At 43.3% G+C, this 144,179-nt stretch overlaps 1 long non-coding RNA gene across 1 annotated transcript; it reads right to left on the minus strand.

The window, feature by feature from the left end:
* Positions 1–3,349: 3,349 nt before the first annotated feature.
* On the minus strand, positions 3,350–63,297 carry LOC143960080 (uncharacterized). The gene is made up of 4 exons (XR_013270256.1): positions 63,185–63,297; positions 22,270–22,357; positions 12,802–12,938; positions 3,350–6,007 (listed from the first exon to the last, which is right to left on the minus strand). It is a non-coding gene; the product is annotated as an uncharacterized LOC143960080 (long non-coding RNA).
* Positions 63,298–144,179: the final 80,882 nt, after the last annotated feature.

Below are 144,179 nucleotides of genomic sequence, written 5' to 3' on the forward strand. Positions count from 1 at the left end.
TATACCTGCAGTCCCTAACCATCTCTTGTAGTATACATGCAGTCTCTGACTATTTCTTATAGTATACCTACAGTCTCCAACTATTTTCTGTAAAATGCCCTCAATTTTTGACCATCTTCTGCAGCATGTCCACAACCTCTCACAGTTTTCTGTAGCATTTAGTACACTGAATATTATGTGAGGTCCTTTGCTTATTTAGATGAATACCACTGTAAATGGCTTCCTCCTCCTTAGTGATAAGTTAATTTTAATAAGTTCATTCTTCTGACCAAACTGACAGTGAAAAGTGTAATCATGTGATGTGGGACTGTGGTAGAGATGTTGCCAATAAGCTCTGTTAGTATGGCAATTAAATGGTTCCCCCACTCCACAGTATTTATTGTGCCAGTATTAGCTAAGTAGGGACAAAAAAACATAATTAAGAAAAAATTAATTTTTTCTGTACCAATAAAAGTGTTCTATACCGTATATACAGTATAATCACAACATGTTAACAATTTAATGATTGTAATAAATGCTTTTTAATATGGGATTTTATTAATACATGGATTACACTACATCCTTTTTTATAAAAAAAAATGAAAAAAAGCAGAAACCACAGAGCTAAAGCATAAATATATATACCATACACATATATATATATATATATATATATATATATATATATATATATATATATAAAAACACATGACAAAAGCTTAACCAATACTCCTTCATACTTCTAAGGTAAAAAAAAATGCATGCATTAAAGAATAAATGCACCTTCAAACCAAGAGATGCATACAGTCTCTGGGGATTGTTCACATCCCAATGCCACAAATCTTCTGTCTACTGGTTGCATCTGCACAAGCCTTTTGTTTATTTATTACAGCTATTTTTATAGTGGTGACAATTTATTCAGCATTTTATTAATATTGTGCATTCTCATTAGTTGCTGCCCTCAAAAAGCTTATAATCTACATTCCCTAACTCCTATGCATACATACCCATATTAGGGCCAATTTAAACAAGACACAATTAACCTGTCAGAATGTGTTTGGAGTGCAAGAGGAAACCAGAGTACCCAGATGAAACCCAAGGAAACACAGGGAGTACATGCAAACTTCATGCAGGTAGTGTCTGGGTTGGGATATCCTAGTACTGCAAATCAGAAGTGTTAGTCATTAAGCCAAAGCCATGCATGAAGCATTAGGTTAGGAGCATTAGAAGTCCCTGGACTAGCGATTCTTCTGCATTTATTCTCCACTAGGGTTGTACTTTTTCTGAGCATAATCTTGGATTTTATTCGTCTGCATCATCCATTTCCTGACACACTCCATGTCAGTCTTTGTGTGGGTTAACCCCGCCTCCTCTCCAATGCTATAGGACCCCACTCCCATAAATTTGAGCTCACAGCCAAAGACTATGTTCCTTTGTTGTCCTCCTTTTTGGACCTACAACATATGCACTTATGTTTCCTCATGTCCAAATATATCGGCACGATGGTCTCTACGATCCCCTTGGTAAAATGGTATCTGTGGAGGTTATGCCCTTTCCAGACAGGGTTTCTCCAGCAATGGAACTCAGGGGGCGGCAATCAATCCATTCACATAACATCAGTGATGAGGAACAGCCTTTTTCTGTGGCTTCAGTGCAAAATCTGCTCACCAGCTCAGCTTTCGGGACCCGGTGCCTCTTCCTTTATGGCTGGACCATCTTTTTCAGGGGTCTGGTTCTTGAGAGAGAAAGGCTGGAAACTCTCGGGTGAGTGTTAAGAGCGATTTGCGCCCTCATGGGCTCGAGAAAGGCGAACACGAATAAGGTCTATGGAAGAATATGGGCCAAGTTTGTTAAATTCTCATCCTCTATGGGCAGATCGTCCAGAGATTCAGGAATCCAGGATATCCTCAGCTTCCTTCAATCTGGCCTAGATCTGACTCTATCCATCAGCTCTCTCAGGATCCAAGTCTCAGCCTTGTCGGCCTTCTCCGGAACATCATGGGCTGTTCACCCTCTGATCCAGAAGTACTTCCGTGGGGCGGCAAGATTCAGGCCCCAAAGAAGGCAGAGATTCCCCAAACGGGATCTTCCCCTTGTTCTCGATTCACTGACTGGTCTCCTTACCTCAGGATCTGCTCCGCTTTCTATCAAAGACCTTTCTGCAAAAGTTTCTTGTTGCCATCACTTTGGCCAAAAAGGGTTTCTGAGATCGGGTTCTTGGGTCACAAAGAACCATTCCTGCCTGTCTTCCCAGACTGGGTGGTCCTCATCCTTATGCTTGGCTCAAACCTGAAAGTTACTTCAGTGTTCCATGAGAACCAAGAAATTGTCCTACCTACATTCAGGGAACCGAGGTCCACTGAAGTTCACCCTCTGGATGTAGGCGACTACCTGTTTATCTTGCAGTCCGGTAATAACAGAGGGAAGCAAGCTTCGACCAGAATGATTGCAGCCTGGATCATCCAGCAGGCTTATAGGGCTAAGGGCTTGACTCCACCAGAGGCGGTGATGGCAAATTCCACCAGGGGTATGGCAGCTTCGTGGGCAGCAGCCCAGCATGTGGCTCCAGATGTCATCTGCAAAGTGTCCTCATGGGCCTCCATTAATACCTTTATGTCACATTACTGCATAGAACCTGCTTCTCTATCTTCTGTGAACTTTGGTTTAAGAATCCAAAATTAAATTTCTTTTGCTCAGCATACACACCCGTGTGGACTGGCTAGTTATTTCCTACACGTAGACTGCCATGGAGTCTGTCAGGAAAACTGAAAATTTATTATCAAATGCTTACCATCATTTAACTTTTCTGATGGACTCCATGGCAGACGGAGTTCCCACCCATTGATCAAGAGTTGGCTAGTTACAGAATGCAGTCTCTGGCAGTGAGCTCAAATTTATGGGAGTGGGGCCCTATGGCATTGGAGAGGAGGTGGGGGTTAACCCACATGTAGACTGCCATTGAGTCCATCAGGAAAGGAAAATTACGGTAAGTATTTGATAATAAATTTTCAGTTTTTTATTTTAGTAAGTAAATTTATAGCTACAAATGACAAGCATTTTTTTCCCTGCAAAATTAACCTTTATGGTATGGATTCTTAACTATGGATGTACATTCCCATTGGTGGTATGGGAACCAATTAATAGAGGTATGGGACTGATTATCTGATTAATTAGAAAAATTAAACAGGATTCCTTGCATTATTGAATCTGAAATATACCGGTAATTAAGGAAATCAATTTACTGTGTCAAGGCATAACATTGGTAGTAACTGTATCTCGGATTCCCAATTTTGATTGCACAAAAAAGGCAGCAAAGTTCTTACTAGTTGTAACTAGTAGCTTGCGCATTTGCGACTTTCCATTTTTATAAAAAAAAAATCAAATAATAATTGAGATTTTCTTTCAGTTTATCTGTTCCTTGCTAGCCATATGTAAAATAAAACAAGCTATAGGCACCTTTTGGAGTCATACTGTATATTTTAGCACTGGTGATAATGATGATTTGGAGATTATTTGCCTGGCTACAAGAGTACATATAAATCTAGCTAGCGAATAATGAAGAATGCAACCCGTGGAAAATACAAATTAAAGCAGACCATAACCCATTAAATAGCTTCTTTTTTTTTTTCTTTGCCTCCTTCCAGAATTGAGTAATCTTTCCTTTCTATCGCATTTGTTTGTTATACGAACAACTAGAAAGTGTGCCTAAGCAGAACCATGAAAAAATGTACCTTTTATCCTCAATTCTTTCTTAAAATTAGCAGCACACATTCTGGTGAGGGTGTCTAATGCCCCATAGACGCGATCAGAAATTCCACCAGCAAAAGTCCGATTGGGGCTTTTGGTCACAAATTCCGACCGTGTGTATGCTCCATCGGACTTTTGCTGGCAGAATTCCCGCCAGCAAAAGATTGAGAGCAGGTTCTCAATTTTTCAGTTGGAAAAATTACCGATTGGAAATTCCGATCATCTGTACCAATTCCGACGCGCAAAATTCCTACGCATGCTTGGAAACAATTTGACATATGCTCTGAAGCATTGAACTTAATTTTCTTGGCTCATCGTAGTGTTGTATGTCACCGCGTTATTTACGGTCAAAAGTTCAGAGAACTTTTGTGTGACCATGTGTATGCAAGCCAAGCTTGAGTGGAATTCCGTTGGAAAAACCATCCAAGTTTTTTCTGACAGAAAATCCGCTCGTGTGTCTGGGGCATTAGTCCTCCTATGCCTACAGCTTCATGGCTGTATATCTGCAGTGTGATATCTAAGACACTGCTGCCTCTGACTGCTGGTATTAGAAGATTGGAGTGAGATATGGTGATGTTACTACTGTGCTGCTCACTTTTGTGCTTGCTCGAGGTTCTGACATGAGAAAGCAAAGCTCTGCTTAGTGCAAAATGAGGCATGGAAAGTATGTAATTAGGGTTGTCTTTAATTTGGCGCAAAGGGGGCAGCTGCCCTGGGCCCGGCCATTGTTGAGGGGCCCAAAGCAGCTGAGCCACCCCTTAAGCCCATGCTGCTCTACTGCCTGCAAATAATTGACAAGTGGCTTTGGCTATGACTCAGGAGATGAAGGTGGAATTGAATGTTGGGGGCCCTGGTGACTAGTTGGGTGTTATGTCTGCAGCCTGTGCGGTGATTGGCTAGCTTGGAAAGGTAAACCTTGTCTGAGGAGAGCACCTGTCAGTCCCAGGCCTCTTTCTCACCATGTCCAAAAAGCTGCAGACTATCAGACTGCTGAGAAACTTCTTTGCCGGAGGGTTCGGTGGAGGTGTGCCTGGTGTTCGCCGGACATCCTCTGGACACTAGTTGGGGGGGGGGGGCATGCAGAGGTCTGTGGAGGGAGGGGGTTCTGTGTAATGATAGGTATAGTATGGAGGTGGGGGTAATATGTAATGATGGGGATAGTATGAGGGAGGGGGTCCTGTGTAATGATAGGAGTAGTATGGGGGAAGGGGTCCTGTGTAAAGGTGAGGGTAGTATGGTGGAGTGGGTCCTATGTAATGATGGGGGTAGTATGGGGGAGGAAATCTTGTTTAATGATGTGGGGTAGTATGGGAGAGGGGTCCTATGTAATGATGGGGGTAGTATGGGAGAGGGATCCTATGTAATCATGGGGGTAGTATAGGGGAGGGGGTCTTGTGTAACAATGGGAGGGTAGTATGGGGGAGTGCTTCTGTGTAATGGGAGAGCGAAATTGAATGGCCGGGGGGGGGGGGGGGGGGTCAAGAAAATGTTTGCCCAGGGTCCAATCAATATTAAAGATGGCCCTGTGAGTAATGGGAGAAGATCAGCTGCAGGGAGACCACAAATTAATACTCCTCTGCTTGCCCATCTTCCAGAGTTCTAAACAAAAGGACCACATATCTCAATTATTTTCTTGCTAATCATGAAATACATATATGCGGTGGAAAGATGAAAGAAAAGTGGGCTTTATTATCCAGTCATCACACATATGCATCCATGGCAGCCTGAGGTTTGTGTGCAGAGAGCATGCTTTCAGCACACTGGCCAAGTTGTCACCGACAGCTTTCGGTCACATCTTTTAATAGGGAGCCAGTGGGAGGGGCTACCTATCATATGACTATTGTGAGAGACAATCACAGAAGTCACATGATTGAGAAGGTGCACCGCTTATAAAAAAGAGGACAAAATGTCAGCAAATAATGATGGCAAATGCACTTTTTAAATACATTAATTGAGAAAGAGGTGATGAATCCCCATAAAATCCAACATTCAAACACTTGACCAGAAAACAATTCTATATCTTTAGGCCCCACTGTGATATAAATCCTTCATCATTTTGTTAATGCAGATTTTTGTGTTCTATCAGTAGTTGGTCAGTGAGCAACAGACAACATATAATCTACAACAGAAGCACATATACTGTGAGTGCATGTAAGTGTAAAAGAAAATGAATATATTGGTACATTCGTCGGAATGTTTGTTCTATCTGGAAAAAGGAAAATATATAATGTCGTGCCATAATATATCCGGTGTCAAATTTGCAGCATCATTTGGTCACTTCCTAAAAAGAAAGATACAAAGATTAGTCTAGATCCTATACAAGAGAGTATAGTACAGGTATTTCAGTCAAAAGCTTGCTTTTATATCATAATACAAAATTCTATATTTCACATGCTATAGACTTCATCTGGAATATGCAGTTCAGTTTTGGGCACCAGTTCTCAAAAAGGATATCAGGGAACTGGAGAAAGTGCAGGGAAGAGCAACCAAATGGATAAGAGGCATGGAGGAGCTCAGCTATGAGGAAAGATTAGAGGAACTGAATTTATTCTCTTTTGAGAAGAGGATATTAAGGGGGGATATGATCAACATGTACAAATATATAAGGGGTCCATATAGTGAAATTGGAGTTGAGTTATTCACTTTAAGGCCATCACCGAGGAGAAGGGGGCACTCTTTACATCTGAAGGGAAAGAGATTTCTTCTCCAAATATGGAAAGGTTTCTTCACAGTAAGGCTGCATTCACACCTGAGTGTATCGTTTTCAGGCGTTTAGGTTGTTTTTTTTTGCAGTGTTTTTGTACAGCAGTTTTCAAGGTTAGAAGGTCACAAATGTAAAAGCAGTAAAATGCCTGTAATCTGCCAAAAAAGAAGCTCATGTACTTTTTGGAGCTTCAGGCGTTATGCTTCAAGCAGCAGAACGCTCAGATGTGAACAGGTGCCATTGAAATTAATGGGATTTTGCTCGTGGGGAATTTTGGAACTTTTGAGATGAGCATTTTAAAAGTGTTTTTTGAGTTGAAAACTCTTAGGTGTGAATGCAGCCTAAATGCCGCATACACACGATCGGAAATTCCGCCAGCAAAAGTCTGATGAGAGCTTTTGGTCGGAAAATGCGACTGTGTGTATGCTCCATAGGACTTTTTTCTGGCGGAATTCAATTGATCGTCTGTACCAATTCCGACACGCAAAATTCCTACGCCTGCTCGGAAAAAACGTGACGCATGCGCGGAAGCATTGAAATTCATTTTCTCGGATTGACGTAGTGTTGTACGCCACGGCGTTCTTGACGGGCGAAATTTCAGTGAACTTTTGTGTGACCGTGTGTATGCAAGCCAAGCTTGAGCGGAATTACTGCTCGTGTGTTCACGGTATAAGAGCTGTGAAACTGTGGAATAGACTCCCTCCAGAGGTGGTTCTGGCCAGCTCAGTAGATTGCTTTAAAAAAGGCCTGGATTATTTCCTAAATGTACATAATATAACTGGGTACTGACATTTATAAAGTTGTAAAGTTGATCCAAGGAAAATCAGACTTCCTCTCAGGGGATCAGGAAGGAATTTTTTTCCCCTGCTGGAGCAAATTGGAGCATGCTTTGCTGGGGTTTTTTCGCCTTCCTCTGGATCAACTGTGGGTATAGGATTGTGTATATGGGATTGTATGGTTGTTTTTTTTATTTTTTATTGGTTGAACTGGATGGATTTGTGTCTTTTTTCAACCTAACTATGTAACTATAATGAAAATGCATCTCCAATGGGACATGTTAAAAGGAAACCCAAAATAGGTGAAATGTAGCCTCATCGCCATCAATTGTCCTCCACACTGTAACACTGAGGTAAATAGGAAACTGCTGACCTGCATTTGAAGCGTGTTTCAAACACATGTCAAAATCAGGTACGCAACACATGTATACAGTATACAAGCAAATAACTAGTTGAGGAAACTGGATGTGCTACACCAAAAAAAATAATCAAAGTATACGTTTTCTTTTTGATAAAATTTGTCTATTTAACCCCTTGTTAACCCTTAGTTTACCATAACCATCCCTAATTAACTCCTTCTTCCCCTTCATTCTTCAACTATTATATTCCTTCTATTTTATATATTATTAACCATTAATATTTCTTTTTGTTAACTTTTTTCCAGCGAAAATAAGCACTTTAAAAAAAAAAAAAAAGGCCCTTATTTTATTTGTAAATTAAATAGGTATGCTTTCATCTAAAGTAACACTTTTTTTTTGTTTTTTTGTTTTTAATGAACACTAATCTAAAAAGAAAAAAGTTTTTTTTTGTTTTTTTGTTTGCCTAAGGTCACTTCCATGAGGCGGACTGAGGAGTCCACTTTCTCAGAGGGGGATCTGGCAGTTGAACTGGCTGTTGGCTGGCCTGTGTCTGCTCCACTTATGGAGAGCACACGCGGTCCGCTTTCTTCTATGGGCAATCGAATGTAAACTAACCTCCTGTCCATTTACACCAAACTCCTGTCCTATCCAAATGGATCCCCGATAATGAGTTTTTAGCAGATCTGATCGGTTTGGATGTAGGCAGATGTAAACAGGGTGGATTTGATTTAAATCAAGTCGATTTTAATTAACGATTTAAATCCCTAATTAAAGGGTTTGATTTAAATCAACTCGATTTAAATCATACCGTATATACTCGAGTATAGGCCGACCCGAATATAAGCCGAGGCCCCCAATTTACCCCCAAAAAAACTGGCAAACTTATTGACTCGTGTATAAGCCGAGGGTGAGACATGCCTGTCCATCCCTGTGTGTGTGTCCGTCCATCCCTGTGTGTCCGTCCATCCCTGTGTGTCCGTCCATCCCTGTGTGTCCGTCCATCCATCCCTGTGTGTGTGTGTGTCCATCCATCCATCCATCCCTGTGTGTGTGTGTCTCCATCCATCCATCCATCCATCCCTGTGTGTGTGTGTCTCCATCCATCCATCCATCCATCCCTGTGTGTGTGTGTCTCCATCCATCCATCCATCCCTGTGTGTGTGTGTATCCATCCATCCATCCATCCCTGTGTGTGTGTGTGTCTCCATCCATCCATCCATCCGTGTGTGTGTGTCTCCATCCGTGTGTGTGTGTGTGTGTGTGTGTGTGTGTGTGTGTGTGTGTGTGTGTGTGTGTGTGTGTGTGTGTCCAGCCTACCTGTGTCCCGAGCCTTTGTCCCGAGCCTCCGTCCCGTGTCGTGCCTTGCCTTCGTCCCGTCCCGTCCCGTCCCGTCCTGTCCCGTGCCGTGCGTTGCCTTGCCTCCGTCCCGTGCCCTCTTCATCGGCGGCCATTGTAAAATTCAAAAGCCGCGCCTCCTCCTTCGCCTGTGATAGGCGGAACACTGAATTTCCCAGCAGCCTGTGTTCCGCCTATCACGGACGTCGTATCATCCTCGTCCGTAGTACGAGGATGAGCGGATGCCCGTGATAGGCGGAACACAGGCTGCTGGGAAATTCAGTGTTCCGCCTATCACAGGCGAAGGCGGAGCCGGAGGCGCGGCTTTTGAATCAGAATGGCCGCTGTCTGTCTGCTCGACACGCTGATCGAGCGGGCAGACAGCGATGACTCGAGTATAAGCCGAGGGGGGCACTTTCAGCCTCAAAAAAGAGGCTGAAAATCTCGGCTTATACTCGAGTATATACGGTAATTTTTAAAGCGCAACTGTCATCTCTGTCCCGCAGCGGCTCCTCTTCTGACCCGCTGTTGACTCACCGACAGTCCCATTCACTTTAGTGCTGGTGATGTGGCAGTGACACAACAAGGTGAGGGACGTGGCGGCAGCAGATGAGTGGATGTCCACCAACATGCACTGCCATGAAGGATCTGAAATAACAGGTGCTCTTTAAATGTAAGGACTCATTCTTGTTGGTAGTTAGAATCTTTAAAATTTGCAAACAAAATGAAGGTTTCCTATTTAGAATAATAAACTGTCAGGTTATTAAATATTCCCAAACTGGGTCTCTTTTATGGCCTGCTGCCATTTGGCTTCTCAAGGGAGGAATAAAGCACTTCAAGCTATGTGCAGAAAGATCACAATGTTTATAAGCTGTTTAGAAGGTTTCACTTTCATTTTTACTGCTTGCCCTTCCTCCTCACACTAAGCCCTTGTACACACAGTCGGAGAATCCGTCGGAATGTGTCCTATCGGACCGTGTCGTCGGATAATCCGACTGTGTGTGGTATGCATCGGACTGATTCCGTCAGAATATCCGTCGGACCCAATTTTCCAACATGTTGGAAATATTTCCCGACCAACTGGTTCGATCGGACATACTCCGATCATGTGTAGCGAATTTTGATCGGACCAAGTGCCACGCATGCTCAGATCAAATTCCCACATCAAAGCTACTGGGTACTAGCCTGAATGTAGTCCCATCGTAACGAAATTACGTCATCACGTTCTGAAAGATCGGATTTTTCAACAACTTAGTCCGACCGTGTGTATGCAACAGTTTCGGACACAATCCGTCGGACTAAATCCGGCGGACAAAATCCGACGGATTTGGTTGGCAGAATCTCCGACCGTGTGTACAGGAGCTTAGAGTGGGGTACAGATGCATTTCTCTTCAAACAATCATACCGTTTGTAGTGTACATATATTTGCAAAACAATGGGATAAAGGAATATTCCTGAACTTTGTTTCATCTCATGGTTACTGTGACATTGTGTGAATGCATCAATGCAGTGCACACTATCTCAGCTTGCAGGGCCTGGATTCATTTTTTTGGAGTTTACCAAAAATGTAAATATTGCAGAATATATAGTCTCATGCTATATAACTAAGCTCCATTTCATGCTGAATAAACTAAATTATGAATGTATATTAAATAGAAAACTAACTTTCGATAGATTTTTACTCCAAAAGCATTTTATTAAAATAAATTTGATAAAAATCTAAAAAATCTGATTTAACCACTTCTCGACCAGCGCACGACGATGTACGTCGACAGAATGGCACGGGCAGGCATATTGGCGCACATGTACGTCCAATATTCGTTGCCGCCGTGCCATCGGGAGCGCGCCGCCGGCGGCGCGCTCCCGGGCTGGTCGGGACCCCCGTGAGTCCGGTCGCGGGACCCGCGGACTCGATCGCCGCGGGCATCCCCGCGATCGTCTCACGGAGCGGCCGAATGGAGGAAATGCTGTATAAACAACATTTTTCCATTCTGCCTAGCAACTAGTGACGCTGATCTCTGCTCCATGTGATTGGAGCAGAGATCAGTGTACACTAAATGAAAGCCCAACCCCCCCACAGTTAGTAACACACCCCTAGGAACACTTAACCCCTACACTGCCACCCACTGGTTAACCCTTTCACTGCCAGTGTCATTTACACAGGAATCACTGCATTTATATAGCAGTGATTACTGTATAAATGACAATGGTCCCAAAAATGTGTCAAAAATGTCCGATGGGTCCCCCACAATGTCGCAGTCACAATAAAAATCGCAGATCGCCGCCATTACTAGTAAAAAAAATAATAATAAAAAATTATTAATAAAAATGCTATAAAACTATCCCTATTTTGTAAACGCTATAACTTTTGCGCAAACCAATCAATAATCGCTTATTGCGATTTTTTTTACCAAAAATATGTAGAAGAATACGTATCGGCCTAAACTGAGGGAAAAAAATGTTTTTTTATATATTTTTGGGGGATATTTATTATTACAAAAAGTAAAAAATAATGCGTTTTTTTCAAAATTATCGCTCTATTTTTGTTTATAGCGCAAAAAATAAAAACCGCAGGGGTGATCAAATACCACCAAAAGAAAGCTCTATTTGTGGGAAAAAAAGGACGTTAATTTTGTTTGGGAGCCACGTCGCACGACCGCGCAATTGTCAGTTAAAGCGACGCAGTGCCGAATCGCAAAAAGTGGTCTGGTCTTTGACCAGCAAATTGGTCCGGTCTGAAAGTGGTTAAATAAAAAAAATCTGATTTTTTAAAATGTTTTTAAATAATCGATTTTTATCCACCCTGGGGGTAAACAGACACAGTCCAGTGCATTTTTAATAAAAAAAAAAAAATGGACAATAGTTACCATGGATCCTAATGGCATAAGTCAATTCAGTGCAGTGCGTTCCAGTGCAGTCAACAAAAGTAGAACATGCTGCACTTTTTCTGCATGGAATGCATCTAGAACGCGGCAAAATGTATCAAAAATGCACACGAATGCATTAAAGAAAAAAAAAATAGGAAACTTTTGCAAAAAAGTAAACACATTAAAAACGCACAAATGCATAAAAGTTGAGCATGCAGAAACGCATCTAGATCACAAAATTGTGGTGTGAACGGGCCCAAAAAGCAAGACAATGCACTCAGCAGCTGAGAGCTCCCTCTAGTTGCTAAATTACCAAGCTCTTTATTAAATACTATACAAAAAATATGAAGGAGCTAAGCAAAAACTTTGAAAGTCAAAAGAAAATTAATTTAGTAAGCACCACAATAATAACTCAAATATATGCCTATTAATAATTCACTAAAATTGAACCCTTTATTACCTAATGACCATTGTTAAATTTAATAATCTACATCAAGTACAATTGATAAGATAAGCATGCCCAGGAATTCAGCTCTGCATTGTGGGAGAAACAGAGTTAGATACTCTCATACCCTGGACGAAAAGGGAGGTGAGTATGGACAATTGGCTTTATAGCATAGGATCACTTTAATGGCTTGCTAAGGGTTCAGCCAGGGGGAGGGTTTAGTTTTAAGGGGTAGTTTTAGTGTTAGTGACACTATGAGGTTGATTTACTAAAGGCAAATAGACTGTATACTTTGCAAAGTGCAGTTGCACTCTGCAAGTGCTGACTTCCATCATCCAATCATGTGCAATCAAAAATGCTGTTTTTTTTTTATTTTCCTTGCACATGATTGGATATCCTTTGCTAAGTGAAGCTTCACAAAATTTACTAAGCTCTGGAGCAACTACACTTGCTGAATGCAACTGCACTTTGCAAAGTGCACAGCCTGTTTGCCTTTAGTAAATCAATCCCTATGCATTATAGGAGCACTAAGAACATTAGGTTTTACACCTGTTCATGCAAAAAATACCAAAGCCAAGTACTAACGTACCAAATCTAAAGCCTACTCAGCTGGTATTTAACTTGTCCATCAGGCCGTGGGTCCATCTGTTTTGTCTCTGTTTTGGCATTCTCCTTTCTCTTTGCGGTTTTTGTTGAACTTGGCTCTTGCTACAATACTAGCGAAATCTTCAAAAAGAAAAAAAGATAGTAAAAACAGAATTTTTGTACTCACTGTAAAACCCTTTTCTTGAAATCAATTGAGGGACACAGAAAACCTTTAACTGTGCCCAATCCTTCTGTCGCTTACAGGAAGATTGGACACTGGCAAACAAACACATGTAAGCCAGGCCAAGACATCCCCTCCTACTACCAGCATATCTGAATTTAGTGGCAAAACCGTACTGATAGCATGATCATAAACACGGAGGGCTGGGACCTGTGTCCCTCAATGGACTCCAAGAAAAGGATTTTACAGTGAGTACAAAAATCCCTTTCTTGTCCATTGAGGGACACAGGAAGTCTTTGACCTTCAAGATGTTCAAAAGCAGCCTAATTGAGGGGATAGCAACACAGAAAAACAAGCATGGCCGTCTTTATTATTGATTGGACCCTGGGCAAACATTTTCTTGGGGAATTTTGCTCTCCACCTACTCTGAGTCTAGAAAAAATAGCAGCTAGACTCAAAATCAGTTCACTGAATGAGATCAGGCAGCAATTGTGATTGGTTGCCAGAGATTACAGTGTATCATTACCACTCACTGACTGGCTGCTAGAGGTTACAGCACACATTATGGCTCACTCATTGTTTTTGCTCAAGGTTACATCACATGACTTATGCTTGTTGATTGGTTCCTAGAGATTACAGTACTTTAATACTGCTCACTGATTGGTTGCTTGTCAGGGACATGGCTGTCACGGTGCTGGCAATGCTGCACAGAACACTCATGGATGCCCACGGAGGGTACCAAGACGTGCACAAGCACACGCACCCTCAAAGTGCGCGTGAGCGAATGCGCACAGCTGGCGTGACAGACGCTGCTGCTAGTGGCCCTATTTAAGCTGGCCTGTAACCACAAGACATTGTTGGATTATCTCCTTAGCTCCCTTGTATACCTTGACCTTGCTTCCTGATCTGAGATAGCCATTGTGACCCTGCTTGCATTGACCTTGCTTCCTGATCTCCTTGCCTGACCCTTGGCCTGCTCCTGGACTCTGCTTCTGCTTCCTGATCTCCTGGCTTGAGCTTTGGCTTGTACCTGGACCCTGCCTGTGTTTGACCTTGGCCCACCCCTGTGAATTCTCTGGACTGATCTATCTGTGTATGACCCCTGGTCTGGCACCTGGTTTCTCTACTTATCTTAACACAGCAAATTCTGCTCCGCCTGCTCCGGCCATCCCTCATCGGCCAAGCTCATTGAACTGCAAGCAAGTAACCGGCCAACCGTGCTTCTTTAGGCACCGAGCTTCCTGTTCCCAACTTCAAGAACATGCTTCACTAAGCCGCAAGGGGAGCCCTCTTAGCATCTCAATCTCCATACACGCACCTGACATTGCTAGAGGTTACTGGACATCCTTATCACTCACCCAATTGGTTTCTAGAGGTTACTGCACATTATTACTGCTTAATAATAGAGTTGCTAGAGGTTACTGCATATCCTTACCGCTCAATGATTGGTTGCAAGAGTATAGTGCACATCATTACTGCTCACTGATTGTTTGCTAAAGGTTACAGCACACCATCTATTTACTGCCTGCACACCATTGACTGGGGAGGTGAGGGGACCCATCAATAGCCAGAAAACTCCAATGTAATGGGGATTTACACTGACCACTAATGTAATAGGAGCAGTCACAGGAACCACTAATGTAAAGGGGGCTTTACACTGACCACCAATGTAAGGGGGACATTTACACTGGCCACAAGTCTGAATGAAAGGATTGTACACCAAGTCCCAATGTAATGAGAAGTTTTACAATGCCCACTAATGTAACTGAGACATTTAGCCTGCTTTCACATTTGTGTGTTCAGAACGCATGCAAAATTACTTTCCTGACACCGTAGAAACATGCTGCCCTTTAGCAGATACAGAGCAATGCCATTAATTGGTAATGACACCCTCACGCATCTGCTGAGATGTGTGTATTCACATGCACCACAATTCACGGTGCCGTGGCACCATCTTATTTGGAAAAAGGGTTCCACCTCCAATTTGCTTACCTTTGCAGAACAGGCTGATGTTAGGCTTAATGACCACAGTTGTAGGCAGGACTTTCAAGCATGTCCCTTTGGTGGGCAGCATTCAGCAGAAGTGATGGTGCATATGACCTCAGGAGGGCATGATTTACATATGAATTTTGTCTCTATTTACATATCAATGCAGCCAGTCAGCAGCATTGATTTATATATTCATGTCCCTTCTATTTACATATCAATGCAGGTTATTTACATGTAAACACAGGGTCTGCAGGTGAGTCATCTGTACACGGCAATAGGGCAGAGCTGATCAGTATTAGTAACACTTCACACTGAGATATAGGGACACAGCACGGGACTAAAAAATCATAATAGTTGGCAAGCGTGAGGCAGCTGCTTTGGGCCCCACAACAATGATGTTGTGGGGCCACTTTTGCCCTGCCTTAAAAATGGCCCTGAAAACAAGTGCTAACAGACACAAAACAGCTAAAAAACAAAGATCTGTCAGAAGGAGAAGGACCCCTTACATCTGAAGCCATGAGGTGAAGCTAAAACCTTCAATTGGTCCTGGTAAAATTTAGAGAATGTGTGAACAGAAGATCAAGTTAGAGCTTTGCAATTCAGGGAAAGATTTGTATGATAGTGAAAAACCTAAAGCTGGCGACACACTATACAATTTTTATACCATTTTCCTGAACAACTTTCCTAGGATTGTCAGGAGGATCAGTAGGATCCTATAATTAAAATCTAAAAAAAGGAGAAATACTCAAACAAGCTTGATACCTCTCCCTCAGTGCTCATGGAATTTTTACAATAATGATTTGGAATAATATAAGCAGCCACTATAACAACAAATCAATAATCAAAAATATGTTATAGATACCACCATAACGTTAGTAGTGCTAAACAATTACACTATAAATGATAATTGTGAAAAAAGTCCAATTACGGATATGCTTTAAAAGTGATGCGTCCATCAGTCAAAGTCCTTACGAGGTTAAGTCCAGTTGGCTCCCATCACTACACCGCATGTAAAATAATCCCCAAAGACAATGCACTTACCAGACACCAATAGATATTATGCTTGTGTTTTAACAATCACTGTCAGCAGGCACTGCGTCTCTCCATCTAAGGTATTGCTCACCACAAGCAAAAGAAGAGTGCACATAGCGTAATCCAGTAACATTTATTTAGTGATAAAAAGTATCCCCTTACAATTTTTCACTTACAATATTAAAAACTAAACCAAGCATGAAACAGGCAATAAATGAATCCAAATATCTCGTCACTTGTCTTGTGAATACCTCTCACCGCTCAGCTGATTGCTCGTGCTGCGGTGTTCCCGGGCGAGGTAAACAAAAGATCCGACAACGTGGGTTGCTGCTTGGTCATGCTTTTCCAACCACGTAGCAACCCACGTCATCGGATCTTTTGTTTACCTCGCGCGTGAACACTGCAGCACGAGCAATATTATTGATTTGTTGTTATAGTGGCTGCTTATATTGTTCCAAATCATTATTGTAAAAATTCCATGAGCGCTGAGGGAGAGGTATCAACCTTGTTTGAGACCAAGTCTTCTGCACCAACAGGGTACCCAGAACATCTCCTCAGCCCAACAGTTTGGCATCTGTCCTGAGGATCCTCCAAGAGATGGGAAGGACTTCCACTGACTCCAGAGCCAGATTCTTGAGCCACAAACCCAGGGACAACCTAGGCCTTGGTTACAGATGAACAGGTCTGTCCAGAGACAATAGAATGTTGCATTGTACTGTAGAGGTCTGACGTGAAAAGTGAAAATTGGCAAATGGAACTCAAAAGATGCTACCATCAGATTCAGAACTTGCAAGCAAAAGCAGACTGATTTCATTATAGTTTCATAGTTTCATAGTTAGTAAGGTTGAATAAAGACACCAGTCCATCCAGTTCAACCTGAGTGAGTGTCTACAACTGTCCCCATTCCTGTACACTGCACACTCACACCAGTCCCTACCCTCAAGGAGCCCACAATCCTAGGTCCCCATTCATATACTAGGGCCAATATTGGACAGAAGCCAATTAACCTACCTGCATGTCTTTGGATAGTGGAGGGAACACTGTGTCCGGGACTAGACCCAGGTACTTCAGACAATATGTCAGTTCCAGAAACTATTTCTGAAGGTTTATTATCCAAACAAACTGCTTTTACATCTGGACAGTCAAAGAAACAGTGGGTATGAGGCACTGAAAGCCTGAGATTTCTTTATACATTATTTCAATCTAAATTGTTATCCACTAATAGTATGACAATAGTGCAAATACAGATAATCTGTATATTATCTGGCAGCTTCTTCACACCAGAGGGAATCCATAATCACTTTGGGTTGTGGAAGGAATGAACAAATTTGAAATCAAAGCACCATACCAAAAAATTTGAGTCTGAACACAAGTTTAATCTGTTCTAAAATCCAATGCATTTTGGGGGCTGTATCTCTTCCCCCTACAACAGGGATAACATGTAACATAAAAGATAAAAATAATACAATTTTCCTATATATAAATCCTTGTAACACATGACTCTTGATAATTTGAGAACAAAATCAAGGTCGGACATAATAGAACGTAGAGATACTAAATTGATACTATTGGTGATCAGAATGATGGCAATAAAAGTAAGGATAATGGTAGGTTGATAATATTTCTCAGAAACGGTGCACTCAAAAAGTTAAAAAAGGATATACTGTACATCACTTAAGATGCAATGAATAAGTAGGTAACCGGCTCATCTTATATATGGGTGGGGTTTCTGGCACCAAACAGTCAGTATGCAAAAAGGATATAACTGGAGCTCAAGTCAAAAACCAGGTTCCATGTAGAAACTCACTGCAGAATTTACAAAATCAAACTTTTATTCAACAATCCAATTAGTTATCAAAAAAGCAGATCAAAACCGTCACCATACCATCAATAAAAACATTCATGACAAGGTTGTCAGGAAAGTAAAGATAAAAAGCAACCCGGGCTCCCAGACATTCATCCATTCATACCAAGGAACTGGTAGCAAAATATCAGTTCTGGGAATATGTGAGATCACATCCACGACTCGAAAGTAGTAGGTGCTACCCTACTGAACTCTGTATTGCTGTGTGGAATATGAGGGGAATTCCCAATAATTCCCAATCATTTGGGACACGCATTCTAACTTCCTGTTGCATTTCTTTGACAGAAAGAAGGAAAAACATTCCCTACTCTATCCAAGAGTACAAAAAAAATGCCTATACATATATTTAATATAAGTATTAAGTACTTAATATAATATAATATAATATAATATATTAATATAATTATAGAAAATAGTTTGAGTATGCGCTTACCGTATATGAATTATTTTTAATCAGGTTACTTACTTTCTTAATTTATTGAAAAGCTCCAATAAATTAGGGGCTTGTACTGTTTTGGATGTGTGATGTGTTTGTTGTACTGTATGGTGTAAGAAAGTATGGGGTACATTTCTGTGTTTGGTTACGGATGTGGAAGTAAAGATTTCGTTTAATAGATGCTTTTCCCTTATGTCCGTTTGTTTTTCATCATTGTTGCTGTGCTAGTAAAATTCCTGTGAGAATTCCTATGAATGTTATTAGGGAGCGTTATCAGAGAACATATTTTGTAAGTTACTACACCCTTGAAATTATTAACTTGTTATGTACTGGGAAAAGGCTGATTTCATGTCTGACTTAATCTCTGACAAACATCATAGCACAGAAATTTAGAGAACTGCAATGTCGATATACCAACTGTGTCCATGGTCATACTTGCTTTACATAAAATATAAATCCCGTTATTTTCCTTGCCTGTTCTTAAGCCTAGTACACACAGGCAGAATGTCGGCTGGTTAAATAGAAACCGGCCCACATTCGGTCCGTGTGTATGGTGGCTGGCTTCTGTTGAAGGCTGATGACCAAAAAAGGTCTGCCGACTGGCTTCCAATTAGCCGATAGCTGAGAGCGCTGACCGGAGTGTTCTGGCAGGGGGGGGCTCTCCCCCAGTCAGAACACAATAGCACAGCTTTGCTAACATTAGATTGTTAGTACAGCAGCTCCGACCTGAGCTGTCATTTTATTTTCTTCAACCCGGCTGGGTTGAAGGAAAAAAAAATAGTGGTGTGTACCAGGCTTAAAGTGTTACTAAACCTACAACAGTAAAAACAGTCTGTATATGCAGTAAAGCATGCTTGTTATATTCACTGAGGAACCTAAGGGGTCTATCCTCTGCATTGTGTAAAAAGGATGTCTGATCCTGTAGGCACAGCTCCTCCTCTTCTTGTATTGTTCCCACAACATGTCCGAATAAGACAGAGTTACTGGAGTCAGGCTGCACATGCTCAGTTTGCTGTGTATTGCTAGAGAGTTTTTTTTTTTCATGGGTGAGTGCATGTGATCAGCACAGGGCCAATCAGCACTGTCCGGATAGAGAGCCAGGCCTGCAGCCTCAGAGGAGAATGAAAACCCCTCCTACAAGCTTTACCAGACACTAATAGAAGTCACACAACAGCTGCAGTATATACTGCTGATGAGAAAAGGTATTTAGCAGTTCATATTTACTAAAATGATTGCGTGTCCATGCTCTGTGTACTGTGGGAGACCAGATATAGTGAATGCAGGGTCCTGGGTTTAGTAACACTTTAACTGTACCCTGTGATTTGATTTAAAATAAATCTCATTTTTAAATTGACTGACTCAATCGACAGTTGCTAAAATTCCCAACTGTATCATACTAGGGAGACTAGTACACTAAGGAATAAAAAAGTGATGTACTGAGCATATAGGACACATTTTTTGTAAGTGTCTCAAGCTTTGCTTTGCAATTCTGACTCTACTGCACCTTTAAGGCCCCTTTCACAATTGTGCGACTTGTCCTGCGACTTGGGACTGCAAAGTCACATGAGTGGTTGTACCCCATGATTTCTAATGAATATATATCTGTGCGACTTGAAGTTGCAGCGACTTCAAAGTAGTCCCTGCACTACTTTGGTCTGATTTTGTTGCGATTTGAGGTCCATAGACCTCAAGATTATACAGGCATTGCTTAATCCTTTCGCTGCCAGAACCGTTTTTGCATTTTTTTTGCACACATCTATAAAAAATCATTTTAGGCCTGAAGGTTACACAAAACCCCAAACATTATATATTTTCTGAAAGCAGACACCCTAGAGAATAAAATAGCAGAAGTTACAAATTTTTATGTTGCGTGTTATTACCGCAAAGGTCTAGGAAACGCAATATTTCAGTAAAAAACACACTAACGTGATTTTTTTTTGTGAAAAACAGCTATAAATTACTTTGGTAAAACATAAAAGATGAAGTTGCACAGAGTAAATAGATACCCAACATGCCAAACCTAAAAAAAATTTTTTGTGCCCAAGAAATGGCGTCAAACTTCAGTACCCTATATTTTCTATGGGCTACGCTTCAAAGGCCCCCTATAGGTATCAGTTTATTGTTATGGAGGAAGTCTGGTGCTAGAATTATTGCTCACTCCGGTGTACGCGGCAATATGTAACATGTGTATCGCAATTTATGTTTTCACATGTAGACTCCCTGACTATTTTACTTAACTTTTTTTTCATCACATTGGGGACAAACAGTCTAAAAGACCCTTCATGTCTCCCTTGTATTTCACTGAATGTTTTGCAATGCAGATCGCATTGCAAAACATCGTACACCACCAAAGAGAGCCGGGAACACCGAGAATGTGACCCGGAAGTGACGTCAGATGTTGCTTTCCGGGTCACTGCAAGAAGTGGAGGAGAGCAGTGTATCTGTTCTTCTAATTCCCCTCTACCCACCGGCACCTGCCATGACTGTCCCGGCAATGGGCAAGCGGAGCTCAGTAAGCATGGCAGGATTGCACGAACGGGGGGTGTACTGGGGGTGTATGAGAGCGATCAGGCTGCAGTAGTGCCGCCTGAATGCACTCACCTGACAGGCAGAAGGCTTCCTGTGTCTGTAGCCACCGGATGGTGTGAAATACCCCGCACACAATTAGGCAGCAAAGGGGTTAAAGTCGCATCAAAGTGTCAGCAAACAATTGTGGTAAAATTTTGCAAAAAAATTGCGTGACTTTCAGGTCGCACAAGTGTGAAAGGGGCCTAAGAGGCATTTATAAAGGCAATTTTTTTTTATATGACACTACAAGATTTCACTCAGCCTTAAAGTGTTCCTAAAGGCAGAACATTTTTAAACCTTTATGCATTCCCTGTATTAAGGAAAAAAAATGTCCCCCTCATCCCCCTATATACTTACCTGAGTTCTCACTCAATCCAGAGGCGCTGGTCTCTGTTTCTCTCCCCACAGGCAACAGAGGGAGCAGCAAGAACCATTGGCTCCTGCTGCTGTTAATCAAATCCTCTAAAGAAGGAGCAGGGGTGAGGCTGAGAGCACTGTGTGTGTCAACAGATGTACACAGCCTGGCTTAGGAGCAAGCCAGCACATCTGCCCCATAAAAAGTGGTTTGCTATGGGGGGCAGACACCAAGAAGAGAAGAGGACAGTGCCAGTGGGGGACCCTAGAAGAGGAGGTTCGGGTCACTCTGTGCAAAACCATTGCACATAGCAGGTAAGTACTGTGTAACATGTTTGTTATTTTAGAAAGAAAAATCAAGCTTTTACAACTACTTTAAGGCTGCATTCACACCTGAGCGTTTCATTTTCAGGCAGAAAGTTGCAAGTTTTTTTGCTGTGATTTTGCACAAGTCAAAAAGTTCGCCAATGTAAAAAGCAGAAGAACGCCTGTAATCTGCCCAAAAAGAAGCTCATGTACTTTTTTTAGCTTCAGGTATTTTTCTTCAGGTGACAAAGTGCTCAGATGTGAACAGGTACCATTGAAATGAATGTGATTTTGCTTGTTTGGCGTTTTGCGGGCGCTTTTTCTGGCATTTTTTGAGCTGAAAACACTCAGGTGTGAATGCAGCTTAAATTTCTGTTAGGTTTGTATTTCTGTCCCAATTGAGGAGTTTTCTCTTTCTGTGACATACAAGAAACAGTACAAGAAATAGGGGGATGGGATAGAAAGGCAGAGACAGCAATTAAATCATTGTCAGGAGGAGACTTTAAAACTGAAATCATTTGAGTAAGAATTGTTTAGATATCTCCTCACACGGTATTGTATATTTTAGTTTTGTAGTGTGTACCGTGGTGTCCTGAAATGACGGCCCCTTGAGCCCAATAGGGAAAGGGAGCCTTGACTGCAGTGAGCATGGCCTAGCGGCAGGGGCATGGTTAAAGATATGAATTCTAGCGGGTCAAGATACAATATAGAGTGAATCTTTAAAAATAAATATTTTACTTACATTTTACCACTACAGGTTGTGGCTTGCATTTGTCATTGTTCTCACCAGGCATTTTGGGATTGCTTTTTGTCACAGTTTGGGGACACACCTGACAAAAGATAATTAGGATAAAGAATATAATTTCCAAAGCATGAAATGTTACAGTACTGTCATATACATTCATAGTTGGTTAGGTAAAGTGGCCCTGTCATCTGTGTCTTCAAGTTCTGCCGCCTTGCTGCTCCCCAGGAGCTGCGGCTAGTCTGCATTTCCGGGTGTTTGAATACTCACTCCCCTGCTGCACCCAGTAGTTCATCTCACTGGCTCTTACATCACTTACAGGGTGTATGAGTTGACGGAAGAAACCACAAAATGCAATGGGGGGAGCAGGAATTCAACACACCTGAGAGCGTTGAATAATGGGAAGCGCCAAAGCAGCAAAGTTTGAAGACGGGGCTACTGGAAAGGTAAATATTGATGCTATTATATTAGCGGATCTAGTTTAAAAGTGACTCTGTGGGGAGTCATTGTCAAGCAGAACTTTAAAGCAGGTACATAGCTAAACAGAATTAAAGTACACATAGACGAACTGCCAAAAAGGATTTATAATTATGCAGCCCTGAGATTTACACATACTGTCAGACAGCACAGGCAGCTGATGTGTACTTTCTATACTGCAGTTTAGTCATTCAGCCTGGTCACTTCCCAACCCCCAGCCTGTGAATGTACAGTGCAGCAGCAACAAACGAATGAGCCCATCTCTCTACTCACTTTGTGCTCTACTCCTGTCAGCATTTCCCTTATCAGCACATGTGCAGTGCAGCACAGCTGATTGGCTACTAGTACAGCTCCTCCCTCTCCCAGTCTGATTGAATCTGTACAGCCAATTACAATTTCCAGTTCGGGTACACTAGTCACATTTAAAAATACATTTGTTTTTGGTGAATACACAACTGTGCCCAATAGGTGTTGTTTTTTTAATATCCGCATGGGGTTCAGCTTAAAATTAGGGTTTTTAATAACTGAAGTGGAAGTAAAACTCCCCTATCGTTTTCAGCCAAGGAAGCTGCCATCTTTGCCTCTGTTTAATCTTCAACTGCTATGGTGCTGCACATGTGATTCGTTATGACACCAGCCATTGGATGGTTTGATAGTTTGGCTGAGAGCACAGCCAATGTGCAGTTAGCATTCCCGGCATTCCTTTTTTTTTTAACTGTTTAAATCAATGGGTTTACTTCCACTTTAAGTAGAGCTTGACGCTTGTCTGGTTCCTCCCCCCTCCACTGCCACATTTGGCAGCTTTTGGGGGGGGGGCGGGTCAGGTACTTCGTTTTGACAGGTACTCGCTCCCACTTCCGGCTCGTTGCGCCATGGCAAACTGAGCCAGAAGTTAGGTCCCCAGAAAACTGCGGCCCATTCACAAAGTGTAGCGTGCTTCGGGCATGCGCAGTAGGAAGCCAGCTGTAAAGCCACAAGGCAGTTTCCCTTAGTCAAGATGGCGGCGCCAGAACCTGATAGCTGATTGAGTAAACGGTTTTGGTGAGGACAATGGTGGATGCCTGGACAGGTGAGTGCCCTAATATTGAAAATCAGCAGCTGCTGACTTTATTTTTTTTCTGAAGGAGCCTGGAGCTCCTCTTTAAGTCAAGTGAGTCAGAAATATTACATAGAACATTTTGTATTTTCATATTTAGCCAGTAGGTAGAGCTCTAGACTTCTTTTCACATACTTGTCAGATGTCATTTCAGCAGTCGTTTCCCAATGCAGCACAATAGGGCTGGTGTGAATGAGCCCTAAGACATTTTTTTCTGTTTTTGTGCCTATTGCAAATTTCTACTCACTTCATGTCTGGTTGAAGCATTGTTTGCAGTACAGAAATTAAGAGTAAATCTTTCTAACTGAGCCATGGTTGGCTGTGAAAATCGGGGCAGGGTTCAAATACGTCACCATTCTATCCTATACTAAAAAAAAAAAAAAAAAAAAACATTTTTTACTTGACATACATTTTTACTATTGTTTGTAGGTGCCCCTTGTGCTTGTGCTCATGTGACACAAATGTTCCCATCCACTTTTTATCACAGGAACCGCAGTTTATATACTGTATTACTTCCATAGCAATGTAAAGATCAAAGGTAGCATAAAGATATGTCTTTTGTATTGTTAGTAATATATTTTACACATACTGTGCCTCACTTTAACAACTTCTGTTATCTCAGTGTAAGTTTACAAGTCACCTTAGTCCTATTCATTGATTGCCCATACAGTGCATCTGGAAAGTATTCGCAGCTCTTCACTTTTTCTACTATTTGTTATGCTACAGCCTTATTGCAAAATGGATTAAATTATTTTCCTCAAAATTCTACAAACAATACCCCATAATGACAACATAAAAAGTTTGTTTGACATCTTTGCAAATTTATTTAAAAAAAAATTGGTGCCAGAGGTGCTTCAACAAAATGTTGAGCAACGGCTGTGAATATGTACATACATGTGATTTTAATTTTTTTTTATTTTTTTATTTTTAATAAACTTGCAAAGATTTCAAACACACTTCTTTCATGTCGTCATTACGGGGTATTGCTTGTAGAATTTTGAGGAAAATAACAAACTTAATCCATTTTGGAATAAGGCTGTAACATATCAAAATGTGGAAAAAGTGAAGCACTGTGAATACTTTCCGGGTGCACTGTACGCTAGTAGAATTTTGTTTTGAAATTTTTCACTTTGAGTCCTGGTTCACACTGGGGCAATGTGGGAAACTGCTATTCCTGTGCGGGTTTCATGCATCACACCTGAATTGCACACTGGTTCACACTGACATCTGCAAACCGCTGAGGGTGTCACTTTAAAGTTAATGACACCCCAAAAATGGTTCGCAGATCACATTGTGAACTGTTAAATATTGCAGGAATCAGATGGATGTGCAATGACCGCCGGCCACGAGCTATCGTGACCAGGAGACAAAGAACAGGGACGAGTGTGTGTAAACACACACTTCCCTGTTCTGTTCTGAGAGGAGTGACAGATTGTGTGTTCCTATTAGCTTAGGAACCGCGATCCGTCACTTCCTCTAGTTAGTCCCCTTCCCCCTTCAGTTAGAATCACCTCCCAGGGAACACAGTTAACCCCTTCACCGACCCCTAGTGTTAACCCCTTCACATCCAGTGACATTCTTACAGCAATCAATGCATTTTTAATCCCACTGATCGCTGTATTAAGGCCAATGGTTCCAAAAATGTGTCAAAATTGTCCGATGTGTACGCCATAATGTTGCAGTCAAGATGAAAATCTCAGATTGCCGCCATTACTAGTAAAAAAAAATAATAATAAAAATGCTATAAATCTATCCCCTATTTTGTAGACGCTATAATCTTTGCGCAAACCAATCAATATACGCTTATTGCGATTTATTTTACCAAATATATATAGAAGAATACATATCGGCCTAAACTGAGAAAAAAAATGTTTTAGATATGTAGCGGGGTCTCTTTAAGGACTATAAAACTACTGTTCCCAGAACCCCGCTGGTTCCCAGGATGTTTTGAGTTATGCCCCAGAGACTTATGGGGGAGGGCATATAAGGAGGGGGAGAGGCCTAGTTCGCTCTCTTTGGACACCCCCCCTCTCCTAGCAAGAGGAGATCTGTGCTGAACTGCTGAGGCACAAGGCCTGAAGCCTGGGCCTTGTGCTCTTTTCCAAAGAGCTCTCTGCCAGCCTAGTTGCACCTGAGAGACATTTTCTCATTCCTTGCTGCAGTACACCAGAAGGATTGAAGACTCGGAGGTCGGTGGATTCCTGTTCCTAGACGAAAAGGCAGAGAAACCGGACTTGGACTTGTCCGGGTAGTGAGAGCTGTTTAAAGACAGATGCTTTATCTTTATTATTCGTTTGGATTACAAAGTTGTTCTTCAAGTGCACCACCGAAAGATTGCTAGCGAATATTGTTTTACTGGACTTCCATCTAGATCAGTCAGGCCTGACTGCATAGGTAGATAGTGCTGGGTGTTAGTTTACCCATGCGGGGAAGTAGCTGAAAAAGGGCAGCGTTAGAGTTGCATAGCAATACTTTATTGTGCTGATTACTCTGTTTATCTTTATTACTGGTTACTGCAGGGACCTGCTTATGTGTTGCAAACCAAATGTTCAATTTATGTTATTCCTTTTATAAAACAACAAGTAAAATCAGTTATATACTTTCAAAGATTGTCTATGAGCTTGAGTTACCCACACACGCACACACACATATTTAGAGTATAAGTGATTTAATGTGTATTGCTAGATACTAACTGTGCCAGAGTGGGTAGTGCAGATTGCCGGGGGGTTGGCGGAGCTGTGCTCAGGACCCAAACCAAACTTGCGGCCCTCTTAAGTGAGGGTATCGCTATACGTGGGGGCTTTCCGGGATTTCTGAGACAGCGGTGAACACGCCAGAGGTACCGGCATGGAACCACAGGGAGTCAGAGCGTGGTGTGAAGCGGCTAAGGCCGACCCAAGGCAGTCAGTGGTCATTAGCCTCCCAGGGGAGAAATGGTCGACTGAGACCGTAGAGGAGCCATCGCCAACGGGATCACCGCAGGCTGCGGCCCGTACCTCACCCGAGAGTCTCAGATCAGCACCGGCCACCCTTAGCGCAGAACTGTGTGCTGTCCTGGGGGAGATTGTGGCCCAGTGCAAGAAGGATCCCACAGATTACCCAATGTCGGGGTACAGAAAACTCCAGATGTTTTCAGGGAGGAAACCTGTACCTTCGGAAGAAGAGGGATTTGAAGAGTGGTTAGATAGCGCAACTCAGGCACTAGAGGAATGGGAAGTTCCAGAGCGCAGAAAGAAGCAGAGGATTGTGGAAAGTCTAAAGGGGCCTGCTCTAGAGGCCGTACGCAACCTGAAGATGAGCAGGACAGACTATAATGCGCAGGAGTACCTAGATGTACTACAGATTGTGTTTGGTGGGACAGAGAAAATCTCTGAGCTTGCTTATCAGTTAGAGCATTGCTACCAGAAGAAAGGTGAAAAAAATCAGACTACATGGGACGTTTAGATAAAATCCTGCATAGGATGATCCTAAAGAAGGGGATCAGCCCAGGAAAAGTAGATGAGGCCCGTGCTCAACAGGTACTGAGGGGAGCTCAACCCATGGATCCTATTGCATGGACACTGCGTGCCCGACTGGATGGGAAGAATCTGGAGTACACTGACCTCATCCGAATGATCAGAGAGGAAGAGGCCCTACTGGAAGAGAAAAGGGAAGAACATCTCACCGAGCCCGTCAAACAACCGGTAGCAATAGTTACACCGGCCATGACTACCGCTAGAGATAAGGAGGTGGACACTTTGAAGTTACAGATGTCCCAGGTGATGGAGATGTTGACTGCTATGATGGCGAAAGGTCAAGGGGGAGCCGAGAAACCAAGTCCTAGGAAGGAGTTGTTTCCAGATACACCAACACCAAGCCCCACTCGAGACCGAGAAGAGACGCTATGCTACAACTGCGGGGGCAGTGGCCACTTCGCCAGTAGATGTTCCAGGCCCAAGAAGAAGAAGATAGATAACCGCCAGCCGGCGGGAAATGCCAGAGGGCCCCGGTGAGGGAGTCAACCGAGTGCCCATGCCTTTCAGTGAACTCCAAACTGAATAGAGGGAAGAGGAAGAGAGAAAACCAGACCCCTCAGAAGGAATGTCTACAAATAAGAAACGATAACATCCCTCAGCGGGTTTGTACTCCCATTACTGTGGGGAGGGTCAATGCATACCAGACTCAAAAGAGAATAAAGTCTAAAACCAACTGGATGAAGACGGGTCCCCAGAAGAGGGTGGCCTCAACCCGGCCCTACCCAGAAGAATTGGTCGGCCCATCCCCCACTGTCTCCATCCAGGTGGAAGGAGTCTACACGAAGGCCCTCCTGGATACTGGAGCTCAAGTGACTTTGTTGTACAGAGACTTCTATGATAGGCACTTGAGCCATTTGCCTATACAGAAGATAGAAGAGCTGGAGATATGGGGCCTGGGAGCTCAGAGTTTCCCCTACGATGGTTACCTGCCCATAAAGCTGACCTTCGATCCATCTGTGGCGGGGAAAACAGAGGTGTTTGACACCCTGGCAGTTGTGTGTCCTAGACCGCCCGGGGCCAGCAAGATGTCCCTCATCATAGGGACCAATACGGATCTGGTGCGAAGACTTCTGACCCCTCTAGTGGAGACGAGAAACCATCAAGATCCTAATATCCATCCCATGCTGAAGACAGCCTACCAACGGTTGGTCCTAGAGCAGAAGACCCCAGGAGAGGGGATAGGGAAGGTGTGGAGAATTGGGAGAGAGGGAGTGGTGCTGCAGCCCGGAGGGGTAGCCTGCCTCAGGGCCACGGTGAAGCTTACCTGGGAGCAGCCTGGCCCCTTTGTCATGCTGGAATCCGATCCAAGGGAGGACCACTCAGGCCTGGAAGTGATACCGGAAGTGATTTCAATCAAGGCCCTGAAGAAGGCTCGAGGAAGAGTCCCAGTGAGTGTGAGAAACCCTACGGAGAGACCCATAGAGATCCCTGCCAGGATGCTGTTGGGGCAGGTGAGTCCTGCGGCCCCAGTCAGCTGGTCAGAAGTAAAAGGAACGGGTGAAGGAGGAGATGTTTGGGAGAAACTTTCCATGGAGAACCCGGACCTACCTGGAGCCTGGAAGGAGAGAGCCAAGGCCCAGCTGACTAGATGGGAGCGGATTTTCTCAAAGGATGAGTTTGATGTGGGATGTGCCAGGAGTGCCACCCACCGAATCCGCCTCCAAGAAGACAAACCCTTCAGGGAAAGGGTTAGGCGGGTCCCTCTAGCTGACCTGGAGGATCTGAGGGAGCAGCTTGCGGAGTTGAAGAAGACTGGTGTGATTCAGGAGTCTAGAAGTCCCTATGCCTCCCCCATAGTGGTGGTCAGGAAAAAGAATGGGTCGTTGAGGCTTTGTATCGACTACAGGACTCTCAACAGGAGGACCATCCCTGACCAGTATACCACACTGAGAATAGAGGATGCCCTACAGAGTTTGGCTGGTGCCAAGTGGTTCAGTGTAATGGACCTCAAGAGTGGGTACTACCAAATCCGCATGCACCAGGAAGACCGAGAGAAGACAGCCTTCATAACCCCAGTGGGATTCTTCGAATTCAACAGAATGCCTCAGGGCCTGTCTGGAGCCCCTGCTACCTTTCAACGCCTCATGGAGAAGACCGTTGGAGACATGAACCTCATAGAAGTCCTTGTGTACTTGGACGATGTCATTGTCTTCGGGAAAACTTTGGAAGAACATGAGGCCAGGTTGGAGAAGGTGTTGAGAAGACTCAGCGAAGAGGGACTCAAGCTTTCTCCCGAGAAGTGCCGGTTTTACCAATCCTCTGTGAACTATCTGGGACACATAGTGTCTGAAAAGGGAGTGGCTACAGACCCTGAGAAGTTGGAGGCAGTTACCTCTTGGCCAAGACCGACAACAGTCACAGAGCTCAGATCTTTCTTGGGGTTCTGCTCCTATTATAGAAGATTTGTGGATGGGTTTTCCCGGATTGCCAAGCCACTAAACGAATTGCTCAAGACTGAAGGAGAAGAGGATGGCTTGGGACCTAGGAGGGCCGGTGAGTCGGTTCAAGATCAGTGGAACCCAAGGTGTGAAGAGGCTTTCCGAACCTTGAAGAGGAGCCTTACCACGGCCCCAGTCCTGGCCTATGCCGACCCCACCAGACCATATGAGCTACATGTCGATGCCAGTCATGAGGGCCTAGGCGGAGTGCTCTATCAAGAGTATGAAGGGCAGCTGCGACCAGTGGCCTATGTGAGCCGGAGCCTGACTCCCTTGGAGAAGAACTACCCCACTCATAAATTGGAGTTCTTGGCCCTCAAATGGGCAGTAGTAGACAAACTGAAGGACTATCTCTATGGGGCGGAGTTTACCGTAAAGACAGATAACAATCCTCTGACCTACCTCTTCACTACTGCAAAGTTAGATGCAACCGGACACAGATGGTTGGCTGCATTATCCGGATTCAACTTCAGTCTAAAGTACAGACCAGGGGCTGGAAATAGGGATGCAGATGCCCTGTCCCGAAGATCTCATGTCATGGTCAATGACTGGGAAGACTGGACCCAGGTAGCACCGGAAGGAGTGCGAGCACTCTGTCAGGGTGCTGAGTTTCAAGCAAGAGGGGGCCCCAGAGCAGAGGAGATAGGAGTCACCGCAGTGGGAGTCCCCCAACCCTACTGTGGGGTAATTCAACTAGCAGAGGAACTCCTGCCAAAGCTGTCCAGAAAGGAGCTGAGCTATGACCAATTGGAAGACCCCATGGGGAGATTGGTCCTTGAAGCTTTGGAGAACGAGAATCCAGAGGGACTTCGACATCACCCTTCCAAGGAGGCTCGCCTGCTGAGGAAAGAGTTGGATAAGCTACAAGTACATCAGGGAGTGGTCTACCGAAGGGGCCCCTCTGATAACTCAGAAGATAAGTGGCAGTTGTTTCTCCCAGAGAAGCACCGAGAGACGGTACTAATTGCCTTACATGACCAGCATGGCCATCTAGGGGCGGAGAGAACTTTCCAGCTTGTCAGAAGCCGGTTCTATTGGCCCTGTATGAGGGCAGAAGTGGAGGAATATTGCCGTTCTTGTGCACGATGCATCCAGCATGGGCCACCTACAGAGTCAGGGTCCAATGGATCTGGTGTGCATTGACTTTCTCTGCCTCGAACCCGATTTGAGTGGATTGGGAAATGTTCTGGTGGTAACCGATCATTTCACCCGTTATGCCCAGGCTTTCCCCACCAAAGACCAAAAGGCCTCCACTGTGGCCAAGGTGCTCATGGAAAAATACTTTGTCCACTATGGATTACCACAGAGAATCCACTCAGACCAAGGAAAGGACTTTGAGAGTCGTCTGATCCGGAACCTACTGGACTCATTGGGAGTAGAGAAGACCAGGACTACACCTTATCATCCACAAGGAGATGCCCAACCTGAGAGGTTTAATCGGACCTTACTAAACATGCTTGGAACTCTAGAGACAGAGAAGAAGCAACACTGGAGCCAACACATATAAGCTTTGGTGCACGCTTACAACTGCACCACAAGTGATGTGACGGGTTACTCCCCCTACCGGCTCATGTTTGGGAGAGAAGCAAGATTGCCGGTGGATCTGGCCTTTGGCATTTCCCTAGACCATGCCTCTGCTACCTCCCACAAGGGATATGTGGATCGACTTAGACACAATTTGAAAGTGGCCCATGAACGAGCTCAGTCGGCCTCGGACCAAAGGGGAGCCCGCAACAAGAGGAACTTCGATCTGAAGGTTCGAGTGCAAGACCTGCAGCCTGGGGACCGTGTACTGCTACGCAATCTGGGGATCCCTGGGAAGCACAAGCTTACTGATAGATGGAGATCGGAGCTCTATGTCATTTGCAGAAAGCTACCTGGATTGCCTGTGTATAAGCTAAAACCAGAGGGGAAAGTGGGGCCCTTGAAGACTTGGCACAGGAATCATTTGCTCCCGCTTACTGAAGCAGTCAGAATACCTCCAGTGAGAAATCCACCTGAATCTGTTTCCATTCTGGATACCCCGGGACCCAGCACTCGGTCTCAGACCTCCCGGGTTAGAGATGGACAAGATCCCCAACGAGGTGAAGGTGGAAGAGGAGAGCTTGAGTGGCTATGGCCTTCATCAACTCCAGGAAATTCTGCCATAGATCTCCCACCTACTGAGGATACACAGGATGGGACACTGAACCCAGAAGCTACAGAGTTCATTCCATCTAGTGGTGTGCCTGAAGGCTGGGAAGATATCCCTAGCATTTACTCAGAAGAGGAAAGGACCGATGTTCCAGAACCAGTGATGCTGTCAGAGTGTGATCTTGAAGTAGAGCCTGTGGCACCAGAGCCTGAAGTCCCAAGAGAACAGAGAGCTCGCCGAGTTGTGAGACCCCCCAAGAAGCTAACCTACTCTCAAATGGGGGAGAGCTCTGAGGACTCTGTTGTGACTGCTAGAAGAAGTGCTGAACGCTCTAATCCCTCCACTGACCATTTGGTGGAGGGCAACCCCAGCTCACTCTCTGGCACAGTTAGGCAGGCCACTCATGCCAGTGTGACCTGTGGGACAGGGAATCCCACCTCTGAGTTCTGGTGGAAATTCCCTGTACCAACATCATACCCAGCACTGTCAAAATTGGTACAGGATATGTGTTAAAAGTTTATCTTTGGGGACCAAAGAGTTTAAGTGGGGGGAGTGTGTAGCGGGGTCTCTTTAAGGACTATAAAACTACTGTTCCCAGAACCCGCTGGTTCCCAGGATGTTTTGAGTTATGCCCCAGAGACTTATGGGGGAGGGCATATAAGGAGGGGGAGAGGCCTAGTTCACTCTCTTTGGACACCCCCCCTCTCCTAGCAAGAGGACATCTGTGCTGAACTGCTGAGGCACAAGGCCTGAAGCCTGGGCCTTGTGCTCTTTTCCAAAGAGCTCTCTGCCAGCCTAGTTGCACCTGAGAGACATTTTCTCATTCCTTGCTGCAGTACACCAGAAGGATTGAAGACTCGGAGGTCGGTGGATTCCTGTTCCTAGACGAAAAGGCAGAGAAACCGGACTTGGACTTGTCCGGGTAGTGAGAGCTGTTTAAAGACAGATGCTTTATCTTTATTATTCGTTTGGATTACAAAGTTGTTCTTCAAGTGCACCACCGAAAGATTGCTAGCGAATATTGTTTTACTGGACTTCCATCTAGATCAGTCAGGCCTGACTGCATAGGTAGATAGTGCTGGGTGTTAGTTTACCCATGCGGGGAAGTAGCTGAAAAAGGGCAGCGTTAGAGTTGCATAGCAATACTTTATTGTGCTGATTACTCTGTTTATCTTTATTACTGGTTACTGCAGGGACCTGCTTATGTGTTGCAAACCAAATGTTCAATTTATGTTATTCCTTTTATAAAACAACAAGTAAAGTCAGTTATATACTTTCAAAGATTGTCTATGAGCTTGAGTTACCCACGCACGCACACACACATATTTAGAGTATAAGTGATTTAATGTGTATTGCTAGATACTAACTGTGCCAGAGTGGGTAGTGCAGATTGCCGGGGGGTTGGCGGAGCTGTGCTCAGGACCCAAACCAAACTTGCGGCCCTCTTAAGTGAGAGTATCGCTATAGATATTTTTGGGGGATATTTATTATAGCAAAAATGATCGCTCTTTTTTTTTGGTTATAGCGCAAAAAATAAAAACAGTAGAGGCAATCAAATGCCACCAAAAAAAGGACGACAACTGTATTTGGGTACAACGTCGCACGGCCGAGCAATTGTCAGTTAAAGCGACGCAGTGACGAATCGCAAAAAGTGCTCTGGTCAGGAAGGGGGTAAATACTTCCGGGGCTGAAGTGGTTAAGCTACACTATTGGTACTATTGAACCTAGTGTCAGTGTTGAAGTGAACACTCGGTGTGAGCGCGGCCTAATGCTAAATTCCAGGCCATCAGTTAAATACACCGGTAAAATACATATGTAGGAACTGTTTTACCTGCCAAAAGTTTTGTATTTCTACTCATACGATTATATCCTATGATTTACCTAAACTCTAATGCCCCGTACACACGATCGGAAATTCTGCCAGCAAAAGTCCGATGAGGGCTTTTGGTCAGAAAATGCGATTGTGTGTATGCTCCTTAGTTCTTTTGCTGGTGGAATTTCGGCCAACAAAGATTGAGAGCAGGTTCTCAATTTTTCGGTTGGAAAAAGTTCCGATCGTCTGTACAAATTCCGACGCGCAAAATTCCTACGCATGCTCAGAAACAATTTGACGCATGCTTGGAAGAATTGAACTTCATTTTCTCGGCTTGTTGTAGTGTTGTAAGTCACCGCGCTCTTGGTGGCCGAAAGTTCAGCAAATTTTTGTGTGACCATGTGCATGCAAGTCGAGCTTGAGCAGAATTTCGTCTGAAAAACCATCTACATTTTTTCCAACGAAAAATCCGCCCATGTGTACGGGGCATAACACCACACAGCCAGGTTGATAATGGGACTTTTCTTTACTGTAAGGCCTCTTGCATACTGCAGCTTGAAAAAGCTCAGTACAGTTTTTTCTTTTTTTGCTGAGCTAAATTACAGCTTATTAGGTGTAATGTGCCTATGCACACAGGCACGTAAACCAGGGCCATGCATTCTTCAGTAAAAAAAAAAAAGGGGAAAATCTGCATTTTTGGTCAGTAATTTATGCCTCATTCGCGCAAATGCGCGCAAATACATGGGATTGCGAACAAATATGTGCAAATGTATAAAGTGAATATCAATCTGCACAATCTTGTGAACTAAAGTGGTGCAACAACTTTTTTAATAATTATTAGTAGCTGCTATCACTAACAAGTGTTTTCAGGTGTAAATAATCAATAAACAATGCTGCGCTATAAAAAAAAACATTAATAATAATAAAAGCGTAACTAAAAATGGTAATTAATAAACATATATCGCTGAAAGTTCATATATAATATCTGTGACTGATTGAAGTGAAGTAAAAAAATCAATACATCAATGCTGCAAAAATCCATTCTTTTTTTTTATAGCGCAGCACTGTTTATTAAAAATATGCGCAAACAATAAGATACGTTTTTCATGCATTTGCGCAGAAATGCACAGCCGCATATTCGTGAAAATGCGTGCAAATACATACGAAAAAAAGGCTGAGAAAGTAGATGCTTAAACAGGAGTATCATGTGCAAGAGGCCTTATTGAGCAAATCAGTTTGTTGCATGCCCCTTATTTGTTAGTTGACTTAAGAGCTCCTATGAGATTTTCTCTCTGTTCCTGTCATCATGTTCCTTGTCAGCCAATCTGCATGCAACACATCTGATTGGCTCCTAGTACTGTATCTTCCTCTTTCAGCCTGAGTTCTGTTGTACAGCTGATTCCAGCAGGCCGGTACCTAGTCAAATTAAGGTATTTACACAAACTAGTTGCATTTAAAAAAACTTTAAAGTGGTTGTAAACCCTTACAGACCACTTTGACTTACAGGTAAGCCTAGATTAAGGCTTACCTGTAGGTCCATGAAATATCTCCTAAACCTACATGGTTTAGGAGATATTTGCAAAATTCAGGCACCACTGTCTACGGCGCATGCGCCATAGACAGCGGCGTGCAGGCGCACTGAGCATGCCGCTAACGGCTATGTACCGTTAGTGGAGGCTCCCGTGCGCATGTGCGGGAGTGACGTCATCGCTGCTCCGGCACTGTGAGTGGCCGGAGCAGCGATACCCGGAAGAAGATGGACGCTTCGTGCTACAGGGGACAGCGGTGACATCGCTGACTCCTGTGTCAGGTAAGTGACACATAATGGGCTACTATGTGATGCATAGTAGCCCATTATGCTTTACCTTTGCAGGGAGACAAAAAGGACATAAACCCAACAGGGTTTACTTCCTCTTTAAGGGCCCGTTCACATCAGATGCAATGGGGCTGTGTGGCAGCAACTGTATTTCAAGCACAACCCCAACACATAGGCAAGGTAAAATGCCTGGCTTTGTATGGTGTCAGTTCACCCCACAGACCACAGCATTGCTGTGGGGTGAGCTGAAAAAAGTACTGCATGCAGTATTTTTTTTCTAGTGCATTGGGATGCAACATGAACCTTACGTTGCCACCTGTCCAGGTTTTGACTGTCTGAAACCCGACACATTATTCAGAGAGGACTGTAACCCTCCCCAACTTAGACATGCCTGGGCACACCCTATTCACCCAGTGCGGTGCAGATTCCCCCTGTTGCCCATTTTGCACACGCCTATGCTCCCCATTAACCAAGTACCACAACCACCAAGTGCATAGGTCCCCTCCCTCCCTTCTCTGTCCTGCCCCTGAGCAAGTGAGTACACTAAGGTAAGGGGGACTCTGTGGACTCTGATGTAAGGGGGAGCTTTGGGAATCCTGATTGAAGGGAGATGCTGGGAATTCTGATGAAAGTGGGGGCTTTTGGTTAGCAGAAACCCCCTTACATCAAAATTCCATTTTATACCACAGTCCACAGTATTCCCCCTTAAAAAAAAAACAATTGCTGTGTGCCGCGAAAGTGTTTTCGGGTTTGGCTTGAAGAAAAGGTGGCAACCCTATGTGACCCATATGTGAGAATGTGTTCATATGTATATTTTGTAAGTGAATATTTACATGGTTTACAGTCATACTGAATCATTACATATACTTCTCAGTTAAGTGGTGGTGAACTTTGACTTTTGCAAGTCTTGTGTCTTGCTCAGACTGACAGAAAAACAATGCACTCTGTGTGGCTTATCCTGCAATGTTAGTATCTCTTCTGCAGGGTTCGGTACAGAGGTGTATAGTATAGTTTAGCACTTCAGCCTTGCAGCACCGGGGTCTCCAATTTGAATCCTGTTCCGGTCATTATTTGCACCGAGTTGGAAGGGTTGTGCTTAGGTGGGTTTCCTCCTACACTCCGTAGATATGCTTGTACGTAAATAGTTATATATTTACAAAAAGTAAAGCAAACATTTATTTCCGGTGAATCACCAGCTCTCTTATCTGTCTGCTTTATTGCAAAAGTAAATTCTTTTACTTTTCTCTGTCTGCTACGTTTTAATAAATCTGAATTGCAGGTAAGAGCTTTATTTCATGATTACATTAGTAACAATTGGAAGTATGCACATCTTATTCCTGAGTAACCTCTGTGGAAGGTGACAATCACTGTAGTAGTCAACACTACGAAAGTGATCGCCGCAATCCTCTGTGTCCTGCGCTAAGCAGTTTCCTTTCTGTAGTAAGCACAGGGGGTCGCTCACACCGCACTGCCGCCATTCACAGAGTGCCTTGTATTTTTTTTTAATGAGAACAAAGAATTCTCGGATTGGACAAGGTGGAAATTGTGACATCACCACCCCGCCTCTCTGCTTTGTCCAATTACAGATAGCTTTGTAGTCACTGAAGAAATGGGCATTTTATGAATTGTGACTACTACAGAGATTCTCTGCTTCCACAACCTTGCTGAAGTATGAGATAAGTATACTTCCAAACTTCAGCATTAAAGTGAACCTGTGTTTTTCAAATGCTACTTTGATTCCTTTCACACTGATTCATTTTTCCTATGCTTTTGCTCTGCTTAAAGTGATTGTAAAGCCTTGTTTTATTTTCTATGAAAATAATAAACATGTTATACTTACCTCCACTGTGCAGTGGATTAGCACAGAGCAGCCCGGATCCTCCTCTTCTCTGTGCCTCTTCTGTGCTCCTGGCCCCTTCCTCCTGTTAAGTGCCCCCACAGCAAGCAGCTTGCGATGGGGGCACCCAAGCCGAGCTGCAGCTCTGTGTGTCCATTCAGACACAGAGCTGTGGTTCAGCCCCACCCCTCTATATTCTGATTGGCTAACTGACTTTGATTGACAGCAGCGGGAGCCAATGGTGCCACTGCTGTGTCTCAGCCAATCCGGAGGGAGAGATCCAGACAGCCGAGACACTCTTGGACATAGCTGGACAGAGATGGGGCTCAGGTAAGTATTAGGGGGGCCGAGGGGGGGGGGGATGCTGCACACAAAAGGCTTTTTATCTTAATGCATAGAATGCATTAAGATAAAAAGCCTTCTGACTTTACAATCCCTTCCTTTAAAGCAATTGTGTTTTTTTTAGGAACCTGAAAGGTAAAGGCATAATGTGCTAGTATGCATCGCACTAGCACATTATGTTAGACATACTTTAAAATGAAGCCCTCCCATGATGAAAAATCAGCGCTCCAAAAAATGCAAGTCCTGCATGCAGCATCTTTGGTGCTGAGTTGAAAAGATGCATCAAAAACGCACTTGCCATTGATTTCTATAAAAAAAAAGCACCAAAACACATTGAAAATGCAATATGTGTTGTGCTAAATTTAGCGAACCACATCAAAAACGCATATGTTTACCCTGTTTTTCAACTGGGCAATGTGAAAGGGTCCTTGTGGAAGAACAACGTTGGGTCAGGTGACATGCCTAGACTGGACACAGAAGCATTTCCTCCTCTCCAACAGGTATCAGACTTGCAACATTGTAACTTTGCAGCAAGTCACAAGGTGAGTGGCTGCAGCAGGGACTGATCTGTGTCAGACATTTCAGAAAAAGAACTGGACAGGCACCAGGCTTTACATGATTTTGTCATCTCCGAGGCAGCATCTCAGTCCAACAAGTAGATTCTGATACTGGATGATGCCTGAAAAAAAAATAGGATTTTTCCTACAGCTTACCTGTAAAATCCTTTTCTTGGAGTACATCGCTGGACACAGAGCAGCTATAGTAATTACTATCTGAGTTATATACCACCTATAGATGAATGGACACTGGCACACCAAAAAGACAGGAAGTCCCCCTCTATATAACCCCTCCCATACAGGCAGTACCTCAGTTTTTTAACAAGCAATTCCCAAAAGAGGGAAGGGACCTATGTGTCCCATGATGTACTCTGAGAAAAGGATTTTACAGGTAAGCTGTAGGAAAAAATCCTATTTTCTTTATCATACATCACAGGACACAGAGCAGCTATAGTAATTACTATCTGGGTCGTACCAAATCAATGTTTCTGAGGGGAGGGAGACACCATCATAGAAACTGTCACCAAAGAAGGGCCTACTCTGTTATTTGTAATACGCTGAGGCCAAATGCAGTATCTTCTATGCGATTGACATTGACCTGGTAAAAACCCTGTAGATATATGAACAAAAGACCAAATAGTGATCTTGTACACCTGGGCCACTGACACCTGATGATGGATGGCCCAACATACTCCCACACCTGGTACCCAGAAAAAAAAAAAGTTTGCCATTTAAACCATAGGCATCATTGATAATTCCTGGGCTCTTCTGGCACCACAAACCAGTTCCTGGCTTGTGCCGACAACTCAAGTAGAACCTGAGCGTCTGAACTACCTCCAGAATAGGTAGTGATCTTTCTCCTGCTGACTGTGGATTAGGAGAAAAATAAAAGGCAAGACACTGATTCAAGACGCTGATTCAAGTGAAAACTAGAAACCACTTTAGGCAATAAAAATGGACAAGGACGCAACATCACCTTATGATGCGAAACCAAAAATGGCTCCTTGCATGAAAGAGCCACCAACTCTAGCAACCAAAGAAGCCACATTCTAAGATAAAAGGACCAACAGAAACCCCTGATTGGTTCAAAAAATGGCCTATACAAGGACAGTCAAGATCAATTCAAGTCCTAAGGACACAAGAATGGCCTGACAGGTGGGACTGTCCAAGTTACATGCTCTATGAGGTATGAAACAAGGAGTGAGAAACAATGGTACCTGAAAAAAAAAATGGACAGGAACGGACTCTGACCCTTATGTCGCGTACATACGACCAGACTTTCCATCAGAATAAACTGACGGTCTTCCCGACGGAGTTCCGACCGAACGGACTTGCCCACACATGATCGAACCAAAGTTCATTAATTTCAAACGCGGTGACGTGCGATGGGAGTAGCCAATAGCTGCCCTTGTGTCATATTTGGTCCGTCAGACCAGTGTACAGATGAACGGTTTTCCCAAAAGAAATAGATTCCATCGGAAAGATTTAAAGCATGTTCTATTTCTAGGTCCGTCTGAATTTATTAAAGAAAAACGGACTATCGGAATATCCGACGGAATGATTCTGTCTGACCTTTTCTGACGAAAAGTCAGATCGTGTGTACGTGGCATTAACGGTACTTAAGGCCAAACTCCTTTCCTCTACCGATTGGAGAAAGAAAAAGAAAATCTCCCACTCACATACTGTATTTCTGCAGGTGCCACTTCCTGGCTTCACCCCAGGCAAAATATATTTTCAAGTCATGTAATTGAAGTTCCCCAAAGCTGGCTTCCAGGGCTCAAAAATGCTGAGATACAGGACTTAAGAACCTCTGGACTGGGAGTGTCCAAGGAGCAACCCCCGCAAGTCTAGCTATGTCTGTGTACCAAACCCCCCCCCCCTCCCCGGGCTAATACGGCCAACACTAATATCAGTGTTACCACCTCACGGATTCTTCGCAAAAGATGAGTCAGAATCCGAAACAGGGAAAAAAGTCAAATAAGGGAGAACCAGACCTTAAGGTGTTACCACTCTTGCCCCGGGCACACCTGTCGCAAACTGTTGTAGAACTTGGAAACTAGTAGATTCTCCTGCAAAGTTGCATTGGTGGGCACAGTGAGGCTGCATTGGTGGGCACAGTGAGGCTGCAATGGTGGGCAAGGTATAGATGCATTTGTGGGCACAGTGAGACTTAATTCATGGGCAGAGTAAAGCTGCATTTGGTAGGCACAGTGAGGCTGTATTCGTGGGGACAGTGAGGGTGCATTTGATGGGGACAGTGAGGCTGCATTTGATAGGCACTGGTGAGCCTGCATTGAGCTCTTGCATCAAGTCTGCAGTCTCTGACCATCTCCTGTATCATGTCTTCAGTCTCTGAGGGAGTCTGGTGAGGAGTCAAGAGTGGGAGCACCGCCAGGGATGGGGTTCATGAGAGAAGTGAGACTTGTGTGGACTGTGGAGAGGAGACTATAGGATAAAACCAGAGCCACTGAGCTGGAGCCAAATGACTGAGCCCTGCACAGTGCACCTGAAAGGAGGTCAGTGACAGCGCCGCCAGGCCAGTCGGGGGGGTCACTGATGTAAGGGGGAGTGAATATGATAATGTAAGGGGCACTGATATAAAGAGTTTCCCCTTATATTGGTAACCCACCCCCCTTACCTTAGTGTATTCTTTTGGAGGAAGGTGGTCCCCCCCACATTCTGAGTTCCTGGGGGTCTCCCTTGATGATTGACCACTTTTAACTGGAATTTGCATATATATATATATATGCCCTATGTGATTTCATATCTACATATAATAAATTCTTCATAAAAGGTGTTTTAAAATGTATGGGTTTTCCCTTTTATCAACAAGAAAATAATGACGTTATGCTGTTGGGCTGGTATAATTATGCTGTGGGGCTGGTATGACATTTTTTCCAGGGCTGGATTTTATCTCCAGTCTGGCCCTGCCCTTAGGTATGCAAGTACCTAGGTATGCAAACATGCAGGTATACAAGTATCCTTGCCATTCATGCATTTATGTATGCAGTACAAGGTCAATAAGCACACACGCATGTACCCTCAGGCAAACAAGCGCATATGCATGTAGCTTTGGGGAAATAAGCCCATATACATGTAGTCCTATGCAAAAAAGAACATATGTATATAATCCCAGGAAAACAAGTACATATGTATACAGCTTAATGTGAACATATGCATGCAGTACAAATGAAAACATGCCAGCATGTGTTTAAGCAATATGCATCTATGGAAGCATGTGCTTATGCAACTATGCATTTAGGCAAAATATGAAAGAGTGCACTGTAAACACGCATTCATGCAACATGTGCCCATGGAAACAAGCATTTACACAATTAGCAAGCATGCGTTTATGAAACGTGTTTATGCAATATTATGCAGCACATATCTAAGCAGACATGTATAAACAGGCATCTAATGCAACCATGTATCTTCATGCGATCATGTATCTTTATGTGATCAAATAACTTTATGCAACCATGTATCCTTATTCAATCATGTATAACCATACATATTTAGGGGGACTTTGGACTTTTTAGGCACAATTTGACAAGCTATACAATAAATGTTAAACAAATTGTTATTGTTATAAAAAAGATAGAAAATTATTGCAATTGTTTTAAAACAAGTTTACCACAATTAATCAATATAAATATGATACAATACTACCGCTACCAAATACAACCAATATTGTCATTGGAACTGAGGATGCAGATATATCATTCCATCATCTGAAAGAAGTCCAAGACTGTGGTTGAGAGGCAGCGACACGATAATATATCAAAATAGATGACTCAACATGTTGCGCGTCTATAAACGCTTCTTCAGGAGCTTTAGTTTACAAAATTGTGGTATGTGCTTGACAAAAAATCATGCAACAGATCTTCATGAATAGAGAAACAGCCTGCAACAGCATATGCATTTATTCGATTTTTAGAAGTTCTTACATCACAGCACTGGCATGGAAATGTTTTTCTCTTTCCAATAACAGTTTTTATTGCTGAATTGGGCCACTCTACATAAAGATTTCTATTCACCTCTCGTACTAAAGACAGTGGTCAGTGAGAGGAAATACTCCAATAGGAACACAGCAAAATCAGCATAAATAGGCCCCTAACACCAGGCTACACACACATTATATATATATATACACAGTATACACAAAAGTGAGTACAAGGCTCACATTTTTGTAAATATTTTATTCTATCTTTTCATGTGAAAACACTGAAGAAATTACACTTTGCTACAATGTAAAGTAATGAGTGTACAGCTTGTATAACAGTGTAAATTTGCTGTCCTCAAAATAACTCAACACACAGCCATTAGTGTCAGTGTCTCAATTAGCCATTTTCCCTCCCAGCGTCATGTGATTGGTTAGTGTTACAAGGTCTCAGGTGTGAATGGGGAGCAGGTGTGTTAAATTTGGTGTTATCGCTCTCACTCTCTCATACTGGTCACTGGAAGTTTAACATGTCATCTCACGACAAAGAACTGTCTGAGGATCTGAAAAAAAAAATTGTTGCTCTACATAAAGATGGTCTAGGCTATAAGAAGGTTGCCAAGACCCTGGAACTGAGCTGCAGCACAGTGGCCAAGACCATACAGCGGTTTAACAGGATAGGTTCCACTCAGAACAGGCCTTGCCATGGTCAACCAAAGAAGCTGAGTGCACATGCTCAGCGTCATATCCAAATTTTTTCTTTGGGAAATAGACATATGAGTGCTGCCAGCATGGCTGCAGAGGTTGAAGGGGTGGGGGGTCAGCCTGTCAGTGTTCAGACCATACGCAGCACACTGCATCAAATTGGTGTGCATGGCTGTCATCCCAGAAGGAAGCCAATTCTAAAGATGATGCACAAGAAATCCCACAAACAGCTTGCTAAAGACAAGAAGACTAAGGACATGGATTAGTGGAACCATAACCTGTGGTCTGATGAGACCAAGATAAACTTATTTGGTTCAGAAGGTGTCAAGTGTGTGTGGCGGCAAACAGGTGAGGAGTACAAAGACAAGTGTGTATTGCCTACAGTCAACCATGGTTGGGAGTGTCATGGTCTGGGGCTGCATGAGTGCTGACAACACTGGGGAGCTACAGTTCATTGAGGGAACCATGAATGCTAACATGTACTGTGACATACTGAAGAAGAGCATGATCCCCTTCCTTCAGAGACTGGGCCGCAGGGCAGTATTCCAACATGATAACGACCCCAAACACTCCTCCAAGATGACCAGTGCCTTGCTGTAGAAGCTGGGGGTAAAGGTGAGGGACTGGCCAAGCATGTCTCCAGACCTAAACCCTATTGAGCATCTGTGGGACATCCTTAAACGGGAGGTGGAGGAGTGCAAGGTCTCTAACCACCACCAGCTCTGTGATGTCATCATGGAGGAATGGAAGAGGACTCCAGAGGCAACCTGTGAAGCTCTGGTGAACTCAATGCCCAAGAGGGTTAAGGCAGTGGTGGAAAATAATGGTTTCCACACAAAATATTGACACTTTGGGCCCAATTTGGACATTTTCACTTTTGTTGCCAGCAGTTTAGGACATTAATGGCTGTGTGTTGAGTAATTTTGAGGGGACAGCAAACTTACACTGTTATACAAGTTGTACACTCACTACTTTACATTGTAGCAAAGTGTCATTAATTCAATGTTGTCCCAAGAAAAGATATAATAAAATATTTACAAATATGTTAGGGGTGTATTCACTTATGTGAGATACTGTGTATATTATATTATATTATATTATATTATATTATATTATATTTGAAATATCGTTCAGACAGAGATTTACGCTTCGGGCTTAATTGTTCACGCCCTTCCTCAGATTAGTCATCTGAGGAAGGGCGTGAACAATTAAGCTCGAAACGGAAATCTCTGTGTGAACGATATTTCAAATATTCTTGTCTGGAATGACCTTTTTGCTATGTAACTTTTCCTGAAGAATTTGATAAATAAAGGAACAATCTTTAAGTGCAGCAATCTTTGAACTTTATTTGTATATGTGAGGTCGATGGGAAGACGTGCTTGCTGGCACTAACTTCAAAACTGGGTGCGGTTCTCCTCCAAACTTCAACAAATATACAGAAGGTAAAATAAGTATTGAACACGTTAATGTTTTTCTAGGTAAATATATTTCTAAAGGTTCTATTGACATGGAATTTCCACTACATGTCGGTGGAACTACCCATGCAATCCATACATACAAAGAACTCAAAACAAATAAGTTCAGTTACGTTGTGTATAATAAAATGTAATGACACAGGGAAAAAGTATTGAGCACATGAAGAAAGGGAGGTTCCGTGGGCCTCTTCTATGAACTCTGATCTTTAGTTATTTCCATAGATTTTCTATTGGATTCAATCAGATGATTGGCTGGGCCTTTCTAGCAGCTTTATTTTCTTTCTTTAAAACCAATTGAGGGTTTCCTTGGCTTTGTGTTTGGGATCATTGTCTTGCTGAAATGTCCACCCTCATTTCATCTTCATCATCATGGGAGTTGGCAGCAGATTTTTATAAAGATTGTCTTGGTAAATTTTTCTATTCATCCCTCCTTCAATGACATGAAGTTTGCCAGTACCATATGCAGAAAAACATCCCCACACCATGATGTTCCCACCTCAGAACTTCACTGTATGGGGGGTGTTTTTGAGGTGATGTGCAGTGCCATTTGACCTCCAAACATGGTGTGTATTATGGCATCAAAAGAGTTCACTTTGGGTCTCTTCTAAGTTTGGTGAATTTATGTTTTTTTCACTTCCGGATTATAGCCCCAACAGTGTTCACTGGAACATTCAGACGTTTAGAAAACCTTCTGTAACCAATGCCATCAGTATGTTTTGCAACTACAAGGTTGTGAAGGTCTTGAGCGAGCTCTTGGCTTTTTCCCATCATTAAACTTTTCCTGTGACACCTTAGTAATGAGATCACCTTTTTATAGGCCATCAGTTGAGACTGAACTAGCTGATATTAATTTGCGTTGAGAAGGGGCAGGATTGCTTTCTAATTATTGATAGATTTCAGCTGGTGTCTTGGCTTTCCATGCCTTTTTGCACCCCCTTTTCTTCAGATGTTCAATACTTTTTTCCTATATCATTCCATTTTATTACACATAACTTAATTTCTGAAGTTGTTTGTTTTGGTTTCTTTATATGTGTGGGTTGCATGGGTTGTTACCAACATGTGGTGAAAATTTCAATATGTCAATAGCACCTTTAGAAATATATTTACCTAGCAAAATGGTGACGCTTTCAATACTTATTGTACCCGCTGTATGTATATAGTATATATATATATATATATATATATATATATATATATATATATATATATATATATATATATATATATTTCCAAACCTGCCTGGCTTTATGTGAAAAAATAATTGCCCCTAAACCTAATAACTGGTTGTGCCACCCTTGATGCAGCAGCTGCAATTAAGCGTTTGCGATAACTGGCAATGAGTCTTTCACATTGCTGTGGAGCAATTTTGGCCCACTCTTTTTTGCAAAATTGTTTTAATTCAGCCACATTGGAGGGTTTTCCGGAATGAACAGCCTGTGTAATGTCATGATACAGCATCTCAATTGGATTTAAGTCCGGGCTTTGACTAAGCCACTCCAAAACCTAAATTTTGCTTTGTTTGAACTATTGGGATGTGTACTTGCTGTTGTGTTTCGGATCATTGTCCTGCTGCATAACCCAAGTGCATTTGAGCTTGAAGTCATGAACTGATGGCTGGACATTCTCCTTTAGGATTTTTTGGTAGAGCTCAGAATACATGGTTCCATTAATTATGGTATGTTGTCCAGGTTCTTAAGCTGCAACCTCAGACCATCATGCTACCACCACCATGTCTAACTATTGGTATGATGTTCTTGTTAAGAAATGCTGTATTTGTTTTATGACAGATGTAACGGGACACACACCTTCCAAAAAGTAAAATTTTTATTGCATTTTTATTATTATATATTTTTTTACTAGTAATGGTGGTGATCTGCCATTTTTAATGATACTGCAACGTTGAGAAGGAAAGAGTGAAGACTTTTGACACTTTTTTGGGACCATTGCCATTGATACAGAGATCAGTGCTTTAAAAATGCACTGATTACTATGTAAAGGTCACTGTCATGGAAGGGGTTAAAACTAGGGGGCGATCAAGAGTTTAAATGTGTGTTCCCTCAGCATGTTCCAACTGTGTGCGGGTGGAAGTGACTAGGAAAGGAGCTATATCATTTTTTCCTACTTAGGAACAAACGGTATGGCTCCTCTCCTCTGACAGCACAGGGAGTTGTGTGCTGGCACCGTGCACTCGATCGCGTGTGGCTGGCGGCAATTATGCCCAGCCGGCCACGCACAGCCGGTCCCCCTCCATGCAACGGGTGCAAGCTTTTTGTGATCTGTTAGCGTGCTTCACTTTGTCAGACATCTTCTATTTATGTGATTTCTTGATTCAACAGGTCTGGCAGTAATCAGGCCTGGGTGTAGTAAGTTTAATTTAATGCAGCTTTCAAAAAGAATTGTGGTTAATCACACTTCATTCATGATTCAGCGTGGGAGGGGGCAATTGCTTTTTCACATAGGGCCAGGCAGGTTTGAACAGCTTTTTTCCCTTAATAAATGAAATAATAATTGAAAAACTGCATCTTTGATATATTCAGGTTATCTTTATGTAATATTAAAATTTGTTTCGGGGGGAGGGGGCATAATTTTAAAGTCACCCATGCTGTGCCCCTTTTCAACAATGTCATCAGGGTCTCAGAGACTGCAGACATAGTACAGGGGATGGTCAAAGACTGTGGACAAAGTACACACTACATTACATCCCGTACACCAAGATACATTACATGCTCATACACATAGATTACACCCAGATACATTACACCACCATACACACAGATTACACCCCCATACACACAGATTACACCCAGATACATTACATCCTTATGCACAGATTACACCCAGATACCACATCTACCACAAATTAAGAAAAACAACCAGGTAAATAGTGGCACTGAACCAACAATACATAAGTAAATTGAACATTAAAAATGAGAAAGTTAAAAATAAAACAATTAAACACCCAGTGAATTAAAGTACATATATATATATATATATATATATATATATATATATATATATATATATATATATATATATATATATATATACACATATATATATACACATATATATACACATATATATATATATATATAATTGATAGTCTGTGATAAACAGTCAGTTGATTGAGTGATCCCACACCACACCAAGTGATAACTAGACATTTCTCCACTTTCCCTATAGGATGTACACTCGCCAACTGAATCAGTCTGAGAAAGGACAAGGTAGAACACACAACAATTTCATCAGAACAGAAAAGAACAAATGACAGGATATCTTCAACCCTGAGGGGTACAATGCTCATTTTGCCGAACAATGAGAGCGTGAGGTAATAATTGTTGGTGAGTGTACATCCTATAGAGAAAGTGGAGACACAGCTAGTTATCACTTGGTGTGGCGCTGAGTCAATCAACTCACTGTTTATCACAAACTATGAATTATATATTTTCATTCAGATTTGGACACATTTTATTATGGACTGTTTTTTTTAATGATTATGCACTTTCATTCACTGAGTGTTTAATTGTTTTATTTTTAACTTTCCAATTTTTTAATGTTTCATTTAATTATGCATTGTTTGTTCAGCACCGCTATTTACCTGGTTGTTTTTCTTCATTTGTGGTATGTTCTTTATGTTTAATATTTTTTAAAGTGGCAGCTAGTTGTAGAATTTTATTATCTATTCACGTTTATACTTATAAGATCTGGGGAAGTGTGTGTCCTATGAGATCTTTTTAGAGTTTATATTAATTTATTAGCAAAAATTGCATTCATTATTATTAACAATACTTTTTTTAATTATTAACAACATTTGCAAGCCCTAATAAAAGCCCCATAAAAATACTTAAGGGGGTGTATTTATTAAAAAATATACTTAGTGATTTGTCTAATCGAATTTGCATGTACATTTGTTCTGTATAAACACGGCAAAAACAAATGTTCTCTAGGCTATTTTATCTTCTAAACCAGGGGTCTTTAAACTTTTCAAACAAGGGACCAGTTTACTGTCCTTCAGACTTTGGGGAGGATCAGATTTGGACCAGTGGGGTATAAAAAGTTCCAGTATCAGTGGGAGTAAACAAAGTCTCTGGCTTGGGGGTCAGTGGAAGTAACACAATTACAAAGTGTCTGTGGTCAATAGGAGGAATAACGTACCGTGCTTGATGTCAGTACGAATAATAGTGCCTCATCATTGATATTAGCAGGAAAATATGGCTCCTGATGCTGTCAATCACAGCCAGTGGCATGGGCGTCCACAGGTAGGGGCAAAGGGGGTCAAGTGCCCCACCCCCGACAGGGCTGATGCTACCTATAGGCAAGTGTGCATATCAATCAGGGATACAACGCGCTGCATGTCCCAGGGCCTGGAGTCACATACACAACATAGAGTGTGTCAGGAGTGATGGTGTTTGTGGCCCCTGAGCTGGGGGGGAGGCAGTGCGGCCAATAGCTGGAAATACAAAGCTCTCCCACAGCTGCCTGTTACCTTTCACATGTCGCAGACAGCGTCTGTTAATGCTCAGCCCGACTAGATCACTAATGATTTATCTCCTCTCCTTCTCCTCGGCTTGGACTGCCGGCTGTGTGTGCTCTGCTTAGACATGTGTGAGAGGCCCAGCGCTCCCTTCTACATAGAGGCCCGAGAACACCCATCGCATTGGGGCCCCCGCCTCATCTGAGCTGCTTGGCATGTGTAGCAGTTGTTGGAGTCTTCCATCTGCCTTTTCGGGGGTTAGTAATCCATTCTATTCTCTCTAATGTCATCTGAAGCTTGAAATATAGAAATTGATTGGAGGGGAGTTCTCCATACTAATTATTGTGTGTGTATGGGGGTGTAATGTGTCTGTGTATAATATGTGTGTATGGGGGTGTAATGTATCTGTGTGTATGGGGGTGTAATATATCTGTGTGTTTTGTGATGCATTGTGTGTGTATGGGGGTGCACTATGTGTGTATCGGGGTGTAATGTATCTGTGTGTATGAGGGGTGTCATGTATCTGTGTGTAATCTGTGTGTATGGGGGTGTAATGTATCTGGGTGTAATCTGTGTGTCTGGGGTGTAATGTATCTGTGTGTATGGGGGTGTAATGTATCTGTGTGTGTATGGGGGTGTAATGTGTGTGTATGGGGGTGTAATGTGTGTGTATGGTGGTGTGATTTATCTGGGTGTAATCTGGTAGTGTATGGGGGTGTAATGTATCTGGGTGTAATCTGTGTGTATGGGGGTGTAATGTATCTGGGTGTAATCAGTGTGTATGGGGGTGTAATGTATCTGGGTGCAATCTGTGTGTATTGGGACGTAATGTATCTGGGTGTTTTCTGTGTGTATTGGGATGTAATGTATCTGGGTGTATGCGGGGTAATGTATATGTACTTTGTCCGCAGTCTCTGACCATCTCCTGTACTTGTCCGCAGTCTCTGACAATCTCCTGTACTTGTCTGCAGTCTCTGACCATCTCCTGTACTATGTCTGCAGTCTCTGACCCTGATTACATTGTTGAAAAGGGACGGAACATGGGTGACTTTACAATTATGCCCCCCCCCCATAAAAAGTTCTGGGGATGCCCATGGCCAGTGAGGAGAGAGCAGAAGCGCGGCTCAGAAGCAAACCTGCTTGAGTGCCTCATAGCAAGAGGTTTGCAATTGGGGCACTTAGCAGGAGAGAGGAGCCAGTATCACTGACAGAGCTGCTCTGTACAAAACCAATACACAGAGCAGGTAAGTATAACATGTTTGTCATTTTAAAATAACCTATAGAATCTATTTAATGGCACAAATAATCTTCATTACACATCTGGAATAATTTCTTGTTTGGTCTATAGAATTAATGTTATCAGCCCTGCCAAATTTTCTCCTGCCTTTCAGACCCACTTCCTTTCCCATCGACACAAAATAAAGACAAATCATTCTGTAGTCCCAGGATAAGTACTGGGAAGGCTAATTAGACTGCTTGAGATTACAAAGGAAGTGTGTACAGGATATAGGACAGCTCTGAATTTCTGGATACTCCAGTATTAAGAGACTTGCCATCCCTGTAATGGGTGGGCACGGGGAATGTCACATGTTCCCTCTACCTAGATATACATTTTCATTAGGGCAGAAGTGAGGACGGGGGTGTTGGACAGTAAACCGAAGGGCAAGTTTAAGTGACATGGCATGCCAGATGTCCGCTGACACCTGCCGACATCCAATCCGATCCTGTCCGCTAAAAACAGACAGATGGGGATCTGTTCCCCATCTATTCAGCGGATCAGATTGAATGACAGTTGAATTAAAATGGACAGGCAGTCTGTTTCTATCTGACCACCCTATAGACAACAACCGGCTGTGTCTGTGTCCGCTCTGCATTGGGGGAAGGGTGCGAGCATAAAAAAGTAAGGGAACTGGCCAGGAGGGGATTCACAAAGAGCTCACTTAATTAGAGTTAACATGTATTTAACTACTTTCAGACTGGACCATTTTGCTGGCTTAAAGCGGAGCTCCACCCGAATTCCTAGTCCTATGCCTATGTGATCCCCCCCTTCCCTAATCGCTAGATATCCCCCTTACCTTGCTGATGTCTTCTTCTCTTTTCTTCTTGTTTCAAATCCCCTGCCCCTGGAGATTCCGGAAAGGGGCGGTGCTGCTGCGGATATGGGCGGGGCTTCAGCGGCAGGTCAGTTCTTCCTGTCGGTTGCAGGGGCTCCTGGGATCGTTGTTTTAATTTCCCAGGAGTCTGTGCGGCGCCCAGGCTCGAGTTCTCGCTGTTGTCAGTGCTTGAGCGGTATAATCCGTGCATGCGCGAGTTTGCAGATTAGACGGGAGGTGCATGCTGGGACATTAGCTGCACTGTGTCCCGGAAGACAATGCATGTGTGCTTCACATGCCCACAGGCAAAATGGAAAACGTCAGGAGATGTTTTTCTAAACACTTTATGCGGGCAAAAAACTGATGCACGACACTTTAAGAACAGATACAAGTAAGTAACTAAATTAGAATACTTACTTATGCAGATTAAGATGGAAAAAAAAAACAGCAGTGGAAACCCGCTTTAAGACCACTTTTTGTGATTCGGCACAGCATCGCTTTAACTGACAATTGCGCAGTCATGCGACGTGGCTCCCAAACAACATTGACGTCCTTTTTTTCCCATAAATAGAGATTTCTTTTGGTGGTATTTGATCACCCTTGCGGTTTTTATTTTTTGCACTATAAACAAAAATAGAGTGACAATTTTGAAAAAAATGCATTATTTTTTTCTTTTTGCCATAATAAATATCCCCCAAAAAAATATATAAAAAAAAGTTTTTTTTCCTCAGCTTAGGCTGATATGTATTCGTCTACATATTTTTGCTAAAAAAATTGCAATAAGCGATTATTGATCGGTTTGCACAAAATTTATAGCATTTACAATATAGGGGATAGTTTTATGGCATTTTTATTAATATTTTTTTTATTAGTAATGGCGGCGATCAGTGATTTTTATTGTGACTGCGACATTATGGCAGACACATCAGACATTTTTGACACATTTTTGGGACTATTGTCTTTTATACAGCAATCAGTGCTATACAAATGCACTGATTCCTGTGTAAATGACACTGGCAGTGAAGGGGTTAACCAGGAGGTGGCAGTTTAGGGGTTAAGTGTGTCCTAGGGACGTGTGACCAACTGCAGGGGGCTGGGCTGTGTGTTAGTGAACACTGATCTCTGCTCCAATCACATGGAGCAGAGATCAGTGTCACTTGTTGCTAGGCAGAACAGGGAGATGCTGTTTACATAGGCATCTCCCCGTTTGCGTGCATGCGATGGAAGGGCGGCAAATACAAATGGATGTACCTGTACGCCAATTTGCCTGCCCGTGCCATTCTGCCGACGTACATCGTCGTGCGCCAGTCGGGAAGTGGTTAATAGGCCAACCAATTTTCAAATCCTACTCCAGAGTTGGCTGTCTCTCTCAGACCCTTGCTGCCCATATCTTATCAAACTTTTTTGGGCAGTTATGTCTTCTATATGTTAACTTATATAGAAGTAGGGCTGTGTTCACTAGAGCTTTCCATTGATGGACAGTGGGGGTGGCTTATTCCATTGGAGGAAGAATCGCTTTCCTAGCATAGAAGGCTGTGTAGAATAGTTTTCTTCTAGGTTGGGGGGCTTCTATCGTGTCACAGATTCCGAGTAGTAAAGGTATCGGATCACAAGGGACCTGCAGTTTACTGATTAAATTAATGTAACTAACCACTTAATTCCAGAATTCCTGTAACCGCGGGCACGACCACACAACATGAAAGAAGAAACCCGTATCAGAGCCACATTCTTCTTTTCATCTTTTTATTTTTATCAGTCTGTACTCTATACTAACTCAGTTGCTATGTTTGAACTAAATGGAAAATATGGAAAGCTGCGCCAGTACCAATATATAAAAAAACTAACTGTATAAAATAAAAATGTATAGAGGGTATATGGCTCTCATACAAAATAAATGCCTAAAGAGCAATCACCCATTGTGCATATAGCAAACACAAAGAAATATTTAAATAGAGAACATGTAGTCCATGTGAAATGTAAAACTGCATATACAAATAAAAGTGAAGGTAGAAAGATTTTTTATAGTCCAATAAGGTGTTCCAATGTAAAGGCGATTAACATGTCACCACCGTGAATCCACACAAAGCTGAAGATCTGTGCCCGTCACCGGATAAGTGATGCGCTTACCAAAAATATGGACAATAACAGCCTTATTGACACTAGTCCGCGGCAGGGTAATGGAACATCAAATCGCAGTACTTGCATCCAAAATGGCCCTTACCGTAGGTATATGGCGATACCCCAGCCTTTAGAGCTCCAATGGTCAATGGTCACATATATCTCCGGTAACACCATTAAAAAAAAAGAGATGCCTCCATAGCATAAAAACGGTAATTTATTAAATAAAAGAATCACACTTACATGAAATAACTTTAAATTAGCATCGAAAGTGGAACTGTACAACGCTGGCCGGCATTCAAACAAAGCATCCCGTCCTCCCCTCGTAGAGCGTGGTGGCGTCACTGCGTACCAAAAAAATGCTCTACGAGGGGAGGACGGGACGCTTTGTTTGAATGCCGGTCGGCGTTGTACAGTTCCGCTTTCGATGCTAATTTAAAGTTATTTCATGTAAGTGTGATTCTTTTATTTAATAAATTACCCGAACGTTTTTACGCTATGGAGGCATCTCTTTTTTTTAATGGTGTTACCGGAGATATATGTGACCATTGACCATTGGAGCTCTAAAGGCTGGGGTATCGCCATATACCTACGTTAAGGGCCATTTTGGATGCAAGTACTGCGATTTGATGTTCCATTACCCTGCCGCGGACTAGTGTCAATAAGGCTGTTATTGTCCATATTTTTGGTAAGCGCATCACTTATCCGGTGACGGGCACAGATCTTCAGCTTTGTGTGGATTCACGGTGGTGACATGTTAATCGCCTTTACATTGGAACACCTTATTGGACTATAAAAAATCTTTCTGCCTTCACTTTTATTTGTAAATGCAGTTTTACATTTCACATGGGCTACATGTTCTCTATTTAAATATTTCTTTGTGTTTGCTATATGCACAATGGGTGATTGCTCTTTAGGCATTTATTTTGTATGAGAGCCATATACCCTCTATATATTTTTATTTTATACAGTTCATTTTTTTATATATTGGTACTGGCGCAGCTTTCCATATTTTCCATTTATTTCAGTGCTTGTATCTCACTCAGAGCTGCTGCCTATAGTTTGTGTTCGTTTTTATTTATTTGTATCTTTATATTTTTCACATGTAATTCTTTCCTGAGCGCAGTTTATACATTTTTTCTATGTTTGAACTACATTGCTTACTCAGATTTCGCATGCCTGCAAAAAAAAAATTGGACATGCATGAGATCCATATGGATTAATAAAACAATGGGTTTCCAGAGAGTCTGCCAGCATCTGGGTTAATGTTTAAAAGGTGCATCCAGGTTTCTCAGCTACACCAAGACAAGGCCCGACAGAAACTTTTTTTTACCAAACAAAAATACTTTGAATCCGGGGAAAGAGCTGGTAAGTTGCTAGCATATTTGGTACACAGGGAAGACAGGCCCCCGGTTGTTATTTCTTTGCGGGGTCAGGGTGATACAATGATCACCGACCCTTCTGAGGTGACAGCTAGATTTCGGGACTTTTTCGCGGACCTATACACCACTACAGTCTCCGACGACACCACTCCGATGGACGGCTTTTTGGCTCAGGTTTCCCTCCCCCAGGTTACGGAGGAACAGGTGCAGGCTCTGGAGGCCCCCCTGACCACTGATGAAATAGTGGGTGCTATTGCGGAATTTGCAAAATCCAAGTCGCCGGGGTCAGATGGTCTTCCCATTGAATTTTATTCCCGTTACCAAGACGTGCTGGCGTCTAAGCTTCTTGCCCTCTACGGGAGTCTTTTTGATACGCTGACATTGCCTCCGTCCATGAGGGAGGCAACGATAGTTTTGATTCCCAAACCTGGCAAAGATCCGGGTTTCCCGGAATCATACCGCCCAATCTCCCTATTGCAGGTAGATATTAAGATTTTAGCTAAAATACTTGCTACTAGATTGAACGGAGTGATCCTTAGCCTGATTCAGGCTGACCAGGCGGGCTTTATGCCGGGGCGGAATACATCGTTCAATCTACGCAGGCTCTATATAAATCTACAGGCAACGCATGAGGCAGTGGGTGAGCGTGTGGTGGTGACACTTGACACGGCTAAGGCATTTGACTCAGTGGAATGGGAGTATCTGTGGAAGTGTCTAGCGGGATACGGCTTTGGCCCGAACTTTATCCGGTGGGTAAAGCTGCTGTATCATCACCCAACGGCTAAGGTGGTGGCGAATGGGTGGTCCTCCCGGGAGTTTGGCCTTAGTAGAGGTACCAGACAGGGGTGCCCACTGTCCCCGATACTATATGCCTTGGCTGCTGAACCTTTAGCGGTGTCGATTCGTGAGGACCCTGCGATCAGGGGACTGACGATGGGTCGACTAACCGAAAAAATCAGTCAATATGCTGACGACACGCTGTTATACCTGGCGGACTCGGGCCCTTCCCTCGCAAAGGCCCTACAAAAGATAGAGTGGTTCGGTAGCTTTTCCGGTCTTCGTATAAATTGGGAAAAATCCCAAATTTTGCCTATTGACAGTTTTCCACAGTCAGAATCTCAGGCCAGTCTGCCTCTTCAGCGAGTCGGCACTATTAAATATCTGGGGGTATATGTCTCTAGGAATCCAGCAGATTACATTGCGCTGAATGTAGAACCATTATTCTCCCTGGTGCGTACTAAGATTCAGGCCTGGTCTCGTCTCCCCCTTGGGGTTTGGGGGCGCGTTAATCTGATTAAAATGGTCCTATTACCTAAAATACTGTATGTGTTGTGGCATGCCCCGGTATATTTGCCGCTGAAATACTTTAAATCCCTTGAAAGTCTCCTTAGACCCTTTGTATGGGGGAATAATAGACACAAGCTTGCTTGGCAGGCTTTGAAAAGCCCGACTGATATGGGGGGCATGGCTCTTCCAGATCTAAATCATTACTCTGTTGCCTCACAACTGTCTCAGCTTTTCCATGTAGACAAGACTGATAAACAACGTTTTCTTACCCTTCTCTCCCCTACTTGGGCACAAATGGCAGATGATCCAATAGCTGCTATCTCGACGGGGGCGGGGAGCTCAGTCGTGGAGCCAGGTAAACACTCCATGCTTTTTCATTACAGAAAGATTTGGGATCTGGCATCCACTAAACTGAATGTTGCATCACCAAATGACTATACCCCACTTTGGCATAACAAACAATTGCCGGAACTTCAAAAGATCCAGAGTGTTCAGTTATGGGTATCGAGGGGAATATACTACCTGCATCACCTGATTCACCATGGTACTATTAAAACGTTTCAGGCGCTGCAGGAGGAATATGGTATTCCAAACACTATGCTATTTCAGTACCTACAGGTTCAACATGCACTTAGAACACAATTCCCGCAGTCATTGCCTCGGCCTGCTCCCAATCCTATTGTCGCCATAGTGAAGGACACTGATCCCAAAAAGCTTATCTCGTGCTTTTATGGTATGCTTACGGCCCCCGTCTCGGCGAGACTAGCGTATGCTCTGAAGTCCCGCTGGGAGGGTGATGTGGGTGAACTGACAGACGAGGAATGGGAGGAGGCTCTGGAGACGTGCAAGTTGGTGTCCCCTAGGCTCCAGGACAGGCTTTCTCAGATTTACATAGTGCATAAAGCATACCTCACCCCACTCAGGACCGCCAAATATAATATGAATCAATCTGTGCTCTGCCCGATGTGTACTCTTGAGACTGGGACGTTCTTCCATCTTATCTGGTCTTGCCCCAAACTGCAGGAACTTTGGAAACAAGTAGTATCATTTCTACATGATGTTATGGGCTCGCCCTTGGCTCTAGGCCCCAAACCTTGTCTACTAGGGATATTTCCTGACGTATTAGATAAAACTACTGGCACTTTCCTGCAGGAAACCTTGTTTTCTGTTCGAAAAGTGATAGCTAGACAGTGGATGAGGCCCCTTCCACCCCGGGTTGAGGACTGGAAACGGGAAGTTAATCTTACGCTCCCATACAAAAAATTCTTATATAAAAATAGGGGTTGCCCAGCTAAATATCATAGAATATGGGATAAATGGCTGCAGGAGGCTGCCACGTGTGATGAGGGAATTTGATGTACTGTTACAGTAAATAACATGTCAATGTTAGGACTTTCCTTGACTGTGATACATAATCGCTACTGTAATGGAAAAATGTCTTTTATCTACTGTTATGGTTATGACGCAACGCCTTTTGAATGTTCGGTGTATGCCACTGTGATTGTAATCTCTGCAATAATGTTCAATAAACATTACCTGTTTAAAAGTTAAAAAAAGGTGCATCCATATTGAATAACAATTTACTTTGCCCAGTCGAAAATGAATACCGTGAGCTCCCAAAACCATGTGGCTCTCTGCCATGCAGTTGGATGTTTTAGAGCTCACTATGCTTCCAGTTCAGATCCTTTCGCTGGTAAAATAATGGCACTCTGTACCTTACCTGTAGAGAATAATGTGATCCCCTCACTGCAGCCTGCATTCTCTTGGCTTTTGTTTACTTTGTGTTGGGCTGCAAAAGAATCTGCATCAAGTTGTTTGTAAACCAGGTTTGTAAAACCAACATTCATATTTCTGGTAGGTGCCAGCTGTGCCATATACTTGTATGAAAAAGTATCCTGTATCCTTTGTATTGCTTCCTTTGTGTGAAATCCACACTAAGCAGGAGAACACACCGTGGTCAGCTCTTTACCTGTGCTGGAAACAGCCTGCTCTCCTTCAATGATCAGACTTTTCCTGACACTCCCCTTGTACAGCCATTCACTGGGAAGTTCAGTGTGCTGCTGCTTTTCCTCCCCCAGCTCTTATGCTTCTAAGAACAGAAGGAATGTGATCATACATTTAAAAAAAAAAAAATATATATATATATATATATACACAAATGTTTTGCCTTCCATTTCTATTTTAAGCTGAATGGGTGGTTGCACAAGGTGATTGTTTACAATCACTTTAAGCATATGTGGGATTCCTGATCTTATGCATATGATCAATGGCTATTGGGGTGACACCAAGGAAATGTTCTCCCAGCACAAACAAGGGATGTCGCCTGTGAACACATATGTGTGTACAGTCAGCATTAAGGGGCTATTAAGCCTGAATTTAGAACTCTGACCCTGTGTTCCAGCAGCTGCTTCAAGTAGCGGTGGGAAGCAGGATGCAAACAAATATCCTTATCTCTTTAGGAATCCTGCCATGAGAGAAATATCCAAGTTATCTACCCAGAACACTTCTGCTGAAAAGGCTAGTTGTCTCAATCTTGCCCTGTAACTTATTTACTTTTTTATTCACTGGCACTTAACCCAGACCTGTGTTATGTACTTTACTCTGACTTTATCAACAGTATGTTTTTTTTTCAGACTTGTTGTGTTTTTCAGACTGAAGCCAGAGGCAGCCAGGCAGCTACTATTTTCATAAGAAGGTCAGCAATGGTAGCCTATAGAAATTTGTCTTTGTAGATTCTTCCTTACCTTACAGGTAAATTAGAGTATCTAATTTTGAGCAGCATACAGTGCCAGTGCCATCTACAGCACCAAAAGTGTAGGTCTCCTTTAAATATTAGTCACCAGGACCTCCGGTTGCCTTGCAATGGCACCATGAATCTAAACCAGCCTTTTTCTGACGGGGTTCCTTTAGAGCAGCCTTTCTCATCCCTTTTACCCCAGGCAAACCCTTGAAATATATATTATATTATATAAACGTATTGGGACGCCTGCCTTTACACGCACATGAACTTTAATGGCATCCCAGTCTTAGCTGTAGGGTTCAATATTAAGTTTGCCCACCCTTTTCAGCTATAACAGCTTCAACTCTTTTGGGAAGGCTGTCCACAAGGTTTAGAAGTGTGTCTATGGTAATGTTTGTGTATGGTGTAACTCTCATGCTACCACCATATGTGAATTACCAAGTTTATGAGTCAGACTGCTGCTCACTCTGTAGTTTATCCCTGGCTAATTAGTATAAAATAAGATGATGAATAGTGTAGCGCTATCAATCAAACAATATACAGTATATCAACTTAAACATGTGCAATGCTGACTGCAATTCCTGTGTAATGCTCTGTACACAAGAGCGGATTTTCCGTCGGAATACACATGGTCACACAAAAGTTTGCTGAACTTTCGACCGCCAAGAACGCAGTGACGTACAACACTACGACGAGCCAAGAAAATGAAGTTCAATACTTCTGAGCATGCGTCGAATTGTTTCCGAGCATGCGTAGGAATTTTGCACGTTGAAATTTGTACAGACGATCGGAACCTTTTCCGACCGAAAAATTGGGAACCTGCTCTCAATTTTTTGCTGGTGGGAATTCGGCCAGCAAAAGTCTGATGGAGCATACACACTGTCACATTTTCTGACCAAAAGCTCTCATCGGTCTTTTGCTGGCCAAATTTCCAATCGTGTGTACGGGGCATAACAGTGCAAGTAATTATATCATGTGTCTCAAGGATGGACACCAATAAATCCGTACATAAATATCAAAAACAGATGACATGTGCAATGATAATAAGTGACAATAATTCCTGTGAAAGGTGCAAACAATTATATCATATGTCTCAAGGATGGACACAAATCAATCCTCACAAGAATTGGAAAAAGGAAAGAAGACGGTATCCGAGAAACAAACATAAATTCTTTCAATAGTGTACTTCCTTATAAAAGTCTATAGTAAATATATGTGATGTACCCCTTCACCAAAGCTTGTGGATGTCCATAATAATAACTGACTTTTTCCCTTTCTTCTTGTGTCACCTCTGTGCTCTCTAGTCTCTTACCTGAGATATGCTTGGTATACAACATAGGGTAATATCTATATCTATTGGCTACTGGCTATTGAAGTTCCTTTTTCTAGTCCCGTCATACGTGTTGTACGTCACCACGTTCTTGACTATCGGACCTTGGTGTGATCGTGTGTATGCAAGACAGTTTCAGTGGAATTCTGTTGGAAAAACCTTCAGAGTTTTTTTCTGACGGGAAAATCGGTCCTGTGTACAGGGCATTAGGGATAATTTAATAATAATTTAATGTGATCAGGTCGCCTCTGGGGGTCCTCTTTGTATTTTTCTCAACAAAGAAAATTAGAAAATAAAAAAGAGAAAATTATCATTGGAAAAATTAGTTAATTAAGATAAATTACCGACAACCCGGAGTCAAAAGCAGTATGAAAAAGGATAACTGAGGTAGGAGATACCAAAGTATAAAAAGGGACTCCAAAGGGAAAAACACAGTGGTGTAATTATCAAAATATAAAAAAAAAATTTATACAAACATATGAATTTTCAACACAGAAAATTAACCTTCACCGCACCACAGAAAAGCCATTCATGACAACGTTGTCAAAATCAAATAAAAGAAAGGACCTGGGTACTCACACATTATTCACTCACAAACGTGCAGTTGGCTTGGGGAGCCAGATATAATTGGCGCACTAAGCAATAACCGATTGTGGCCAATTTGCAAAGTAGTAGTAATTACTATCAAAAAACTGAGGGGCCACAATAGAAGTCAATCTGTAGAATAATGGCCAGAAACAGCAATATAAATAGACTTCAGGTATATTGTAAAGTGCAAACAAGTACAAGCTGGAGGTAAATGTGTATTCCAATCATCGTGCATTTATTTGTATCAATAAACATTTTTATATTTTGGTAATTATACCGCTGTGTGTTTCTGTGTCTTTATGGACCTTGCTTTGTGCACTGATCCAAACCGTTTGATGGAGGGGGGAGGGGGGTGGGTTATGGTGCAGGATTGTTTTTCAGAGGTCGGGCTTGGCCCCTTAGTTCCAGTGAAGGGAACTCTTACGGTATCTGCATACCAAGACATTTTGGACATTTTCATGCTCCCAACTTTGTGGGAACAGTTTGGAGATGGCCCCTTCCTGTTTCAACATGACTGCCCACCAGTGCACGAAGCAAAATCCATTAACACATGGATGAGTGAGTTTGGGGTGGAGGAACTTGACTGGTCTGCATCAACTCGATAGAATACCTTTGTGATAAATCTGAGCGGAGCCTGACCTCATAAATGTGCTTCTGGATGAATGGTCAAACATTCCCATAGACCCACCTAAACCTTGTGGACAGCCTTCCAAGAAGAGTTGAAGCTGTTCTAGCTGCAAAGGGTGGGCCAATGGAAATGGTAATGAATAAGCACACCTGTTAGTGTGTTAAACGCATCTACCATTTGAACTGTCTGTAACACTTGGAATGTTCGTTTATTAAGCAAGAATTTTGATGGATCTTGGAGTGCAGCCATTTCTTCAGTGTTGATTGTATAAGGAGGCAAGCCAAGGCGGGCACCTGTGATATCATTAGGCTTCCTGTCTCATCTGGAGCAGCGAGTTCTTTTGTTTGGATATTCAATATTGAACCCTACGGACTAAGATTGGGATGCCATTATATGCGTGTCAAGGCAGGCGCCTCAATACTTTTGACAATATAATGTATTTTAGGTCTCAGGGAACCCCCTGCTAAAACCACTAAATTGCAGAAGATTTTAGATAAAGATTTAATAATAATACTTAGCATAATTGACATCCTGGGTAGATATTTTTTCTCACGCTTCTGCTCTGTACAACAATTTTTTTTGTAGGAATTTTAAAACACAACTCAGGGCAGTCTCCCAGGCAAATGATGCTCCCCCACGCTCCAGCAGTAGACTGTCCGTCGGCATCATCACATCCATGCAGGGCTATGGATCCTGCTGTGGTCTTGATGATCCCAGGTTCCTAGAGAGCTGGAGTGTGGGGGAGAAGGTGCTGCAGGGACTGGTCAAGCAGTGGGGAGGAGCGGAAAATCAGCTTCCTTTATAGTTCTCTTAGACTTAAATAAATTGCCTGGAGTCAGGCTTTAAAATTAAATGTATAAATAATATTAGAAATCAATCATAATAACAGGCAATGAATGCAGACAATAAAAATTATAGTCTTCCCTAACAAGTAAACCTTTGCAACCTGAGGAGGAAGCCTGGTTGAGAAAGGCTGCTCTTGAGATTACTAGGGTTCTTTGAGCAGTGTGCTAGGGTTCTTTGAGAAGTGGCATTGATCTTCTGTGTGATAATGCCTGCATAGTTCTGGCACCAATGTTAGTAGGTCCAGTGGTGTGGAACTAGTGGAGCCCATCCTCTTATCTAACGGGTAAGTAACCATTGACACCAAGATTTCTTTTCTTTGGCACTGTCACATCACATTCGGCTACCCATCACATTTTGCTGCCCACTGGAGTGCTCATGCACAACGCCGCCATATGCGTTCTAACACTGTTGTAAGACCACTTTTCCACAGGACCCCTCGCAGGCTTGCTTCGCTCACCATGCTTCGGGCACGGGCTCGATTCGCTCGGCATAATTATAATCTAACTCCACTTGGATGGTGGGGCTTGCACCTGGACTCAGGGATGTAGCCACAAATTTCTGCGCAAGCGCAGATCGGTACAATGTTGGAACGCATTTGGCCACGTCGCGCATGCGCGGTCCAGCGGGTAACCAGATGTGATGGGTCGCCATATGTGACGAAACACCACAACTACAAACAATCCTTACATCTAATAGTGTAATTATTCTAACACTGTCCAGGCTTATTAATGTTTAACGCCAAAGTTTAAACAAATCTTAATGCCTGAAACCAGTTTTGCAGCTTTGCCATGTGTTAGTAAAACTGTAAATATTAATGCAATGACTTAGTGTATCCAAATGAATTATACCTTGTTTTGTTTTCTAAAAAAAATAGACCATCATTTGGTGGTAAATGGTAATGGTATCAAGTTCCAGACCAATTCTGAAACAGATTTATATACACTTTACTGACAGTTGCATGAATCTGTCTACAAAACTTTTTATGAATTCCAGATATTGCTTATCGGTTAAATCCCATATGGTGGAATATGAACATAAAAATTGCACTATATCACTCACCTCCTATTTAATGCTTGTATAAACTAGCTTTAGGTTACTACCCAGTCATGTGATGACCCATCACAAACAATTTGGGTGCTGATCCATAGTTTAAGAAACACTAATCTAGAGCAAGAAAACCCTAAAAATGTAAGTATGCAATGTGATTCATCTTTACTACACTACACTTCTAGAAAGAATAGAATAGAGATCAATAAATAATGATTTGCAGAAAGTTGCCATTACCTGCGTATTAGGTACGTGGAAGGAATTGTGAGGATTCTGCAACCTGCCAGCTTTCCTGTCTTGGATTGAATCACAGCAGAGGAAGGGAAGGCAGAACCTTTATAAAGGAGTGAAACAGGTGATTGCACAAGTGTCACCTCCCACTGTATTCTGTACATTAGTGCTGCAAGACTGAAATTTGTGTTGGGAAATAAAAGGCAGATATGGATTGTTTAGCAGTTCTTACCAGTGTCCAAATCCATCTTGCATATAATGGGCATCAGCTTGTATAATAGCAGTGTATGCAAAGCCTTTTCACAGCTTTCACTAAGCCCTTGTTAGCTTTTTGTAGCATTCAAAGTAGCTTTCACTCCAATTTGTGGATTTTAAACACACCACTAAATTGACATGCTGCCTGTCACTTTAAACAAGCAGCTAGTAGAATATAGTAAGTTTGAGCACGATTTGTAAAACTTGAATAAAGTGCATTTATAGCCAAAACAGTTTTTACATTTTGATAGGATACAGCAGAGTTGTTCAACTTGAAAATGATTGGGAGCCCCGGATGCAGTCCCCAACAAACCTAGGGGGTCACACAATAGCAGCATGTTTTATGAGGAGGCAAGTAAAACCTTGGACAAAGCGTTGGCTGTGGAGAAGGTATATTTGTGTAGCAAGGTCCCGGGGCCCCTGGGGAACAATGGTGACTTCCAGAGTTAGGGACAGCTGATATCTTTCTATGTAGAGTGGGTTAATAGGCATGATGGGTGTAATGCAAAGTAGATTTATGGGTGCCAGAAACTTCTTGAATGCAAATAGATTTACTTTTTCTTGAATGGAACTGTGGGAGTAGTTGCAATGTTAATTTGGCAGACTCAGAGACTTCTAAAGCAGATAGCCATGCAGGGAATGGCATCCAGAAAGACACCACATCTGCATGAGTAGGATTGCTGTCTCTTATGGCAACAATCTTATAACAGTTTCTAACACAAGTTGTAACAAACTCCTTTACTTCCTCTACAATCTCCTCTTGTAGATCTTAACTCAACCGAGCTCCCAGTTTCTTTCACTAGACTTGCAGATCCACTGCCACTGGATCCCCTGAGCTCTCTAAATCTCTGCATACAGTATCTTCCTCAAGCATCACCTCCATGTTCCTGTTGGGTCCCTAGCTTGGCACTCACAGATACTCTTCAAGCTTCACCCCACTAGCCTGCTCAGTCCCTAGCTTGGCACACAAGACTGCTCTGTAAGCGTCACCTCCGCTGGCTGGGTCCCTGACTTGACACCTGCTGAAGTTTCTGAATTTTTCACCATCCCCGGTTGGTGAGAATACTGCTCTGGTACTTGCTTCAGCTACTCACAGTGTTCCTTGGTAATAAGGTGGATGGACCCTTCGTGGCGACAGCTTCCCCTCTACCTCCGATCATGATATGTTCTCCAGGCGGTAGAACCTTCACTTTTGGTTGGACTGCAAGCCGCAGTCCCAACCCTGCGCTGTTCTCTTGCTTCTAGATAGGCCCTCAGATAGCCTAGCAGCCAGATGTCCTTGGGATAGGCCTCAGGCTCTGGCCTAGCAGCCCGGGGCAGTACAACACACGTCCACCCAGACAGCCGTCCAGGTGGCACAGAACCCCGATCGCCTGACTCCACCCAAATAAATAGGTTCTCTCAGCAGGCCAAGGGATTATAGAAAATCCCTGCCCATTGGCTGAGATACCCCATATACTCCTAATCTGTCCTTGCAATGCCCTTGTCTTATTTGCTACCTGGCCACCTAGCAACAGAAGAGAGAAGTGCAGCAATTACAGAATTAGGGCGAAGTCAGTTGACCCCCTAAAAATTGGCCAAGGCAACTATCACTTGGCAAATAAATGTAAGGGCAACCCTGTCTAAACATCAGGGTGGTACACTTGGATTTTTCAAAAGCGTTTCAAGCAGTTCCCCACACATGGCTCATGTGTAAGGTAAAGTCTACAGGCTTGGAAAGATATGTTTGTAAATGGATAGAAAACTAGCTAAAAGACAGAATTCAGAGAGTAATGGTTAATGATTCTTACTCTGAATGGTCTAAGGTTATCAGTGGTGTACCCCAAGGTTCAGTGTTGGGACCAGTAGCGTATCATCAATGGGTGCAGGGTGATCCTGCACCCATGGATGTGACCCACAGTGCACCCATGGATGATCCCCTGGTTCACAGTCGGGGACAATCAGGGCAGTGGGAAGAACAGCAGCAAGCACCGATCTCTCTGTATAGCCTTCATTGAAGCAGCTGACCGCTGCTTCTCCTCTACTCCTGCAGCTGTCAGCTGAAATGCCATACAGGGATATTGACGCTTGCAGCTGTCCCTCCCGCCGCACCAATCTCCCTTTCTCAGCAGCCTCAGCTCATGTCCATTCATAAACTGAAGCATACTAAACATAGTTTTCCATGCTCAGTTATCAGAGGGCACAGGAGCGTTCAGTAGTGATCGCTCACTTTGCCCAATTCAGAAAAGGAAAGGGCCGGTAGATCACATATTTACTGGCCCCTTCCTCCACTCTCCATCCTAACACATCCCCCACTGCTGGCTTCCCTCCTCTCCTCTCCCACTGGCTGTGGGGGATGTGTCAGGATAGAGAGCAGAGGAAGGGGCCAGTAAATATGTGATTTACCGCCCCTTTCTTTTCTGAATTGGGCACAGTGAGTAATCGCTACCGAAGGCTCCTGTGCCCTCTGATAACTGAGCATCGTAAACTATGTTTACTCTGCTTCAGTTTATGAATGGTCAGTCCATTTGAGTTATCAGACTTCCTTGGCTTCCTTGACTGGTAAGGCATTTTAAGGACAAAGGGTACCTATTTTACTCCACTTAATCGAACTGTATTGATTGGTGGGTATATGTGTGCCACTGTCTACTGTCCATCGGAGTGTTCTAGATAAGAAAGGGAAGAATAGTGCTGTTCACATGTATATGTAGTACATCTGCTAGATAAAGTAGTTTAGAGGCAAGAGGGTATAGGCACAAGTAGAGAGAAGAAAGACATGCCAGTCATTATGGGAATTAAATTAAGTAAGGGAGTGAAGAGTAAGAGACCCTCAAAAATGGCCATCGCAAGAGGAGCGCTATAAAATATATCAACCGGAGGAACGGTTTCGCCTATACTGAGCCCCTAGATAAATGGTTAAAGTGGACAGGGATCCACAATGGGTAACTGGGTTACCAAAGTCCACAGGGACTAAGAATCATGCAGAGTAAACAGCTGGAGAAACAGCTATCTATGTTAGCAGGGTGGATCAAGGGTGACAATTAACACTAGACAGAAAAGTACATTTTGATGTTAAGTTTTGACTTTACTACTACTAAAGTCAAAACAGAATATTTTATATTTTGTCAGAGAGAAGATGGGATGAGCACTATGGCTGCCTGTCTGATCATAGAGCCATAGAAGCTAGAGTATGTGAAGTATGGGATTACAACACATGGGATGCAAAGGATGTCAGATGTGTGACAATGTGTGTGTGGGGGGGGGGGGGGGGTTCGCGGCTTGCGGCTGATGGAGTAGGCAGCGTGGTGTGTTAGCTCCGCCAAGAATCCAAGCTTTTATCCTGACACATCTCTCCTGACACACCCGTGTCACTCGACGGCTCTCTGGGAAAGGGCAACCTGTCTAAAACACCTTCCCTTTTCATGGAATTTACCGACCAGGAGCCCCTTCCAGAACATCCGGAGACTGCATGGCCAGAGGACTCAGAGCCTGCCTCATCGTGGGTCTAAGTGAGTACACCAGCCCCTGATAACACTGCCAGGGTTCTGGTAGACCAAGTGATGCAAGCCTTTGAACCGACCCTTAGAGACATTTTTGCAGCAGTCACCTCCTGTCTATCACTACCCTGACAACTGAGATTAAAGGAGTGGAACTGGAGCTGAATGTAGTTAGGCAGGATATGCAGAAACTGCGTAACCAAACGTCAGCCCTGGAGGACAGGGTGAGCAATATGGAGGATGATGTTGTGCCACTGCAGAGAGAAGTCCGCCATATGCAATTGATTATCAGTGGAAACACTCAGCCCATTTAGAAGACATGGAGAACAGGCAGAGACGCAATAATGTGCCTGTGCGGTGGGCATAGGGGAAAAACCCTGTGGCATTTATGGAAAACTGGCTCCTTAATACGTTTGTCAGACTCCTTCTCCCCCATGTTTGCTGTGGAAATGGCTCACAGAGTCCCTCCCAGACCGCCTAAGCCAGGAGAACCTCCTAGGCCATTCCTTTTTGAATTGCTGAATTTTAAGGACTGAGATGCCATATTGTATCAGGCCAGAACTAGAGGAGCCCTTATGAAGATGGATAACGTTCGCATATTATTCTACCCTGACTTCTCCGCTGATCTACAGTGCCGCAGGGCCAAGTTTACTGAAGTAAAGAAGCGTCTCCATAAATATGACATCGCATATGCTATGCTGTATCCTGCCAATCTCAGAATCGCAGGAAAAAGCAAGATGCATTTTTTGATACCCCTGCTAATGCATCTAATTGGCTGGATCGGGTGGAGCACACCCTTAAAAGAACACCAGCACCCGTGGGCTAATTGTGCTTTACCTTTTACTCCCTACCACTGCTGAGTGCGAATGCCCTAGAAATTGATTTGAGCACATTTCTCCTTTTCTCAACCCTTCCTTTCAGGTGGAGAGGAAGACATAAGTTGTTTGTACTACACTTTACCAATGACTTGGATTCGCAAGTTCCTTTGAATCATAGTTGAACTGAGACGTTGAGTCCTCCCCCCCCCCCCCCCCACGTTGTTCTGCGTGGACATGCTCTATGCTACTGGGCTCCTTTATTGTTTAAAGGATGCAAAGACCTTTTTTTCCTTCTTTCTTCTTCCTTTTTGGTTACCTAAAACAGCGTAGAGGCGATTCAGTTCGCATTGTGCGCTATACAAGTATTTCATTCATTCATTCACCTAAGGTTTTACTTTTTTTTACCACCACTGACCCCTGCTGGTTGCAGGGTGAATATTTTGTTATTTTTTTTATGTTTGTCCAACTGGGGATACTTCCTCATGGCAGATACTGTCACCCACTCACCTGGACTTTGTCTGGGGACTCCTTTTACCTACGGTTACTAAATGGGGATGTGGGGAGTCCTTTGATGACTCTCTGCACCTGAAAATGTCCCTGGTGAGTTGCTTACCACTTTATTGCTCTATGTCTAATGTGTCTACTTTGTCTAATGTGTGTACTGTGTGTACTTTAATTTCATGGAATGTGAGGGGGATGTAGTGAAACGGGTGGCATTTTTCTCTACGGTGAAGGCCCACAAACCTTCTGTGGTGTGCCTGCAGGAAACACACTTGCAAGCTAATTCTATATTCACACTTAAAAGCCACAGCTATCCCACCCAGTTCCACTCCACCCACACAGCTTACTCAAGGGGTGTCAGCATACTTATTTTGCATGCTGTCTCCTTTCAGTTACTGCACTCCCTGATTGATGATCAGGGGCGGCACATATTTTTTCTATGTACCGTATATGCTGGTGTATAAGGGGACCGGGCATATAAGACGATCCCCTAATCTTACAGTTGTTAAGTGTTTTTTTCTTGTACTTACCGTATAAGACGACCCCCCTTCCGAGGCTTCCGACGCTTGATATTTCTTCCTTCTCGCTGGAGCTGGCGCCATATCCTTCTTCCTGCTTTTGCTGGAGCCAATCACAACGAGCGATGTATTCTATTAATGAATACAAAGCCTGCTTGGATTGGCAGAGGCTGTAACATCATCAGCTCGCGCCTTTATGACTCTCAAAGCTAATCCGAGCAGGCTACATAGCAGAGGTTGTTATTCCAATCCGAGCAGGCTCTGTATTCATTTGCATACATTGCTCACCGGGATTGGCTCAGGGGTATATACTGTATGTAGCCGAAGCTACATACAGTATTACCGAACACTCAGCAGGCATCCGAGGGGCTGAACCGGCGTATAAGACGACCCCCGATTTTGGCCAGTTTTTTTAAGTGTAAAAGGTCGTCTTATACGCCGGAAAATACAGAAAACGAGCAGGGTTGACATGTATTGTTGCACATATTCAAGTCCCTCCACCCTCCTCCTTTGGCAGCCTGAACCGTTTAGCAGAATTTATAGCCTCATATTCCAACATCCCTATTTGGGGGCTGGGAGATTATAGCAATGTTACGGATAAGCAGATGGATACATTTCCACCCAGGGCTAGTGGCAACCTCCAATCGAGGGACCCCACCCCCTTCACACGATTACTAGCAGAAATTGGCCTACGAGACATGTGGAGGGACCAGAACTCTAATGTGCACTGCTATTCTTACTACTCAGCATCCTACAAATGCCTTTCCCACATAGATGTATGCCTGGGCAACAATTTAGCACATTAACTGACTAACGCTCCACGCAACATCTCGGACCACTCTCTCTTATGTGCTTGCGTAGCTGTTTCCCCTAGCCATCAGCGTAGGTTGTGGAAGGTCAACCCTTTTTGGTTCACAATTTTCCCGGAACCTGATCCCATTCCCAAAGCTCTCACTGAATTCCTACACTTTAATCATGGCACGGCTAGGCCTACGGTGGTTTGGAATGTCCTGAATGCTCATCTGAGGGGCTTGATTATCACACAGATTACCGCTATTAAAACTAAAACCAAGGAGTGGGAGCATCTGGCAATGAGTGAGACCGCCAAGGCAGAAGAGTTATACATTGTTGCCCCCACCTCGTTGTTTGAGCATAGATGGCAGGAGGCGCAGACCCTATATCAACAGGTCTCCACTACTACAGCAGAGAACAAGAGATTCTTCCTGCATGAAAAATATTTTAATGAGGGGGAAAACACTGGACACTTGCTAGCAGTGATAGTTAAAGTCCAGCAGGGTACGACCCATATAAAGGCCATCCAAAATGTTGAGGAGGAAACAGTTGCTGACCAGTCCCAAATACCTGAAGTATTTTCACATCTCTTCCGGGATCTGTACATGTTTAAAGTACAAGAGGAGCTGGGTCATTTTTTGGACCAGTGCTCTCTTCCCCGTACATCAAAACAGGGCCTGGCTACACTTAATAACCCAATAACACTTGAGGGACTTTCTTTAGCTGTGGCACAGATGGCCAACAATAAATCACCAGGAGCTGACAGTCTGCCCACAGAAACATACGGGAAATACAGGAATACTCTTCTGCTCACCCTGTTAAAAACCCTAACTGATGCCCTTCAGGATGGTGACCTACATGCCTCTATGAATGAGGCTATAATAGTAGTCATCCCAAAGACTGGCAAGGACCCACTACAACCTGACTCTTTTAGGCCTATCTCATTGCTCAATGCGGACATTAAATTACTAGCATGAGTGTTAGCCACTAGACTGTCGGGGATTGATGACCAATCTGGCTTCATTCCTGCTCAGTCTACTGCATTGAATATCCACAGATTGTTCCTAAACACTCAAATCCCAGTAGATAACCCAGGCAACAGGGCTATATTTTCGCTCAACGCTGCCAAAGATTTTGACAGCGTGGAGAGTCTAGGTGACAGATTCATATCTTGGATGCAACTCCTATATGCTGCCCCCAAGGCAAAGATAAGGATTAATGATACTTTGTTGGAGCCTTTTCCTCTGTTTTGTGCCCATTGTCACCCCTGCTGTTTGCCCTTACATTGGAGCCCTTGCCAGCTATGGTGCGGGCCTCTCCCAACATCGTGGGCTTCCGTGGGGAACAGAGAGAGGACAAAATCTCCCTGTACGCAGACGTCACTCTGCTCTACCAGGGAGATACTGGGGACTCCTTGAGGGCAGTGATGCGCCTGATCAAACAGTTCAGATAGTTATCGGGCTTTGCCATAAACTGGTACAAGTCAGCTCTTCTACCGTTAGCTCCTCTATCGACGCCTTTGCCAGATGATGTATCTCACATACAGGTAGTCACTTCATTCAGATATTTAGGTATAGTGGTAAGCGGGGACCCACAGGAATATATATATCTTTAAACCTGAAACCAATACTTCAAAAAATTTCAACACAAACATGCCAGTTGGTGTAAGATACCGCTGTCAGTAACCAGACGTGTAAATCTCATAAAGATGATTTGGGCTCCCCAACTACTGTACATTCTGCATAATGCCCGGATCTGGATACCACGGTATTGGTTCTGACATATAGACTCACAGTCTAAAGCCCTCATCTGGAGAGGTGTGGCGCGCATCAAGCTTGCTACTATGCAACTCCCCAAGGATCAGGGTGGAATGGCTGTTCCGCACCCACAAATGTACTATTTTGCAGTCCAATAACAACATTTCACAGGCTGGGATCTTGAGATGGTTGCAGACTCCTCCAGGGATTTGCTCTTCGACCCTGACACAGGCTACACTGCCCCATATGGAAATAGGTTTCCCTAGAGTCCCATCTAATTTCACTACAATTCAGCTACTTATGAAAATATGGAAAGCGGTCAAAAATACCTTGGGTCGGTGGTTTGGCCAAGCAGGAAGATGGCTGCTTAACTAGAGAGCTCCTGCCGTTGCCAGCACACTTGAACAGATTATCAAAGGTAATTAAGCTGCAAACCCACTCCTAAAGATGGGGACAGCCTAGCGACAGTCATCGGCTTATAGGTCCTGCTCCCCGCGTGAGTAAGCTGGGGGACTCAGTCAGAATATCCCGGACATGTTCCGGTCACAAAGGAGCAATATGGCGTCTTCGCGCCACAGAACGCCTCGGACCTTAGCTCCACTACCACCGGGTCCTCTCTCTCCACCTCAGACAACAGCTTCGACACTAATGGAGGACACTGAAAATCCTCCTCCTCAACGATCCCTTAATCTCCACGATCTGCAGACCATTGCCACCGACATCAAGGATACCCTGTCAGCAGCCATTGTGGATCTGCAAATAGACATTCATGCGCTGACTGACAGGGTCCTTAAGAGAAATCCAGCGCTATGTCGAGGACCTCGATAACAGAGGGCGCCATCATAACCTCAGGATCAGAGGAATGCCTGAAACCATAGACACTGATCATCTCTCCCCGGCTGTCACTTGCCTGTTTAATGGTTTGCTCAACAGACCACCTCAAGTCCAGATCCACATGGATAGGATACACAGGGCTCTACGTCTTAAGGGTAGAGACACGGATCCCCCGAGGGATATTATTTATTGTATTGTGGACTATAGACTCAAAGAAGAAATCCTACGACAAGCAAGAAGCAGGCAGCTGTTACAGCATGAAGGTGCAACTATCCAGATCTTTCAGGATTTGTCTGGTATAACACTCCAGCATCGCAGGGATCTAAAACCGCTATTGGATGTCTTGCGCGCGAGAGGAATCCAATAGAAGTGGAAGTTTCCCTTCTGCCTCGCTGCCACCCATAAAGACCGCACGGCCATCCTGAAAGTCCCAGAAGATCTGCATCCATTTTGTGACACTTTGGGCTTCCCTCTAATGGATGTACCGAACTGGTACGCAGAATTTCCCCACTCGCCCACGAGGAAAAGGACACTACATGCACAGCCTATAGAAACACAAGATGCTCGATACCATAGAAGAAGATCCCCTTCAGGCAACAGAAGGTCCAACTCCCACCATGGTACTCATCATGGCACCAGCCCCTCTGATTCTCCATGGTCTCGCAGAGGCAGGCGGGACTATTGAAGACGCCCGTACTATGGTTCTATTGCATGATTGCTGGCTGCCACTTTCCGGCACAGTTCTATGACTTAAGTTCACTGTTTGGTTTTGTTTGCATCGGTGTGACTTCTTCACCTTGCTCTTTGACGTAAGCCAATTGGCAATGATTTTTCTTGAACCACCTCTACTAGACGAACTGCGATACCGCTGGTAAGGACATACACCCGTCTCCCCCTTCTTCCACCGCCACACTGACGAACACCATAACCACTGACTTTTCATCGCCTAAATCGGATCTGCATAGACATGCCGGCTCCCCTATCTGTACTTTTTTCCCATAGCTGGCCCTTGCTGTCTCTTCTCACCAGAACACAGCTTCTCATATCAAGACATACTTATGCCTTTACTGGTAGATGTTTGCTCCTTCTGAAGACTGCTACCAGGGTTATAAACTTTATGTCACTTGAATAGTACTAACCAGTCTAGCCAGAGGTGGATTGGGTAATGTATATATGGAATCCCTCTTCATACTCCAACTGAACTAGTATAATTGGCTTCACTGCACGTTAGATATTGTGTGTATACCTTCCACCCATAGCAGTTTGATAGTCAACTTTCCCTATTTAGCTTTCGGGAACAAAACTATTACCATTGTATCCCCTTCAGTCTAATGCCCCCCTTTTTTCTTTATTACTCACCTCTATCACCAATAATATTACATAGTAAATGTTATTAGCGCTGCCTTTATTCTAGTCTCTTGGTGAGTATAAATCGGAGATGCTACAAGTCTCCTTTACACTTGGCATACACGCAGCGATATGAGATTTTATCTCATCAGATTGACCGCTGCCTATGATGAACAAACGTCTCCACAGGGACAGCAAATGGCACATTTACCCACTATCACTGTGGTTTATGCAGCTGATCTAACTGATAGTGAATATAATTCGATGATATGCAGCATGGCCTGAGTAGATCTCTCTATCCTATACCATCCCTATCATGGAGGCTGAACATAGGTAGGGACTATTAATATTATTTGGAGGGATGTCTATCCTACCACGCAGAGACTCAAGTCTACATCATCTAATTCGGATACCACGCGTCTCCATAGTTGTTGGCTTCTATTGGTATTTTAACAGCTATACGGGTGCTAGCCACTACACACACCTCTCCGGTGAATAATGGGGGGTGGTGGAGGAGGGATAGGCAGTTGGCTGCTAGGCATAGGCACAACAGTACTAGCAGCTTCCAATAGGCACAGGTTGGAAATGTAGGAACTCTAGGTTTGCGGATAATATTATCATTGCAAGGTTTTGGAAACAGTGGTGTTTAAATTATATGTTCTGTTTCTGGCTTCTCTTACTGTACTTCAATGCCTTACGCACTTTGTTGCGCATAATGACCTTTCAGACCACCTATCTACCATGGTCACCACCTGACTGTACACACGCACCCATTATGGGCCATGCTTTTTGTTTCTTCCTCAAAGTTATTGCTATACCTAAGACTGGATGTATGCACACTATCCCTGGCCCTAACTGCTCCACTACCATCATGATCCTCCGACATACCTTGGTCACTTCTACTCGACGCCTCTGTCTCCAGAAAACTTGTAACAAACCCCCCACAGCAGGTTTAAAGTTCTACTTTTGTCACTCTCCAACTATCCGGCTCTAGGTCTGGTAACAGTGGGATAGCTCATTCATGGGTCCTAGCTTCTAAGCTAGGCGCTTATCAACCCCCACATGGTGCAGTGGAACTGAATAGACCTGAACCCAGGCCATACTCCACTGAGGACACACTGTACTCATCTAACCCTTCTCCCAGGAGTAAGGGTTACTTGTACATTCCCCCTCTTTCTTTCCCCCCCTCGTCTTGCTGTCAGACATAGACGAATACCGACAGTTTTACCTTCTCTAACTAAGGTTGCTAACAGTGTAAACTCCTGCAGATCCACATGAGCTCCCCATCTCCTTCTCCCATGGCGGACACTCCAACCCATGACGCAAAAGGTCACACTAGGACATCGCCCACCTCAAAGATGAAACTGTGCTCATTAAATATGCAGGGGCTAAACACACCCGAGAAGAGATCTCGGTTATTACACACATTACGGCAAAACAAAACCCAGATAGCGTTTATCCAGGAAACCCACTTCCGATCGGACAACGTCCCAAAACTTTTTAATCACCAATACCCTAAGGTTTACCATGCCTCCAATGAGGAATCTAAAATGAAAGGAGTTGCAATTTTAATAGCAAAAAACTGCCCCTTACAAGTATCTGAGGTCAAAAGGGATACCAATGGTAGATACTTATTCCTCAAAGGCACTCATTATAACAAACGTATTACATTAGCTAACCTGTACGCGCCCAACAAGCAACAAGTCCTCTTTTTTCATGAAACTCTCCAACTGCTAATGGAATTCTCTTCGGGAATCCTCATTTTTGGTGGGGATTTCAATGTGCCACTCTTCCCCTTGCAAGATTCTTCAACAGAGACCTCCTCCATGCCATACCGAGCCCTCAGAGCCATCAAAAAACACCTCAGAGAACTAACTCTGCATCACACTTGGCGAACGTTACACCCATATGAGAGGGATTTTACGTTCTACTCCTCCCTCCACAAAAAATACACTAGAATAGATCATTTTTTTCATATCCCAGACAGACCTCCCATTACTCTCTAGGGCCTCCATTGATCCAATGGTTCTCTCTGACCATAACCCCATCTCCATTACTCTGGACATACCAGCAGTACAACCCAAAAACATGATCTGGCGCCTCGACAACTCAATCCTAATGGACATTAAAATCACTCACAAACTCTCCACACTCCTCATTCAATACTTCGCTGAAAATGTCACTGAGGACTCAAAACAGTCTAGTATTTCGGTGGCGCATAAATGCGTTATATGTGGAGAGATCATTTCTTTAATTGCAAACAGAAACAAACTCAAACGAAATCGCATTGCTATTTTGTCCAAAAAAATTCATGCTCTGGAACAAGCTCATAAACTCTCTATAGCTACCACATCCCTTGTAGAATTAATAAAGGTTCTGGAGGAACTTTTAGAAGAATTAGGAAAATCCTTGAAGCGCAAATATGTTTTAACGCAAAAAGTATTCTATGAATTTGGAAACAAATCGGGAAGACTGCTAGCCAGAGCATTACAAAATAATAAAGCGACAAATACTATACACACAATTAAATATCCATCCGGTGTTTCTTTTTCATCGCCGACAGATATTGCCAATCAATTTGTCCGATACTTTTCAGAACTTTATAATTTACCATTCTCAAATTATACTGATCCCATTCAAACGAGCAAAAGACTATGAAGCACTTTCTAGCACAACATTGTCCTTCCCCCATTACTCCAGGAGATGCGGCAATTCTGGACACAGCAGTGTTAAAACAACTTAAAACGGGGAAAAGCCTGGGCCCCGATGGTCTTACAGTAAGTTACTATAAGACTTTCCAAAACATACTTACCCCTCACCTCACTACGACATTTAACACTCTCTCTTCATCTACACAAGTCAATAAGGACCTTCTAGAAGCTCATATTATGCTCATACCTAAACCAGGCAAAGACGATACGTTGGTTTCTAGTTACCGGCCTATATCTCTTCTTAATGTCGACATGAAAATATATGCCAAAATACTTGCGAATCATGTGCTCCCTCTCCTCCCCACCTTGATCTCCCTCAATCAGGTCAGATTTATCCCTGGCAGGGAGGCGTGGGATAACACTATAAAGGCTATCAACATCCATAATTGGCTTTCGACATCCCCAAACAAGGTTTCTTTCTGTCTCTCGACGCGGAGAAGGCAATCAAAAGGGTGGCATGGGACTATATAATGGCAGTAATGCAGGCTATGGGGTTTCTGGCACACTTCCTCAGTATGGTCCTAGCTTTATACACTTCCCCCACGGCCAGAATTAGTGTCAACGGCTACCTGTCCGATGCCTTCTCCATTTCGATTAGCACTCAGCAAGGTTGCCCACTATCCCGCCTCATCTTTGTACTTACGTTGGAACCTCTTACGTAAACTTAGGGACAGTGATGTAAGTAACTCAGATAAAATAAACGGAGTTACTGCAGTTACTTTGGAGGGTAACGAGCAGGGCCGCTGATAAGCCAGTACAGCTGATCCTGTTGTACCGGGCCCGGCCAGCAGGGGGGGCCCGAGCAATCTTAACAGCATTTAGAATAATAAAGAAAAAAGTCTGACTGCACAGGGCTGACCGAGGGAGAAGGAGAGCATCACCCCAGGAGCCTGGATCTCAGATAAAACAGGGATCTATGGATAAGAGAAGAGCGGACATGTATTCCTATCAGCACCAGAGCCTCCCCCCCCCCCCCCCCTCCTCGGGAAGGACAGAACACTGGAGCTCTCCTCAAGGCAAGATAACAGGTGACAGATTGCATTCTTCTCCTGTGATCACCATTGTTCTGCCTCTGTACAAATCTGTGCTGCAAACTTGCCCTGTACTGAAAGCTAAAATTTATGAATATGTTAGGAAAATAATGGGACTTTTCAGGTACTACACACAGATGCATTTCACAAAATCATTCTTTTAATATATGTGTATGTTGAATATATTTATATAGCGCCTGAAAAGTCCCAGTATATTCCTAACATATTCATAAAGCTGAGTATTAACAGCAAAGAAAGTGTATACATATATATAATACAACCCATCTCCAGGAAATGAAATAAAGTCCAACCTTGCAGTGTGTGTGTGTGTGGGGGGGGGGGGCCTGTGTGTGACCTGTTTTCATGCTCCAGCCAGCTGCAGAACCCTCTTCCTCCACCAAACCTCATCACATCGCAGGGAGGCTGAAGTGTTAGCAACTGGGCTTAGGTGTCCGTTTATTAAGCAGTGATCAGTGGAGATCCAGAGGATCACCGCTGATCACAGCCCATAAACAGTTTATGAACCAGAGATATTCGGGGGGAGAAGTGTTTGAACTTGTTCTCCCGCCGATTATCTCCACACACTGAGAATCCTCATTGAATGACACAGAAACGGCCAGTTTATGAAGCTGCGATCTCAGCGCTTCACTGGCGATCTGTGTCAGAATTCACACTCCCCGATTCACAAGCTCAGAGGTGGAGAATCGGGGAGTGAAGAGGGAATGTGGGGGGACCTGAGGAGGAAAGAGGAAGATAATTAACTTCCTTATGCCTCATTCAGACCCCCCCAACACTGTAACCATGTCCCCCTGTCATATTTATGTGTATACATATATATATATATATATATATATATATATATATATATAATGTTTGTGTATATACATGTATATATAATGTCGGTGTGTGTATACGTGTATATATTATGTAGGGGGACTCTTTATTTTACTAACATTAATCACACCGTGTGTCAGTGTATTGAGCTGTGATAATTTATCACTGCTTAATAAATTGACATCTCTGTGTATCAGTGAATTTCTAGTACTGTAATCTCATAAGGTCTCACAAGATTGCAGTATTAGGGGCCATTCTCCAGTGTTAGAAGCGTTTGTAGATCGCTTCACTCCTCCAAGGGTGAAGCGATCTACTCCGCTTTATAAACTGGCATAGAGAGGAGAAAGATCTCCTCTGTGAATGCCGGAGAATGAAGTAGTGAATAGATTTCACTGCTTCATAAAAAGGACACCATAGTCAGTAAAACATACAAAAGCGCTGTAGGGAACCATTCAGCGCTGGAAGAAGCCAGCTAAAGCAAGACATTGGGTAAAGCTGGGTACACACACATCAAAATTCAGTTTAGCAGTAATCTGACAAATTTTGATCTATGTGTAGCCCTCCGTGTTAGAAGCCAATCATTATACCACCTTAGTATATTCATATGCCATCCCACATACTGACTCCTACCACCTTTGAAATAATAATAGGGGCGGGGCCAGGGATGGGGCTAAAAGGGGCCCCGTCAGGTAGGCTGTACGGGGCCCCATGATTTCTATCAGCAGCCCTGGTAACGAGTAATCTAACTGATTACTCTTCCCCTCATGGTAACTCAGTTCCCATTACTTGGGCGGCGTTACCGCAATTACATTTACAGCCCGGGAGGCCCGCCGTGTCCGCGCTGCCTGGCCATTCGTTCCGCCGCTGGGAAGGTGGCTTTTGCCCACTGAGCTGAGAAGAGGCTGAGACTCAGGGAGACTGTCTGGACCGCTCCATTCTGCCCTCGCCTTTCCAGAGAGAGAGAATGTAGGGAGGCGGGGCGGACACTGAAAATGAAGTCAGCTGACACCAATCAAGTGAAGGGGAGGGTCTCTCTCTCTCCCCATGAGGAAAGGCATCCCTGGAGGCATTCAAGTAAGTGACTATCTGACGATTCGAATTGCAGTGCAATCAATCCATCCCAAGTCCTCCACCACCTCTGCTTCTTACTAATCCCATCCCTACGGACCCACCATCACTTCTACAACAGAGGTGATGGGGGGGGGGGGGTAAGGTAGGGATGAGATCAGTGGTGGTGGGGGATGGGATCAGTAAGAGGCAGAAGTGGTGGTGGGAGAGGATGGCAGCACCACCGCTACCACCCCTCAAGTACCACCACTGCCATCCCTCAAGTACCATTGCTGCCACCCCCTCAAGTATCACCGCTGCCACCCCTGTCACAGTTACTTTGCTGAGTAACTAATTACTTTTCCAATGTAGTAACAGAGTTACTAATGCAATTACTTTTTGGGAGAAGTAATTTGTAACTTAACTAATTACTTTTTTAAAGTAAGATGACCAACACTGCTTAAGGACAACCCAAATATCCAAGGTATTGATATCAGAAACAAACACTACAAACTATGAATATGCCGATGACATTCTTCTTTTCCTCTCTAATCCTTTAATCATGATACCAAACCTACTAAAGGATTTTGCCCTCTTTCAAAAACTATCCACTTTAAAGATAAACTTTACAAAATCCAAAGCCCTCAACATCTCTCTCAAACGAAAGTATCTCAATGCCAAGCTAACTTTCCCTTTAGGTGGGAACCACATGCCCTTACATATTTGGGTATTCTGATTCCCTCCAAACTCACTGAACTCTATGATAGGAATTACTCTCCCATGCTCAGAGCTATAAAAAATGATCTCATCAAATGGTCCTCGTGGCAGTTCTCTTGGTTTGGGCATATTGCTATTCTAAAAATGAACGTCTTAGCCCGCATGTTGTATGTTTTGCAAGCCGTACCAATTAAACTCCCATCAACATTTTTTAAAACTTACAAAAAACTTTACAGAAACTTTATCTGGGCTCATCAATCCCTGAGAATAAGCTGGGACAGAATGATTCTCCCCAAACTTAAGGGTTGACTAGGTCTTCCAGATATACATAGATACCATGCAGCCTGTCACATCACCAGAATAATTGCTTGGCATATACATGCACATACTAAAGATTGGATCTCAATTGAAAAATCATGTATCCAGGTCCCCCTTTCTCATTTACCATGGATTGATGTTACGGCCACTCCTAAGGAACATTCTACATACCCGCTAACTGGACCTACGCTAAATAGTTTCAGAAGCACTTGCCAATCTGTCAAACTGACCCCTTCACTGGGACCAAGTGACTCCTCTGGTTGGTAGCCCTGACTTCCCCCCAGGCCTTTTAGAAAATAACACACATCTTGCTAACACAGAGCACACTCTGAGAGCGCACCACTTTTTTCCTCTCGACTACCAGACAGTAATATCCCTTTTTTTACATTCTTGCAAATAAGACATTTTTTAAATAGCACCAATCACATTTCTCAATGGTATAGAGAACAAAACCCTTTCGAAACTCCGATACCAGCCCCCAAACTCACCTAAACTCGACCATATAGTCTCTACTTTTTGGCGATATAGACCATAAATCTATCAAAGTCAACCAGAGATGGGAAAGTGAACTTAAGCTAGACCTCACCCAAAGGGAATGGGAATATATACATGAACATATACATGAAGGCTCTATTAACATTTCTGCACAAGAAAACAATTACAAATGATACTCAAGGTGGTATCACACCCCTGAATGACTTCATGTATACCATCCTTCTGTCTCGCCGCTCTGTTGGAGATGTAACTCCAATGTGGGATCCATCCTTCATATCTGGTAGGAATGCCTGCTTATACTCTGGGAAAAAGTACACACCATGATCACCCAAATTACTACTTACATGCTAGACTATACCCCAGCTCAATATCTGCACCACCATACTTCGATCCCACAATCCACATATAGGAAATCTCTCATGCTTCACCTCCTTAATGCGGCTCAACAATGTATCCCATTGCGATGGAGAAACACTAACCCACCTAAAATATCAGATTGGCTGAAACGTACTGAAAAAATAGCAGAGATGGAAGTTCTAATACATCAAGCCAAAGACAACCCAACCAAATATCGTAATACGTGGGCTTGTTGGCTACACTTTAGAGATTCCCCAGAGTTTAAGGCATTACTACTTGACCCATTACCTAGTCCCCCATTTGTGAACTGATCGACACATCCCTTACATGGTATACATTTGACTATGGTTGGAGTGTCCGCCGTCCTCTATCGCTTAAGTCTTATGACATAGTTTATACATAGTTTATACATACACTTAGGATTATATCCGACATTAGCTGTACCTTTGACTCTACGAATAAAACATACGACATCCCTGACTCACCCCCCCTATCTGAATCCTCTATACTCGTAATGACATAGACATACTCTAATGGACATAAATAGACATAGACGTCACTCAGGAAATAGAGGGAACTTTACCACTCTTAACAGAACTAGCACAGTTTGCTCCCATTAGGGGTGCTTGGTTTGGGAGTCGCTTTATACAGGTCTCCCTAACATTACTGGATATACCCTCTGAATTTCATTACCAGATGACTCATACTAGTCTTTAGGCACGTTCTAGCCTTCCACTACAGTTTAAGTCAATTATATGTTACATTCCGGTTTATGTGCATGGTGATATACTTGCTATTCGATCTATGATTAATATTAGCGTATTTTGTTCTAACTCTGTATTACGATTTTGTAACACCTTACTCTGGATGTTTAAAGGTTTTCTTCTCAAACTTGTTTTCTGATATATTTACGTAATAATTTACCATGTACTGTATTGTTCTTTGTATAACTAATTTTCTCATAAATAAAAACTTATGGAAAAAAAAAAGACCTTGGGTCTGACTGGATATCTTCGATAAACGCCCATATGGCAGAACCGCTTTTACACAGATTTAGCTAAAGTTGCTAAACATTTGATCTGGGAAAGAGCTTTCTTTTGATGGTATTTGATCACCTCTGGGGTTTTTATTTTTTGCACTATAAACAATAAAAGAGCAACAATTTTGAAAAAAAAGCAATATTTTTTACTTTTTGCTATAATAAATATCCCCAAAAAATATAAAAAAACTAATTTCTTCCTCAGTTTAGGCTGATATGTATTCTTCTAGATATTTATGGTAAAGAAAATTGCAATAAGCATATATTGATTGCTTTGCGCAAAAGTTATAGCGTCTACAAATAGAGGATAGATTTAGGGCATTTTTATTATTTTTTGTTTTATTAGTAATGACGGTGATCTGCGATTTTTATCGTGACTACAACATTGTGACGGACAGGTTGAACACTTTTGACACTATTTTGGGACCAGTGACATTTAAACAGCAATCAGTGCTATAAAAATGCACTGATTACTATGTAAATGTCACTGGCAGGGAAGGGGTTAAACACTAGGGGGTGATCAAGGGGTTAAATGTGTTCCCTAAGTGTGTTCTAACTGTAGGTGGGATGGGCTCACTAGAACATGACATCATTGCTCCCGGTGACAGGGAGCAGTAGATCCCTGTCATGTTGATAGGCAGAACAGGGAAATGCCCCGTTCTGCCTCCCCGTGTCATGGTCATGGGCCACTGAGCGCCCACTAGCCCATGATTTAAAGGGGACGTGCCATTGTGCTGACGTATATCATCGTGCGCTGGACGATAAATGGTTAAAAACCTGAGAAAGGAAGCCTATGCTCACAACAAACACTTTGTTGAATATTCCTTTTGCTTTTATTCCAATGGAGTGCACCTGCATTTAGCCTGTGTTTTTTTATACGTCTACATATATACAGTGGGAACAGAAAAGAATCAACACCCCCCAACCTTTAAAATAATCACATTTTGTTGCTTTGCAGCCTAAAATGAAGACACATTTTTTGTTTTATGCAGCTGTATTTACTCAGTACAACTTATAACCTCCAAGTGAAAGATGTAATACAAACATGTCAGAAAAAAAAAAAAGAAAATAGAAAAGAGTTGGAAAAGGATCACCCCCTTGTGCCAGTTTTTTGTTGAACCACCTTTTGCTTTAATTACAGCCTTTAGTCTGTTGGGATATGTCTCTCTACTAACTTTGCACATCTAGACTTTTCAATATTTGCCCACTCTTCTTTGCAAAACAGCTCAAGTTTAACTAACGCAAAGTTTTGCCTGCCCCTTTAAAAATTAAAAGTCAGCAGCTACACATACTCTAGCTGTTGAGTTTTAACATTAGAACAGTTACCTGTTTACATTGGCTGGTCGGGTGCTGCCGCCGCCATTGCTGGTAAGGAAACCCAGCAGTGTAGCCTTTCTGCTTCATGACCGGGTCCCTACTCAAATGTGCGACGCGCGCTGCGCTCTCTCACTGGCCCGGCAGAAGGGGAGGGAGGAGGAGAAGGGCTGAGCTCCTGATGTAATTTGCCACGGCCCGGTCTCCTGGAAGTGGGGACATGGTACCAGGTACCAGCTCCCCCCCCCCCTCCCCGAAAGGTGCCAAATGTGGCACCGGAGGGGGGGAGGAATCAGATAAGCGGAAGTTCCACTTTTGGGTGGAACTCCACTTGAAATTTTATGGTGAACATTTGTGGATTGCATTGTTCAAGTCATTCCACAAATTTTCAATGGGGTTTAAGTCTGGGCTCTGACAAAGCCATGCAAAGACATTCACCTTATTCTCCTTCAACCACTGTGAGGTAATTTTTGCTGTGTGCTTTGAGTCATTGTCATGTTGGAAAGTAAATCTTCTTCCCATTGACAACTTTCTGTCAGAGGGCAGCAGATTTCTTCAAAAATTCGATTTCTTTCCCCATGCATTTTCCTTCTATCCTGACAAGTGCTCCAGTCCCTGCTGCAGAGAATCACCCCCATAACAGTATATTACCCCCTCCATGCTTTACTGTAGGAATGGTGTTATTTGGAGGGTGAGCTGTATTGGATTTCCACCAGACATATCGTTTGGTGTTGAGGCAAAATAATTAAATTTTAGTCTCATCTGACCATAACACCGTTTTCCATGTGGCCTCAGAATCTTCAAGGTACATTTTGGCAGCTGTTGAGTTGATGGTATATATTTCACCTGGATGTTATAAGTTGTAAATACATCTGGATAAAATAAAAACAGTATTAATTCATATGGAACGCTATTTACTGTGTTAAACCATATAAAATGTGACAATATATAATGTATAAAGTGATCATTGTGCATAAGCTAATACTTGATACAAATGTGCTTCAATATAATGAAAATGACGAAAGTGATTGATGCATAAACCATAAACCACAAAAATGTCATGCTCAAAATAACTCAACACGTATCCATTAATGTATAAACCGCTGGCAACAAAAATGACTACACCTCTAAGTGAAAATGTTCAAACTGACCACAATTATCAATTTTCCCTCCCCGGTGTCATGTGACTCGTTTGTGTTACAAGGTCTCATGTGTGAATGGGGAGCAGGTGTGTTAAATTTTGGTGTTATCGCTCTCACTCATACTGGTCACTGGAAGTTCAACATGGCACCTGATGGCAAAAATCCCAGCGGAGGATCTGAAAAAAAGAATTGTTGCTCTACATAAAGATGAAAAAAACAGTATAGGTCCTCTGGTGCTCTGGCTTGTGTAGCTGGATCTGAGGATCTGAGTCAATGTTAGGGTGACATTGACAAAACGTAGGCACGCGAAACATGTCTGTCATGGTCGTCACGGTAACATACCAGGCCTTGCGATCCGCTCAGCATTGGTCTTCACGCAGCTCAGATGGGGTGACTCCGCTCCTCTGATTCAGCTACACAAGCCAGAGCACTGTTCAGGAAGCCAGGCCTCAGTGTGGCCTGCCAGCCAGCGGGACCTGGGGATTCTTCTGACGGTCACAGTGAGTTTGGCATTCCTCGTTCCATCCCCCTGTCACACCCCAGTGAGCTGTAACTTTTACCATCTATGCAATTACAGCCACAGAGTTTGCCACTGAGGCTTGCCTTACACAGCACACTTGCTGACATTAACCCTTTGTTTACTGGATTCCTGGCGGATCGCTCACACTAAAATTTCGGAGTAGTTCAGTCCTGACATTGTTTTTAACCAATGTTGATCTTACAGTGTAATTTTATGTTTCAATGTCAGACTTTTTTAATTTTATTTTCACTTCATGTGCATCCAATGAATATATTTGATTGTTTACATGATTTATAACAATCTGTTATTGCTGGAACCCATTGAGCGCTGCATCTATGTTTATTTCTACATAAAGATGGCCTAGGCTATAAGAAGATTGCCAAAACCCTGAAACTGAGCTGCAGCATGATGGCCAAGACCATACAGCAGTTTAACAGGACAGGTTCCACTCAGAACAAGCCTCGACTTGGTCAACCAAAGAAGTTGAGTGCATGTGCTCAGCGTCATATCCAGAGGTTGTCTTTGGGAAATAGATGTATGAGTGCTGCCAGCATTGCTGCAGAGGTTGAAGGGGCTGGGGGTCTCAGACCAAACACCGCACACTGCATCAAACTGGTCTGTATGGCTGTCATCCCAAAAGGAAGTCTCTTCTAAAGATGATGCACAAGAAAGCCAGCAGTTTGCCGAAGACAAGCAGACTAAGGATATGGATTACTGGAACCATGTCCTGTGGTCTGATGAGATCAAGCGTGCGTGGCAGCAACCAGGTGAGGAGTACAAAGACAAGTGTGTCTTGCCTACAGTCAAGCATGGTGGTGGGAGTGTCACGGTCTGGGGCGGCATGAGTGCTGCCAGCACCGGGGAGCTACAGTTCATTGAGGGAACCATGAATGTCAACATGAACTGTGACATACTGAAGCAGAGCATGAGCCCCTCCCTTTGGCGAATGGGCCGCAGGGCAGTATTCCAACATGATAATGACCCCAAATACACCTTCAAGACAACCACTGCCTTGCTAAAGAAGCTGAGGGTAAAGGTGATGTACTGGTCAAGCATGTCTCCGGGCCTAAATCCTATTGAGCATCTGTGGGGCATCCTCAAATGGAAGGTGGAGGAGCGCAAGGTCCCTAACATCCATCAGCTCCGTGATGTCATCATGGAGGAATGGAAGAGGACTCCAGCGGCAACCTGTGAAGCTCTGGTGAACTCCATGTCCAAGAGGGTTAAGGCAGTGCTGGAAAATAATGGTGGCCACACAAAATATTGAAACTTTGGGCCCAATTTGGACATTTTCGCTTATGGGTGTACTCACTTTTGTTGCCAGCGGTTTAGACATTAATGACTGTGTGTTGAGTTATTTTGAGGGAACAGAAAATTTACACTGTTATACAAGCTGTACACTCACTACTTTATTTTGTAGCAAAGTGAAATTTCTTCAGTGTTGTCACATGAAAAGATATAATATAATATTTACAAATGTGAGCTGTGTACTCACTTTTGTGAGATATTGTATATCATTTTTTCCCCCCAGTTTACAAGGTGTTCAGCAAAAGTGACATTGACAAAAGTTGGGAAAAATATAACACTGCCGAGGGTGCTTACAATGGTCAGTTTTTTTCATATATAGCATTAATAAAAAGAAATGTTGTAACTGCTTAGATGTGTTAGCTGGCATTGCTCGAGAAAACTATTAATAAAAGCATGTGAAAAAAGAATTGATATACTGAACACTATTATTATGAGTATTAACCATATACAGTTACCAAAATAAAATATTTTAGCTATTGCTCTTTTGCAAAAGTTCCACTAATGTTTTTTAAGTGTCCCCCTGAAGGGTTAAAAAACAAAACAAAACAGCATCTATGCTTGCAATAATCCCTTTCAAGCTGTCCCTTGCATTACATCTTTTTAACCACAAGATGTCTTCCGTTTAAATGACACACAGCGTTACTCACCTCCAGAAAACTGAGCAAATTGAGAAAGTTAGGCTGGGTTCACACGGATCGCATCCGTTGGGCAGCCATACAGACCAGTGCTAACCCTAAGTGACCTGTAGCAGTAAATAAACACAGTTCTGAACATTAGAAAAAATCTTCCATGAAAAGCCTGGCACTTAATTGGTACACCTAAACTCATCACTATACTATCACATAAGAGCATTTGGGTATATAAAAATGTCACAATTACAAATCAGGAATCTTTATGGCTTGGGTGTTCAACCTGTGACCCTCCAGCTGTTGTGAAACTACAAGTCCCATCATGCCTCAGCCTTTGGGAGTAATGCTTGTAACTATCAGCCTTGCATTGCCTCATGTGACTTGTAGTTCCGCAAACAGCTAGAGGTTGAGCACCCATGCTTTATGGAAACCTTCAAGACTTCCATTAGAAATGAGGGACAGCTCTGACCAATGTATGTACATAAAGAGGTAGGGTGGAGGGTGAGGTCTGCATACCAAATAACATTTACACAGTACAAATACAGACTTGTGACCTCATTTTAGTCATATCGGTTAAACCAGAGTTTATTGGTATTTACACACCAAAAAAAAAAAAAAAAATGGATGTGCTAGCATAGCCTGATTTATGTCAGACTATAAAATTTGAGTTGTACAAAATGCTTCCCTAACTGGCATGCTGGGCTCTGAAAAGCGTTTATATTTAATAGATAGGAAAGGGGAGGGGAAAACAAGGGTGATCAAGACGGGTTATTATTGTCTACCTATAGACAGGAAATACAGTTGCCTTACTGTATGTCTAGAGGTGCCCAGATCAGGCACAATAAAGTATTTATTAATTTTGAACAAGCAGTAAAGAGCTTTAAAACAAGTTTTCATTTATCTCAGTATTTAAAACCATTCTGGAGATGTGGATAATTTACAACACAGTTAGGGCTCATGCAAATTGCCATATTCCCTTGTACAGTGTAAACAAAAGTAGCCGAGTGTTGTGTCCCCTCTCACTCTATCCTTGGTCTGCCTGAGATTTTTCTCATGTGCACCAACGCTACAACTAGGCCCCAATGCTAGCAGACTTAAAGCGGTGTTCCGGCCAAACTTATACCTTTTAAATAAAAATAGCCCTATAATACACAAGCTTACTGTATTCTAGTAAAGTTAGTCCATTTTATTAGTTTATAGCATTAGTTTGTTACTTTATAAACTTCCAGCTGGCCATGGCCATCTCAAGTGTGGGCATCTGAAGCCAGACTGTATTTCCTCCTGGATCTCATAATTCCAGATCTTACACATGCTCAGTGCAGCACAAGCAGTGCAACAGGTTTCAAGTCAGGTTTCCCTAGCAACAGCAGTGTCAGAGGAAGTTGCCGCCCCTTAGCTAGGCAATCCTCTCCTGCCCTCCTCCCCTCTTCCCTCCATGAAGCAGGAAATATACTGCATGTACAGCAAGCAATATTATTCAAGAAATACAGAAATCTGTTTCAAAAGGTAATAGCTTTATAAATGGGATTTTTGTACTCACCGTAAAATCCTTTTCTCTGAAGTTCATTGACAGACACAGCTCCTTTAATTCTTGACCTTAGGGTTATCACATCACTTCTGGAGAGGACTAGGCAGAAAATGTAACACATATAAAAACAGCAAGACTGCACAGCACCGCCCAGGGGGAGGTCCTTCTGGCTATAACCCTTCACCCTGCTTCACCCTGCTTCCTGCAACTCAGTTTGTCAAAAAGCAGGACAAGCATAAATAGGATGGGCGGGTGCTGTGTCCGTCAATGAACTTCAGAGAAAAGGATTTTACGGTGAGTACAAAAATCCCATTTTCTCTTTCATTCATTGATGGACACAGCTCCTTTAATTCTTGACCTTAGGGACATCCCCAATCAGTGTCAAAAAACGAGGGGTGGAAACAGCAAAACATAACTTCACCCACAACAAAGGGAACACCTCAACAGAGGAGTCGCCATATTAAACAGCCACCATCAAAACCAGCGGCCCACTTGTGTATCAAAGGATGCGTTTACAACAAACTAGTAATCTAAAGAAAGTGTAATTGCAACCTTACTCTGCAAAACCTTGCGGCCTATTGCTCTGGTCCCAATTGCTCTGGTGGAATGAGCCATGACAGGAAAAGGGGGTACCTTCCCCCCACTCAAGAAGCTTGAGTGGGGGGAAGGCATAAATCAGCCGATAATGCCCCCATGGAGCCAGCAATGCATCTGACACGTCCGCCCAGGGGTCTCTTGTCCTGGACACAAAACGTTGCACCTTCCAATTGAGCAGAGAGGCCAAGAGGTCCACATCTGATGTGCCCCACCTTAGGCAAAGGAGCCTGAATACCTCCGGATGCAACGACCATTCTCCTGGGTCCAGCATCTGATGACTTAGGTAGTCCATTTACAGTTTTCTACGCCCGGGATATATATGGCCGACAGGGCCGGCACACTGAATTCCTTGTTCCTCCTTGATGGTTGATGTCATTGACCATGTGGAGAGGCAAAGTCTGATCACCTGAAGCTCGAGCACATTGATCGGCAGTTGGGATTCTTCCCACAACCAAAGGCCCTTGGCCGACTGTACTCCCAGCACTCCCCCCCAACCAGTCAGGCTGGCGTCTGTTGTGATCACCATCCAATTGAGAGGAAGGAACGATCTCCCGGACCAAAGGGGCGGAGACCTCAGCCCCCAGAGAAGGGAATCCCTGACTAACTGGCTCACCCGAATTTGACAATCCAAGGATTTGTTCCATTTTGACAAAATCTCCTTCTGCAAGACTCGAGTGTGAAATTGAGCGTATGGTGATGCCTTGAAAGTGACTACCATGAGGCCCAGAACGCGCATGCAGAAGCGCAGAAACGACCACCTGCTGTTCATCAAAAACTTCAACACAGCTTGAAGAGTCTTCAGCGTGTCTGAAGGGAGAAAAAGTCTTGCTTCTGAGGAGTCCAACAGCAATCCCAGGTACTCCAGGCTTTGAGTTGGCACTAACACTGACTTCTTTAGGTTCAGCACCCAACCAAACTCTGCATGGTGATCGTTACATCCTCCCTCAATTCTGAGGTGGAAGCTGCTCTCAGAAGGAGGTAGTCTAGGTAACCCATGATTACAATCCCATGTTGCCTCAACAGCACCAGAATTGGAGCTAACACTTTGGTAAAGACTCGGGGTGCTGATGCCAGGCCAAAAGGGAGAGCCACAAACTGATAGTGCTCTTCCCCGACTGCAAATCGCAGAAACCTTTGATGCCTGAGGCATATGGGCACATGTAAATACGCATCCTGTATATCCAGGGACGCCAGGAAGTCCCCTTGATAGAGTGCAGTGACTATGGAGCGAACTGATTCCATCCCGAACCTTTGCACTTTCACAAAGCTGTTGAGGGCCTTCAAGTCCATGATTGGATGTACCCTTCCTTTTTGGGGACTACAAACATAATGGAGTAGAATCCGTGAAACCTTTCCAGCTTCGGTACAAGTACTATCATCAGGGGAGACTGTTGCTTCTCCAATTCACGGTGCAACAGCTTTGTCCATTCAATAAGCATCTACAACACCAAGGCCGTGGCCAGCACAGTCATAACGCTGACCCTACTACCTTAAACATGGACTGGGCCACTGCTTCGGCCCTCCTGTTGGCAGGATCCTTGAAGGCAGGAGTCCCTTCTAGCGGAATCGTGGTTACTTTATTTAACCTGGATACCTGGGGGGTCAATGACCGGAGGAATCGTTCATTTTTTCAGGAGGCTCTCCTCAAAGGAGTAACGCACTGCTATTCTTCTTGGAACTGAAAAGGCCCGCTGTGGACTTCCCCATTCCTTGTAGATGAACTTATCAAAATAAGTCAAATACGGAAATACCTTGTGAGCCGGTTTGTGGGACCCAAAATGGACCGCCACCCCAGCAGAGGTTCCTGCTGCATGCTGTATTTTCAGGGTATCCCGCACTGCAGTGATAAGTGCTCCTACTAGCGCTTTTTCCTGCGCTAACCTGGACACAGAGTCATTCTCACTGTCCGAACAGTCTTGGTTCACATCCTCTGACATGTCAGAACAGTGGCCGCCAGTCACTGCGGGACCAGAGTCTGAATCAGAGCTCTCCCCAGAAGACGGGGGGCAGGGGGCTTTTTGTACCCCCCTTGTGCCCACACGCCACTTCCACCCTAGCAACAAAGGTCTCCAGGACTGCCGACAAAGCGTTCATAGGCACCGCATTTTTTGCAGGTGAGCCAGTTGCAATAGTAGGGATGTCTGGGGAAGAAGCGCCAGCTTCTGACGCCATGCTGACCCTCACTTGCCTGCCACAACTTAGGGACTTAAGACAAGGTACACAAATCCCACCCTCCTAGCTGCTCACAGACTGAGGGGCCCCTCTGCAGGACTTACCACCCTGACAAAGTGCTGCGCTGTGCTGCCGCTGACCGCTCTGCCCTGTTTCAGTCACAAAGTGCTCAGAGTGAAAACTGCACTGTTCTGAGGTACACAGACCCAGTGCTAGAGGTAAAAACGCGCTGAGGCTAGAAGAAAATGGCCGGCTGTCCTTAGAACAAAAATCACCAAGAACATGGCCGCTGAACCTTCTAAAAATTGGCTAACAGCCATACACTGCATAAAAGAGCAAAAAGGAAGAAACTGCGCTACGGAATAAGAATGATATTGGTCGGAAGCTGCAATTCAAATGTACACCAAAAATACATAAAACAGAAAGAAAAAAAAAAGAGAACTGCGCTAACCTCAAATGCCCAAAGTGAATGGGGTATGTGTATGTGCCAAACCCACGATATGAGTCTTAGTGTCTTATTGTCTCTAAGACCACCTCAAAGATATAATGCATACTATTATATGTACAAATAAGTAAAATTAAATACAAAAATGGGACACAGATACGTGTCAATAATGTGAATTACCCAAATGCAGTACAGATTGTGTAGATCTCTGTGCATATACCCCTAAAGTAAAAAATTATTTTGTTTTCAGTTTTTTTACATAAAATAAATTATCAAAAAGTATTCTAAGACACTCTATATAATGTCCATATAATTATATACCAAAATACTATAAAATGTCCATATGGTAAATAAACACCGGTGAAGAAAAACTTCATGTGAAGAGCTGAATTAGAAGTGCACAAATTAAAAATCTTCTCCAGAAATATAATGTGCTTTTCCCATCACCGAATGAATGAATTGGCTCCTTACCAGATCCAAGCGACCCCCCGTTACAGAGGGTTACCACAGGCAAAAACAATCAAAGGATATCCAGGTAACGGTTCCCCCTCAGGCGATCCCAAATCTTTCACGCAATAGGGCTATGGCTGTTGCTCCACATATCACTCCCAACTTTCCTGTGTCCAGAAACAAGGCAGAGTATAGGTCCCGAATAGAGCATAAACAGACAGAGAATGTGTATGGAATAGAGGATCTACAGTGCCGACATCACGTCAGTCTCTCTTAAACCGCTGGTCAACAGGGGTCAAACCGTGAGGTGTGCAGCCTTTATCTTGCACAGGTGCTTTACATCAGAGTACTCTTGCACCTGTGCAAGAGAGACTGACGTGATGTCGGCACTGTAGATCCTCTATTCCATACACATTCTCTGTCTGTTTATGCTCTATTCGGGACCTATACTCTGCCTTGTTTCTGGACACAGGAAAGTTGGGAGTGATATGTGGAGCAACAGCCATAGCCCTATTGCGTGAAAGATTTGGGATCGCCTGAGGGGGAACCGTTACCTGGATATCCTTTGATTGTTTTTGCCTGTGGTAACCCTCTGTAACGGGGGGTCGCTTGGATCTGGTAAGGAGCCAATTCATTCATTCGGTGATGGGAAAAGCACATTATATTTCTGGAGAAGATTTTTAATTTGTGCACTTCTAATTCAGCTCTTCACATGAAGTTTTTCTTCACCGGTGTTTATTTACCATATGGACATTTTATAGTATTTTGGTATATAATTATATGGACATTATATAGAGTGTCTTAGAATACTTTTTGATAATTTATTTTATGTAAAAAAAACTGAAAACAAAATAATTTTTTACTTTAGGGGTATATGCACAGAGATCTACACAATCTGTACTGCATTTGGGTAATTCACATTATTGACACGTATCTGTGTCCCATTTTTGTATTTAATTTTACTTATTTGTACATATAATAGTATGCATTATATCTTTGAGGTGGTCTTAGAGACAATAAGACACTAAGACTCATATCGTGGGTTTGGCACATACACATACCCCATTCACTTTGGGCATTTGAGGTTAGCGCAGTTCTCTTTTTTTTTTCTTTTTTTTTTTTTTTTCATACACTGCATAAGTCTACAGGAAAATGGCCGCGGCCTGAGCAAAATGGCGGCGGCCTCTCCTGAGGTAAATTTACTCAGGCACCTCACAGCGCAGGAAAAAGGGGCAGAAAAGCAAAAACAGACCCTAACAGTCAGCACAGCCCTGCCAAAGCTGAAAGCCCCCCCCCCCGGAGAACCCCCAGCCTAGATACATACACCGCACCTCATGCCCAGTCACACAGTGGCCCCAGCAAGGGAAGGATGGAATGAGGGATAGGGAGAGAGGAAAGAGAGCCTGAGAGACCCCCTAGTCGACCTCCCAGGGAATGCCCAGCTGCTCTATCCTGCTGAGGCATGGAGAGCCGTACTTACCCTTCCTGTCGGGATTGCTGGATGCATTCCACCACAGACCCATCACATGAGCAGTACAGGGTGGCTGCTGGCCATGGCACACTGTGACACGGACAGCAGTAGCCCGGTCATATGTGTGCCCCAGAGCATATAGCTCACCAGCCACCCCTGGAGCAGAAGGGGCATGTCGTGGCCAACCCATGGCCTGCTCACGCTCGATGGCCAGGCTGGGGAGACTACAAGGATCTATATTATCCAGCCTGTCACCCAGCCGGCTGTTGATAGTAGATCACAGGATCAAAAATTGTAGAAAAAAATCCCAGGACCAATGGTCCCCTCAGGGAGCCAGGTCATACTCTTACACTATACAAAAAAAAACTGAGTCGCAGGAAGCAGGGTGAGGGGTTATAGCCAGGGGGACTGCCCTGGGCGGTGCTGTGCAGTCTTGCTGTTTTTACATGTGTTACATTCTCTGCCTAGTCCTCTACTGAAGTGGCGTGATAACCCTAAGGTCAAGAATTAAAGGAGCTGTGTCCGTCAATGAACGAAAGAGAAAATATACTAATTGTAAACTAAATTCATTTGTTTCTGTGCAGATATATATACATAACAATATATATATATATATATATATATATATATATATATATATATATATATATATACACTCAGCAGCTACTTTTTTCTGTACAGCTTTTCATTTAAAAAATAATAATAATCCCAGCAACGAAATTCATTTATGGATCTAGATGTATTGAAGATGGCTTTATGAAGTTCAAACTGAGCATATTAATTTTAAAAAATAGGGCATGTGTTATGGTGTTAGATGGCATGGTGGGAGTATTTAAAAAATGACTTATTTACAACTATTTGCCCGAACAACATTCTCTATGTTATATAGATAATCGTGTTAAAATTGAGTAAATCTTCACTGAGCGTAATCTATGTGCATGTGGTTGCTTAAAATATTTTTGGGGGATGGGGTGGGTCGAAAACCTGGCGCACTTACCCCATCCATGTCAAGGCTATGGTGGCATACCCCTGCATCGCCTCTCGAGTCCAGGCGTTTGCTTGTCATCACAGCCAATCGTGTCTCAGGACCCTTTTCCACTGATTGACCAGGAAGAGAATCAGTGTCACAATAACGATTATAATTTTTTTATTGTTGCACAAGTGGGTGGGCTTTGGGCACAGTGCTCTCCGCCCCATGGCCACCTTTTCTTGAATGTGAAGAAAGTAGCTGAAAACACAGCGACTAATAAACTCCGCGCCACTCAAAAAATGAAAAAATATAAACTAATACTCAGTGGATCAAATACACTAAGTGAAACACTAATAGCTGCTCCCTAAAAAAACAAGAAAAAGACTTGTCGTGATGAAAATATAATGATAATAGGGGCGCTGAGCAAATATAAATGTCAATCACAAAATGTGAAAGTTTGATAATCATATAACATCTAAAGTGATGAACAACCTATCACCAAAAACGGTGAAAAAACAAAAGATTACAAACAAATATATAATAAGAACAATAATAAATAAAGTCCCAATTGGATAGTGAAACCAAAAAAAAGAAGAATATATAAATATAAATCCAATGTCCAAAACAGTGATTCTTTCAGTAAAAAATTCCTTCTGAATCCATATATCAGAAAAAAAGGCTGGAATCTTCTACAACGTAATAACACGTCCCTTCACCAAAACTTATGGACATAGAAAACACCCCAACTGTGAAGATAAAGTTGTCTTCTTACCAGATGCTGTTGACTACTTTATTTAAAAAGATAGTCAAATAGGCTTATGCAGGTGAATTCCCTGCTCACATGGAATAAGGTGGACCTCGTATGGACAGAAGCTTCTCCTCATAGACTCAGACAGGTCATACAAAAAAAGCCAAACAAAAATCCATAGCGTGACACCGTTTAATAATAAAAGTAAATTTTTAAAAACATAATCGTTTCGTAATGGATACGTAGTTCCTCGTGGTGTAGGGCGTGCGTTCCACCAAGAAACAGCCGAAAACCAAAGACGACCGGAACTGTGCGTGTACGAACGTGACTGGATACCGCCTCGACGTACGTTTCGTTTGACACGTCATCAGGAAGCACCTTTTTCTTGAAGCCTAATTAGAGCCTTTGGCTCTAATCACGTGCTTACAAAAAAACAACCCCATATTGTAATCCATGCATCCATTGCCCTGCATGTAGATATAGGGGTAGGGATGCATGGATAGGGGGTGTGGTACGTGTGTGTCCCTTATGAACTGTACACCATTGGTTATGTGTGTGCAAAAATCCCTACTTGATATCTGAGTTCAGAGTTCTTAATGGTACAGAATGATTAGAGATTTTAGTAGGGCAAAAGTTACTCAAATAACCACTATTTACAACCAAGGTATGCAGAATACCATCTCTTTATGAACACATTGAATCTTCAAGCAGGTGGGCTACAGCAGCAGAAGACTACACTGGGTGCCACTCCTGTCATCTAAGTACATGATATTGAGGCTACAATTGGCACAGGCTCACCAGATTTTGTCAAAAGAAGATTAAAAAAATGTTGACTGGTCTAATGAGTCTCATTCTTGGCTGTGGCAGAGTCTTTTAATTCTGCATTGAAAAAATGAAAACATGGATCCAACTTGCCTTGTATCAACGGTTCAGGCTTGTGGTGGTGTAATAGTGTAGAGGGGATATTTTTTTGCCACACTTTGGGCCACTTAGTAACAATTGAGTATCGTTTAAACTCCACGGCCTATCTGAGTATTGTTGCTGACCATGTCCACCCCTTTATGACTACAGTGTACCCATCTTCTGATGGCTCCTTTCAGTTCTGCACTCAAAACGGTGCTATGAAAGCTGTACATGATAAAGTGGCCAATATGTATGTATAGATGTGTGTGTGTATGTGTGTGCAGTGCTGGGACAAGGTGATCCAGCGCCCAGGGCAAAGACGCCAAATTGCGCCACCCCCTTTCCCTTAGGGTTAGGTTCAGGGTGCCCCCTACCCCTGCAATAAACCATTGCGCCAGGGGCAGCCGTCCCTCCCGCCCACCCCTTGTCCCGGCCCTGTGTGTGTGTGTGTGTGTATATATATATATATATATATATATATATATATATATATACACACACACACACTCATACATTTTGTTTTATTATATGTGCGTGATTGTACAAATAGTATGTGCGTACATATATAATTTCTTTTACTAACTATACAAAATATATATATTTATATTTTTCTCATTTATATATATATTTTTTATTCTTTTATATAACAGAGCTTACTAAAAAAAATAAAAAAAATAAAAAATAATGGTAAGTAACTTTTTAAATTTCTAAAACAAACTTATAATGTATATAATGTAAACGTTACATGGCTGTACTTCATATTGTTATTGCAAATGATTATGAGAGAAGTCATGCATGAGATCGTTTGGCTGGGCTTCTCCCATTTTCAGCAGAGTGTGATCTGAAGTACACTCTCTGCTGACATCACACAGATCAGTCAAGGCACTGCGCCATCCCGTCTCTGGAAGTCTGGATGTGCCTGGTGCCTGGACCATCTCAGCGAACCGCTCCCCGCTACAGCTTGGCGCTCCAGTGAGTGTGGAGGAGCAGAGTGGAGCGCCACTGGCTGACAGAAAGCAGCTCTATGATTGGCTTGGTTCTCAGTGATCCCCATCTGCGATGTTGGATCGCTCCGTTCTCAGTGTAGAGGCGCCGGGGGACAGATGCAGCATCGGTCGCATGCTGCATCCACCTAGGTAAGTATAATGGGCAAAAAAACATAATTCTCTTTTAATGTGGTTTTCTCTGCATGCCAAAAAAAATAATTTAAAGTCCACAGCTACAAATACAGTAGCTGGTGACTTTTAATATAAGGACACTTACCTGTTCAGAGAGCCTGCAATGTCTGCACCCCTGCAGATTTTTGGATCAGCTGTTGGTAGCTACCACCACCATGACCAGTATCGGAAACTGGCATTGAATCCATTTGGATTCACAAACGGATCCCTACTGTGATTGTGCAAATTGAGACGCACTCTCCAAATGTCATTGGGGGGAAGGAGGAGGGGGGTTTCTTTTAACGTACCTCACCGCGGCCATGACAGACGTAAGTGGAAATGTGTACTTGTCAAAAACAGGTATCCCCTCCCCCCAACCCCCGCAAGGTGTAAAATGTGTGATCTGGGTGGGGGGAGGGGTGTTGGAGGAAGGCAGATAAGCATAGCTTTAAACTCCAATTGGAGCCTTGTAACTTCACAGCTGGTTCCATAATGTGCATGCTTGAAGCATGTTGCGCTTTGTCAATGGACATGTTGTGGGTAAAGGAGGAGGGGGAGACAAACCTTTTGGATGGACCATTAAAGGTCCCAAAGGTGGACAACGTTGACTGTGTATTGTGGTTGAAGAAGCAAGACAGTCAATCTTACGCCGCTGTTTGATTTAAATAGCCCTCATATTATTTTTGCAGGCATCTAAGGGATGGGGTAGAGGAGAATGCAAGAGGAGGACATGGGATAGGGAGTGAAATTTATGAAGGCACCCCTGTTGGCATGACAAGTGCATTCACTAAACGTGTGTGTGTCCATAATGACTTTTAAAATTGTCAATGTTCTTGAAAGGTAGAATTTATCTTTTAATGTAATTTTTTTTTTTTTTTTTTTTAAAGGATGATCCAATACAGCCTCAGATTGAAGTTGAAACCCCCTCTGTCTGCAGTTTTAGCAACTCTATATGGGAGGAAAGAATAAGTATTATTAGAAATAGCTTGATGTACCATGAAGTATACCGTGTGTAATTATAAAATGAAATAAAAAAGTAACCATGGTGATTTACTATCAAACGTATTTTTTATTTAAATTATAAAAAATAACAAGCAATCTATGTGTAACTTTTTTGGCAAACAACAAACAATATTAATTAATATATTTTTTTGGTTTATGCTACAGAGACAAATGATGTTTGAGGAAATCTGGTCATAATATCCAGAGCCAGAAAACAATCCAGCATTTCCAAGTAATCCATTATGAAATAGTTCCATGCTACAATCAATAGAAACTCAAGAGGAATGTGTAACAGAACGTCTTGGGAATACGGAATGGTGCAAGTGCATTCCAATGGTGACTTCTGTGGAACCTTTGTGCTGCCAGGAAATCAACGAGGTGGCTGGCAGCATATCAGAGAGTGTTGAGTTCATTACACAGTCGGAAAGTTTCCAAACTTATAATGTAAACGAACAAACTGTACGAGTCCATACCATCTCCCTGTATCTTGAGGGTCCACCCACTGTCGATCCTGACAACAACAGGTATAGATTAAACATACAAATTATTATTGATAATCTATTTCATGTTTAATTCAAATGTAAAAATAAAAAGTGGTACTGCCACTCATTTGTCTCCTCCACCCCCCCCCCCCCCCACCAACCCCTCAGGTGCCTCGACAGGTATCCTTTCCCCACACCTGCGAGTCTTGGCCACAGCGCATTACGTCAGCAGCTCAAGTCCCTCCTCCTTCTCCCACTGCTGGGCCAGTAGGAGAGTGCAGCAGTGCTTTGTGCATGCGCAGTAGGGACCCAGAGTGAAGCCGTAATACCACACTGCCAGATTCTCTTACCCGCAATGGCGGCGTCAGCACCCGACAGTTGATGTAAACATCAACTTGGATGATGACATTGCTAGACTCCAGGACAGGTAAGTGTCCTAATATTAAAAGTCAACAGCCGCAGTATGTGTAGCTGCTGGCTTTTAAATGTTTGAAAATGGTGGCCAGACCTCCGCTTTAACAAAAGTAAAAGTGCCATTATATAGTAAAAATTTTTATGTAACTGTAATATTTTAATTTTTCTCATTTATTTTAAGATGATTTCTGAAGACAGCTTACAGAACATTTTCTGCGTGGATTTATGGCTATTTGGGAAAGGGAAACCAGAGAGTCATCCCATCTTGTGCTGTTAATGCAGTACGAAACACTTTTCCAGATCCCAATGCTTCATATCTCGGATTCATGTATTCTAATGACTATGAAGCCTCAGATATGGCCTAATGCCCCGTACACAGGATTGGACTTTCCAACAAGGTAACCGTGGAATTTTGTTCAAAGGTTGTTGGCTCCAACTTGTCTTGCATACAAATGGTCACACAAATGTTGGCCAACAATTACGAATGTGGTGACGTACAAGATGTACGACAAGCCAAGAAAAAGGAAATTCAATAGCCAGTGCGGCTGCTTCTGCTTGATTCCAAGCATACGTGAACTTTTGTGCATCAGACTTGTGTACACACGATCGGAAATTCAAAGTTTTCTTTGGGGGAAAATTTGAGAACCTGCTAGCCAACAGATGTTCGATGGAGCATACACACGATCGGACTTTCAGCCAACAAGCTCACATCCAACATTTGTTGTCAGAAAATCTGATCGTGTGTACGGGGCATCAGAGTAACATTCAATTAAAATTTTTCTTTATTGTTATTTTATTTTTTCAATTATGTTAAAAGTATTATGTAAAAAAAAAGACAAATTAAAAGGAAACAGAATGAGAATATTTATACATCTTTACATGTTTGATTGTATACTTACATTAGGCTGTTATGCCCTGTACACACGATTGGACTTTCTGCCAACAAAACTTGTCTTGCATACACGTGGTCACACAAATGATGGCCAACAATTACGAACGTGGGAACGTGGTGATGTACAAGATGTACAACCAGGCGAGAAAAAGGGAAGTTCAATAGCCAGTGAGGCTCCTTCTGCTTGATTCCGAGCATGCGTGAACTTTCATACACGCGATCGGAAATTCCGACAACAAAGTTTTGTTGGCAGAAAATTTGAGAACCTGCTAGCCAACATTTGTTGGGGGAAAGTCCGGCAACAAATGTTCGATGGAGCATACACATGGCCGGAATTTCAGCCAACAAGCTCACCTCCAACATTTGTTGTCGGAAAATTCAATCATGTGTACGGGGAATTAGATACCATAAAGCAGACATAAATATTTTGTGGCATTAATTTGTTTTTGGATCTCGCTAAGACTGATCATGTCTCCTAGAATGGGTATGACATGATCTAAAGAAAGTTTTTCATTAACGTTTCTCACAATCCATTTTTTATGGCCGCGTGGAAATTCAAGCTTCTTGGGTGGCATTTGTATATTTTCTCCAGTTTATAATGTTTTTTTCTATTATTGCTGGTTTTCTTATAATGTTGTTGTTGTGGTATAACACTGCTATTTTAGTCCTGGCCTCCATCGAATCATAACAATAGTGTATTCGTTTAGGTCTGTATTTTAGCATCATGCTGTGAAAGGTCTCCAATGCACCAGTTTGGCAAAAGTATATAATGTAAGATGAGGTATGTCCTTCATCATTTGTGGATCAAGAACGATTGCAGATACTGCATAATAAACTTGGCTCTTCTTTACTAACCAGTTGTAATAGTTTCTTTTTTAGATTATTGAAGTGCCATGTCGAATTGGTGATTTATCATATTCTGGACTGCTCAACAGTTTTCTAATTCCTCTATGGCGATCTGTGCCAATAATATGCACTTCAAATTTTGCACCACGAATTCTGTCTAAGCATTTTTGGAAGCCAAATTTCTCCATGGCCACAGAGGAAGTGCTCTGAGTCACCTGCACAACGTCCACATTTTTTTAGAAATTTGCTCCATGAATGTTTATGTGCAATATTTTGCAGAAAAACCTGGGCTGTCACATTGTCCATCGCCCACCAGGAATAAGGGTTTGCAGTTTAACATTTTTCTGACCTTTTGCTGGTCTTTTCTCCAGTATAGGTTGAAAATAACGTCTTGTTGTGACAAGTGGAAAGAGGATTTTCCAAACATTGCAATTCCCATCAGATCACATGCTGCGGCTTACACATGAGCGGAATGTCAGACAGAAAAAGTCCAACGAAAGCTTTTCATTGTATATTCCGATCATGTGTATGCCTCATCTGCATTTTTTTTAAGAAAATTCTGACGGACCTAGAAATAGAACATGTTTTAAATATTTCCAATGGAACCAATTCCTATCGGGAAAAAAGCTCTTCTGTATGCTGTTCCAACAGACCAAAAACGACGCATGCTCTGAAGCAAGTACGAGATGGAGGCTATTGGCTCCTGGCTATTGAACTTGCTTTTTCTACTCCCGTCGTACGTGTTGTACGTGACCATGTTCTTAATGATCTGACTTTGGTTCGATCGCGTGTACGCAAGACAGTTTCAGCGGAACTCCATCAGAAAAACCTTCGGAGTTTATTCTGACGGGAAAACCGGTCGTGTTTACGTGGCACAACTCTTTCAATTTTGTAAAACTAGATCCAAAGAGAACTATTGATCCTGCAATTAAAATGTTTCCAGCAGCAATATGTTTTATCTTTGGTTTGCTTTGCCACAGCTTGCAGCGATGTTTTCCTACGCATGTGGAAAACACCACTACCATGCTTCCAACCAATTGCTTTTCTAACTTCTTAATTAACGTACAGCATTCATTTTCTAGACACCTCATTTTAAATAATAATGTATCGAGGCAGCCTTCAAACACAATATATAAGGATGTTCCCATGTTGACTCTTTGATTTGTTCAATTTCCTTCGTCTTCCAAACTAGTGTAAAATTTATAAGGAGTTTCACAATCAGAGAGCTGAAAGCTTGAATAATCCTCATATCAGAGTTTGTGTTTTCTACCTGTTAGCACACTTTCAGAGGGAGAATCTATTGTTGAATGTTTTTCACCATAGACAGGAATTGGTGCATTTCTAATGCCCTGTACACACGGTCGGACATTCCGACAACAAAATCCATCGGATTTTTTCCGACGGATTTTGTGCCAAACTTATCTTGCATACACACAATCAGACAAAGTTGTCGGAAAATCCGATCGTTCTTAATGAGGTGACATACAACGCGTACGTCGGGACTATAAACGGGCCAGTAGCCAATAGCTGTGGTCTCTTAATTTATTCTGAGCATGCGTGGCACTTTGTCCGTCGGAATTGTCTACACATGATCGGAATTTAAACGATCGGATTTTGTTGTCAGAAAATTTGAGATCCTGCTCTCAAACTTTGTGTGTCGGAAATTCCAACGGAAAAAGTCCGATGGAGCCCACACACGATCGGATTTTCCAACAACACAATCCGATCGCACATTTTCTGTCGGAAAGTCCGTGTGTACAGGGCATATGGTTTAGCAAAGGAGAAGGTCTTAAAAAACATTCAGTTTCCTCAGGAGACTGAATAGTTCTCCTGAAATGTGATCCTGATTGTATGCTTTGAGGAGTGGGATCATGTTGTGGTGTTAGATTTTCCTGGGAATACGAATGATCGAGTTGTATTCTACTTGCAACTGTAAAATAACTATCTTTGGATTCCAGTGATGGAAAATAAAAGTCACCTATTTGTGTACTTGCATCACAGTGTGTTTTTGTGAGAGCCATGGAGCGATGGCAAGCGCATCTACACTCACCGGTCTTGACTGATGAGGACGTTGATGCTTCACCACTGATGTGCTCTAAGCTATCCTTTTTGGAAAGTATTTTTTTCCATGGATCTTCTGACACTTGAATTCCAGTTGTTTGGGGGAAAAGGGTTGGCACAGCATTAGGCCTCAAATTTTTTTTGGAACATTTAAGAATAAAGTTGTTTGGTTCGAAATGAACAGAACATATTCTGAATCTGTCTCCTCTTTTGTCTTCCATTATTAACCAGTTCCCGACCGGCGCATGCCGATGTACGTCGGCAGAATGGCAAAGGCAGGCATATTGGCGTACAGGTACGTCCAATCTTTAATGCCGCCCTGCCATCGCGAGCGCTTCGCCGGTGGCATGCTCGCATGCTGGTCAGGACCCCGTGAGTCCGGTCACGGGGTCCCGCGGACTCGATTGCCGCGGGGATACCCGCGATCGTCTCACGGGGCGGCTGAACGGAGAAATGCTGTTGTAAACAGCATTTCCCCATTCTGCCTAGCATGCTGATCTCTGCTCCATGTGATTGGAGCAGAGATCAGTGTTCACTAAATGAAAGCCCAGCCCCCGACAGTTAGTAACACACCCCTAGGAACACTTAACCCTACACTGCCACCCACTGGTTAACCCCTTCACTGCCAGTGTCATTTACACAGGAATCACTGCATTTATATAGCAGTGATTGCTGTATAAATGCCAATGGTCCCAAAAATGTGTCAAAAATGTCCGATGTGTCCGCCATAATGTTGCAGTCACAATAAAAATCGCTGATCGCCACCATTACTAGTAAAAAAATAATTATTCATAAAAATGACATAAAACTTTCCCCTATTTTGTAAACGCTATAATTTTTGCACAAACCAATCAATAATCGCTTATTGCAATTTTTTTACCAAAAATATGTAGAAGAATATGTATCGCCCTAAACTGAAGGAAAAAATATGTTTTTTTATATATTTTTGGGGGATATTTATTATAACAAAAAGTTAAAAATAATGCGTTTTTTTCAAAATTGTCGCTCTATTTTTGTTTATAGCGCAAAAAATAAAAACCGCAGGAGTGATCAAATACCACCAAAAGAAAGCCCTATTTGTGGGAAAAAAAGGACGCCAATTTTGTTTGGGAGCCACGTCGCATGACCGCGCAATTGTCAGTTAAAGCAACGCAATGCCGAATCGCAAAAAGTGGTCTGGTCTTTCACCAGCAAAATTGTCCGGGGCTGAAGTGGTTAAAGGTGTAAATTCTGCAACCATTGGGCTGTCTGTTCCAGCATTTGTTAACCACTCTTGGATTTGATCAGGATTTATTGGAAAAGAATGTAATTTAATATTTGCTGGGGATTTTTTACGCCCAGTGCCATGACCACAGTTTTTGATGAAGCAGTTAGGCATATCTAAAAAGGAATATAAATACATTTTATTAAATTGTATAGAGTCACATATTATAAAAAAAAAAGAAAAAGAAAAACACTATCCATATTTACATAGATATATGGCTATATTAAATCTATCATAAAAATACATTTTAATTATTATGTTCATAAGTTAAAAAAAAAAAAAAGAACATAATCTACTATGATTAGGTAAGTATTGTTATTGACATAATTTTAAATAGCTATAAAGCACAAAAAGTCTCAATGTTAGAATATTCAATTAATGGTTTAATAATAGAGATATTCACCAACCGTAAATGAACACCGATGCATGTCGTCAAAAAGATTTCTTCTTGATGCTACTCCATAAATTATATACAAATTAATAAGTATAAAACAAAAAAACACATTAAAAAATGTATTGACAATTATAATATTAGAGCACCTGGATCATAGATCAAAATTGTAAAAAAATATCAAATTGCTCAAAAATACTCTATTGCTCTAATGACTGGATTTTATATATATGACACTTACCTGACCATCAATCGTGTGTTTTAATCAAGAAAAAAATATATATGTAAATGAAGATGTAAGCTTCAAAAAGAAGTCTACAGTGTTGGTACCCATCTATGCCTGCACAAATCACTATGTCCTTTTCTTTAATGCCCCAGGAAGTGGTGTAAGAAGGTGGGTGGATAAAGAAACTTTTTTTTCTTTGATACTGGAGAATGATTATCAGATGGATGCGTGTACCTGTGTAAACAAAGATACTCTCTTTCCTGCTACAGATGCATAATATGTCAGTGTAATTGGGAAATGAGGCAAATAAAAGATTTACATTTTTAATTTATCATAAAGTTAATGTTTAAAAAGGGAGTTTTAAAACCAATTAAATATTATTGAAGCGTTATTTTCTTTTTGGTGATGTAAAATTTATTTTAAAAAATGTAGCCAAAGACAATATCCTTGTTTAGGCGGCACAGTGGTGTAGTGGTTAGCACTCTCACCTAGCAGTAAAAAGGGTCACTGGTTCAAATCCCAACAACAATGCTACCTGCCTGGAGTTTGCATGTGTTTCCTCTGGGTATTCCAGTTTCCTCCCACACTCCAAAGACATGCAGGTGGGTTAATTGGCTTCTGTCCAAAATTGGCCTTAGTATATGAATGGGGACCTTGGTTTGTGGGCTCCTTGAGGGTAGGGACTGATGTGAGTGCACAATGTACAGGAATAGGGACAATTGTAGACAATCAGGATGGACTGGTGTCTTTATTCAACCTTACTAATTATGTAACAAAGTGCAAATGATAAAACAAGAGGTTATTTACAGTTTTTATTTTACTTTTTTTTAAATATCTTTAGCCATACTATTTTATTAGTAACTTAAGCCGCGTACACACGGGCGGACTGTCTGGCCAACTTAGTCCATCGAAACACATTTCAGCGGACAGTCCGCTCGTGTGTGGGCTTCAGCGAACTTTTTCAGCGTGCAGTCTGGCGGACTAAGTATTTTGGAATTTCCGTAATACTGTCCGTCATACTTTGGTTTCAGCGGACAATCCGCTCGTCAGTAGGCTAGTTCGACGGACTAAGTATGGCGCATGCTCAGAAAGGATTTACACGGCGAAAGGTTGCATTGCTGTGTATTGGACTTCCTATTTCTAGTCCCGTCGTACGTGCTGTACACGTCATCGCAAAAGCTTTCGACGGACTGTTTGTTCATCCGTGTGTGGTCAAGTCCGTTCATTCGAAAGTAGGACGGACTGTCCGTCGGATTGTCTGACGGACTAAGTTGGCCATACAGTCCGCCCGTGTGTACGCGGCTTTAGGAAATCTAAAACTTTTTTTTTTAATAAAGTGGAGAGAGCATCTGTCATACACACAAACACACATGCATACATACATTTTATTTATTTAATATTCCGAGGAGAGAGTAAATATATATTTTTTGTTTTTATATCTCCTGTGATAAAGAAATATGTATATATTCTCAGTTTTACGTGTGTGTGTGTGTGTGTGTGTGAGAGAGATCGATACAAACCTTCGATATAATGTGACCTATATAACACTATCTTAAAAACAACATTTAAAAAGACACACAAACAAAAATGAGACCATTGAATTTTTTTATACATTTAACAATATTTATAAATAAATTTTTTATACTTAATTAAAATAAAATTATAAGAGAGAAAAAGAGAGAGAGAAAGAAAGAGAGATATATATTACATTGAGACAACAATTTTTAAAAAGTATTGAGATTACAACAAGAATGAACCTTTTAATATTGTTTTCATAATATCTATTTTTATTTTAAATTCTTATAATGGATCTTCAACCTAGAGGATTAAAACAATAAAAAACATGAATGAAATAATAAAAAAAAAAGTTTTCAAATAAATTACAATTGCATTATTTCTTGTATTGCCTACCTGCAAATGGCGTAGACCAAGTAAGGATGAATTTCTATGACAGTCCTTCAGCGTCTGTAATTAAAATTTTTTATTTTTTTTTAAATGGCTGAATTTATAATATTATTCTATAATAAGGGGTAGAGGGTGAGATCCAAGCAAAGAAGAGAATATTAGGCGAGGGCATCTTTAATATTAGTTTAATATTAACAAAGATCTCACCACACAGGAGCTTCAGGTACTTGATTTAGGGTTGAAATTTGCCCCCAAAAAAACATTGAATACATTTGAAACCTACATAGGATTACAGAAGTTCATTAGGAGTATAAATATAAAGAAACATTTTGCTCTAAAACCGGCCAAAAGGTATGATAATGAAGGAACGAGCAGATCATATACATACCTACGGAACAAATCAACATTTAACCCCATTATAAAAAACAATAGGCACGTGGATATGTTCAAAAAATTGATAACAAAAGATTTGGAATCATTAAATATAAAGAAACCAATGGGCCAGGGGCATATTAAGAAAGGGATCGAATCCCTGTAAGAAAGAAAGGACCTTGTAATTAGAATGGCTGGACAGGGGGGGTTAGTGGTATGGAATACGGATCAGTGTAAGACAGTAATGGGAGATTTACTGAATGACACAGAGACATATAGAATATTAAAAGGGGGGCGTGACCGGAAGGAAGTCGGAGCCCTTAGCTCTCCAACAGCCCACAGCATAACTGCCTTTTAAGGGGACTTTCAGCGACCATTTATGGCCGGAATCAGGAGGACCCGATCCTCTAGAGCCAGAGGATCATCCCAGCCACCTCCCGGCCCTTCTGTGACCTTCCACAGGTATTTTCAGCCACCTTACAAGCCCACTGACTTGGCAGGGGGCACCAGCGATCCGCGACACTCGGCCCCAGGATCGGTGAGTCTACCCCCGCCCCGAAGCAGGACCCACAGCACGCTTCACTAGGCCTCAATGCAGCCACCTACACACAGTGCTCAGAGGCCTTCCCGCGGCTGCTACACACGGCCTCGGACCTGGGCCTGTCTGCGGGGAGCCCTGACTCCCCTACCCCTTCTCTGCAATCAGAGGACTTCCCCCCACTGCCTGAACCGGAGTACGCCCGGGACCCCAACAAGCAGGACAAAATGGAGGGCTTACACCTCAGCAGGCACACTACCATTTCCCTGCTCCCCCCCAGCCACAGAGACAGAGACAATATTGCTCCAGTGAGCCCAGAACCAAGGATGGGGGGGAGAATCACTCAGCCTCCTATGCCCAAGCAGCCAGCTCCCTGGCCCTGACCCACACAGAGGAGCAGACAGATGCATGCCTGTCCCCCCAACAGATCCCTGCATGGGGCAGCCTGCAGAAACCCCAGATGCAACTATGGGCACCAGCACAGAGCACAGCCCCCCTATACCCACAAAGGGAACCATCTCCGCCACACCTTGCACAACAACAAACGGGGACGGATCCCCACCATTTGCAGAATCCCCCCTGGCAGACCTACCTCCAAGCCATCCCAACTAAAGAGGACTTTAATTTGCTCATTGAGGAGATTAAGTCTGCATGTCGAGCTGAAATTCAAGTGCTTCACACCAATATTAAACATCTTTCAGATAGAATGGAGATGGCAGAGGAGGAAATACAAGAGACTAAACTGGAGGTGCACTGCACTCAATTACAAGGAGCTGATCACTGCTTGATGCTTAGAGACATGCATCGACATATCGAGGACCTGGACAACAGGTGGAGCAGAAACAACATTCGTGTCAGGGGACTGCCCGAACCAGAGGGACCAAAAAAATCCTGCAAACCCTATTCAACAACCTCCTAAGAGAACACCTCAATAAACCCATAGAAATGGATCGGGCGCATCATGCCCCATGTCCCTAGGGACCAGCTTCCAGACCCGGTGATGTTATATGCAGGGTTCACTCCTACCCTCTGAAGGAAGACATTACGCAGGCCCGCACTATCAGGAGTGTTTGTCAAAGTAGTCTTTGACAACACACAGATACAGCTATTTCCAGACCTCTCTTGTCAGAGTAGTCTTTGACAACACACAGATACAGCTATTTCCAGACCTCTCTTGGATCACCCTACAGAAAAGGAGACTTCTCCAACCCCTACTCCTCTCGCTACAGGAAAAAGACATTGTGTACCATTGGGGTTTCCCCTTTAGCCTTACAGCCCGCCGGCAAGGAAAGTCGGTGGTGTTACGCTATCCTGAGGACTTGGACACCTTCTGCGACACCATGGAGGTTCCTGTTCCCCACCTTCAAGAATGGAACTTAGTGGCTACACCGCCACCACCCCCCTCGGTCTGGCAGAAGGTCCCTCCGACCAAACGCCCCGGGGCCAAGATAACCCCCACGGATCTGCAGAACCCAAACATGGCCAATGACCGTAGGCCCCTTCCTCCTTAAAAGCCATGGCTATGGCATGATCACTTCTTTACTTGACTCTCCTGATCCACCTAATAGCCTTATTTGCACTCCCCCTAGGCCCCTCCGCACATTACCAGCTATGACTACTAGGCGCTTCCTATCAAAGACTTAAGAGCCGTTGCTTCCCCGGTCATTAGTCCCCCCTATACGTTTACCCTGCTAAAGTTCCATATTTGTTTTACTGTGATATTTGCTTATCGCTTGCTGTGGTTCTCTATGTCCCCCTGGCCTGGGTCCCCCTTTTGGGCCCTAGCCGAGAGGACTTACTGGAATTTACTGAACCCCAGGTGGTATGAAATGCCTGGGGCCTCATTGTACAGTTTATTTCTGATTATTATGTATCTAATCACTGTGCTTTTCTCCTCTTTTCTTTCTTCTGTCTCCCTTCCCTCTTCCCCCACCCCCCTGGCTCGTCATGCGCTCCTGGCGGACACTTGGACCTGCATAAAGAATGGGTATCCTCCTCTCCTGGACACCAGGGCATCCTCGCGGCTGGATCAGATGAGTATCTCTAATGCCGCGTACACACGATCGGATTATGCGGCAGACCGGAGTCCGCCAGACAATCCGCTCGTGTGTGGGCTCCGGCGGACTTTTTGTTCCCAAAAGTCCGGCAGACTTAGAAAGAAGTTTTGACTCAAAATTTTGCTGAACTTTTGAAATGAACGGACTTGCCCACACACGGAGAAAAGTCTGTTAATTTTGAACGTGACTCCAGGTAGACGGAACTAGAGAAGGAAGTCAATGTCGCCGCCTCTATCGGCGAGAATGACACCTCGCTAGCCTGTTCACCTGGTATGGATTTAAAGGGGAACCCCTAAGCTGAAAAAACTATGTGGGGTCCCCCCAAAGTCCATAGCAGCCCAGCCGGTCAGGAAAGGGGGTGGAGACGAGCGAGCAGCCCCCCTCCTGAGCCGTACCAGGCCATGTGCCCTCAACATGGGGGGTGCTTTGGGGAAGGGGGGCCCTGCTGCCCCCCACCCCAAAGCACCTTGTCCCCATGTTGATGAGGGCAAGGGCCTCTTCCCGACAACCCTGGCCGTTGGTTGTCGGGGTCTGCAGGCTTTAATAAGGGGCCCCCAGATTTCGGCCCCTTATTCGGCCCATTGCGTTGTACCCCTACCCATTCACCTGGGGTAAAAGTGTACATAAAAAAAACACAACACAGGTTTTTAAAATACTTTATTAGACAGCTCCGGGGGTCTTCTCTTCTTCCGTCTTTGGGGGTCTCGCTGAACTCCTCCACTATCTTCTGCTCTTTTGATAGCTCTTTTACTAGCGGAGGAGCCCGGCTTTCTCCTTCGTCACCGCCGCCGTCCAGGGGTCTTCTTCCGACTTCGGGGGTCTTGTCCCGCTCTTCGGTTCTTCTTGCCGGGCCTCCGCTTTCTTCTTCCAGCTCTTTTACTAGTGTTGGCCCAGTCTTCTGTCGCCGCCACCACCTTCTGCTTCTGCTTCTTCCTTCTTCCAATGTTGACATGATGCTCTCTCTGGCCGTAATGGCAGAGCCGCGTTGTGCGGCGACTTATAAAGGAACAAAGGGCGGGGTCACCGGGTGATGTCACATGGCCCCTCATAATATGCACAGCAGAGGTACAGCACCCGCAAGAAATCAGCATAGCACATGGATGGTGGGAGCCCCTCATAATAAGCAGCCCCAGGAGGAAGTCAGCACAGCACAGGGATGATGGGAGCCCCTCATAATAAGCAGCCCCAGGAGGAAGTCAGCACAGCACAGAGATGGTGGGAGCCCCTCATAATAAGCAGCCCCAGGAGGAAGTCAGCACAGCACAGGGATGGTGGGAGCCCCTCATAATAAGCAGCCCCAGGAGGAAGTCAGCACAGCACAGGGATGGTGGGAGCCCCTCATAATATGCACAGCAGAGGTACAGCCCCAGGAGGAAGTCAGAATAGCACAGGGATGGTGGGAGCCCCTCATAATATGCACAGCAGAGGTACAGCACCCGGAAGAAATCAGCATAGCACAGGGATGGTGGGAGCCCCTCATAATAAGCAGCCCCAGGAGGAAGTCAGCACAGCACAGGGATGGTGGGAGCCCCTCATAATATGCACAGCAGAGGTACAGCACCCGGAAGAAATCAGCATAGCACAGGGATGGTGGGAGCCCCTCATAATAAGCAGCCCCAGGAGGAAGTCAGCACAGCACAGGGATGGTGGGAGCCCCTTATAATAAGCAGCCCCAGGAGGAAGTCAGCACAGCACAGGGATGGTGGGAGCCCCTCATAATAAGCAGCCCCAGGAGGAAGTCAGCACAGCACAGGGATGGTGGGAGCCCATCATAATAAGCAGCCCCAGGAGGAAGTCAGCACAGCACAGGGATGGTGGGAGCCCCTCATAATATGCACAGCGGAGGTACAGCACCCGGAAGAAATCAGCATAGCACAGGGATGGTGGGAGCCCCTCATAATAAGCAGCCCCAGGAGGAAGTCAGCACAGCCCAGGGATGGTGGGAGCCCCTCATAATATGCACAGCAGAGGTACAGCACCCGGAAGAAATCAGCATAGCACAGGGATGGTGGGAGCCCCTCATAATATGCAGCCCCAGGAGGAAGTCAGCATAGCACAGGGATGGTGGGAGCCCCTCATAATAAGCAGCCCCAGGAGGAGCAGGCGCAAACTGGACCAGTGGTGCATGGCAGACAATCCGCTTCTCTCTTTCTCATCTAATGAAACTTCGTATTTCGGATAGGAAATTCTTCAACGGAATTTTGTATTTCGGATAAAAACCAAACTTCCATCAGCATCGACTGTCATATTGAGGTATATTTTTGCCTTTAAATTCATCGTAAATAATGTTCGTACACGTTAACGAACCTAACGACAATTCGTATTTCGTACGAAACTAATCGGAATTTCGGACACGAAATACGAAGTACGAATTAATTTTAATACGAATCGAAACGGAACAGAACGAAATGAATTTATTGACGGTGCCCATGTCTAGCTTGTACAAACTATTCCGGATGCATAACCTGAACTCAGAGAGGTCTCCTTTAACCTCCTTCCTTTATAACCCCAGGATGCCTGCGGGCCTTACACACCAGATGTCTTCCCCTTGGGCTACGAGAAATTTATTCCACTTTGGCCACTTGGTGCATCCTTGCACGTGCAAGATGCGCTCATTTACTGAACTCCAAAAAAAATGATCTTACCCACCAGGTGTTCTATGGTTACCTACAAATAAGACATTATGCCCAGTCCTTCACCCCGAATCACCAATTTTCAGCACCATTTGAGAGTATAGTGCTGGAGGGATCAGCATGCCGAGGTATAATCTCAGACATCTATCAGCTGCTAAAACCTTACCCCTTTCCTACTCCGGGCAAACACACATATATGCTTCGCTGGGAAAAGGCACTAGGAGAAGTGATCCCAGAGGCGACTTGGCAAACTATCTGGTCTCAGGCAGCAAAACGTTCTTACTGCACACTCTATAAGGAGAACGCCTACAAAATTCTACACTTTTAGTACCTGACACCAGATGTTCTCCACGCTATCTTTCCCTCCAGTTCAGACAGGTGTTGGCGCTGTCAGGGAGTCAAAAGAACCCTATATCACATCTACTGGACCTGCCGCAAGATAATACCCTTTTGGACGGAAACGCAGTTTTTACTGTCTCGTCTTTTGGAGATACAGGTTCCCAGGACCCCAAAACTATTCCTTCTGGGAATTTTACCCCTACAGATCCCCAAACACTCAAAAAAGCTGCTTAGACATGTTCTGATGGCCGCGAGATGCCTAGTTGCCATCCATTGTAAACGACATACCCCGCCCTCCCAAGCAGACCTGTATACTAGAATAAAAGATATAGAGTTGATGGAAAAATGACAGCCAGATTACAAGAAAGACTGAAAGCACATGACAAGGTAAGGAAGAATTGATACAGACGAGAGGCCCCCCCCCAGAGCTGATGGTTGAGCCTTACCACCCCCCTCCCTCCTTTCCCACACCCCTTTATCTTTCTCTTTTCTGTTATCTTCTTTCTTCTCTCCTTTCATTGGATCCTGATGCGATCCACAGTGGACCCTATCTGAAACCTAATACCTCTTATGCGGAGCCAATCAGGACTCCTTACTGCTTGTTTTATGGTTTAATGCAATTGGATGTATACTGGCCCTGCTGTTACCAGGCTGAAGTTTGTGTATTGCAGTGTCAACCTTTTGCTAACTTGTGTGTTTATATGAACAATAAAAAACAGTTAATTAAAAAAAAAGAATATAAGCCATCTTATCTGTGGCCATCTTTGCCCATCAGTGCCGCCTTATCTGTGCCCATCAGTACTGCCTTACCTGTGCCTATCGGTGCCACCTTATCTGTGCCTATTAGTGCCGCCTTAACTATGCCTATCAGTGCCCACCAGTGCAGCCTATCAGTGCCCACCAGTGCAGCCTATCAGTGCCCACCAGTGCAGCCTATCAGTGCGCCTCATCCGCGCACTTCAATGAAGGAGAAAAATGACCTGTTTGCAAAATTTTATAACAAACTATTAAACATGATTTTTAATTTTTTTTTTATTTTGCACCTTTTTTTGTTTGTTTAGCAAAAAATAAAACTCCCAGCTGTAATTAAATACCACCAAAAGAAAGCTCTATTTGTGGGAAAAAAATGATAAAAATTTCATTTGGGTACAGTGTTGTATGACCGCGCAATTGTCATTCAAAGTGCATCAGCGCTGAAAGCTGAAAATTGGTCTGGGCAGGAGGGGGGTTTAAGTGCCCAGTAAGCAAGTGGTTAAACCCACCAGGGCATCCAATTATAAATGGCATCGATTTCTCCAGGCTGGGACAAAATATAGATTGCCATCTCCAGCCTCTTGGTACAAAATAACAAGGCATTATTAAAAGATACTAAACGTGCTACAATTTCTCAAAGACATGAGTGTATCAGAGGATACCATTATGGCAACGCCGGATGTGTCCTCTTTATATACAAACATTAATCACAAAGGGGCTATCAATGCGGTGAAATGGCCATTGGTGAATAATAAAAATATGGGCAGACAACAAAAAAAGTTTGTAGCTGATTGTCTAAACTTTTGCCGACAACATAACTACTTTTGGTACCAGGATCAAGTCTATCTCCAAATAAGGGGGTTGCTATGGGGGCCAGGTTTGCCCCCAGTATAGCAAAGCTATAAATGGCTAAGTGGGAGGAAGAAGTACTTTACAACTCACCTAGCCAATTAAAAGTGTATAACAGATTTATTGATGACCTGATCATCTTTTGGGAGGGGGTAAGTAAGGATGATTTCAACACATTCCTGGTTGGGATTAATCTGAATAATAATAACATTGTATTAACCTGGGAACTAAGTCACATGAAGATACATTTTCTAGATCTAGAAATCATAAAGGATAATAAGAAATGAATTACTAAAACTTATTTTAAAACCACCAATAGGAATTCCTATATTCCACAAAATAGATGTCATCATAAACCATGGTTGGTTAATGTCCCTCGAGGACAGTTCCTCAGGATTAAAAACAATTTGATATTTGGTATCCCCCTTTGGGGATACACTCACCAAAACGCCAGAAAAAATGAGCCAAAGGGGGACTCCTGAACCACGAGTGGTGAATTGTTTGGTGGAAGCTGTCTCTCTATCAACCACAATAAGAACTGTTTAATCACTATTAAGCACCACTTCTGAAAACTCAGAAAGAAAATGACAGTTTCACTTAGAGGAAAGTGATAAAGCACTACTATATATGAAAAGTGAACTCTTTTGATTAAGACCTATTTTTTGTATTTTTCCTTTACAGACATTTTTAGATTTAAAAGCAGCAGCTATTTATAGAGAAATGTTTAAGGGATTGATTTAATTATTTTAAATTGATTACTTGGACTGAACAGATCAATTTATAAATTTCATTCATATGCGCAGAGAAGTGTGCGAATAGGGTGGGTTATAATTTATCGATTTTTTTAGCATACTTATTGAATGGTTAAGAATGTAGTAGAACCGCCAGTAACCAACACTATAACACTGTTTGATAGAAAAGGTTTTTATGCCTGTGGCAGATGTTACAGCTGCAAGGCAGCCACGAGCAATATAAGGAAAAAGGATACATTTACCAATGGCCACAATGGCAAAGAATATAAGCTGAGGGATTTTATATCATGCAATCCAAAATGCGTGGTCTACGCCCTGCAATGTCCATGCAGCATGATATATGTAGGAAGAACAAAAAGAGAAATGCATGTGAGAATAAAAGAGCACATGTACCAAATAACGAAAGGTAAAAAGGAAGACTATCTATATCACCACTTTAGGACAATCCATTATAGACAAGTGTCTGGCTTGCTATTTTGGGGCCTAGAAAAATATAAGAATCACTGGAGGGGTAGCCATTGTGTCAGTCCAAGGAGGGAATCTTGGTGGGTGTATGAATTAGGGAGTTTGGCGCCCAGAGGACTGAATAAGGAATTTGATCTCAATTGTTTTTTGGCCAATTTGGAGCTTGATTGTCTGATGTATGGGAAGTAGGAAGTAGCTTGGAGAGGAGGCATAGGACATTCCACATGCTGTGTACATCGGGGCTGCAGATCCGGGATACAGGTGATCCTATCCCCCCTCACTACAACAGCACTACAGCACTTTATGAGTGTTTTTTGTCACACAAATGTGAGTTGAATATATATTGATTTTAAAGATTAAAATATTTTTTAGATGGTATTACACTATTGTATGCCTCTATTATTTCCCCCATGTGGTTTATGTGAGGAGGCTTGGTGGAAATTACCAGGAGACAATAGGATCCGCATAGAGATTGGTTACCATTGGGAGTAGGAGGTTACCAGTGTGAAGTATCTACATGCAGCAGCCAGCATACTAAAAGGACACATCAGAATAACCCAGACCATCTGCTGATAACCACTCTAGGCTTAATCTTAAGCCCTTAGAGTGAGGTCACACCTGATGGGGGGGGAGCGCACAATGCATGAAGGCACCTGATCACTTTATTCATAACTATGGATTTTTGCTGAATATTTTCAATATTATGGACTTTGTTGCAATATTTATTTATCACTTTGAATTGTGTGTGTGATTCACGGAGCACGAGCACTTTTAATATTTTCATTATTATCTATTTATCAGCCATTATTATTCTTTTATACTTGTTTATAGTATCAATTGTGAGTAGGAGCGTGGCACATTTTATATATGCATGTGTATATGCACATATATATATAACATACACAGATTTTATAGGATGAGTGGGAAAGGGAGAGCAGATGAGGGTGACAAGGGTGACAACGGGAGAGGGGTATAGAGAGATAAAATCTATCTGCCCCATCACACTGCCAGGAGCACATCACGCTACCTCACGCTGCCCACAACACATCATATTGCATTGCATTGCCCCAATACATCACATTGCATTGCCCTAACACATCGCATTGCCCCAACACATCGTATCGCATTGCCCCCAACACATCACATCTCATTGCCCCCAACACATCACATCGCATCTCCCCAACGCATCGCATCGCATTGCCTCAAGCACATTGCATAGCATCGCATTGCTGAGGTGTGGAGCAGCCAATCCTGGGAGAACTGGAGAAGAAAGGAGGAGGGACGTGAAGCTGGCATCATAGAGACTCTCTCTGCTCTCAAGCTGTGCAGGAGATAAAGAAATCAGATGTCAGTCACAGCAGTGGGGGATGTGATGACACAAACTTATCTGCATGTCTTAATTTATCTTACTAAAAAAAGAGGATTGCTCAGAGCTGACTTAACCCTTAGTGACAAGACTGGGCACAGATGACCTAGAACCCTCTACTGTACCAGGTAGAAGTCTTCATTAAAATTCTTTTTTAACATTTTACATAATTTTTGTATATTAGGTCCTATATTCTAGTTGGAATTTTAATTCTATTTTCCATTTTTATCAGTATTATTTTTGTTTATAGTCATTGAGACCTGACATTTTCATGCAGGGAGATACAGTGATTTGGTTAACTAGCTAACCTTGGTCAGTAGTGTAACCATCCCATTTATGGTATTAGATATATTATGCAAACCTGCACTGAGCATACTGTAGATCAGTTGGTAGTTTTTAATGCGGAAGAATTTAGTATTCCGCTATGTAAAGGCAGTAGCCCTACTCCAAGATGGAGTTTTTCGCATTGGGGGACACTTGGAGCTCAGAGCTGGGTGTTCCTTCTTTGCTGTAGAGCATATTTGGTGGTGAGTAAGCACGCCGCCCATGCCCCTGGATGATGTCATCTGTGACGAAACGGCGTTAGGAGGAGTGGCGTGCTGACGTCACCGCAAACAATGCAAGGTCCCAGAAGGAACGGGCTGTTATTCGAGAGCCGGCTGGATCGACTGGATTTATGACACACGCTATTTTATTCTCGATTAAATGTAAGTGTAACTCTGCTTTTATTACTTTTACATTTTTTGCTGAATTACACTATGGAAGCCTTCTTTCATTTTAACATGGGGAACCACTGACCGCGGTAGGTGGATCCACCTACTAAAAAAGTGTCCTTCTTTCAGAACCTTTCTGGGTATCACCAGTGTCGTAGATGCCAAGTTTGCACACTTAATAAGAGTAACATGAGAAAAACTGATCTTTTATTTCAACAAGTACATCCAAGGAACACAAAATCAAACCATTTGTCACCTGCAGCTCTACGGGGATTGTTTATTTATTACAATGCCCTTGTGGGTTTCAATATATTGGCAGGACCAAGCGATCGATGGAGGTTTGCTTGGGGAGCACATCGCCAACATAAAAATTGGCTTTAAATACCATTCTGTCTCTAAACATTATGATATGTTTCATAATCGTAACCCAGCAAACACACTGTTTTTGGGAATCGATAAGTATAGTGCACATTGGAGGGGTGGTTCCCTAGTTAGGGAACTGTCAAGGATGGAGCTGGCCTGGATACATAGGGTACATTGCTATACTCCTTATGGTCTCAATTTAGACACAGATGTTAATGCTTTCATAGATAATGGATGAGTTACTATGGATGTGAACTAGATCTGAGTTCCTAGATGACCCCCATTTTATGGATAAATGTATTATTTTATAATACATATAGGTAATCAATATATTATATATACATCATGAGTTTATACTTTATCTTTATCAATGGGTTTAATTAACATTAAGGTGGAACCATTTAAATTATGTTTTTCCCCCCTTTATTTCTGGTAGGATGCGGGCCCCTTTTTTTATTGTTTTTTTTTTGTGTAATGTGAAAACACAGGAGATGCATCACATTTAATTATGTGAGTGTTTTTCCTGTTTTTTCCATTTTTTCATTTCATTTATATATTTATATTTTTTCTTTTTCTCTTTTTGTGCATATAGTGGAATATAGTTATTCTATTTATTGCACTTTTTTTCTGGTTCAGTGGGATGTCATTGTGGCTTAGTAATATTTGTAACATTTTACATCATTTTTGTATATTAGGTCGTATATTCTAGTTGGAATTTTAATTCTATTTCTATTTTCCATTTTTATCAATATTATTTTTGTTTATAATCATTGAGACCTGACGTTTGGATGTAGGGAGATACAGTGAATTGGTGAACTAGCTAACCTTGGTCGGTAGTGTAACCATCCCATTTGTGGTATTAGATATATTATGCAAACCTGCACTGAGCATACGGTAGGTCAGGTGATAGTTTTTAATGCGGAAGAATATAGTATTCCGCTATGTAAGGGCAGTAGCCCTACTCCAAGATGGAGTTTTTCGCATGGGGGAAACTCGTAGCACAGAGCTGGGAGGTCCTTCTTTGCTGTAGAGTATAATTGGTGGTGAGTCAGCACGCCGCCCATGCCCCTGGATGACATCATCTGTGACAAAACGGTGTAGGGAGGAGCGGCATGCTGACGTCCCCGTAAACAACGCAAGGTCCCGGAAGGAATGGCTGTTATTTGAGAGACGGCTGGCTCGACTGGATTTATGACACGTGCTATTTTATTCTCGCTTAAATGTAAGTGTAACTCTGCTTTTATTACTAAAAAATGTTTTGCTGAATTACACTATGGAAGCCTTCTTTCATTTCAACATGGGGAGCCACTGACCGCGGGTAACTCCAAGGATACTGTGAACAAAGGAGTGGGGACATATTGCTGGCAAGCATAGAGACCCTGACTGGGGTACAAGCCATAGGCAAATTTGATCTCCCTAAAAAAGAGTTCAATTTAGCTGGTAAGCAGCAGTCGTTTCTCAGGTGGAGGAATCTTTCTCAATCTCAATCCATCACTATTCCTTGGGTGTTTATCATTTTAAGTCACCAATGAACTGAGGATCTGTTTTATATGAATTTATGCTGAAGTGTTGCATAACTGTGGAATTTTCATCTATTTTTTTAACACTATAGTGTTGACTTTCCAACAGAGTTTTCTAGCCCTCTAATAACTGTGATCCATGCTTTTACGGTTATAGATCTATAGCTATAATTTTATTACAGTAATATGGTTCATCATGTATTGTATTGTTTACATTGGGGGCCATTTTAGTCTCCATTGACACATATAGATCATATATGTGATCATATGTAATTTTAATAATTTTTTACAGAGCAGCTTACTTTTTTAACCCTTTAATGTTCTGCGCTACCGTTTGGTAGAGCACATTTTGAGTCACGCTAACTCATTGAAAAATGTGGACTTTAATTAATATTGGTTAATAACTGCCATCTTGTGGTCGTTTTGGTTATGGCACCATCTTTACTGTGTTCCCTCCCATTTTATGATGTATTTCCCCTTCCTTCTTACATTGCTGTTATGGGATAAATATGGCTGCTTCTCTAGCATTGGGGAACTCATTACCATGTTTTGAGCTGCAAATACCATCTTTTCAAACAGGCGGCGGCGACACAAGACCGGGCCACCGCTTGTAAAAGAGCTGGAAGAAGGAGCGGAGGCCCGGCAAGAAGAACCGAAGAGGGGGACAAGACCCCCAAAGTCGGAAGAAGAGGCGACGGCGACAGAAGACCGGGCCACCGCTAGTAAAAGAGCTAAAGGAAGAAAGCGGAGGCCCGGAAAGAAGAACCGAAGAGGGGGACAAAACCCCCGAAGTCGGAAGAAGACCCCCGGGCGGCGACGAAGAAGAAAGCCTGGCTCCTCCGCTAATAAAAGAGCTAGCAGAAGATAGCGGAGGAGTCTGGCGAGAAGACCCCCCAAGACGGAAGAAGACCCCAGGAGCTGTGCAATAAATTATTTTAAAACCCTGTGTGTTTTTTTTAAACATTTTTCTCACCAGGTGAATGGGTAGGGGTACATTGTACCCCATACTCATTCACATAGGGTGGGGAGTGGGGGGGCCGGTATCTGGGGGCCCCCTTATTAAAGGGGGCTCCCAGATTCCGATAAGCCCCCCCACCGCAGACCCCGACAACCAACGGCCAGGGATGTCGGGAAGAGGCCCTGGTCCTCATCAACATGGGGACAAGGTGCTTTGGGGTGGAGGGCCCCCCTTCCCCAAAGCACCCCCCCATGTTGAGGGCATGTGGCCTGGTACGGCTCAGGAGGGAGGGGGGCGCTCGCTCGTCTCCACCCCCTTTCCTGACCGGCCGGGTTGCTTGCTCGGATAAGGGTCTTATATGGACCTTGGGGGGACCCCCACGCTTCCCCTTTAAGTCCATACCAGGTGACGGGGCCAGCGACATGTCAATCTCCCCACCGAAGCGGCAACGTTGACTTCCTTCGCTAGTCCCGTCTACCTGGAGCCGCGTTCAAAATGAACGGACTTTCCTCTGTGTGTGGGCAAGTCCATTCATTTCAAAAGTACAGCCATAGTCTGGCGGACGGTCCGCCGGAAAAGTCCGGTTGTGTGTGGGCAGGTGCGCTCGTTCGGAAAGTACGGCGGACCTCCGCTTCAAAGTCCGGCGGTTTGTCCGCCGGGCTAAGTCCGCCGGACAGTCTGATCGTGTGTACGTGGCAATACACACACATACAGCAGATGTTCAAATCTTCAGGCACGCCTGATCATTTACATCTGTACAGGGATGGATGCACAGCTCTGGGTGTAGATTGTCTGTGACCAAGGTCGTCAAGTTGCACGGAACACCTGTGCCTCCTAGGTACATAAAAATACAGTAGCTCTTCTGCACAGGGTAAAGGGCCTTTGCACCTAGGTGAATAAATCCTTAAAGTAGATCTTCAGTCATTTTTTATCTTTTCATCTATTAAATCTTCTGCCCTTGTTGTTTTAACTTTGGATAGTAAAACCTTTTTTTTCCTGACAGTAAATACCTTATACAGCCCAATTCCTGTTTCTTATCTGATAAAAAGCCTAGGCTTATGCCATCACGCACAGCTCTCTCACTCTCGTGAGAGTTTGCCAGGAAGGGAGGGGGGAGGAGTCATAATAGGGCCAATGAGAGCTGCAGAGCTGGAGGTGTGCCTCTGTGTAAATCCAGGAAGTGAACAGGTAGCAGCTTCAGCTGCCCACAGTTAAAACTGATTGCAGCCAGACTCAGTGGAGGGAGATTTCTGCAGCATATTTGGCAAGTACAGAATCACAGTATATATAAAATAATATGCAAAGTGGTTGGAGGGAAGTTTCAGAATGGCAAAGATGGTTTTATTAAAAATTATGTGAGTAGACTGCAGTTCCTCTTTAAATACCAAATGAAGCCTGATTTAGAGTCTTTGTTATAGTCTTTGTGGATCTTAGATAATGAATAACAAGCAGCTAGAGAGGTCAGTGAGAATTTGTTCTAAAGTTTTTTTACTGCCTGGTATGAATATGTAAATAGATTATTATTCATAGTCTGGGTGCCGAAGGTGAAGACAAAACTGCTTTTACTCCCGGGCAAATGCCACACTGAAACTGAACTGTGCACAAAGGGTTGGAGGAGCAAGTTAGCCCCAGAGCTCCCCTTTCCCTTTCATACCACCCTACCTCCTTCAGGGCTCTTTTTACACTTGCATTTGGGGACTTGGTGAAAAAGAAAACCTGGTTGAGTCACTCCCCCCCCCCTTTCCAAACCACTCTCCCTTAAGCTTCATGCAATAGTGCAAACTTTTAGGGGTTACAACAGATAGTAATTAGACGACATAACGCCTCCTCTACACTTGTAAAACGGCATCCGGAAAGTCCTCCACCATGGATCAATCTTCAAAAGGATAACACTAGTGTAAGGTAGCCCTCAGAGCCACATAGGGGTCTTTTGTTAAATACACCCCACAGAGCCCCCACCCTCCCAGCTCCCTTGTCCGCTTCATACCATCGCCAAATCAGTCTTCCTTAGATTGACACCACAAACACAGGGACATTTTTTCTTACAGTGACACCACTGATGCAGGGACATTTTGTTCCTTCCAGTGACACCACTAATGAATGGACATTTTTCCTTTCATTGACGCCACCGATGCAGGGACATTTTTCCTTCCAGTGATACCACTGACACAACACCACTGACATAGGCACATTATTGCTCACAGTGAATCCACCAATGCATGGACATTTTTTCTTCTAACAACACCACTCAAACAAGGACAGTTTTCCTTCCAGTGACACCATCAACGCAATGGCATTTTTTCTTCCAGTGACACACTGGATGCATGGACACTTTCCCTTCCAGTGACACCACCTACACCATGGGTCTTCAAACTATGGCCCTCCAGTTGTTCAGGAACTACAATTCCCAGCATGCCTAGTCATGTCTGTGAATGTTTTACAATGCCTCATGGGAAGTGTAGTTTCGCAACAGCTGGAGGGCCGTCGTTTGAGGATCCCTGACCTACACATTGGCACTTTTTTCTGTTTAGTCACTCCACAGACGAAGGGCCATTTTTCCTTTCAGTGAGACCATGGACACAGGGACATTTTTCTTACCAATGACACAACCAATTTTCCTCACATTAATGCTGTGGTATCTCTTTTTACATCACTATTAGCCCCATATTTTACTGTGGGATAGAATGCGTACCCCTATTAAACTCATATGTTACATGTTTTGGTGTGGTGCGCGGTGTACTGTGTGCATCATTATTAACCCCATCCCACCCCCACTCCATCTGGGAAGGGAGGTGCAGTTTTCCATCATCATTCACTCTGGGCACTGGATGGCCTTGTCCAAAGTACTGATCCTACCATTATGGCAAGCAAACAAACCCTTCCAGGGTCAGTTTGTTAACATACCAATCTATGTTCACACAAGTTAATAATAAAGCCTAATGAATTTAGTCTTCTAACTAAAAACCCAGGATCGTTATCATCTTTCACCCTATCACCTCTTCTCCCAGGTTGACATATATGCTCCCAGTTTTGCCAACATTGGCAGTTTTGCAACAATTCTTTACTCATGGCATCAGAGAGGACATTCCAGTTACTAGTCTGTCTATTATACCTGAGCAAGTACTAATACTTCTTCTCTAGGAACACACTAAGTAACACAGTACTGCGTCTTCTTCACACAAAAGGTTTGCATGGAACCAGGACTTTGTTTCTTCTGTAGATGACATTTAAACTGACAAAGCTCAGTGAATGAACAGGCTAAATTGCCTCATACAACATTAATCTCTCTCTTATTTTAGGCATTATGGACAAAAAGTCACCCAGGTGCATAACAGGCATCTATAAGGTACTCTTAAAGTACCAGCTGATCGTGAATGGACCACTTACTTGGAAATAGGGCTTATGTGGCTGCTGGTGATAGGCTTAGCCACAGAACTGGAGACTGCACAAATACAGCTCTCCAACTACACTCTTAAGCCTCGTGCACTCGATTGGATTTTCAGATGGGAATTAAGTGATGACAGGCTATTGGTGGAAAATCTGATCGTTTGTCTGCTCCATCAGACAATTGTTGTCGGATTTTCCACAGACAAATGTTGAATAGCAGGTTTTAAAATTTTCCACGGACAAATGTCTGTTGTCGGATTTTCCGAGCATGAGTACACAAGTCGGTCAAACAAAGGTCCAAGTACGGAAGCAAGGACGAGCCGGATGCAGTCGGTCTTTTAAAACTAGCGTTCAGAATGGAGATATCACATTCGTGACGCGTCAAATTATGAAATCACAAAATGCAGCGTACATTCTTTTCTTCTTTATAATGGGATAATAATGAAGCTGCTTTGCTGGTGATATTGACAGAGTTCTGCCAAACTTATTTGAAAAAGGCTTTTTTTTTCTAGTGATATGCAGAATAGTGATGTTTTTCTTTTTCTTTTTGGGTTACCACAACACCATTATTTTCTCGTAGTTTCTTAGCTCAAAGATACAACTATGTTGGTGTACCTTGTTAATTTGACATTGTATTTTTAACCAATCAAGCCCCGGACCAATACACAGCTAAAAGACCAAGCCCCTTTTTGCGATTTGGCTTTAACTGACAATTGCGCGGTCATGCGATGTGGCTCCCAAACAAAATTGGCATTCTTTTTTTTTACCACAAATAGAGATTTCTTTTAGTGGTAGTTAAATCACCTCTGCGGTTTTTATTTTTTGCGCTATAAACAAAAATAGAGCGACAATTTAGAAAAAAAATTACTTTTTGCTATAATAAATATCCCCCAAAAATATATAAAAAAACATTTTTTTTCCTCGGTTTAGGCTGATACGTATTCTTCTACATATTTTTGGTAAAAAAAAATCGCAATAAGCGTTTATTGATTGGTTTGCGCAAAAGTTATAGTGTCTACAAAATAGGGGATAGTTTTATGGCGTTTTTATTAATATTTTTTTTTACTAGTAATGGCGGTGATCAGTGATTTTTATTGTGACTGCGACATTATGGCAGACGCCTTGGACAATTTTAGACCCCTTTTTTGGACCATTGGCATTAATACATCGATCAGTGCGATTAAAATTGCATCCGGGGCCATACTGATGGCAGTTGTTCATGGCTGAGGAAGGCAGCTATAGCCTCGTCCAGGTTCCTGCTCTTCCTGGCCCTTTTAGTAGTAGGGCGTAGGCTGCTGGGCACAGGCTCCTCCTGACTGACACTTATGAAAATGGGGCATATTTTATTTTTTTGGTCATCAATCACACACAATTTTGAGCTCATAACTGTTGCAAATTGAATGTGGACAAATAGAAAAGACTATCATTCTGACCCCAACATGTTTTATTCTTGTCCCAATCATTTTTGGCCACTACAGTCTATTGATAAGGAAACCACTTTGTTAAGGCAGCAATTTTGGATCAATAACGTCTAGTTAACATCATTCTAATTTTGGATACAAATATGTTGAACAATGCTATACCTGGGTCAAGCTGGGCTCCTCCACATCTTCTTCCTGTGTAGAAGGACCAGGGTGGACCTCAGGAGCTGTGGCCTCAGCCGATGTGGAAGGAAGTGTTGAAAGCGATGAGCATAGTTCGGTTTGGTCAGACAAAAAACGCAGGCTGTTGTAGTATCACAGCCGGGGGACATATATGTCATCTGCTGATGCTCCTGATATCTGGGATTCCAGGACCTTCTTGCACACCCTATTATATGTACTACGCAGGCTACCAATTTTGGCCTTCAAATAATTGATGTCTGCCATGGGGTACAGAGGCTTCACCAATTCCAAGAGTTTCTCCATCACTGCCTTCCTCTTTATTTTATTAGAGTAATCCCTACAATTCACTTTAAAAGGACACGGCAGCTCCCGGTATTGCTCTATAAATTCAGGCAAAAAGTCTGCTGCTGTGAATTTATCCAACATTGTCGATTCAATTAGCAGATTCCTGAAAGACAGAAGACAAGACAAACCATAATGTCAGGCTTAACTCATAAATAATCTGGTCCCAATATAGGCCTCCGTCTAAGCAATATAGGCCACTAACCACTGATGCCCCAATTTACAATTGTACTTCCTTTTATGTTTCCTTTTGGTGATGCCGATCGTTCGTCCTCCACTTCCAGGCCATTCCTACACTTGTTTTATCGACCATGCGTTATGGCATGGCGGAAACTGTGCATGCGTGAAACTCCGCTCTCAGTGCATCATGACGCTGGGGCGTAACCATCTCTCTTATGCATGCAACACACACTGTGGAACATTCTGGAAGGACAACATGTTGGATTCACCGAATTATGGAAATTCTATGCAGCCCCGCGGCGGTGGAGCTTATAGGAGGCACAAAGCCACCCCTATGAGCAGGGGTGAGATGGTGGAGATGGTGCACATCCTTGAGCAGCTCAACTATGATTGGAATCTGCGCAAATACAAAAGGCCTAACAGCCGAAAGGACCTCATTTTGGAGAAGGTCCTCACCATTTTGGAGTGCAAATTTTTGGTGCAACGAAGAAAGATCAAATACGAAAGCGATGGTCTGATCTAAAGAAACGCAAGCAAGAGCAGATGGCGTCCATCCATCACATAATCAAAAAAAATAAGCAATATTTGTATCTAACCAATATGAATATGTGTAAATTAGCTGTCTGTATATGTGCTTTCTCCAAGTAGGATTTGAAAATTCAAGATAATGTTTTCGCTAATCTTTGTCGGAATTTTTGTTTTTTACTTTGACTTTGCAGACCTTCCCATCTGCGCTAGGGATGGATTTAATGATGAGATCTATAGGCCACACATTTCGCGGCACCTGCTTGTCTCTTAACAGAAGGACATATCCTTCTTGAATGTTTTGTTTGACAGCTTGCCATTTGCGACGTTCCTGAAGTGTCACAAGATATTCACGCCCCCAACGATCCCAAAAGGGTCTCCTATCTTCTGTGTGAGGAGCATTGCTGGGGTCAGAATGCTTGGTGATTCTGGATCTGTTGATACTGGAATCAAAGGCCTTGCATTAACAATGGCTGACACTTCGGCCATAAATGTGGTTAGCACTTCATGGGTGAGTTGAGCTAAACTAGTAGTCATCATCATAGAGTCTAAAATGCATCAAGTCACTCCGATCATGCGTTCCCATGCTCCACCCATGTAAGAGGAATGAGGAGAGTTGAATATCCACATGCACTCTTGATCACGCAGATACTTTTGGATTCTGTTATCTTCAATTTCTTCAGTGTCTATTTGTAATTCCTTACATGCTCTAATGAAATTGTTTCCACGGTCGGAACGTATTTTTGCTTGACTGGTCCCCTGATTGCAAAGAATCTTCTGATATGCCAACTGTGGCAGTTGGTTGTTTAATCACCAAGCGTTTGGCAGAAGGAGAAGGCTATGTGTACACACGTATCAGACTATCCGGCAGACTTAGTCTGGCGGACTGTCCGCCGGACTGTCCGTCGGACTTTCCGAACGAGCTACCTGCCCACACACGGTACTTTTGCGGCGGACTAGGTACGGCAGACTAAGTCCGCCGGACTACCCGCCGTACTTTTGAAATGAACGGACTCGCCCACACACACGGAGGAAAGTCCGCTCATTTTGAGAGCGATTCCAGGTAGCCGGGACCAGCGAAGGAAGCGTTGCTGGCCCCATCACCTGGTATGGACTTAAAGGGGAATCCCTACGCCGAAAAAACGGCGTGGGTGTCCCCCAGGTCCAAATCAGACCCTTATCCGAGCACGCTACCCAGCCGGCCAGGAAAGGGGGTGAGGACGAGCGAGCGGCCTCCCCCCCTCCTGAGCCGTACCAGGCGATGTGCCCTCACCCTGAAGCACCTTGTACCCATGTTGATGAGGACAAGGGCCTCTTCCCACCAAAACCCTGGCCGTTGGTTGTCGGGGTCTGCGGGCGGGGTGTAAAAAAATTAAAAACACAACACACAAGGGTTAAAATAGTTTATTGCACAGCTCCGGTGGTCTTCTTCCGTCTTCGGGGGTCTTCTCGCCGGACTCCTCCGCTATCTTCTGCTAGCTCTTTTACTAGCAGAGGAGCCCGGCTTTCTTCTTCGCCGCCACCCTCTTCTTCCGACTTCGGGGGTCTTGTCCCCCTCTTCGGGGGATAAGCCCCCGACCGCAGACCCCCGACAACCAACGGCCAGGGTTGTCGGGAAGAGGCCCTTGTCCTCATCAACATGGCGTGGCCCCCCTTCCCCAAGGCACCACCCCATGTTGAGGGCATGCGGCCTGGTACGGCTCAGGAGGGGGGGCGCTCGCTCGTCCCCACCCCCTTTCCTGGCCAGCCGGGTAGTGGGCTCGGATAAGGGTCTGATTTGGACCTGGGGGGGACCCCCACGCCGTTTTTTTGGCGTAGGGGTTCCCCTTTAAGTCCATACCAGGTGACAGGGCCAGCAATGCTTTCTCTGGGCGGGAAAAGTCAGTTCATTTCAAAAGTACGGCGGACTGGCATACACACGGCCGTACTGTCAGCCAAAATGCGAGTCCGGCGGACAGATTGATGTGCAAAACTCCAATCTTAGTCTGCCGGACTTTTGGGTAAAACAAAGTCCGCCGGAGCCTACACACGGGTGGACTTTTCCACCGGATTGTTTGATCGTGTGTACGTGGCATAAGGTGCGCTATTGCTAGCTGGAGAGCCGTCCACCTTGAGAAGTGATGACAACTATGAGAACCGAATACATTTCCGGTCTGTACGTTGGCAAGTAGGACAGACACTTGGGGCCTTACCTAAAGGCCTCTTTCAATATATACAAGATCAAAGTCATTAATTAAGGTTGATGGTATACCATCTACCTGTGTTTGGAATGTTGGTCCTGTGAGCCACAATGTATCCTGTAGATGTTCTGCAGGCACTGATCTGGTTGCAATATCTGCAGGGTCCTGGTCTAGTGCCATTGTTTTGATTGCATAGACTTCCTGATCCTTTCCACCTGATTTGCCACATATACATAGAATCTTCTCTTCGTATTGCATATGCAACCTAACACAACTTTACTAGCTGTGTAGAACCTGGTAGCATCTAATTTACAGTTCCGCCAACTCTACTGCCAATACTGCGCCACATAACTCAAGTCTGGGTATGGTATGGTTGGGTTGCGGTACCAGTTTAGCTTTGCCTAGGATGAACCTGGTATGGTGTTTAACACTTGCATCTTTAGTTCTTAAGTAGGCCACAGCTGCTATTCCTTTGGTTGAGGCATCCGAGAATACACAAAGTTCTTTGCTGTGTACAGTGGTGAGAGATGTCGGCGAGTAGGGGCATGGGATCTCAAGTTGTTCAAGGAACTTCAAAGAATCCTTCCATGTTTCCCATTCTTTTCCTCTTTGTGGAGACAATGGGGAGTCCCAGTCCTGTTTCCCAAAGGACAATTACTCTGATAAGTGACCTGCCTTGATTTGTGACTGGGGCTACAAATCCCAGTGGGTAAAGACGGTTGACTGTGGACAGCACTCTCTGCCATGTGTAGGGTTTTTCCTCGATGGACACCTGGAAAGTGAAGGTGTCTATTTTGAGATTTCAACTTAACCCCAGACTACACTGTAAGGGAGGTGTGTCGATCCCCAGATACAAATTCTTTAGGTCGCTTGTGTGATCATCTGTAGGAAATGCCTTCTTTACAGTAGCGCTATTGGAAGCTATTTTATGTAACCTTAAATTGGCTGTTGCTAGCATCCCTTGCATTCATTTGCGTAGGTCTATGGCTTCTTCTTCTGTGGGTGCTGATTTCAACCCAACATCCACATAAAAGTCTCTTTCTATGAAACTCCTAGGGTCTTTCCCATACTCTTCTTCCCTTTCTTGGGCCGTTCTTCTGAGTCCATAGGCAGCAACTGCTGGGGATGGGCTGTTACCAAATATGTGTACTTTCATTCTATATTCTATGACTTTGTCCTTCACGTTGTTATTCCGGTACCACAGGAACCTTAGATAATTTCTGGTATCTTCTCTAAAGAAATAGTAAAACATCTGCCGAATGTCTGCCGTTATGGCGATTGATTCTTTGCGGATCAACACTCCTAGAAGACTATTAGTCAAGTCTGGTCCAGTGAGAAGGACGTCGTTTAGAGAGATTCCCTGGTACTTAGCACTGGAGTCAAACACTACTCGGACTTGACCAGGTTTCTGAGGATGGTAGACACTGAATGAGGGATCTATCATTGTGCTCCGAGGACATGCCTATGTCTCCCTTTGATCCTGAGCATTTCTTTAACATGAAAGTGGTTTGGACATGGCTTAAAGATGGATGCACGACCGTTTTCCAGCAAGTTTGTACGTAGGTTTTCTACATTGTCAGGCCTGCGTGTCTTGTCAATGCATACTTTGCCTACTATCACCCATCCTAGGTCAAGCCTCTGGGAGCACGATTCATCATGTTCCCCATCCAGTTGTTCACGGATTTTATGAGCTCTCATAATGTCCATACCGAGTAGCAGCAATATTTGGGTGCTGTCGTCTAGTAATGGGATGCGGTCAACTATTGCCTTGAGATGACGGTAGTTGCGTGCCACATCTGGTGTCGGGATTTCACTCCTATCCTCCGCCATGTGATTACACTCGATAAGTGTGGGGAGTGGCATCTTTACCTTACCGTCCACGGAACATATGATGTAGCCATTTACTCTCCTCCCTGTTGCCTCTATTCGTCCTGCACACTTTCAGAGCGTGTAAGGGGAGGCGTTATCTTGTATGTTGAATAGGTTAAAGAATTCTGATTTAACCAATGATCGATTGCGCTCATCGTCGATGATAGCATAAATTCTTACAGCTCTTTCTGGTTGTCCCTCTTGGTGCACTGCTACAAGGCATATCTTCGAACAAGATCTACCTTCACCTCCATCTCCACAGATCTCAGTGCATTTAGATGTTACTGATGGGGGAAGTGTCTTAACCTCTTCTTCCTCCCCATCCTGCCTTATTATAGGGTTAGGGATCTTGACTGTTTTAGGATTAAATGTCTCTGGGTGTAGAGTTGTCACACGCCTATCACTGTTACACTGTATGGCTTCTTTACATTCCTTGGCTAGATGTCCTGTAGAATCACAGCATTTAAAGCAAGCTCCCAACTCTCGTAGCAAGTTTTTGTGTTCTTCTATGGATTTCATCCTGAACCCAATGCACTTGTTAAGCGGATGTGGTTTTTTATGTATGGGACATTCTTTGTTTATGTCTCTCTGCTTCTGAACTCCAGCAGCCGACTGGTCAGGGCTTGAGTGGGTTGTGGGGTACACGTCCGTCCTGCAAACCGAGAGGGATGTTCTAACACTGCCATGTCTTGCCGTTGGTCTTTCATCCTTTAGGCTACTTTTACTGAGTGTGGTCTGTGCACCCACAATGAAGCTGGGATTGCGAATGAAGCTCAAGAAGAAAGAGAAAGGGGGGTACATGACCTGCTTCTCCTTTTTGTATTTGGAGCCTTGTGAAAGCCATCTTTCCGGAAAGACAGAATTATTGTAAGGTTGCTTGCAGTCCCTTTGTCAGAGAGCTCTGTCACTGTTACTTGTTCCTAGCATAAGGACTGTGTGAAGCTGGAGCTTTCTATGCCGTTTTTCATAGCACAGCAATCTGTTTTTTACTATTCTGCAACCCCAGAGTCATATATGTGAGGATATGAATAAGGCCAAATAGCTTAACTCGCCTTCCTATCAAAGCACAAAAAAGTCCTTTAACTTTCTTAACTTTATTTGTGAAATAACAGCATCTAATTTCAATGCTCAATACCAGTGTATTTGTTAAACTGGTATAGTTACAGTGACAATGTGCTCTAAAATGTGGCAAACTCAGGAAATTTTATGGCTCTAATTAATGCATTAGATACATTAACAACAAAAACATTGTGTGTGTGTAGCAGACCCACAGCACAATATAATAGTTAGCTGTAGAAGAGATTGTCACCACATGTAGCAAATAAGGTACGTTTGCACTATTGTTAAAATGGACAAAATTAAGGCCATTTGAGAACCTAGGAGACAGACAAGAAATACAAACAGTAGTAAAAATTAAATAGGAGTATAGGATCAAATCAAACATTTATTCATGATCAGCTACAGTTTGCTGCCAAGCCACTGCCCTTCTACCCACAAAATAGTCCATGTATTGTTGCCGGACATCTCGAGCAGTTTGGGAGGGCAACACAGCACGGTCAGTTTCAAGAGCTGTTATCACGCCCACCGACGGATCAGCTGGGCCTGACACTTCAAGGTCAATATCACTTTGCACTAAGGCAAAATAGCTGCTTACATTCCTCCGTAAATAATTGTGGAGGATATTGGGCCAGATAATTAAATATTCTCTGCTCTGGGTTGAGGTTCCTTATAGGAAAGGGCTTCATAAGATGTTCCCCCAGAGCAAAGACCTCATCTGACACAAACACAAAATTGAGGCCCTTGACATTGTCCTCGGCAGGTGGCAAATGTAAGGTGCCATTCTGGAACCAATGGTAGAATTTGGTCTGTATAATCACTCCTCCATCAGCGTTGCGGTCGTTCTTCCAAACATCCAGGTACAGTAAACTCATAGTTGGCAGACACTACCACTAGCATGACTATGCTGCAAAAGCCCTTATAGTTTAAATAATAGGAGCCTGAGTTGGGTGGTGGGACAATCCTGACATGTTTGCCATCAATTGCCCCACCACATTTGGGAAAATCCCACTGATGCTCAAACTGGGCTGCAACATCCTGCCATTGCTGTGGGTTGGAAGGAAACTGTGGAGTCAAAAAAGAAAAGAAAAAATGACTACGTTTGCACATAACATTGCAAGCAAATGTGACACAAACATTCTTCTCCAACATAAGTATAATATTTAAATGAGTATTTAACCACTTCAGCCCCAGACCATTTGGCTGCCAAATGACCAGGCCACTTTTTGGGATTCGGCACTGTGTTGTTTAACTGACAATTACGCGGTTGTGCGACGTGGTTCCCAAACAAAATTGACATCCTTTTTCTCCCACAAATAGAGCTTTCTGTTGGTGGTATTTGATCACCTCACCTCTGCGGTTTTTATTTTTTGTGCTATAAACAAAAATACAGCAACAATTTTGAAAAAAAAGCTATATTTTTTAGTTTTTGCTATAATAAATATCCCCAAAATATATATAGAAAAAAGATTTTTTTTCCTCAGTTTAGGCTGATACATAGTTTCTTAGTTAGTAAGGTTGAATAAAGACACCAGTTCAACCTGAGTGAGTGTCTACAATTGTCCCTATCCCTGTACATTGCACACTCACATCGGTCCCTACCCTCAATGAGCCCACAATCCAAGGTCCCCATTCATATACTAGGGCCAATTTTGGACAGAAGCCAATTAGCCTAACTGCATGTCTTTGGATTGTGGGAGGAAACCGGAGTACCCAGAGGAAACCCATGCAGGCACAGGGAGAACATGCAAACTCCAGGCAGGTAGTGTCGTGGTTGGGATTCGAACCAGTGACCCTTCTTACTGCTAGGTGAGAGTGCTAACCACTACACCACTGTGCCGCCCATGACATATTCTTCTACATATTTTTGGTGGGAAAAAAAATCGCAATAAGCCTTTATTGATTGGTTTGCGCAAAAGTTGTAGCATCTACAAAATAGAGGATAGTTTTATGGCATTTTTATTAATAGTTTATTTTTTACTAGTAATGGCGACGATTTTTATCGTGACTGCGACATTATAGCGAACAATTTTGACACATTTTTGGGACCATTGGCATTAATACAGTGATCAATGCTATAAAATTGCATTGATTACTGTAAAAATGTCACTGCAGTGAAGGGGTTAACCACTAGGGGGCGGGGAAGGGGTTAAGTGTGATTCTAACTGCCTGGGGGGTGGGCTAGCAGTGACATGACACTGATCGTTGCGCCCGATGGGAGGGAGCAGACGATCATGTCCTGTCAGTAGGCAGAACAGGGAGATGCTGTGTTTACACTGGCATCTCCCATTCTCCAGCTCCGTGACACGATCGAGGGCACCCAGCGGACATCGAGTCCGTTACTTTGCCCAGCTGTGCCATTCTTCCGAAATATAGCGGCGTGAGCCAGTCTTTAAGTGGTTAAAGACAAAAGTATAAGGTCAACTTATCACATTCCTCGCCCCCTCTGGTGGCCCATTCTAAAAATGTTATGGTGGGAGGGGGTAATGGGTAGATGTTTTTGACAGGTAAACCTCTCCACTTCCATGAGAGCTGAATGCATAAATAATGTGTGATACTTTGGCCAGCCCCTCCTTACTTACACTATCGGCAGTCCACTGGACAGGTAAGAAATGTCATAATCTAAAAATATGGATACACACTGTCCAAATTGAAGCACATTTTGACATTAATAAATTACCTATCAACATAATAGGAGACAAAAATTTTCAACAGTACAATTTGAAGGTATTCAGGCAAGCCCTTGCGCTAGATTCTTTGGTGAATTCGTCCAGAAATATGACCACAAAAGATGTATAGTGTGTATGGGTTTTACATTGGTAGTATTGGTATCGGTTGACTTAGCATTTGGGGGGGGGTTCAAATGAGTTTGTGCCCCCAAAAAAGGGCCTCTTGCACTCTGCCTGAATTTGAGGACAACAACAACATTTGTACACATTCCATTTTAAGTGTTTAGGGTAAGCACAAAAATGTAGCTGACAGAATACATTGTTAAGTTACTAGGCTAGGTGTGTATTGGCCCAGGATAGCATGCTGGGGAAGTTAGTCAAGAAAAATATGCAGAAAGAACAAAAAAGGAGCATTAAAGCTTACAGCATGCATAAGGACAAAGAGGATATTCACAGCATATTACAATAATGGTAATTATGGAATGAAGAAATGAATACAATACATTAGCAAACATTAAATACATAGAATGTGATGTTAAAGGCCAAAACTTACCCAAATATAGTCCTTCTGTAGGACTTGGATAATGGCAGAACAGGTCTCTGGACAAATGAGTCCCAGAGTCTTGGGGGAGATCCCACTTGTAAATTTCAGGTCCTGGAGGCTTCTCCCCATCGCCAAGTACTGCAAGATGGCTATGAGCCTTTGCTCGGGAGTAATGGCAAGCTGCATGCATGTGTCCTGCTTCTTAATATAGGGGGTCAGCAATGCCAATTGGTGAAAGATGGGGAAAGCGGGAGTCCAGCATCCGGAGATAATTCATCAGGATTATTCTCCTGGAGCTCCCTCAGCAAAGGCATATGAGAGAATTGGTCACGATTCAGCAACCAATTCTTGGTCCAAGAACTCCTCCTCCTCCTGTTCCTGGACTGGACTTGGGTCAAAGCAATAACTCCAAGCCCAATGATAGTACGATCTCTCAGACAAGAACACCACGTGGCTAGTAGATGAACGGTCTTTCAGAAACAAACTGACAAGCACGACCTCAAAATCAGAAACGAACTGACAAGCACAACCTGAACATCAGAAACGAACTGACAAGCACAACCTGAAAATCAGAAACAAACTGATAAGCACGCAATGAAAATCAGAACCAATCTGACAAGCACGACCTGAAAATCATAAACTAACTGAGAAGCACGCACTGAAAATCAGAAACGAACTAACAAGCATGAACTGAAAATCAGAAATGAACTGACAAGCACGAACTGAAAAGCGTGAATCGACACTCACAAAACTTCTACTAACACGATATTAGTATAAGGAGCCCAAAGGGTGGCGCATGACAATTGAACTTCCTTTTTATTGGCTTGTAGTACGTCTAGTACGTCACTATGTTCGGAATTGTTGGCTCACAATTGTGTGCCGTTTGTATGCAAGACAAGTTTGGGTCAACGCCCTTTGGACAAAAGTCCACAGTTTTGTTGGCCAACAATCCGATCGTGTGTACGAAGCTTTAGAGTAGTCCTTATATTGTCTCCAGTTTGGCCAGGAAAAATCTGGTGTTTGCACAAGTCTTTTCCCAATTACCAAATAGGGAGAGGCCTCAAAATGTTTAGAGCAAGACCTAGAAGAACCCTGCACCAACAGCAGCATCAGAAGTTTAAAGCCCACCTCCAGTCAAAATGTTTTATTTTGCTTTGGATAGAGATGGTAGGGTGGTTTTGTTGTTGTCTATGTAGAACCCTCTAGTGTTCTAGAAGAATAGTACAAGTTTTTTGAGAGTAGGTAAAATGTTATGTGTGTTCATCTGGCTGGGAGTGGCTCAGGGTAGTGCCGGGTGACTCACAGGTAGCTTCACCAGGACCTCCCACTTCTTTCAAGAATGTTCTGTTTTTTTTTCTGGAGAGAGAGGTGGAGAGGGGAGGTGGAGCTGCCTGGGGTATTCAGAGGACCCCTGACCAATCCCCAAGCTAGATTGGCAGAGGGCAGGCCTCCTTAAATACCTAGGATGAGCACAGCTGGGGAGCAGTTGATCGGGTGGAAGATGGAGATGGAGTGTTGCGCTGTCGGAGCCTTTGAGAGAGCTCCTCAGTCTGGGGGGGGGCGGCTTGGGCCTGGGCTCGGGTGCGGACGGGACCCTCTACAACCCACAGAGGTGTTCTGACCAGGAGGCACAAGAGGAGCAAGTGAGGACAGTGGGACAACACTGCCGGGCAAGTCTCCAGGTGTTCCACAGAGGCAGCCGGGAGGATTGGGAGGCACACATGAGAGGACTGAAATGGAGCAGTCTAGGGTGGGTGCAGAGCCAGTCTGGAGGATTGTGGTGGCATGGGCAGTGGAAAGGGGTAGTTGCAGCCAGGAGGGCTGGCAGCGCCTGAAGAAGTGGTACTGGGAGCAGTAGCCACAGGTACAGCTAGCACTGGAACTTTCTATATTTTTGCTAGACCAGAGGGGCCCGTGGTCTCTGCCTATCACTGTTATAGGGAGTACAGGTTAGAACGTCTGACAGTGCTTCTTGTCCCAGTGACTCCCCAATGGGGTCACAGACAGAAATAAAATCCTAGTTGAAATGTTAATTCAACCCTATTGTATCCAAAAAAAAAAAAAAAGTTTATCTAGGGTTGTCCTTAAAACACTGTAAATTGCTTTACAGTACACTCATCCCACAAAACCATCTGGTTCTGCCTTGTTCACAGCATATGTGCTTAAAAGCTCATGAAAAAATGCATATATTTGATGTGCATAGAATATTATCAGTTCCAGACTTTCTTTATAGGCTCTACAATATCAGACAATGGTCCAAATATATCTGTAAGCATTTGAGTAGTGTTCTTGTTTATATAAGCAATTAATCTGTGCCAGCAAAAGAGCAGTATATCAGTGGCAGTTCACATATAACTGACTGTAGGCATTTACAAGGATGTTTACTCAAGGATGTTTACTGAAGGAGGAGTACAATTCAGGGCTAAACCATGATAGATTTTAAAGTGGTTCTAAAAGCTGAAGGTATTTTCACCTTAATGCATGCTCTGCATTAAAGTGGAGCTCCAGTCCTCCGCCATAAAAAAATATAAAGTCAGCAGCTCCAAATAGCAGTTGACTTTAAATATAAGGACACTTACTTGTCCAGAGATCCAACGCTGTCCTCACCTGAGCAGATTGTTCAATGGGCTTTGAGTCCAGGTGCTAGCATGCTAACTAAGGGAAACTGGCAGTGAAGCCTTGCAGCTGCACATGTGTGAGCCCTGCTGGGCTTTGTGAATAGTCCCGCAGTCTCCTGGGACCTGTGACGTATCCCAGAATGCTGCAAGGGAAGGAGGGGTCTTCACAACCACCACAAAAACTGCCAATTTTAAAGAGGGGGAGGATGCAAACTAGCGGTACTTCCCCTTTTGGGTGAAATTCTGCTTTAAGTTAAAAAAACCTTCTGTGTGCAATTCCCCACTACCCCAAGCCCCCCCCCCCCCCCCCCATACTTACCTAAGTCTAATCTCGATCCAGTGACATGAACAGGAGCAGCATTTCTCTTGGCTCTCTCCCCCCTTTAAGGCTCAGAGACAGCAGCTGGAGCAATTGAATTGTCAACTACAGAATAATCATTCCTATTTAAAGAGATTAATTGATCCAATAAACTCATCATTTATTGTGTACAGCAACCATTAGGGGAACAATATCACATTGCTACCAATCATTGAAAGCGATTATTAACATGCGCTGCTATTTGCAAAATATTTGCAAATCTGTTGTTTTTGTTCTATTTTTTTTTTTGTAGAGAAATTGGAATGAATATGAGTAGTTCAATCCTAGCGTCTATCAGCCAAGATGGAAAGGAGCTTGCAGCAGGTCCTGGTCACACTGCAATGTGTTCAAGGAAAGGTGAAGTTATCATGCACCTGTTGTTCAAAGTGAGATATCAGCTAACCTTATGATCAGACCACACTGAAATAGTATTATATTGGAGGACAAATAAAGCACTCAAGCAGATCTAATCTTTAGATAAAGTAGCAATGTTAATTGAGGACATGCTATCCTTATCTAAGCCCATAATGCTATTTAAGATCAAACTCATTTAAAGGGTTTGTATACCCTCAAAAAAATAAAAAAAATAAAAACCTGTAAAGCAAAGGCAAATTGGGCTAGTATGCACCGCTTACCTTAGAACGAGGCATTGGCATCTGATCCCGGTCACCGCTGATGGATCTAACATTCTTCCCTCGGCGTGTCTTCTGGGTCCGCGGCTCTGGCGCTGTGAGTGGCTGGAGCAGCGATGCTGTCACTCCCGCAAATGCGCGTCTCTTCTTTCCGGCAAGGCCTGGCAGACGCTGCCGGACCTTCAGCCGGCGCCTCAGAGCGCACACGCCGCTGATGCCATAAGGGTATACAACCACTTTAAGGACTTGGAAAAAAAGTTTTTTTAGAATACAATGACACAGAGGAGTTGTATACTAATAATAACCTCTTGGGTAAGCTAAGCAAAACATAAACAGTAAAGCAACTTTAGGTCTGCCATACATACCTTGAATGTCGGCCAATTCCTGTGAATCAGTCAAAATTCAAGCCATGGGTGGCCCTGCTGACACCCCCTGGTTTGACAAACTGATCAGTTGCAGTCAGCTGCAGTTACTGCTCGGTTATCCGCAGCTGTCAGAATAAAGTATCCATCCATGGGAGATTCATCCATCCATGCTATGAATCTTTCTCATTCAGCCCAGCAGTCTTTATGTGTATGGTCAACTTTACTGCGAAAATAGGAATGGCGAGCACCTTTCTTTACATGGACAACCACAAAGTGTCCGGAATCTTCCAAGTTTCTTTTCTACATCAAACTTTCAAACTGTTGCTGAACCTTTTAACATACAGTGCCTTGCGAAAGTATTCGGCCCCCTTGAACTTTTCAACCTTTTGCTACATTTCAGGCTTCAAACATAAAGATATAAAATTTTAATTTTTTGTGAAGAATCACCAACAAGTGGGACACAATTGTGAAGTGGAACGAAATCTATTGGATAATTCAAACTTTTTTAACAAATAAAAAACTGAAAAGTGGTGCGTGCAAAATTATTTGGCCCCTTTACTTTCAGTGCAGCAAACTCACTCCAGAAGTTCAGCGAGGATCTCTGAATGATCCAATGTTGTCCTAAATGACTGATGGTGATAAATAGAATCCACCTGTGTGTAATCAAGTCTCTGTATAAATGCACCTGCTCTGTGATAGTCTCAGGGTTCTGTTGAAAGCGCAGAGAGCATCATGAAGACCAAGGAACACACCAGGCAGGTCCGTAATACTGTTGTGGAGAAGTTTAAAGCCGGATTTGGATACAAAAAGATTTCACAAGCTTTAAACATCCCAAGGAGCACTGTGCAAGCGATCATTTTGAAATGGAAGGAGTATCAGACCACTGCAAATCTACCAAGACCTGGCCATCCCTCTAAACTTTCAGCTCAGACAAGGAGAAGACTGATCAAAGATGCAGCCAAGAGGCCCATGATCACTCTGGATGAACTGCAGAGAACTACAGCTGAGGTGGGAGAGTCTGTCCATAGGACAACAATCAGTCGTACACTGCACAAATCTGACCTTTATGGAAGAGTGGCAAGAAGAAAGCCATTTCTCAAAGATATCCATAAAAAGTCTTGTTTAAAGTTTGCCACAAGCCACCTGGGAGACACACCAAACATGTGGAAGAAGGTGCTCTGGTCAGATGAAACCAAAATTGAAACCAAAAAAACGATACGTTTGGCGTAAAAGCAACACAGCTCATCACCCTCAACACACCATCCCCACTGTCAAACATGGTGGTGGCAGTATCATGGTTTGGGCCTGCTTTTCTTCAGCAGGGACAGGGAAGATGGTTAAAATTGAGGGGAAGATGGATGCAGCCAAATACAGGACCATTCTGGATGAAAACCTGTTGGAGTCTGCAAAAGACCTGAAAAAGGGACAGAGATTTATCTTCCAACAAGACAATGATCCCAAACATACAGCAAAATCTACAAAGGAATGGTTCACAAATAAACGTATCCAGGTGTTAGAATGGCCAAGTCAAAGTCCAGACCTGAATCCAATCGAGAATCTGTGGAAAGAGCTGAAAACTGCTGTTCACAAACGCTCTCCATCCAACCTCACTGAGCTCGAGCTGTTTTGCAAGGAAGAATGGGCAAGAATTTCAGTCTCTCGATGTGCAAAACTGATAGAGACGTACCCCAAGCGACTTTCAGCTGTAATCGCAGCAAAAGGTGGCTCTACAAAGTATTAACGCAAGGGGGCTGAATAATTTTGCACGCCCCACTTTTCATTTTTTTATTAGTTAAAAAAGTTTCAAAAATCCAATAGTTTTCGTTTCACTTCACAATTGTGTCCCACTTGTTAGTGATTCTTCACATAAATATTAAAATTTTATATCTTTATGTTTGAAGCCTGAAATGTGGCAAAAGGTTGAAAAGTTCAAGGGGGCCAAATACTTTCGCAAGGCACTGTATATCTAAACCCAAAACAAGAATTGCTACGTACTGGTCCTTGTGTGTGGTGGCTGTATTCGTTTTTTTTTTCTTGCTATATTTATTTTATTTTCTCCTTGTGATTCTGCCATCAACACATTTCCTATTTTGGAGTGACAACTCTCAGTAATCCCTCTGTGTCTATATAACAGAAACAAGATCAGAGATCTCTGTCCTACTTTTATTGCCTATAACATAGAGGGACGTGGTTCTGTAGTCCTCATAGCTAACTAAGAACAATATACTAGAAGAACTCACAGCCCTACCCCTTTAACCTCAGTGTTACTATATGTATAGTGTACTGTATTTAGGGATGAGCCAAACACCCCCCGGTTCGGTTCGCACCAGAACTTTCGAACGGACCCCAAATTCGAACGAACTTTAGAACCCCATTGAAGTCTATGGGACTCGAACGTTCGAAATTAAAAGTGCTAATTTTAACGGCTAATATGCAAGATACTGTCCTAAAAAGGGTTTGGGGACCTGGCTCCTGCCCCAGGGGACATGGGTCAATGCCTAAAATGTTTTTAAAAATGGCCGTTTTGGCGGGAGCACGGATTTTAATGACGATTAAAGTGAAAAAAAAAAGTGAAATATTCCTTTAAATATGGTGCCTGGGGGGTGTCTGTAGTATGCCTGTGAAGTGCCACATGTTTCCTGTGTTTAGAACAGTCCCTGCACAAAATGACATTAAACGGAAATAACACCATTTAAAACTGCTTGCGGTTTTAATGTTATATCTGGTTCCTGCAATAGTAATAATAATGGTTGAAAATCATTGAGAAAAATGGCATGGGTAGCCCTCTCTGCCCATTACCAGCCTATTTGGGTCTTGTACGCATATTAAGGGGAACCCTGTACCCATATTAAAAAAAGGAAATGCGTGTGGCCCCCAGGCCCTATATACTCAGAACAGCAGTATACAGGCGGTGCAAACAAGACAGGGACTGTGTAGGTTTGTTGTGTTAAGTTGAATCTATTTGTAATTTTCAACTGGTACATTTTTAAAGTGTAGCTCCAGTCAAAAAAACGATTTTTAAGCTTTTTGGAAAACATAGGGAAGGGTTATCACCCCTGTATAATTTGTTTTGTCGTCCATCTTTTTTCATCTCACTTGCTGTTGTCTCCTTCCGTTTGCAAGTAGGAGATGTTTGTAAATTGGATGTTTGAAAGTAGGGGCCTGCCCTATATGCTCTGCAGAAATGGCGGAACAAGGTGTTGGTTTTGCCACAGCATTGTAAGCCCTCAAAGTGACTCTTGGTGGGCGCTGGAGCGCCCTGCTGTGAACGATTATATCAAGAATTGTAATTACATGCCATTGTTGAACAGTGGTAGAAAAATTGACCTTTGGTGGTTGTGGTGCTGGTGCCACAACACTATAAGTCCTCACCGTTACTCTGGGTGGGCACAGGAAGGGGCCCTCCTGTGAAATATTATATCAAGAATTGTAATTACATGTCCCTGTTAAACAGGGGCAGAAAAATTGGGCCTTAGGCACTGGTGCTGGTGCCACCACACTGCAACCTCTTCCATATACTCTAGTTTTATTGCAGGAATTAGCCCTGCTGCAAAGCATTGCATCAAAAATTGTAATTAAACGCCCCTGTTAAACAGGGGCAGAAAAATTGGGCCTTAGGCACTGGTGCTGGTGCCACCACACTGCAACCTCTTCCATATACTCTAGTTTTATTGCAGGAATTAGCCCTGCTGCAAAGCATTGCATCAAAAATTGGAATTAAACGCCCCTGTTAAACAGGGGCAGAAAAATTGGGCCTTAGGCACTGGTGCTGGTGCCACCACACTGCAACCTCTCCCATATACTCTTGTTTGATTGCAGGAATTAGCCCTGCTGCAAAGCATTGCATCAAAAATTGTACTTAAACTCCCCTGTTAAACAGGGGTAGAAAAATTGGGCTGATGGCATCAACCAGAACCAGAAATGTTCTTCCAACATATCAGCGGAGGAGGAAGAGGATAGACAATCAACATAACAGGACAGTCACTCAGCATCAGCATAGGCAGTCTTGAAGGGATGTGATATTTCAAAAAAAATTATTCTGTTACATCAGCTTCAGGTGCTTGGTAGCTGTGGGTGATCCAAGACTGATTCATCTTGATGAAGGTCAGTCGATCAACTGATTCGGTGGACAGGCGCACCCTGTGATCGGTAACAAAGCCACCAGCAGCACTGAAGGTGCGTTCCGAAAGAACGCTGGATGCAGGACAGGCCAGTAGCTCAATTGCATACTGTGCAAGCTCTGGCCAGTGATCCATCCTCAAGACCCAGTAAGCCAGAGGATTTTCGGTGGGAAAGGTGTCCAAGTCTGACCTTGCCCCTAGGTATTCCTGTACCATGTAAATCAGACGCTGGCGATGGGTGCTGGAACCGATCATACCTTGGGGCTGCGGACTAAAAAATTGTCTGAAAGCATCAGTCAGACGGCCACCTTCTCCACCGCTCCTTCTGACCGATGCCTCAGCAACACGTTGTCCAGGACCAGGAGTTTGTAACCTCCCAGTCTCTGGGAACGCGTTGCACAGACCTTTCTGCAAGGCCTCCCGGAGATGTCTCATCCTCTGCTCCCTCTGCGATGGCAAGATAAGGTCGGCAACCTTACCCTTGTACCGTGGATCAAGGAGAGTGGCCAGCCAGTAATGGTCCCTCTCCTTGATCCGAAGAATACGAGGATCCTTCCGCAGGCTTTGCAGGATCAGGGAGGCCATGCAGCGTAGGTTAGCTGAGGCATTCGGTCCGGAGTCCTCTGGGTCACTAAGGACAACATGATCCGCAGCTACCTCCTCCCAGCCACGTACAAGTCCACGTGTTTCTTGGGACTGTAAATCATCTCTACAAGACTGCTGCTGCTGCTGCTGCTGCTGCTGATGCTGAGTGCCAGCCTCTACCTCCATGCTGACACAATTATCCTCCTCTTCCTCTTCCTCCTCCTCATCCTCTTCCTGTGTGATGGGTGGCACAGCAGGAACACTGTCTGGATAAAGGGCGCCTTGAGAGGCAAGGAAGTCCTCCTCTTCCTGCCTCTGTTCTGCCTCAAGTGCCCTGTCCATTATTCCACGCAGCGTATGCTCCAAGAGGTGGACAAGAGGTACAGTGTCACTGATGCATGCACTGTCACTGCTCACCATCCTTGTGGCCTCCTCAAACGGTGACAGGACAGTGCATGCATCCCTGATCATGCCCCACTGGCGTGGTGAGAAAAAACCGAGCTCCCCTGACCCTGTCCTGGTGCCGTAGTCGCACAGGTACTCATTGATGGCCCTCTGCTGCGTGTGCAGCCGCTGCAGCATGGCCAACGTTGAGTTCCATCTG

This window comes from Lithobates pipiens, unplaced genomic scaffold (assembly GCF_037356315.1).
Source record: "Lithobates pipiens isolate NorthernLeopardFrog02 unplaced genomic scaffold, aLitPip1_a1.2 Scaffold_8, whole genome shotgun sequence".
NCBI classification, from domain to species: domain Eukaryota; kingdom Metazoa; phylum Chordata; class Amphibia; order Anura; family Ranidae; genus Lithobates; species Lithobates pipiens.